Here is a 142873-nt window from a genome sequence, read left to right as displayed (position 1 = left end):
GTTGGACAACATGAGGGTATTATCCCTCTGATTCCCTGTTCCACACCCCATCCTGCATTCTTGCTTCCTGGAATCACATGTATTATGTAACTTGGAAGAGAAAAACACCAAGCTTTCCAGTTGAGCTCAGCCTTCCGGGAACCAACCACATGGGAATGGCGTGGCCTTGAGTGCACAGACTTCATAATCCAAGATTCTCCATCAACAAATATGTCTTTATTGATGCTGTTCTTGAGTCTGAGGGATTAAAATCAGGATAGACTCCATATTAGTTAGGACTCAGTTATTGCAAGTGAGAGAAACAGAAATCACATTGACTTAAGCCAATAGTTTGGGAAGAAAAAAGATGGGGAATATACTGGCACAGTGTAACCACTTCACGCAGAGAACTTTGAGTTTACATCCTCCCTCAGCAACAAAGAGAGGACTTCTCTCTCCTCACAACTGTATAAAAATACCAGGGAACGAATCTGATTGGCCCTGCTGGGAAGACATGCCCACCCTTTCAGCCAATCACTGGAGCCAAGCCATCAGCTACATGATTGGCTAAATATGGGTTAGCTGCCTATGCAGGTGGGTGGGTTTCTCAGACTGGCAATTTCAATAGAAGCTTCTGGAAAGGACTTTGGGGAGGAATAGCTTCCTAAAGGAAGGTGCAGCCCATGCTGTTGGGGTCCCACCCATATTCCTCAGGCCTCACTTCTCCAACTGCTGGTCTCTGCAGCCTTGGGTCTGAGGGCTTTGCCTTAGATTGACAGGAGGTGTTCTGTCCACGGCTCAGCAGGCTGGAAGTGCGTGCTGATTAGCCCTGCAAGCAGCTGTCAGCCAATACACGCCAGGAATGTTGTGTAAGCACCCTGTCTGCCCCACCCCTGGGGTTGGAAAGCTCTAAAGGGTGTGTTCTCCCCTATTTCGGAGAGTTCCCTTTGTATGAAGCTCCGGCCACCCTGGGAAGCGGCTGGCTTCATTTGTGCCATCAGGACCCCTTCCCTGTGCTGCCTTGCTTCCTCCGCCCAATCATTATTTCTGCTCTTTCCAAATTACTGATTTGAACTTGAATCCTAGCCTCAAGGTCTGCATCTGAGGAAACCCAGACTGAGGGGGAAAAGATTGGTAGGGGCAGGTCTGTCACTCTCCAAGAAGGACAAAACAACAGTTGTCACCTACAGCCCCACTCCCTCATTCACTTGTGCATCTGGTCAGGCATCTAACAAGCAGATCTTGAGATCTGGATTCTCTGTAGTGGTGTATGAAGGGAGAGCTCCCAGGAGAAATCTATAGGGAACAGAGGAAGTAAGACAGGGCAGAAGAAAGCTCAGCAAAGGGTGATCTCGGCTCAATCCCAGAAAGAGCTCTGGAGCTTGAATAGAACCACAAACTTGTCCCCTCCACCTGGAAGCAAAAGGGCCACACCTCTGTACACTGATACCAGTCAGCCAGGGGCTGCAGGCTGCCCTCAAGGAGAGAAGTGAAAGGCTCCAGGCATTCCAGGGTGGGAGCCCTCAGATACTCACAACGGGTAGGATGGGGAAGCATCTTCTTGTTTTTGTTTTTTTGAAAGATTTTATTTATTTATTCATGAGAGACAGAGAGAGAGGCAGAGACACAGGCAGAGAGAGAAGCAGGCTCCATGCAGGGAGCCTGACGTGGGACTCGATCCCGAGTCTCCAGGATCATACCCTGGGCCAAAGGCAACACCAAACCGCTGAGCCACCCGGGCTGCCCTGGGGGAAGCATCTTCTATTGTGGATCTCGGCTAAAAGGAAAAGGAGCCTCAAAATTGCTAAAACTTGACACAGACAACAAATATATACTGAGTGTGACAAAAAAATAGGATACATGAGTTTTGCCTTCTCAAAGTTTATGGTGCAGTGTAGAATTTAAAATAAAGCTGCCTCAGTCACCTGGTGCCAGACACTCAGCTCAATGCTCACGGGTTTCTGTGTTCTCCATTAGAAGCCCATTGTTCAAACCAGGTTGTGTTCTTCCTGTACTCACCCGCTGCCTCCTCACCCCCAGCCTTTGTACCAGCTGTTTCCCCTGCCTGGGGTCCCCTCTCCTCCATCACCTGCCTACTGAGCCCTTATCCTTATCCTTGCAAATACCTCAGTTTGCTATGTGTCAATCCTCAATTGCTATGCGTCCTGAGCAGGCAAGCTTTATCTCAGGGGGGCCAGAAAAGTTTTTGTATTTGTACTTAGTATTTGAAAAAACAATTTTTTTAGTTCCTGAAATTTACCATGCCAACAGAGTGAAAAAAAAAAAAATCTCCGGGGATCCTGAGATGATGTACGTGTGAGTGACAGTATCTGTGAACCAGTGTCTCACACTTACTACAGCACCCCAGGCACCATGCTCAGCCCTCCGCATGCAATAACCCACTAAACCCTAGGCTCTGTTGTCAACCCCATTTCACAGAGGAGAAAAGCAAGGCACAGAGAGTCTTGGTAATTTGCCCAAGGTCACACAGCTGGCAAATGGTAGACACAAGAGTTGAACTCCAAGGCTTATGCCAGGTATCATTACTACATGCTATGCTGAACAAATGATTGAATGGATCAACAAAACCAAAACGGCATAAGATCCAGAGAGAGAACAGCCCTGCTGATGCAGGCAGGACCATCCAGGTCAGTATATGCAGGGGAGGACGGAGGGACAAGGACAGGCTGTTCAGAGGGTCTGGCTGGAGGCTGCAGTCCAGGATGTGCATCCCTGCCATGAAGGAACCCAGCATTCCTTCCTCCCCTGGGTCCCACAGCACAGGGCCACCTCCACCCTCCCCTTATCTTATCCACATTGCAGTTGCTTGCTCACATGTCTGTCTCTCCCACTTCAGATGCAGACTGGGTTTCACTCAGACCTTTTTTGGCCAGGACTTATTTGCCTTGCCTAGAAACAATCCCCTTTTCTTGAACAATAAAGAGGAACAGGATTCGAGACCCCAGGAGCCCTGTGAGAACAAGGCCAGACCCCATTCGGGGAGGCAGTGAAGCAAGAGGCCCATTACTGGCAGGAGGTCAGAGGACCAGCTGCTCAGCTGACAAGGTAACAACCGGGCACCTGCTCTTTCTCCTAAGTAGGGGCAGGCCTGGGCCTGGAGTCTGAGCTTCAACAGGACATAAGGGGTCCCAGGATTGTGGGAGGCCAAAAGGCTTGTAGAAAAATGCAGAGACGATTTTTGAACAGGGTGATGTGAGTTCAGAGAGAATGTGTCTGAGAGTACTCCCTGATGCACTATTCCTAGGAATCCCATAGGAAAGTCTGGGCTCAGTGGAAAGTGTGCTGTGATCGATTAGCAATGTCTGCCATGGGTATAGGATAGGAGGTGGAGGTCTGACTGCTATGTATTTACCATCCCGGTTAGCAGAGCTGTGGGAGAAGGGAGCTGAGAAGATTACTAGTAATAAGAGCAACTTCCATCTATTAAGTGCTTAGAATGTGTCAGGAACCAGATAAAGTGTTTTTCCTGCTGTATTTCATTTGACTCTCAAACCAACTCCAGGAGGTAAGTGTTGTTTTGCCCCTCCTTTAGACGGTCAGTTGCAAGGGGCGCCTGGGAGCCTCAGTTGGTTGGGTGTCTGACTCTTGGTTTCTGCTCAGGTCATGATTTTGGGGTCATGGGATTGAGTGCCACATCTGCATCAGGTTTTGCTGCTGGGCATGGAGCTTGCTTGAGTCTCTCTCCCTCTGCCCCTCCCCCACTCTCTTCCTCTTTCTCTCTCTCAAAAAAAAAAAAAAAAGTTCCATGAGGGCCATGATTTTATTTATCTGTGTTGTTTAGTGCTGTATCCCCAGGCTCTGGAAGAGTACCAGGCAGGCACTCAATTAAGCATTTGCTGTTAAGTGGATTAACTCTCTTTGCAGATGAGAAGACTGAGGCCAGAGTGGTAAGTAACTTGCTCAAAGTCATGCAGCTAGTAAGTGTAACCTAGTAAGTCATGTGGCTAGGACAGTGTGCGTCTCTTGTAGAACTTTCTGTGATGATGGAAATGTCCTATAACCTCTGTGGTCTGTAACAACAGCCACGAAGGTGTGTGGCTGCGAGGTACTTCAAATGAGGCTCAAGCAACTAAGAAACGGAATTTTTAATTTTATGTAATCATAGCTAATTGAAATCGAAATGGCCACATGTGGCTGTCGGTGACCATTTTTGCACAACATTGCTCTAGAGCTTGAGGGCTTGCTCAACTGCCCTGGAATGATACCAGATGCCATATTCAGAACACGGTCCAGGTTCTCCACAGATGCGCAGAAATACACTGGGACAGTTTCAGCTATAATTCCATCAGGGAGGGCAGGAGTGTAACCAATGAGTGGACCTCCAAGCAGCTACATTTGTGCTCTTCCAGCAACAACAATTCCGGGAAGGCTTTTTTTCCTGTGTTGTCTAGTTTTACACATGAGAAAAGTCTGAAGATTCCAGAGGAGGACACGGCACACTCAGGGTTACCTGCTGGCCTTGGACCCAAACCAGGTTCATGAACCCCAAATACCAAGCATTTTGTTTTAATGGTTGGCAGAATGAGAAGGACATGGTCAGTCTGGCGTGCCATCGAGGAGTCAGGCTGTGGGCAGTCAGCTTAGTTAGGGGCCTCAGTGGTCAACGACAAGACCCACAACAGTTGGCTCCAGGTAAAACCATGACACATGAGGAGCTTCCTGTCCATCTTATCCGTGGCAACCGCTTCCCCTGTGGCCTTGCCCTACTTCTGTCCGGGGGCTCGTATCTTTCTTCACCTGTAATCACAGCATGATCTTGAGAAAGTGTCTGAAGCTGATGAACACTAAGGTGTACATGACTAATAGGAAGCGTCCACTTCCCGACAATTTCTATTTTGACAGGAAGCAGAGGCCAGCAGAGTGTCCGGCATCATCAGCAAAAGCTCTATGTATGCAGCTTTATGTGGCAGGCAGCAGAGGAAGTGGTGGTCATGTATGAAGTCATTTAACTCTGCTTCGCCACGCGAAAGGAACATGTGCCACCCCATTTGCAGATGGGGAAACCGAGGCACGCTGAAGTTAAGTAGCTGTCCAGTTCACAGCTGGCAGGTGGTGGGGAGGGCGAGGGGGAATAGCCAGGCCAGCTTCAGACCCAGGCAGAGCTGGGGAGAAAAGCATTGGGGATGAGAGGGAAGGAGGAAGCAGCAAGCACCAATTGTAGGGAGGCCTTTTTTCCTGCAATCTGAGATTAGGTTGTGACGACCCATGGGCTGGGCCCAGGCTCCTGCTGCACTCTACCCATTGGCTGGCCTGATCCTCCAGAGGCATCTGTTGCTTCTGGTCCTCTCTCTGGTCTAAATAGTTACAAACTTACAAGAGTGAGCTGGCCAAGAATTCTGCTTGAGGATGTGATCCAGGTCGGCCCCTGGGCCTGCTCTTTTATGCTGGCCTGCGATTTTTTGAGATTACTCAGCCTTTGGGATGGAAGCTGGGCCAAGGACAAACCCTTGGTGAGAAGAACAGACTGTTTAGGGAAAAGGCCCACCTCCTCCGCCCTCTCTCCTCCTCCAGGAGGCCAGAAGCCTTGCAAACCCCCTGCAGGGGGCAGGCCTGGTGGCAACCAGCAGCCCCCCCCCCCCCCCCAGTCTGCCACTGCCAAGTGCAGCTGTTCTTGGGGAGCCTGGCTGGCACCTCATGGACACCTTTCCCTGCCTCTCCTTCTTACTCGCTGTGACCTCCTGGGCACCAGAAGGTCAGAGCCAACTCAGCAGCTCGAAAGGAAAGCAGCTTGCAGCCCTTCCAGTGAACCTTCTAACGTGCTGGTTAACGTCAGGCACTGGCACACGGGAGGCACAGGTGCCTCGTCCTACGTCCTGCACTTACTAGTGTGAGATGAGCATGAGCTCCTTCAGAGCCTCTGCTTCCTCATCTGTAAAGTGGGCATAACACTAGCACGGACCCTGAAGGCTACCATGAGGATTACACAGGCCACTGCCAGTGTGTGGTGCAGGGCCTGTGCATCACCTGCCATTCACTTGGGCCTCACTTACCTATGCCCCTCCCCACTCACCCACCCCTACCCCATTTTTTGCCATTTTGTGTATTCAGATGACATGTTCTTTACAAGGGGCACTCTGCTGTGACGTGTTTTTGTAATGAAGCATTGAGAATAGAAATAACATGGGTCTTGCATGTCCCTCCTTGGTGACAATTCCACCTGCCCCATCTGGCCAGCAGTCTCACAGAGCTCCATGCTCAGGCCTCCCACTTGGGGGTTTAATGCCCTGAGATGGTTGTCTTAAAATCCTTAATAACTATTTTTTGGATTTGGATTATGCAAGCGAGGCTGAGTGGGACAATGGAGCATGTGCTAGTGGGCTTGGTTCACAGGTTTACATCACTTTTACTCAGTAGGGGCCTGGGCACAGGTGCAGGAAGGCTTAGAGCCAAACCTCTGGGCCCTGCCCACCAAATTACATGATCCCAGGGGCAGCGAGGCTCTGCACATGCCCCACAAGGGCTCAGGGCACACAGTACATAAAAAGCACCAGGACAGATCAAGAGAAACTGCAAAGAAAGGAAATTGTTTTTTTTTTCCTTTTTGAACAGGGAGCCCCATGTTTTCATTCTGCCCTAGACCCTGCAAATGATGTAGCTGGCCAAGATTCCATCTGGTGCCCAAGTCTCAGAAGTGTCAGGGTGCCGAGCCACTGCCAGGGGGCACCCACTAGGACAGCCTTTGAGGGGTTGATTAGAGCCTAACAAATATGTACTTCTCTGGCACAGCAACTCTGCTTTATTGTTAGAGATGTGCACAAAAGTGTGTGTGCAAGAATGTTCACCTGGCATTATTTATAACAGCAGAAACAGGCAGACGCCCAGCAGTGAAGGAGGGTCAAGCGCACAATCAGGATGGAGGGATCAGATGCCACTGGAGGAGCATATCATAGAGAATTCACTGGCATGAGAACTCATGATATTTGCAAAAGAGGGAAAAAGGCAGTTAGGGAAGGGCCTGTACCATGTGACTTCATTTGCATAGAAGCGTGGGGAATATATACATGGGGAACATACTGGGCCGATTTACACTTAAGTACTGACAGCTGTTCTCCTTGGGCGGGCAATTTTTTTCCCTTTCGTGGGTGTCTGTGTCTCCAACTTCCAACTCATTTTTACCATTGCATAGAGGCATGAGGGTGCAGAGGGTAAAGTTAGTTTAGGCCTATGGACCAGACTGCCTGGGTTCAAAACCCAGCTCTGCTCCCTACAAGCTCTGTGACCTTGGGCAAGTGATGTATCTTCCCTGGGCCTCAGCTTCCCCATCTGTAAGCAGAGAAAGTAATACTGCCTTCCTCAAAGAGACAAGGAGGGGAGATGAATTAGTGCAGAGAGCTCAGCAATGCCTAGCACACAGGGAGCTGTATGTGGTGTTGTTAGCATTATAAAGAAATTAAATGAGAAAAATCTGGAGACACAACAATATTAACAATGATTATTGTGGGATGATGTTGAAGTGAGTGGTTTGTTTTTCCTTTCAGACTTTTCTGTCTTTCCCAAGTGAAGCATGAACGTTTATGATTTGAGAGAAAATATTAGAGGGGAAAAACCTGAAAAGGTGGTATACTAAGTGTTGGGGAAAACAGGATGAAGTCGGGTGAGCCATATCTGCATACTTTTCAGGCCAAGGTCAAAGGTGGATTCCAGGGCTTGTTCTAGGCCCTTATTCCAGGCCTACCATCAGGTTGTGTACCTTCTCATTCATAAAGGATCCAACACCTGATGGACAGATGTCAATGCCAAAGTGTAGGCTCTCACAATGAAATAGCTATGGCTAAATCTCTCAGAAATATATCCATATACACATAGAGATACGTACGATGTTGCTCACTATCTGTATTATATCTGTCCATCCATCTACTATATTTATGTGTATATATAGAGAAGGAATCTTTACAACTATAAAAAAAAGAGTAGTTCCCACTCACAGTCCCCAAATATAAGCCTAACACTAGACTGGCCATGATATGGTAATTACTCATTTACTTATTTACCTCCCTCCCTGAAACTCCTGAAAATGTCTTCTTTCTCTCCATAGCACATACCATGGTGTCTGGCACGTAGTAGAAGTCCCTAAAAGTCTGTTGAATGAATGAGTTCAAGTAATAACAGAGATTCACAAGTCAAGATACAGACATAGAATGAGATTTGGGATTAGCTTTTTGGGGGGTGGAGACGGGTCAAGGGAGGATCAAAAATGAGCAAGGAAGGCTCTAGAGTAAAGATGATGCCTGAATAAAGTATTGAAAGGTGACCGGGTGCTTGTCCCCACAGAAGAGGGGAGAGAGGTGAAGAGACAGTGAGCATAGCACTCAAAGGATCCTCCAGGTGGTTCCAGGGTTAGTTTTACCCTCATTCTCTTTAAATTAAAAAAGAACTTTCTGTACTTTTGTTTCTTAACAAACTAGTGACATTTAACACAAATCCCAATTACCAAAAGTAATTTTTAAAAAGATTGTATTTATTTCTTTGATTGAGACAGAGACAGCGACATAGATAGAGCAGGAATGGGAGAGGAGAGGGAGAAGCAGGCTCCCCACTGAGCAGGGAGCCCAATGCAGGACTAGGGACTCATCCCAGGACCCGTAGGAGATTATGACCTGAGTAGAAGTCAGATGCTCAACCAACTGAGCCACCCAGGAGCCTCCAAAAGCAATTTTTTTATAAGTCCCATAAATGTAATGCTTTTCAGAAAGAAGCAGGGTGTGAATGTGCAGTGGGCTGAACCAGGGAGGGAAGGGCAGGCTGGCTCTGCTCTCACTTGACCCCATTCACAGGTGAGGAAACAGACTCAGGATGTGACAGGCACTCAGGAGAAAGTGAGTTTACCCAGTCCATTCTGCCCCTCCTGTAGGCATGATTCCTGCAGTGCTCCTATCACTGCTGCACCCTTACTTTGCACCAGAGGTGAGTGAGGGCCACACACACCCCCACCCCAAGGGCAGGTAGCCTCTGGGGAAAGGTGCATGATGAGGGTGGGACAGCACCCTGGCCCAGGCTGCTCAGGGGCCACAGGATACCTTGCTGGGAATTATCTGATGGAAGGGGCCTCAGTCATTGTCACGTCTAACACAAAAAGAACAAAGACAAGCCTTGAGTATTTGCCTGGTCACACTCCCCATCCCTATTTTTCTTTTCTTTCCTGGCCCACCTTCAGTGGCTGTATGTACCCATGCTTTATGCAGCCCCAAAAGATGCTCTGAATCCTTTCCAGAGAAGGCAAGGAATAGAAAAACAAGGACAGGGTTTTTTCCCCCCTTCTTTGTTTGGTTTTGTTTTTTGTAACAGTTTTATTGAGATATAATTCACATACCATAAATTTGCCCTATTAAATTATAAAATCCAATGGTTTTTGGTATACTGAGTTGTGCAACCAGCAATATCATCTAATTTCAGACCATTTTTATCACCCAAGAAGAAAACCCTTATACTTTAAGTTACCCTGTATCCCCCCAAATCCCCAGACCTAGGCAACCACCAGTCTACTTTGTCTCCGTGGACCTGCTCGTTTTGGACACTTTGTATACCTAAAGTCATACAATATGTGTCCTTTTTGTGTCTATTTTCACTTAGCCTAATGCTTTCCAGGTCCATCCATGCTGTAGCATGAGATAAATCTGACAATTCACAGATTGCCAGGGGATTAAATTCATTTGTTCCACAAATACTCAATACTGAGCACCTACTATGTGCCAGTCCGGGGCCCAGCCTGGAATTAAACCGACTGTAAACTCTGTCCTGGAGGGTTTCTAGCGGGGGAGAGAGACAATAAGCCAAATGAATAAGAAAGTGGTTTGTAATATTCGAGGGTGCTAAGAGTAAGAGGTACAGAAGCGCAAAGCTGGAGGTGGGCAGAACGGGAGGGGGGGTGGCGTGACCCTACCTGGAAGGGCCGGCAGACGCCTCACCTGAGCGTGAGCGCAGCCTACGGCTGGGCTAAGACTGGGAGCGGGAGGGAGCCGGGAGGCCGCCGCGCGACCCCTCTCAGCACTCGGGTCAGTACCAGCGGGCGTTTCCAGGTGCAAGCCTGGGGGGCCCCGCGTGCCGGGGAGCCAGCTGGGTGACAGAAGGAGGCTGCGGCCCAGGGTGGGAGTCCTGCCGACCCCGCGCACGGCCCCCTCCCGCGCTGCCTCTCCCCCCGGCGCGCCGCCCCCCAGCTTCGGCCCGGCTCGCCGCTCCCCGCTCCCGGCCGCGAGCGCCGCCCCCTCCCACCGCGCACTCCCCTTCCTCCCTCCCTCCCCACGCACCGCTCCCGGCCCCCTCCCATCGCGCACTCCCCTCCCTCCCTCCCCACGCACCGCTCCGGGCCCCCACCCCCCGCGCCCTCCCCTCCCTCCCTCCCCACGCACCGCTCCCGGCCCCCTCCCACCACGCACTCCCCTCCCCACGCATCGCTCCGGGCCCCCTCCCACCGCGCACTCCTCTCCCCACGCATCGCTCCGGGCCCCCTCCCACCGCGCACTCCCCTCCCCACGCATCGCTCCGGGCCCCCTCCCACCACGCACTCCCCTCCCCACGCATCGCTCCGGGCCCCCTCCCACCACGCACTCCCCTCCCCACGCATCGCTCCGGGCCCCCTCCCACCGCGCACTCCTCTCCCTCCCTCCCCACGCACCGCTCCGGGCCCCCACCCCCCGCGCCCTCCCCTCCCCTCCCCGCCCTCCCGACGCACCGCCCCCGGCCCCCTCCCCCCCGCTCCCCGGCGCCCCCCCCGGCGCACTCCCGCCGCCCCCGCCCCTCCCCCCGCGCCGGCTCCCGGCGGGCTCCCCGCCGCCTCCCCCTGCGCGGCCCCCACCTCCGGAGCGCAGGCCCCGCCTCGGCGCCGCCTTGAGCCCACCTCCTCGCGGCAGCCGCCATTGGCCGCGCGCGCCGCCTCCGCCCTCGGCCTCGCACTTCCTGGCGAAGCCATGGCTGCGCAGCCGGCCGGTCCCGGGGCTCCGGCGACCCGGCCCCGCCGCCGCGCCCGCCCGGTGCCGCCGCCGCCGGGGCTCCCCGCGCCGCTCCCGTAGCGCGCCCTGCAGGTGGGGGCCTCCGCGCGCCGTCGGGTCGGGGCCGGGGGCTGGGCGGGCGCCTGGAGGGCCCCAACCCCGCGAGCGGCGACCCCGGCCGCGCCACCCGTACCCCCTCCGCGCCCCTGGGTGCGGGGGGCGCGCGGCGGGAGGGGGACCGCAGGTGAGCCAGGTGCGGCCTGCGCGGCCCGGCCCGCGCGGCCCAGGTGAGTGTCCCCGCGTCCCGCCGCGGACGCCGGCCCGGCCCGGCCGCGACCCGCCTCCGCCTCCGCCTCCCTCCGCCTCCCTCCGCCTCCTCGCTGCCGGCTCGAGCCTGCCCGGCGGCCGTTGTGCGGGCGGTTCGGCCCGGGGTGCGGGCGCGGGCGGCCGCGGCGGCCGCGAGACCCGCGGCTGGTGAGTGGCGGCGGGCGTCCGAGTCCCTTTCCCGGTCGCTGAGGTCCGCTGGGCTCAGGGTAGAAATCGGGAAGCAGCTCCGGGATCAGGCTCCCTGGGGACCCTCCGTCCGGACGTCTCCCCTGTTCCCCTGTTTACTAAAAGACCCTTTAACGCAGGGCTGGGGATCGCCCCTGCCCGTGCAGAGATGGCCCTGACCCCTGCGTCCGCCCCCAGGAAGCACCGGAGGCGGCTGACACCCAGCGCTCCTGTGCACCTTGGCCACAGACCACTTGCCCTGAGACAAAAGGGAGCTTCCACAAGGGGGAAACTCTCTCAAGAAATCTTGGCCTAGAAAAGAAAGCTTTTCAGCGCTGAGAGCAGACCTGAGCCCTGACTGGCTGCAGGGGTGGTGGAGAGAGGGGGACATGCTGCTTTCCGGAGTGTGACCTTGGGCAGGCCTGTCTACCACCTGAGCCTAGGCATCGGGGAGGATGGTGGCACCTGTCTCAGGCACTGCATGAATATGGGTCTCCTGCCCTTCCCTCCTGAACCCCCTAGCAGCCCCCAGGACAGTCAGAAGGAACAGGGGTAGCTCCAGCTGGTCTTTGTCACAAAGTTGCTAGTTTGTCAGAAATCTCGGTGATGTTCTTTCCTTTCCCCCAGGAGCTGGGCAGGATGGGTTGTGCCCAGAGTACTCCCGTGGGAACACTGGAGGCACCCCCCACCCCCGTGTGACACCCCGTATCATTGACACAGTGCTTATTTCTTGTGATACTGCTCTTTATTAGCCTGGGCTGTTTGTTCAGTAGGTAACAAATTGACTCTTCTCAACTCAACAGGGGAGGAAAGTTCCTCCTGAAACCCAGTATGTGACTGGTGCCCCCATAGCTATCTAGTGTGGTCCTTCTTGGGTGCTCCCATCCTCCCAGGTTCCCTAAAGCCTGGCTCTGTGCTATTATTAGTGAGTTAGTTGGCATTTCAAAGCTGGAAGAAACTTTAACATTGCCTGATACACCAGCCCATTCCATAGATGTGATTACAAGGTCTAGGGAGGTGAACATAAGCATTCGTTTTTTTGTTTGTTTGTTTGTTTTTTAAGATTTTATTTATTCATGAGAGACACAGAGAAAGAGGCAGACACATAGGCAGAGAATAAGCAGGCTCCCTGAGAGCAGGGAGCCTGATGCGGGACTCGATACCAGGACCCCGGGATCACAACCTGAGCCAAAGGCAGAGGCTCAACCACTGAGCCACCCAGACATCTCTATTATTATTATTATTTTTTAATGACCAGGCATGGTAGCTTAGGGGTTGAAAGCAAGGAAGCCTTCCTGGATTACAGTCCTAACTCTGCTGCTCCTTCCTGATTGTGTGACGCTGGGCAAGTGACCACATCTGTATCTGCTTCCTCCTCTGTAAACTGAGCAGAAAGACAATGCTGGCCTCCTGGGGGTTTTGTGGAGACTAAATCAGTGAAGACATAGGAACGCACTTAAAGGAAAGCCGTGTCTAGAATGGTACTGTATTTTATACGTGGCAGTTGATCCCTGCATCACTTCCTTGCCTTCATCATGATATTTTAAAAGTAAGAAACCTTTACGTACTGAGCTACATTCAGCAGAGCTTCCTGGTAAAGGGCCAGCATCTGCCTCTTTGAAGCTGGATGGGCTCAGGTTTGATTCCCGGCCATTAACTAGCTCTGTGACCTGGATCCCAGCATCCTCATCTGTACAGTGGGATGTGACCCTAGCCTGGCTGTGCAGTTGCGGGGCTGAGATGAGATCGCATATGTGAATCCCTCAGCCAGGCTCCTGGGTCATAGTCTGGGCTTGGAAATAACTGTTGTAATTTTGATCTAGCCAAAGGCTTCAAAGAAGAAGACTTCCTTGGGATCAAACATCAAAAGGCAGATATTTATAGGAGGTGGACTGAAAGACATGATGTCAGGTTTTAGTTCACAAATGAACAGCGTTAGGTGTTCTGATTCTAAGCTGGTTTTTAAAATCCACATACGAGAGTTCTTGACAGTATACAGTCTTTTCTCCCTCTTTCCTTCACGTGACTGTTTTCATGCTGGTTGTCATTGATGTCTGCCAGCAGAGCTGTGATTCATGAATGGTCTAGGGTTTATTATTCACACACTCAGAGATCCTGTTCTTGTCTTAGGGCTGCGGTCTCTCTTATGATGGAGGGAAGCCGACAGACGCGAGTGTCACGGCCGTACAAGATCAGCGAATCATCCAAGGTCAGTGAGTGGTCGGTCACTCGCCACCTGTGTAGGTTGCCTGGGAGTGTGCTGTTTTTCTGATGAGTTGTTTTCCTAACGTACAGACTGCTTTTCTGTTCTTGGCGGTAGTGTTAACCTCCTTGATGAACGGAGAGGTAACACGGGCATGGAATGGAAGACATCCTCAACTCAGAGGGAGGGGCGACACCTTGGCTCATTTGTTCTCTGCCCTCAACTTGAGGAGGTGGATAGGAGGGAAGAAAAGCCACGGGATTTCTGTCCCCACTTGGGGACACGTCCATTGACAAGCCAGTGGCTGACCTCATGGTGGGAGCAACGTGTTGCATACCTGGTTGTTTAAGGACCCAGAGTCATCCCCTAGTCGTGACTTTCTGGGACCGTAGGAGCAAGTGAGGGTGGGTTCCCCAGGGCTAGGCTGCCAAACTGTGCCTCACTGGTCACATCGGGATCACCCCGGGGGGGGGGGGGGGTTCATAATTAGAAATGCATATGCTCCGCCCAGCCCCAGACCTGCTAAATTAAAATCTGAGAGCAGGACCTGGGAATCTATACCTTCAGCAGACTCTTCAGAGGACTCAGAGCAGCCTGTCGCCCAAGCTACTGGAAATAAGGACCGGGGAACCAATTTGCAGGACAGGCCCTGTTTACACCTGTCCATCTATAAATGTAAATAAATACTAATAACAGCCTGTTTTCCTTAAAAGTGGCCCTTTTGGAGATGAAATTTTATGGTTATCTTAGATCATGCATTTTCAATGGAGCCAGTATTGCCCCCTTGGGGCCAATACTGGTCTTGAGGGTACAGAAAGCCCTTTTTTGTGATGAGAGCATGGCTATACCTACAGTTCATGCACAGATATATGGAATATATGTGGTGTTAAAATTTCATGGGAACTCTTAGGAAAAAATATTTTAAGAGAAGATTGAAAAAAAAAAAAAAGATTAAGGAATACCACTGTAGATAAGGGGAGTTGTGAGCAGCCTGTAGATTTGAGGGGAGAGGAGGGACAGGTTCTACAGATGTGCATAAAGGAAACTGGGGTATAGTTTGCAAGAGAGGTTGGTTCTCCAGAGAAACGGGCTCCTGTTTCCATCTGAGTTACAGAGAAGGCGCTTGCCAAGCCCAGCTTTATCTGCTGTGAAAACCCAGAGAGGTCTAGCGGCTGTCTCAAAGAGGCTTTGTTTCGGACCCTGGCTGCAGAGACAGTGTAGCTTTCTCAGTGTGATAGCGCTAGAAATCTTTGTCCCTTACAGCAGCCGCACTCTGAGTTTGTTTCTGTCTGAACCTAGCCCTTGGTTAGATTGTATTTATGTTTCCACTTTTTTACCTTTTAAAAGCCCAAATGGTAAGCGTATCCTCGATTTCCTAGCTGTTAAATACATCCATATAGCCAGTACCAAGATTACAAAAGAATATTACCAGAACCCTGGCCCCAGGCTCCAGCTTCAGGACTGGAGTTTTGCCTGCCCTTGAACTTAATGTAAATGGGACCAGAGGTGGATACACCCATGTGCCTGGCTCCTCTCACCAATTAGTATGGTTGGTGTTCACTCCTGTTGGTGTGTGTAGTGGGAAGTAGTTCCTTCTCAGTGCACTAGAGTCTTCTATCGTGTAATGGCCACTCTTTGTTTATCTGCTCTGAAATGTCTTCATCCATTTTGATGGTGAATTTTTTTTTTTTTAATGAAATACGCCATAACTGCTGTATTCTGACTAAGGTTAGCTGCTGAGCGCCTGTGTTCCTTCACCCACCTTGCTTCGCCTCTGATGAAGGCACTAAAGTAGGAAATAAATGAATGAATAGGTTTAATACCATCAAAGAACGTTGGGGTTGGGGCTTCTAAATTATAGGAAATGCTGTGAGACTGTTAACTAATGTCCCTTTGAGAAATCACATTTGTCTAAGTTTTCACCTTTGCAGCTACACTGAAATAACCAGAAAAGGGTTATAATTAGAGCCCCAGGTGAAGACTGAAGCATGCGTACTTAGCATGGAGACCCAGTTTTAGAAAGAGTGGCTGCCCTTCTCCCTGCCCTGGCTCGCTGGAGCAGATGGTCCCCTCTGCAGCTGTCATCTGGGGCTGTCCCCACCCCTCACCCCCCCCCCCCCGGGGTCTGTTTCTCTTTTTACACTGCAGATGAGGGTCCTGTGTACACCCATTTAAGTGGTGGTTCCACATTCTCCCCAGCTTAGAGCCAGCCAGGGGCCTAGGATTGGCAGATCACACACTAGGTGCCCCTCACTTCTCAGGACTTTGAACCTTTGCTATCGTAAGGTAGCCTGCTGCCATACTGCTCTTATATCCCCTCCCTTCAGTCCACATGCCAGAGTGAGGGGCCCCAAGCCAGAGTGTGCTGGAGCCCAGACCATTTCTGCTTAATTAGAAGCCCAAACCAGGCCAGCCTGGCTCTCGCTGCCAGTAACCAGAATAGATGGAGAGATCCGTGTCAGGGACCTCTGAGAAACCATCCTGTAACATAAGAGCTGAAGAGCCTGGCTCTCAGCACTTGGAAGGGAAGGAAGCTTTGGGCACTGTCTGGTGTCCTCATCAGAGTGTGAGAACGTTGCCTGCACTTGTGATCTAGATGAGGTGATTGGTGTTGGAAGTGGCCAGACCAGGGGGGACCAGAGGGAAATAAATACCACAATCACAAATGTGTTGGAGGCAGAAAGCAAAGAAGGTGATGTAACCCATGCAATAGGGCACAGGTGGAGAAGTGACCTGCAGGAACCCAGGGACCTACTGGGCTCTCAGCCCATCTCCCCGCACCTGCACCACTTCTCCTTGCGGGCTTAGAGCCCAGCCAGCCCTTTCTTCAGACTTCTTCAAGTAGGCCAACAACCTCGTGGATGTGTTTGGACAGTCTCTGTCTCCCTGTGCTGAATTTCGTGGTGTTTCCAAGGCAGATAAATCAAGCAGTGTGCAGATCCTCAATGCCCAGAGCCTAATCTGTCTTCCAAGGATGAAGGAGCTGGTGTCTTGGTCTGGCAGGTCTTTGCATTCTCCAAAACACATGGCAGGTGTACAGCCCTCAATAAATGTCTCACCCAGCCTGAATTGCTTGAGTTGATCCTTTTAATTTTTCATATTAATTGATTTGTTAATTCCAGTGCTGTATGGCGATTAAAAGTTTCAGTTCTGGAATCAGACCTAGCTTTAAATTCCAGGCCTAGGGATCCCTGGGTGGCTCAGTGGTTTAGTGCCTGTCTTCGGCCCAGGGAGTGATCCTGGAGGCCTGGGATCGAGTCCCACATCGGGCTCCCTGCATGGAGCCTGCTTCTCCCTCTGCCTGTGTCTCTGCCTTTCTCTCTCTCTCTCTCTCTCTCTGTGCCTCTCATGAATAAATAAGTAAAATCTTTTTAAAAATATATAAGCATTACATTTAAAAAAATAAAAAATAAACTCCAGGCCTGCCACTTAGTCACTGTGGGACTTTGGGCAAGTTTCCTAGTCTCCAAACCTCAGTATTTGTCATCTGGGAAATGGGCATGGTAACAAACCTTCCCTTGAAGAGTCATTGTAACCCTTGAATGAGAGCGCATATCCAGTGCACAGTGCAGGATGCATGTAAGCCCTGCCCTGGGAAAAAGATCACGTTCCTGCGCATTTCGTGATTTCTTTCTTTTAATCTCAGCAATGACTAGGGAGGCCCTTTTTCTGAAAGTAGGAGCCCCAGAGCACCTTTGTCTAGATGAGTGCAGAGTGTCTGGGACCTGCCACATCCCTGGACCCATTGGTAGAAATGGGATCCTCTGTGGCATGGCTGGGGGCTGAGCACTTTCTGAGACCCAGAGAGAGCAGTGTGAGGCCTTGGAACTCCAGCTCTCCTGGGGCCAGCTCTGTGCCACATTCTGTCTCCTTAACCCCCTTCCTCAGTGGTAAATGCCCACATCCTCATTCATGAGGCCAGAGAAAGGGGGTTGAAAGGCTTCTTGTGGCTTTCCCAAGGTCACACAGCTAGTGAGTAGCAGCGCTGGGATTCAAACCAGATCCTGTGAGTGTAGAGGCTGCACCTGAGCAACTTCACTGTCCTGAAAGGATGGCAGTTTTTATTTTTATTTTTTATTTTTTTTATTTTATTTACTTATGATAGTCATACAGAGAGAGAGAAAGAGAGGCAGAGACACAGGCAGAGGGAGAAGCAGGCTTCATGCACCAGGAGCCCGATGTGGGATTTGATCCCGGGTCTCGAGGATCGCACCCTGGGCCAAAGGCAGGCGCCAAACCGCTGCGCCACCCAGGGATCCCGGATGGCAGTTTTTAAACCTATTTGCTTAGGACCCACAGTAAGAAAGAAAGGGAGCAGGGAGAGGAGAAAGAAAACTTTGAGCAATTCTATTCTAGAAAGAAGAGAGGAAGGAAGGATGAGAGGAAGAGAAAGTAAAAGTCTTTAGGAATTGTACTTATAAGGAAGGAAAGTAGGGGTAGGTAGGAAGGGAGATGGTAAGTTAGATTTTCTTTTTAAAGGCTTTTTTTTTTTTTTTTAAGCTCTACACCCACCTTGGGGCTCGAACCCACAACCCTGAGATCAAGAGTCTCAGGCTCCTCCATCTGAGCCAGCCAGGCGCTGCTTTAGGATTTGCATGTGAAAAGAAAGAAGGAAGCCTACAATACACACAGGAACACCCTTATTTCCTGCACTGCCATCTGACCCACTATCCCCTGCTATCCTCTGTTCTCTTTTGGTTGTATTGTATTTATGTGCTGGTGCTGGGGCAGGAGATTGACCCCAGGACCCTGCTGTGGGGCACAGGGCTGGGTGGGGGAGGGGGTTGGCATGCTTCAGCAGCCCTTCCCCCCCCCCCAGCCCTCTGTGAGCCAACCCCTGAGTCGTTCTCTCTGCCACAGGTGTACCGCTGGGCCGACCACTCGACCACGGTGCTGCAGCGGCTGAATGAGCAGCGCCTCCGTGGGCTTTTCTGTGACATTGTCCTGGTGGCAGACGAGCAGCGCGTGCCAGCCCACCGCAACCTACTGGCCGTGTGCAGCGACTACTTCAACTCCATGTTCACCATTGGCATGCGTGAGGCCTTCCAGAAGGAGGTGGAGCTGATTGGCGCCTCTTACATCGGGCTCAAGGCCGTGGTGGACTTCCTGTATGGCGGGGAGCTGGCGCTGGATGGCGGCAACATCGACTACATCCTGGAGACGGCCCACCTGCTGCAGATCTGGACGGCGGTGGACTTCTGCTGTGAGTACCTGGAGCAGGAGGTGAGCGAGGACAACTACCTGTACCTGCAGGAGCTGGCCTCCATCTATAGCCTCAAGCGGCTCGACGCCTTCATCGATGGTTTCATCCTGAGCCGCTTTGGCACGCTGTCCTTCACGCCCGACTTCCTGCAGAACATCTCCATGCAGAAGCTCTGCGTCTACCTGAGCAGCAGTGAGGTGCAGCGGGAATGCGAGCATGACCTTCTGCAGGCGGCTCTGCAGTGGCTGACGCAGCAGCCCGAGCGCGAGGCCCATGCCTACCAGGTGCTGGAGAACATCCACTTCCCGCTCATCCCCAAGAACGACCTGCTGCACCGCGTCAAGCCGGCCGTGTGCTCACTGCTGCCGCGGGAGGCCAACTGCGAGGGCTTCATCGAGGAGGCCGTGCGCTACCACAACAGCCTGGCAGCCCAGCCAGTCATGCAGACCAAGCGCACGGCGCTGCGCACCAACGAGGAGCGCCTGCTGTTTGTGGGTGGCGAGGTCTCCGAGCGGTGTCTGGAGCTTAGCGATGACACCTGCTACCTGGACGCCAAGAGCGAGCAGTGGGTCAAGGAGACGCCCCTGCCAGCCCGGCGGAGCCACCACTGTGTCGCTGTGCTGGGGGGCTTCATCTTCATCGCTGGTGGCAGCTTCTCACGGGACAATGGAGGGGATGCAGCGTCCAATCTTCTTTATAGGTATGACCCCCGCTGTAAACAGTGGATCAAGGTGAGATTAAAGCCAGATTATTTCTTTATTCTTGAGGACTTTTGGTCTCTTAGCCTAGCCCCAACTGCCCCCCTTCTCTCAGGCCTCGGCCGCTATCTTGCTTCTGCACAAGGTGTGACGATAAAGTTATGAGCCACGTGGTTCATGCCTGCACCCTGACCGGAGTGAGTGCAATAGAACTTTCCACGGCAGTAGAAATGTTGTACACCTGTGCTGTCTGCCATCCTAGCCTCCAGCCACGTGTGGTGATCAAGCACTTGAAATGTGGCCAGTGGCACTGAAATACTGAGTTCTCGATATTATTTCATCTTTACTAATTTATGTCCGAGTGTAAATGGCCACACGAGCTAATGGCTGCTGCTGGGTGGTGCCGGCCTAGAGATTTGATCCGGGTTAGACAGGGTTCAAACGCTGTTCCCCTGTCTCAGAGTCTCCCTGGAGCTCTCTTTTTTGGAAGGGTTTGGAGCTCGTTTACGGAGGTCACAAAGGCTCACACCTGGTGGTAGCTGTGGCCCTTTGGCAGGTGTGGCAAATTCTGGGAAGCGTGAGTCTTGGCGCCAGACCCGAGTCCACACCCGAGCTTGGCTAGGTTGGAGCTGGGGATTTCAGACTGCTTCCTTGCTCTCCAAGTTTTGGCTCCCGTCTCTAGAAACGGGGTGGGGAGGGTATTGACATTCTGAAGTGAGGGGCTGTAGCTCATGGTGGTTGGCCGACACCTGGCATAGACAAGGTGGCTCTTTTCCTCACAAAAGCCTCCCCAGGCCACCACCCTAAAAAACCGGTCTGTCTTTATACTCACACCTCAGTGTTTTTACTTAACTTGATCAGGCTTTATTTTTTTGAGCACAAAACTCAGAATGGACTCCGATGACCTTTCTGTTTTATTCTCAAAAACTAAAAAGCGCCCTCAAAAGTGTAAGTCCCACCACTAGAAAGAGGCTCCCAGCTTTGGAGCTTTGTGGCTGTGGCAGCTAAAGGTATGGTCTCCTCCGGGACTGTGTTCATTTCTGTGTTCTGCCTGAATTATTTTTTAAAAACTGGGGGGGGTAGTCTTCTGGTTTTTAGTTTCCCATTGATTGCTGTCCACACGATAGTGTTAATAGGGTCTGATGTGGGGAGGAGCGAAAGGAAGATGGATTTTTATTCCGGGAAACCACTAAACTGGCAATTCTGAACTGTACTGTGGAACTCGAGTCCACGAGGTCAGCCACATGGCCAGCCATGTGGCCAAACAAGTTAGGGGAACTATGTTCTCGATCCCCTTCTTGGGGACTTGCAACACCTCAAGGGTCTTGCAAGCTCTGAGAAGTCTCATCTCAAGAGCCCCTCTTTCTCTGAGTTTGACTTCCTTCTCCCAAACACACTTGGCCACTGCTTGACCTTCCTGGGCTGTGTGTTCCGGAGGATGCATTTGGGAACTCAGTGCTAGATGTTGATGTTGTCTGAGTATTGAGAAGGGAAGGTACAGGTGTCCCGCCTCCACAGGTGGCCTCCATGAACCAGCGCCGTGTGGATTTCTACCTGGCCTCCATTGAAGACATGCTGGTGGCCGTTGGTGGCCGGAATGAGAATGGAGCTCTTTCTTCGGTGGAGACTTACAGCCCCAAGACCGACTCCTGGTCCTATGTGGCCGGCTTGCCAAGGTGATTGGGGGTGGTTTGTCATGGACTCCTCAAATGTGATGACTTTGTTCACCTCATTTTCTAGATATTTTGGTCTCCAATTCCAGGGGGAAGAAAATCTCCTGGCTTGTAAATAACCATGGGTAGACCATGGGGGCAGAGGGCATGGTGATGACGAGTCAGGGCTCTGGTTTTAGACCATCCAGGCACAAGAGTCAGCTCTGCTGCTAAGGCAAATGTCCCCCAGTTTCTGAGCCTGTTTACTTCCAGAGTTTCAGGGAGAGAGTATTCAGCAGATAGTAAGGCTTTCCCTAGAAATGTCTCTGAGTGTGGGCCTGGGTTCAAGAGATGATGGATCTGTGAGCCGAGCCAGCATTTTCACTCTGCTCTCTTACTTCATCTGTATAGCAGACATGGTAACACTTGCCCTATAGGGCTGTCAGTGTGATATGTTCCTTAGGAGCACCCTCCCACCCACAGCACCCAACACCTGGGGAGTGCCCTGGTGCTCGGAGCTCCTCAGTCTCCCTGCATTGAGGTATGCACTTGGGACCACTGCTCATCATCCTGGATCTAGCAGAAGGTGCTTGCTGTTTATTTTGCTAGTCCCTCGATAGCTGAACCTGCAAGCACGCTTCGTGAACCAGTCTTATGGTGGAATGCAGGCAGCTGTCTTGCATGTGTCCCCAGGAGCTAGAAGGGCATGTGATGTAAGCATTAGATTGTGAATTCTGGTCCTGTTGCTACCCTCTTCGAGTAGAGGTTCCAGGAAGTGGATGGAGTAACATCTCTGACAATAGGCATAGTGGTTCCAAATGGCACGCACCATCCCTGGGCCAGGAGTGACGAGTCCCTTGAGGCTCACAGTGACCTGGTGGGGTGGAGGTAGGCTCCCATATAATTTGTCTCCCAAACCCGGATGGCAGTGAACAGGGAAGGTTGACAGTGTAAATACTGACCGTGTCATAGGCAGACCAAGACCTTTGATCTCCCTGGATTTAGTAGTGTTTTTTATCCTCCCATTTCGCAGATGGAGAAGGGAGCCTTAACGGTAGTGGTAAGAGTATCTGCTGCTCTTTCTCTGGGCCAGCTGGTGGGACTTCCATCCCTAAATACTCCTAACAACCCTGGTTTTATCTTTCTCAACGAGCCTGAGGTGTACAAGGTTGGAGTAAACATAGCCCGAAATGCTATGATCACCAGTGGGTGCATGAACCTGCAGCCTGACCTGAGAGCGGAGGCGCTACGCGGTGCCTCCTGGCTCCCTGGGGCTGCCCTCCCAGACATTCCCCACCTGCAGCCACTGCCCACCTCCCCTGTGACCCGCTCTGCACTTAGGTTTTGTAATTTTCTTTTTTGTATTTATACAAACTGCACTTTTCAGAGAAAATTGAAAATCAAGCAGAAAGTATAAATTGTTCCTGTAGACCTTCTCAGAGCGTATTTCCCCCCATTGTTAACATCTCGAAGTAGCCACGCTATGTTTGTTACAACTGATGCACGCAAGTGGCCACGTTGCCCTAACGGAGGCCCAGGCTGAGGGCTCGCTGTCCGTGCTGTATGTTCTGTGGTTCGGGACAGATGTGTGGGGACGCTCATCCACCCTTCCTTACAGTGTCAGAGTAGTTCCACGGCCCTAAGAATCCCTTGTACTCCTCCTGTTCATCCCATCCTCACCACAGGCTCCGCCCACCCTGCACCCTTGAACATTTCACCATCCCTATAGTCTTTTCCAGAATGTGCACGGAGTTGGAATTGTACTTTGTTTCCTTCCCTTTGCTTTATAATTGGATCAGGTGCCTGTGTGTGCCTCAATCCCACAGTGTCCTTGTTTTCAGCTCTTATAGGAAGGATCAGCCCCACAGTCACTGCCACTCCCGAACTGGGGGAGAGTGGAGGTGGGGCTGGGCCCAGGCGGTGTGACTGCTGAGCTGCATACACGTTTACCGCACCCCCCACCCCAACCCCGACTCTGCCATTCTTACCAGCGACAGCTGCTGACCAGTGTGCATGTGGTCTCATCAGATCCCCCACAGCCCACAGCCTCCAAGATTGCAGGTTGTCTCCCTTTCACAGGGGAGAAGCACAAAGCCTCGGCGCCAGCCTGGCACAGCCTTGAGCTCCCTGTCTGTCTCTGTCTGTCCCGCCGTCTCCCCTCAGGTTCACCTACGGCCATGCAGGCACCATCTACAAAGACTTCGTGTACATCTCGGGAGGCCACGACTACCAGATTGGCCCCTACCGCAAGAACCTGCTATGCTACGACCACCGAACAGACGTGTGGGAGGAGCGGCGGCCCATGACCACGGCACGCGGCTGGCACAGCATGTGCAGCCTGGAAGACAGCATCTACTCCATTGGCGGCAGCGACGACAGCATCGAGTCCATGGAGCGCTTCGACGTGCTGGGTGTCGAGGCCTACAGCCCGCAGTGCAACCAGTGGACCCGCGTGGCACCGCTGCTGCATGCCAACAGCGAGTCAGGGGTGGCCGTGTGGGAGGGCCGCATCTACATCCTGGGCGGCTACAGCTGGGAGAACACAGCCTTCTCCAAGACGGTGCAGGTGTACGACCGTGAGAAAGACAAGTGGAGCAAGGGCGTCGACCTGCCCAAGGCCATTGCTGGTGTGTCTGCCTGCGTGTGTGCCCTGAGGCCACGGCTGGAGGACAAGAAGAAGAAGGGCAAGGGCAAGAGGCACCAGGACCGGGGCCAGTGACCGCCCTTCTCCCCCGCTTCCCCACAACCCCGTCCCGCCTGCACCTGCGCCTGGCTGGGCTCCGCTCCCTGCCCCCACCCACCGGAGCGTCTCCACCAGCCACGACTTCGCAGCATCCTGGAACCATGATGGACTTCTTAGCAGCTTTTTTTTTACTTTTATGATTCTTGGTCTTTCTATGATATCACAGTAACTGATTAAATATTCTATATAATTTTACATATCATCTTGCTTGAATAATTAAACCCGGGCCCAGGCAGGAAATATCCCCTTGTATCTGTGTGAGGCTTCCTCCCTCATTATGAGTCCCTGAGGGTGCCCCCGCAGCCGTCCTCCTGAGAGTCTCCAAGGGCAGAGGATATACAGAAAGTTTTGTAAGTAAAATGAGGGGGCTTGGTGGGACAGTTCCCATCCCCAGTCCCCGCCTCCCTCAACTTGGCTGATCTTTTAAACATACAGATTCCTGGGCCCCACCTCAGAATTATCCGTCCTAAAACTACCAGGAGCAGGGGCGGAGGGGGCGGTGCCTGGAAACTATAACCAGTTCCCAGGATGACAGCATGAGCCACCTTTGGCAATCCTGGGCAACGTCATGTGCTTTTGTGTTTATGTTTGGGGACACGGAGACCCCGGCAGGGTGAGTGGGTTGCCCACTCCCTGGACAGTCAGGCAAGACCTGAAACTTCTCACCAGAAGATGTTCCCACCAGGATTTCCTGAAACAGTGACTGTTGTTTCTGAGTAGTCCCATTTTCCTGATTGGTTATCTTCCTGAGTTCTGAAAGGGTCTAGATAATCAAGGAACTTAAAAAAAAAGGGGGGGGGGGACATGAAGCTCTTACATTTTTCTGTTATTTGTGCTCTTTTGTTGTTTTTTTTTTTTTCCCCGAACTTACTTCCTTATGCTACCGACATACTGAGCCCCCAAAAATCTATGTTTGTTTCTCAGGAAAGAAAAAGTGGGCATCCTAGAATTTGCCATTGTTTTCTTTGGCTTGGCTCCACAAAGCCCTCAAGAGCACCTCCATGAGCAAGCCGAGCACAATGTGCTCCTGAAGGAGGATGTCAGGTACCCCCGCCCCCCCGCCCAACTCAGCCGTCTGCTGCTAAGTCGTTTTGTCGTCTGCTGAGCAAATTCTTCACCAAGTCCTAGCTGTTCCTCACTCATTGAGCAGTTGGTCAAAGCCACTGCCTCCCAGGGCTCAGCGAGCTAATTCAGTACATATAAGCTATTAATGTGTGTTTGGCACCTCCTTTTGCCATGTGTGAGCGCCATGCGCTGATCTCTGTAGGAACCCCTAGTAGCATGTGCCCTCAGAGGCCAGCTGGGGACTCCTGCCCCAGCTGCTGTGGACACAGGGACGGGGGAGGTGTTCGTGATCTCCATTTCGACAAAGATCACATAGCAGAGAACGCTTCAAGATCTCTTGTTAACCTTGATGTTAGACTATGAATCCCAGTTAACTTATTTACTTTTTTTTTAAACTATCTCTTTACTTCTTTTTCTTTCCTTTAAGGGATTACTGTGATTTTGAGTGGAGGGGGCGTTGAAAGCTTCAGTACCTAAATCCTTGCCCTCTGTTGTCAGCGGAGCAAGGGTTCTGCTGACTGAGCTAGCTTGTGCACATGGAAGTCCCTAGAGGTTCTGCAAGGCATGCCAACAATCAAACCAAAAATACTCTTGGAGCTCTACAATACTTGAGTGTATTAAAGGCTCTGAGAAGTCCTGCGGTAACTTAACAGTTAACCTTCTATCAATCCAGCATTTCCAAACTTCACTGAGCCTGAAACTTTTTTTTTTTTTTTGGTCTCATACCTTGTCCAGCCCTCCACAAACCATGTTTTGCAGAACTTCTGCCAACTTTGGTATAGCTTACCCTCTTCCTATTCCAGGAAAGATTTTATTATTAGAGGACCCTTTAGAAGGCATGGTACCTGTGATCTGTTCTAAGTCACAAAGAGGTGGTTGTTGAATCAGAGTCTGGGGGCAGGTGGGGAAAAGCACACAGATTCCATGTGTGCTTTGGGGAGCAGGATGGCTTTGACCTCGGGAAGAGGAGAGCCTTCAGTTTTTAGCCGAAGCCAGCCATTGTATTTTTGACTACCGTGACCTATCCCCAGATACAGGTGCAGTGCTGGTCGCTATTCAAATTTTCTTGTGCCTTGTGAATTCCATACCATGTCCTGCACCTCATACTTTGTGGTGTCACTCCTGCCACTGTGAAGGCAGTTTGTCATTTATGTGGCTTGGAATCTAATATCGTTAGGGTTCTTTTAAAGGTAAGGTTGATGAGTTTCTTCTCATGGATGAGCCTCACGTAATTGGAGGTGGTTTCCCCATGCTAAGAAAGGTTTTTGAGCTTATCTGTGTTGATGGAAAGGAACATTGTGACTGGTGAGCCGCATTTGCACTGTGATGGGACCCATGATGGGTATCTGCTGCCCACGTTGTTAAGATGGCAATCACTCTGCTGTGCTGTCCAACTGAGGATGGAAGGAAATGCTTCTTAACCCAGATGGGCAGAACTTGGGGCTGTACTCTTGGAGGTGGCCATTTGAACTGAAGAATCCTGGTAGTGGTTTCCAAGCCCAGTGACAAAGATTGGGTTCTTACGGGCCATCATCTTGAGACGCAACAGCACCATTTTGCTGCCTTTGAGAACTTTGAGAACACCCAAATCGTTTCTTTTGATCTTTCAGAATAAGCAGAGTGGGCTTTCATTCAGGATTTATTTTTCTCTCACTTTTAAAGAACTAGAGTTGTAGCTTCGCATCCATTGTATGCTTGGAGTTTGATCGTCACCCAAGTTGGAACCCTGTTTGCTTAAGACATAAATGTAATACCAGAAGGGAGGAGACTAGAAAGCTGGGGAGTCCTTGTTACTTAGAGTGGTCTTCCTGCTAAATATACAGAGGTTGTCTTAGCAACTTGTGCGTATGGCTCAATCGGCATTTTTAACATCTTAGATGTCGAGTGTTAACATTTTAGCATTTTAGACTGCCAGGTAGGACTTTCAGATCTTGATCTGAGCAGAAAGGCTTGTGTGTGTAATTATGTTCTAAATGCCCCTTCACCTTGCTCTTTAACGATAAGGTGACCTCACGGTGACTTAGTAGAAACTCCAGAAGCTAACCCTAAGGGGTTTTCAGTTTTGGGTGGAAGCCCAAATGCCAAAGGGAATGGGGTCCCAGTCCCTGCTCTGAGGTCCAAGGTCCCAGGTCCCACGCTGTGAGCTCAGGTGTATTAACCTGCAGTTCACAATACCTGGCCCCAAAGCCAGGGTGACCTTACAATGGTTTGCAGCAACGCAGGAAGTGAAAGACCTCCACCCCCACCCCCTTGTAGAGTTATCAGCCTTTATCTTTTCTGGTTCTCCATGGCATGTGGCTTAGCCAGCACCTGCCTAAGGAGTACCTCACGGGCTTTCTGTGTCTCAAAGCTTTTGGCTGGAATCTCAGACCACCACCCCCACCTCTGGAGGGCCAGCTCCATCCTTGGCATCTCCATGGATTCCAAGTATCTTCAGTGGAGTGAGGAGCAGAGGGGGCCGTGTTCTGGCCTCCAGAATAAACCTCTGGAGTGCAGGGCAACTCCCTGGGCACTTGGAGATCCCTCCCTATACGTCTGCCGAGCCTGGCAGTTTTTAAAGTTTTTTGAAATGTTTTGATACTTTTTGATACCATTTGCTAATAACAGTTTTGTAGGTTGCTGCCAGGGTTTTCCACTTCACCCCCCTGTCCCCCACTCCACCCCCTTGAACTTGCACTAGACAGCAGGTGCCCTGTGGGTCTCGCCCGCCTCCAGTGGCTTTGTCTTGGATCTCACTCCCTTCTGTGGCTGTGTTCTGATACAACTCTTAAATTTTGTAAGGTCATGCGTGGCCCCGCGTGGCCTGTGACTCTGACCGCCTTAGGCCCCCAACTGAGCAAGAGGCCACTGATTTGCCAAGATGACGTTCTCATTCCCTTAAGATACTCTGCTTTTCTCCCGAAGCTCCTACCTCAGCGGTGTGTATAGAGGTGAAACCATCCCTGAGGACTGACCCGTGTGTCACCTTTCTCATACAGGTCACTGCTCAACCCAGGGCTTGCCGGGGTCTTCATCCACTGCCATCCACCCCCTTTAGAGACATTTCAACACACACTCTGTAACAGTGAACCATCCCACACTTTACAGAATTCCTGCCCTCAGCTTGGAAGTTAATTCCTCTCTTTTTTAACAGGAATGGAATTTATGGCTTCTGAGGGTGTGTTGGGGTCTCAAGAAATTGTCTTTTGGTTGCCTTAGTTAAAAGAGGTAAACGAATGTGCAGATGTGGTGGTGGGGCAGGGCTGAGGGAATCAACCTTCCGGGTCAGTTTTCTTTGAGCAAAGGAACACTTTGCAAAGTGACTCGATGCCACCTTTACAGGTTTGCTAGCAGCGGAAGGAAGACTCAGATCCTTTGGGGTCAACTGAAGTTAATCATCACCACCAGCCCCCCACCCCCCTTTCAAAATCAGTAAGATATTTGACGAGTATGCAATTCACTGAGTATGTTCTGGCTACTAATGTTACCAAAACCTGTAATTGTGTGTGTGTATGTGTTTTAATTTGTTGCTTTTGTATTTGTAATTTTATGACACTCGAAGGTTTTCTGTGTCTTACCTCTTTTTAATTAATTTTCTGCACGTTGATTTTTTTTCTTTGTTTTTAATTCCATACAGAATATTCAATCCTCAAAACACATTAAAATGATTTGCCTGCTAGGGTATGGTTTATTTTATAATTACATTCCTAGTCTTGTGTGGTTATTGTAATGATCTTCAGGCCTGTTTTCTCTGCCCGAATGAAAAAGAACCCTTTGCATGTTGAGCCCAAATATAATTTGGAAATTAACCAGACTGCCTCTTAGTGCTGTGGGAGGCTGGGACATTTCGAGGCTGCTTTCATTGTGCTTCTAATTACTATATTTTGCCAGGAATTTCATTCAAATCCTTGATTGCAGCCCAAAGTTCTGTGACCTGAAATGAAGCTATTTGCTTAAATTTGTGTCAGTTGGGATAATTTGATTAGAGAAGAGACACAGAAACCAGGGGAAACTTAGCTTATGACAAGCAGTTTATGATCTTTATCAGAAAAACAGCATAACATTTCTATAAGAACAAAGTTGGCTCCATGTCCCATGGGGGCAAAGAAGTACATATGGCCCCACTGTGCCCTGCAGGGGTTTCACAGCGACCCCAGCAGACAAGCCTAGTCACAGTTGGGACACCTTTTCCCTATACCTTTAGCAGATCAGCATCGGGAGGACGATGGGCAGTTCCTGGCATGCCTATTGTGTGTGGAACCTGGACCAGAATTTGCCTCTGAGCCAATAGCTACCCCAAACAGGACCCTGGCTACCAGATGCTGAATTCAACAGGATTCTTTCAACTCTAGAAGCATCTTGGGTTAGAATTGGCAGTCTTCCCATTTTCTGAGTGAGGCATCCAAGGCTTGGGTTACATTATCTTCCCTAAGTTGAATTACCCTACCTACACAGCTGGTCAGTGCTTGTCTTGCTTGGGTTCTCTCAAACCCAGGGCTTTAGACAAGGCAGGTGATTTATATGGGGAGGTGGTCCCCAGGAAGCTGGAGTGAGACAGGAAGGAGGAAAGGCTGATGAGAAGCTTTATCTACAGCTGAGTAAGAAACCACTCCCAAGCAGTGGCTGTAAACGATAATAAGCAAGTTCGTGTTGATGAAGGTGACACATATTCACGAGGCTTCTGCCCTGAGCCCGCCAGGCACCACTGCAGGGGCCGGGAACACGGCGGTGCTCAAACCCCAAGGGCTTACATCCTAGTGGGGAAACAAGGACCAACAAACACGGGTCAGGTAGGGACACACAATCCGAATGTACTAATCGAACTCTACTCTTTAAAGGGGTCACTTTTAGGAGAGACGAATTCTATGTCAACAGAGCTCTGCATGTTTTGAGCTCTGCATAGGGAGTGTGCATGGCAGGTGATGGGAACCAAGGCCCTGAGCAAGGTAGGAGGTGGTGAGGTTTGGGAGCTGGGGCCTGCCCAGAGGGCTTGAACAGAGGAGGGAATTGACCTGACCCCTCTGTTTTCCAAGCAAAGCCTGGATGTGGTGGAGAGCAGGGCCACAGGGGGAAGGGGAGGAGGAGGAGCCAGCTGTCTGCCTGTGTGTGGACAGTGCTGGCTGGGGAGACTTCCTTGACAGACCTGCCCCCCTCACCTCCGTCCCAGTCCGCCCTAGGGAAGCACTGCGGCTGCCCTGTCATCTCACACCCTGAAACAAACGGCATGTAGACGTGGTGGCTCATGAGGACAAGTTAGTTGTGCCCTACAGCCCTGTGGGGCAGGAGGGTGGCCAAGGCCCACCGAGGATGTTCTACTGCTCCCCGCAGCGGCGTGGCCTTGGCCGGGGACTCTTGGGGACACGGCCTCACTCCACACCTGCTCTGGATGGGAGGCTGGCCTCTGCGGGGCCTGCCTACCACACCCCTGCCCTTTCCCACTCAGAGGTTTCACCTGGGGGCTCAGGCCAACCGTGTTCCGAGACGGGGAGTGGAAGGTGCCTCTGTTTTCTAAAAACTAACATACAGTAAGATGTACTCTGTGTATACAGTTCCACGAATCTTAAAACCAATCAATTATTTCCTGCAGCAATGAAAGCCCAGCCTTGGATGCAGCGATAAACAAAATGGGCTCTAACCATGCAATGAAATGTTACTCGGCTGTACGCAGGAATGAAGCTCTGATCCAGCCACAACACAGATGAACCTGGCCACCACCCGCTGAGTCACAGAAGGCAGACACAAGGGACCCCATCCTGTAGGGTCCCATTTACACACAAGGGCCAGAATAGGCAAATTTAGAGAGCCAGGAGGTAGATTTAAGGTTGCTTAGGGCTGGGGTGGGGATGACAGGGATAGGGAGCTGTAGCTAACAGGTACTGGCTTCCTCTTTGCATGATGAAAATGTCCTAAAATCGATTGTGATCATGGCTGTGCATACCTATGACCCTGAAAAATCGTTGAATTGTACACTTTAATGGGGCAAATTGTATGGAATGTGAATTATATCTTGATAGAGCTGGTTAAAATGTTAAAGCAATAATTCAGCCCATTTTCTGAGATCTGAGTTTTATCTCCAAGATAGCTATAGGCTGAGAGCTTTTCCCTCCTTGGGTTCTAAAATAGGGGACGAAATGATGAGAATAGAGGCAGCATTCATTCTAGGCCTGTGGTACAGCCACTCTGCATGGGAGGGGGGCCTCAGGGCAGCCTCCAAAAGTACCCTAGAGCATAGTCCTCAGACTGTGATCCCCATCACTATCCCAGGACACTTGCTCAGCATTCAGATTCTCAGGCCGCACCCCAGATCTGCTGAATCAGCTACTTCGGGCGTGGGGCCTGGCGATACATGTTCTTGCAAGCCCTCCTGGTGAGTGTAATGCATGCTACTTTGAGGATCACTGCTCTCTAGAGGTGCCTGTCTTCGGTCTCCTGTCTCCTGTCTCCTGCCCCAGGCCTTCCTGGGCTGTGACGTCTTGCCAAATCAGTGACAGTTGTGCCCGGTTGGCTCTGGCCAAAACCCGAACCATGGGGCTTCTCTCTGGTTAAGCACAACCCTGTCTAGGGGTAGCTGAGCTTCCAGCTTCAAAGCCTGGGAAAGATCTTAGAGCAAACTTTCTGCAGGGTCCCACACCTGCTGCATCCCAGAGAAGGGGACCTCCTCTTTGGGCTTCCTGCTGACGTGGGCAGGAAGCTCTGCTGTGGCCCAACCCTTTGAATGATCTCCAGCCTCTTCTGGCTCAACGGAATCATTTGACCAGGCACGCCACAGGAGTGACTCATCCTCCCCGGGGGCCACGGTCTCACTCCTGCAGCCATCTAAAGGCGCTAAAAATACAGAACTCGCATACGCAGCTCCAAACTTCTAAGCTCTAGGCCTTTTTTGTCTCAGGCCGAGGTTCAAGAGGTCTGGATTCTACTCCAGTGTCCATAACAAACGCACCTCAACCAAGGCTCTGCTCAGAATCTCCTGTTTGTAAAATGGGGACTAGATCACATCTCCATGATGTCCACAGAGCATGGGCTATGAGTCAGGAACAAGGATTTGAGCCTTAGGTTTGTCACATAGCCGCCGGACAAGGCACCTCATCTTAAATCTTCTTGGGCCATGAGAGGAGATGGTTGGAGGCAATTTGTGTCTCTCTGGTGTGACCTGCAACTCCCTAAAGGAGCTCTGTTTGCACAATTTTGAATTTTGCTAATGCTCCATGAAAAGGTCAGATCTATGAAGGTGACTAAAGTTACTCATGGGTTTTTAAAATGAATGAATGAATGAATGAATGAGTTCTGGAAAGGAAAAGTTTGGGAAATCCTGGAGATGATATCCACCTCTTGGAGATTCACACCAGGGTCTTCATTTGTATATCACAGCCTCTGAAAGTCCCATCAGATGCCCATCTAACTTTGCTCAAACCAGTATTTTCCAAGCTTGGTTGCCCCTGGCCCCCTCTACTAATAACGGCAGGGACTGTGTGTCAGCACGTCACCGTTTGGGAAATGGGAAACTGAAGGATTTCTGTGTCCCATTAACTCTGACAGTCAAAGATCAAGTGATTGTTTCATCACCCACGTTGGAAAGATGCCACGAAGATATCAAAGAGATGGTCAGCTGACTTTGTAAGACATATTCCTCCACGGGGGACAGGGGTTTGGTGTGGTTACTATGTTTTAAGGTCTGGCTTTCAATTTTGCAGGTCTAGAATCTTGATTTAGTTAACACATCTGTGCCAGTTAATTTTTATATGTAAACTCGGCTGAGCCACAGTGTCCGCGTATTTGGTCAAATGCTACTGAGAGTTTCCACAGGTGTGTTTTTGGATGAGATTAACACTTAAATTGGTGAGCAGTAAGTAAAGCAGATTGTCCATTGTGTGCATGGTCTTTGTCCAATCAAGTGAATGCCTTAATAGAACAAAGACTGAACTTCCTAGAGCAAGAAGGAATTCTCCAGTGGATTGTCTTCAGGCTTGAATTGTGTGACACCAGCCCATCCCCAGGGGTCCCAGCCTGCCAGCCATCCTGCGGATTTGGGACTTGCCAGCCTCCATAATCATGTGAACCCATTCCTTCAAATAAATGTCTGTCTCGGGGCATGGAAAGAAAAAAAAAAATTCTATCTCAGTATATACACACCCTATTGTCTCCTTTTCTCTGGAAAACCCTAATATAATGTGATAACTTGAAACGTAGAGACGAACTTAAGTGTGAAGACATTCACTAATATTCATAAGCATGAACGATTAAAGCAATACATATACAGGAAATGAGCATAGGACATAATACTGTACAATCACTTAAAATAATGTTTATGGTTTTTCTTTTCCTTTTTAATAAAATGGGGAAAGAGTTGCATGGGAACAGCCAGGATAAAAAATCAGATATCCAATAATAATAATGTTAACATTTATTTCCTGAACAGTCCTAAGTGTCAGGCACTATCTTGGATGTTTTCTATACACCTTTGAACTCAATGAAATTCTCACTATTATGTTAAAAAATATAAATATTTTTTAAGAGGTTTGGAGACTATGCACCAAAAAGCCAATAGCGTTTGTTTTTCTACTTAGCTTTACCCTGCTTATCACATCGAGCTTGAATTGCCTTTATGATTGGAAAGAAGTAGAACACACTGGATTTTTATTTTTATTTTATTTTTATTTTTTCACACTGGATTTTTAAAGGTAGGATGGAGTCTCAATCTCTCGGCTCTGGTTCTTCTTCCTGTTAATTTGAGGTCACGGCACAGCAACGGCAAGTCACAGGGACCCTTCTCCCTCTTCTGGGAGGCTACCATCCCCAGAATCTACCTATGAAGTTAAATCAAAATTATTGTATAACTAATGTACCAGTGCTAACAGGAGCAAAATTATCTTATATGCAAATCACTTTTATTTAATCCTATTAGCAAGCACAGCATAGTAATTACCCATTAAATGGTAATTATGCTTTTATTATTTTTTAAACTTCCATTTAAAAAAAAAAAAAGCATCTTAAATTGGAGAGGAACAATCCATGTCAGAAGCCGGTTAGTCAAAAAATGTTTGTCTGGAGCGCCTGGGTGGCTCAGTCGGCTAAGTGTCTGCCTTTGGCTCAGGTCACAATCCTGGGTCCTGGGATCGAGTCCCTCACCAGGCTCCCTGCTCAGTGGTGAGTCTGCTTCTCCCTCTGCCCCTTACCTCGCTCATGCTTGCTCTCTCTCTCAAATAAATAAATAAAATATTTTTAAAAAATGTCTATCTGCAATTCCCGGAATGATCATCATAACACCCAGCCTCTGAGGGGACACTTACCACATACCAGGCACCCGTGCAAAGCTGTTTGCATTCAATGCCTCAATATGTGTTCCTCACTGCTGGAGATTGATCTTGTTACCTCAAGATTATAGATGAAGAAGCAGGGCCTGAGTAAGTCAAATTGCTTGTTGTGGGGGCAGAGCTAGAATTTAAGCCCAGGAGCATTTAACTCAGAAGCGAGGCACTCTCAGCCACCATGCTGTTGCCAGTAGCGGTGTATTCTTAACTTCTGCTGCAATGTTCACAAAGCTTGTTGATGGAGATGAAGAGTAAGACAAGACGTGTATACAGTGACTTTGAGAGGAACACTGTCATTCCCCTGGCTTATGTTTCTCTCTCTTATCATTTTGAAAGCAACTAGAGAGGTTCTATATGCAGTTAAACACCTCTTCCTGGGCTGCCCCATATACCCACTCCAACAAATCAAAAATATGGCATTTGGATACCAGTGCCTAACTCTCACCTTGCACACCAGTCGTTGGACACCATTACCTCAGTATCTTCCAATTCTGTCCCCTATTCCCCAGCTTCTCCCCAGCATCCTATTCAAGATGGTTTAATTGGGAAGTCTATGAATTTTCCCTAGCTTCAGGTATGGCTGTACCCAGGAGTTCACAAAGTGACTCCAGCCTGGAATTTAGTTACAGGCTCTTAACTAGCTACAAGTCCTCTCACCTTTTTGTGTTCCTCTATTCTCACCCCCTTCCCACCCCTACCCCCACTGATTTTTTTTAAATTTTATTTATTTATGATAGTCACACAGAGAGAGAGAGAGAGGCAGAGACATAGGCAGAGGGAGAAGCAGGCTCCATGCACCGGGAGCCCGACGTGGGATTCGATCCCGGGTCTCCAGGATTGCGCCCTGGGCCAAAGGCAGGCGCCAAACCGCTGCGCCACCCAGGGATCCCCTACCCCCACTGATTTATATGATAATGCCTGAGTTATCTTTCTAAAATGAAAATTTAGTCACTATTCCTGTGTCAAAAGCCTTCAATGCAGGGTAATAGCTTAACTTCCTACCTTGGCACAATCTGCCATCTGCCTAGCTCCCCAGTCTTACCTCCCACCATTTTCCCCCATATGCTATTTAAAGAAAAATTATTCCTGGGGCACTTGGGTGGCACAGTCAGTTAAATGTCTGACTCTTGGCATCAGCTCAGGTCATGATCTCAGGGTCCTGGGATTGAGCCCTGCCTTAGGCTCTAGGCTCAGCAGAGTCTGCTTGAGATTCTCTCTCCCTCTCCTTCTGATCCTCCCACTTTGTGTTATTGTTCTTTCTCTCTTAAATACATAAATAAGCCTAAATCTTAAAAAATATTATTCTAAACTTGGAACACTGAATGCCCTTTAGATGTCATGTCAGACTACTAAAGCAACATCCTTAGTTCTACCCAAAGGTCACCTGATTCTCAAAGGTATTAGAATCTGGAGAGTCGGGGATCCCTGGGTGGCTCAGCGGTTTGGCGCCTTCGGCCCAGGGCGTGATCCTGGAGTCCCAGGATCGAGTCCCATGTCGGGCTCCCTGCTGGGAGCCTGCTTCTCCCTCTGCCTGTGTCTCTGCCCCTCTATCTCTCTGTGTCTCTCATGAATAAATAAATAAAATCTTAAAAAAAAAATCTGGAGTGTCTGCTTCTAGAGTTTTTGACTCAGTGGGTCTGTATCTGAATGAAGCTTGAGTATTTACATTTCTAATAGTACCCCACTATTGTTGCTAGTAGTTCAGGGACCACACTTTGACAACCATAGTTCTAGGCCAAGGGCCAGGAAACTTTCCTGGAAAAGATCAGATAGTAATGACTTTAGACTTGGGGTGCCTGGGTGGCTCAGTCAGTTAAGTGCCTTCGGTTCAGGCCATGATCTCAGGATTCTGGGATGGAGCCCCGCATTGGGCTCACTGCTTAGGGGGAAGAGTCTGTTTTTCCCTCTGTCCCCGCTCCCGCTCCTGGCTCCTGCTCCTGCTCTTGCACAGGCATGCATGCTCGCTCACTCTCTCTCAAATAAGTAAAATCTTAAAAAAAAAAAAAAAAAAGATAGTGATTTTATGATTTTAGACTTTGTGGGTCAGAGTCTCTGTTGCAACTACTCAATTCTGCTGTTCCAATGGGAAAGCAGCCACATATAATATGTAAATGTGTGGGCATGACTGTGTTCTAATAAAAGTTTATTTATAAAAACAAGCAGGGACCTATTCGGTCCATATAAGCCATGGCAGTTTATTGCTCTAGGGAAATACACTAGACTCTGTTTGACTTACTGTTTACTCTTAGGGCCTCGACTCTTCGGGTGAGATGTTAACTTGTAGAGCATTAGTAGGTTACCAATGACTTTTGTCCCATAGAGATGAGAATGATTTACATCTGGAAGAATATGTAGCCCCACCTGTTTGCATCTTACTGTCTCATGGGGCGCTGACCATTTTGCACTGGCCGTTACCATTTTCCTTCCTTTCATAAACTTTATCTACTACACTTTCTTGTGTCCTCCCCTGAACCCACTTCCCATTCTACTGCTTCCCTCACTCACAGGCTAAATGAACCTCTGACCCTCCTCACCATGTATTTTTGCATGAGGTCACAGCTTTAACTTTCCAGAAATGATACTTGCACAATAGTAACAGCATATTTAGGGCATTCGCTTAGTGGCAAGTGACAAGATCCTGATCCAAAGTAGCAAAAGTTTAAAGATATGGGGTGGGAGGGTCTCAGTTGATATGGGAATCTGAGTTGTCTCCAGTTTCAGGTGGGGGTACGCGGGGGCTCTGGTAACATCATCAGGCCTGTCTTTGCCTCAGCCTCTTCCCTCCCTCCCCTCCTTCTCTTTCCCTCCCTCCCTTCCGTCTATCTCTCTGCCTCTCCCCATCTTTTGCCTCTGCTGACACCTGCTTGGCTTCTTCTAAAGCAGGTACCTAACACGACCACACTAGAAGCCTTGGCATTGAGCATGTGACCCAATTAGAGTGCTCACCTCTCTCAATGGCTCTGGTACATCCTGGGAGGAGTTTGACTGACCAGTTTGGACCAGGGGCCTCCATGCACTGAGCATGGAGCCCAGCTGATGAGAATCATCCTCTGATGAGCGGGGGCCCATGCCAGTGGAAGCCACCCACTGGAAGGAGCAAGATTATTCTGGAAAGGGGATGGGGTACAGGGCAGACCAGCATCTTCCTTCTGCTGTGACAGACTATTACTCATGTTTACTACTATGCCCACCACAGCGACAAGTACTCCTCCCTGGCACTATTTCTCTCTTGTGTTGATTGAGCTTATGCTAAGGACCCAGCACTGTGCCAGATGCTCGACACAAACAGCTCCACATAATACCCCCTGGCATTAGCTCCATTTCGTGGATGGAGACACTGAGGTTTGGAAAAGTGAAATACTTTACCCAAGTTCACGCAGTGAATAAGTGGCAGGGCTGTGACTCTCATCTACCTGAATCCAGAGCTTGTGTGGCTTCCAGCAATGCGGATGTTAGGATGCATGTGGTGAGTCAGTAGGAGTTTGCTAGCCTGGAGGGATTAGGGAAGGGTGTTTTAGACAGAGAGAAGGGCACTGCTAAGCTATAGAGCCGTGAGAGATCATGTTGCATCTAGGGCCCAGCTACCCGGTGAGGCAGCGTGGCAAGGCCAGAGGGCCCAGGCAGTGGTTCTCCATTCAGGCTGCCTGTTAGCACAGTGTGGGGTAGGATGAAGTTCATAAAACACCTCTGCCCAGGCCCACACCTGGGGACTTCGATCCATCTAGGATTGAGTCTGGCGTCAGCGTTTTAGAAATAAAGTAAAAACAAAAGGCAAAACTCTTTATGATGTTATTTATTTATTTATTTTCTCAGAAGTTTTTTTTTTAAGATTTTATTTATTTGTTTTATTTAGAGAGAGAGAGAGATAGAGAGTGTGAGTGGGAAGGGTGGAAGGAGAGGGAGAAAAGCATATTGATTGCCCGCTGAGTGCAAAGCCTGACATGGGGCTCGATCCCATGACCCTGAGATCATGACCTGAGCCGAAATCAAGATCATGACCTGAGCCGAAATCAAGATCATGACCTGAGCCAGTTGGACGTTTAACCTACCTGAACCACCCAGGCACCTGTTTTTGTTTTTAAGATTCTATGTATGTATGTATGTATGTATGTATGTATGTATTTATTTATTTGAGAGAGAGTGCAAGCATGAGTGGGGGAGGGAATCTCAAGCAGATTGTGAGCTGGGTGTGGAGCACAACTTGGGGCTCTGTCTCAGGACCCTGAGATCCTGACCCTAACTAAGATCATGACCCCAGCAGAAACCAAAAGTCAGACACTCAACTGACTGAGCCACCCCAACACCCCAGGAATATGTTTTTATATGCATTTTAAAGATTATTTGATGCTATGGACTGAATGTGCCCCACTCCCTACCCCAAACCTCTATGTTGAAATCCTAACCCCCAACAAGGTGGTACTAGGAGTTGGGCCCTTCAGGAGGTGATTACATCATGAGGGTGGAGCCTGATGAGTGGCAGCAGTGCCCTTATCAGAGAGACCTCCCCCCACAAGAGAGATCCCTTCCCCTCCATCTGTGAAGACCCAGAGTAAAGATGCCATCTATGAGCTGGGAAGCAGATCCTCCTGGGACACTGAATCTGTCAGTGTTTTAATATTGGACTTCTCAGACTCCAGCACTGTAAGAAATGCATTTCATTTTTTTTATAAGCCATCCAGATTATGGTATTCTGGTATAGCAGCCCCAACAAAGCAGAGCATTTTATTATTTATGACTGTGTAACAGATCACCTGAAATACAGTGGCTTAAAACAACCACCACGAATTATCTCTCACAATGTTGTGGGCTCAGCTGGGCCATTCTTTTCTATGTGTGGCAACAGCTGGGATTGCAGGCATCTGGGGTCTCAACCAGGTTGGGGGACATCCCAGGTGGCTCACACACGTGGCTGCCAGTAGATGTGGCTGTCGGCTGGAAGCCCAGCTCAGGGTGGGGGCAGGAACATCTCATCGTCCCCCACATGGCCTCTCCATGTCACTTGGGCTTTCTACACCACCGGAGGTAACACTCCAAGTACTGGAGAGAAAGGCTCAGCCTTAGAACTAAGACAGTGTCACTTCCACTATATTCTGTTGGTCAAATCAAGTCACATGGTCAAAAATTCAAGGGGAGGGAAGCAGGCTCCATTTCTCAATGCAGAGTGTCAAAGAATTGGCAGGCGTCTGTAATCTTCCACACAGATGGCTCTGGGGGTGTTAGCTCAGGAAGAAATCCCCAGGGTGACTTTGAGTGTGGTGGAACCAAAGGCCAGCATGCTTTGGAGCACATTTCAAATGAAAAAAAAAAAAAAAATGTCTTGGAACCAACAGATGAGTAGTCAAAATCTTAGAGCTTCGGGGACATCTTCCATATGTCCCTGGAGAAGACCCCAGATGAAGAAAGTGACTTGTTGCAGCTCTCAGGAGACCCCATTTGGGTTCATTATCAAGCACTTAATTAAATCTGCACATATTTATGGAACGCTTACATGACAGGTGCTTGTCCTAGGCTCTAAAGATATTGGAATGAACAAAATATAAGTATCTCTGCATTCATGGAGCTTCCAGTTTAGGGGTCAAGACATACATTAAAGAAAACTTATTAAATATAGCCATGTGAGTGATATGACCTAAAGAGAAAAAAGAAACAAAAAAGAAGATAAGCAGGGTTTTTTTTGGGGGGTTCCACTTTATTGAGGGCAGCCAGAGAAGTCCTTGTGAGAGAGTGAGGGAGTAGCCATGGGCATGTGGGGAGGATATTCCAGGCAGATGGCTGAGCAAGTGCTAATGTCCTGGGGCAGGAGGAACAGAAGGGAGGCCAGTGTGTTGGAGCAGAGAGGTTTTCAGGGAAAGGAGGAGAAGATGGGGGAAGGCAGGACCAGATTGTAGAGGGCCTTGTAGGTCACTGTATGGACTTGTACTCAGAGTGATGGGGGCCAGTGGAGGGACAGGATTAAGTGTGAGTTTTAACAGGCTCTATGGCTGCTGTGTGGACAGTGGACTGAGGTGGCAGGATGGAGCGGGAGGATGTTGCATTAGTCGGGCATTGCTATCATCCAGGCAAGGTGTGAGGCGCTAATTTTTCTGTTTCTAACTAGCTGGGTCACCTTGTTATGTTTAGAAGACCTAGTTGATCATGAATCAGAAGAAAGAGAATCTCTACTCTGGAGAAAACGTGAGGGTGGGTTGAAAGTTCGAAGCTGTTGCCTCCCTATCCGGAGACTCTAGCTATGTATGGTTCGAATATTCTTAGGGCTCCATTTGTTCATTAATTCACTAAATATTAGTAGAACACTCACCACATGTCAGGGATTATGCCTAGTGTTGAGGTTCTAATGGGAAGCAAGGTGTGTGTGGATCTCACTTCCCCAGAGCAGACTCATAATCATTGGGGCAGAACGGGGAAACCTTGTGGCTTTGGCTGATCAGCGTGCAATAGGGCAAAAACAATCCAGCTCCTGCTCAGTGTCATCAGCTCAGTGACAGGATTCAGCTCTGGATTCAGCTCAGTGTCAGGAAGTGGCCTCCTTTATGGGGTGTCACACCTGCCAGGAAACCCTGGGTGATCCCCAGCTGGAATATATTCACCAGCCACCAAGTGATTGCTTATTCAATTAATAATCAAAAATAAAATCAGAAGGAAATGTAAGAAACCCACATTTCATGGCAGGGTTCTCAGTGACAGTGAAACGCTGGGAACAGCCTACAGGGACAATATGAGATGAGAACATGGGTGTATTGGGACATCTGGGCAGCTCAGCGGTTGAGTGTCCGCCTTCGACTCGGGGTGTGATCCCAGGGTCCTGGGATCGAGTCCCACATCAGTCTCCCTGCAGGGAGCCTGCTTCTCCCTCTGCCTATGTCTCTGCCTCTCTCTGTGTCTTTAATGAATAAATAAATAAAGTCTTAAAAAAAAAAGAACTTGCATGTATCTGTATATAGAGTTGGTAAATGGATACATTGTTGTCACTCTCCCTCCATCTCTAGCATCTAAATTAATACTTGCAAATGGTAGCCGCTCAATGCACTCTTGCCAAATGCATAAATACATGAATAAATGATGAGCTAATGCATATAAAAAATTTAATCCGAGTGCCTAGCACACAGCCCTCAGTACATGGTAGATGTCATCATATGGTATTATATACCACCCCCTTCCTGTTTTTCTCTGACATTCCCTCTGCCAAGACTCTCTGACAGTCCAGCTCCGTTTTCCAGGTACTGTGTAGACTCCTTTAGTTTTTCCTGGCCCGAACTCCTCCGCACCTGCTTATGCCCTAGCACAACCCTTACAGGGTCAGTTGGTATCGGCTGCTTGGGTGCTCCTCTCTCGGATCCTCAGTTTACCCCACTATAGCCGATTTATATGATTTCATTTAATTCCACTGACCATGCGAGAAAGGAAATAGAGGCTTCCAGCAGCCGGCTGGCTGAGCAGATAGCTGGGAGCTGAGCTTAGACCCTGGGGACTCCAAATCCACTCTGGAGAATCCCGCTCCACACATGTTAACCACAGATTTAGGAAGAAAAGAGAAAAAATATCTTTGTGTCAGAGTGCTGGGGTCATGGATTATTCCCCCCTGCCCCAAATCTCTCGATTTTGCTGTAATAATTAACCTCGCCTTTAGAGTAGAAAAGATACTTATTTTTATAGGCTACGGGAGATTGGAAGAATGTAGTTTTTTCTCTCCGAGCTGTCTGTCTGGCAGATAAGAAAAACCTAAGTTAGCTGAAAGTCCATGAAAAATAAGCAATTCTTGGCTGAGTGGGAAAAGGAAGGGAAAGCTTGTAAGGGGGACTGGACCGAGACAAATGAAAGGCATCAAATTGCAAAGTCTCCACTTCAACTTATTACTGATGCGAGTGCACTGCAGTTAATGACTCATTTTACGAACTGGAGTCGTGTTCGTGTCTCGGCTGGTCGTGGGATCCATCCTCTGAGGCTGCTGGACACGCGGCCTTCCCTCCTTACCCAGGACCCGAGCTAGAGAAAGTCAGCGGTTCCGCCGCGGTCTCAGGGTGGCTTGTGCTCAGCCCAGAAGATGCAGTCGAGACTAGCGGTGCTTCTCAGCCCGTCTTCACTGTCACTCCCCTGGCTGTGGGGGCGTCCTTGTCTGGAGCTGTGTCAGGCCCCGGCCTGGAGGTCAGGGATGAGGACATACGGACAAGGTGTGAGCGAGGAGCTGCGTTGGATGGGTACCTAAGACACTTCAACTCTAGGAGTCCCGCCACCAAACACAAGAGGGAGAGCAAGACAATGAGGAGCAATAAAAAGGTGAGTGGACTCGATCAGGATGTCACCGCCAGTGCACGGGGTGGGAGGTGGCAGTCTGGGTCCCCATGTGCTCCCAGGGCCTGTGGCCGAGTGTGGCCTGTTTAGCACCAAGCAGGTTTCACATAATGTGTCTTGCTGAGTAAGCTGCAATCGGGCTCAAGTGCACACTCTGAGGTTTCATGGGGCTCGGGATGAAAAGTCCTTGTTGTTGTTGTTTAGATTTTTTTTTTTTAGATTCTTTTTTTTTTTTTTTAAGTTCATGAGAGACACACAGAGAGAGGCAGAGACACAGGCAGAGGGAGAAGCAGTCTCCATGCAGGGAGCCCGATGTGGGACTCGATCCTGGGTCTCCAGGATCAGGCCCAGAGCTGAAGGTGGCGCTAAACTGCTGAGCCACCAGGGCTGCCCCTCCTTGTTGGTTTTATTAAGGGACTCAGAGAGAGTCCCAGAGCAGGAACCACGTGACATCAGAGGCAGAGATGGGAGCCATGCAGCCCCAATCCGAGGCGTGTCAACAACAGAGGCCGGAGAGATGCCTGGGGCAGATTCTCCCCAGAGTTTCCAGAAGCAGCCTCCACCTGCTGCTCACACCTTGATTCCAGACTCTGGCCTCCAGAGTTGTGAGAGGACAAATCCATGCCTTAAGCCCCTGGTCTGTGATACTTTGTTACAGCAGCCCTAGGATGCTCCTACTAGGCAGGTTCTTTCCTGAGAGACAGGGGACCCCTCTGATGGGAAATGTGGCTTAGGGGCTCCTGGATTGCCCCACAGAAACTTTCAAAGATGGTGAGGTAGTCAAAGACTACTCCTACCCAGTCCTCGTTGGTCCCCCTCTGCTCCCAGGGAACAGCCCCACAGCCCAGTCTGATGGCTCTCCCGCCTAGGCCAGCTCCCTCCCATTCCCTGGGCAGGAGGTTCCCTCCAGCACATCTTCATTCTAGCTTCTCAGAGGACCTGAACGGACACACCCACATCTCACAATCAACAGCTGCCAAAAGTTTGGCATGTTTGCCTCATCCTTCCCTTTCTTCTTTCTGTGTTTTCCTCAAATATTTTAAAGCATCATACATTGCATATTGCACCTCTACATACTTGAGCATACATCCCTTGAAACCAGAAGGGGTATTTCCCTTCCTTTCTTCCTTCCTTCCTTCCTTCCTTCCTTCCTTCCTTCCTTCCTTCCTTCCTTCCTTTCTTTCTTTCTTTCTTTCAGATTTTATTTATTTATTCATGAGAGACACAGAGAGAGAGGCAGAGACATAGGCAGAGGGAGAAGCAGGCTCCATGTAGGGAGCCTGATGTGGGACTCGATCCCAGGATGTGGGGATCACACTCTGAGCCGAAGGGAGACGTTCAACTACCGAGCCACCCAGGTGTCCCAGAAGGGGTATTTTCGAACATAACCGTGATGTCACTATCACACCTAACACATTTATCAATAAGTAATTCCATGGTATCCTCCAGGCCTTCCTTATATTCTCACATTGCCCCCAAAATGTCTCTTTATGGTACTTGGCTTGACTCAATTTCCAAATAACATCCCAATTCTGCATTTGACACACCCATGTTTTTCATCTCATTCTGCCCCACTTCTTAGAGGTGCAAGTTTAGGCAGGTCACTTCTTTTCGGTTTCCCCAGCCCTAACACGGGGAAGCCAATAGCATCCACCTCACTGGGGCTTGTGAGAATTAAATGAGACCATTTATTCATTCGTTCAACAAATATTTATTGAGAGGATGGAAAATGTCTGGAACTGTTATAGATGCTGGGAAAATATCAGGGAATGGGACCAAGCACTGGGCTTCTTGGAGCTTAGGCCCCTAGGGGAAGAAACAGATGATCACACATAAAGTAAAGATCCCACAGACTGGCAGCTAGTGGTAAGTGCTTTGGAGAAAAATAAAGCAGGATAACAGGTGGGAAGGTGGAGAGGGGGCTATTAGGGCCAGAGTGGCCAGAGACCTCCTTTCAGAAATGGTGGCCTTCAGAGACCTGAGTGAGCAAGGGGAAAGAAACTTCCAGCTAGATGAGCAAAGCAAAGAGGCAGCCTGCCTAGTGTTTGGGAGCTGTCACTCTCACACTTCCTTGCATTCTTCAGAATTATTGCTGACCTCAGAAAAAAGCCTTTGTTTTGTATGTTATGTCTTATTTACCACTTAGGAATAAACCCTGAGACATTTAAAAATAAGTGTAGTAATGTATTAATCACAAACACATTGTATGTCAACATAAAAATAACATTTTTAAGAGGTTTTGAGACATTGCACATCAACATAACATTAAAAAAAGATTTTTATTTATTTGAGAAAGAGAGAGAGCAGAAATAGGAGAAGCAGAGAGACAAGCAGACCCTCCACTGTGCAGGGAACCTGACTTGGGTTCAATCCCAGGACCTCGAGATCATGACCTAAGCCGAAGTCAGATGCTTAACTGACTGAGCTACCCAGGTGACCCATAACATTGTTTTTTTAATGAAAAATAACTATTTTCCAAAGCAAGTAATTTTGGTGAGAAGAGTGGCATTATGGTAGATTTTTTTTTTCTTAAGTAGATTCCACACTCAACATGGAGCCCAATGATAGAGCCCAATGCAGGGCTTGAACGTGTGACCCTGAGATCAAGACCAGGGCTGAGATTAAAAGTTGGATGCTTAATAGACTGAATCACCCAGACACCCCATATGGTGGATTTTTATAAAGCTCTCTAATGTCTGGCTTAAAGGAAAACAGCCGGGTTCTCACATCTCACATCTGTCACTAAATTCAATCTGTAGCGATACGTTGCTTTGATTGAGGTATATGAAGAAAATCCAGCTTTGTGGTTAGGAAAGGCAGTTAAAGTTTGCCAGGCACCATATTCCATGTCCTGAAGCATTACTTTATTTCTTCCTGACAGCATGCTTGCAAAATAGGGGATATTATGTCCTGTGTTAATTTCCTATTATTGCTGTAACAAATGACCTCAAATTTACTGATTTGCAAATGATAATTTTACAGCTTTGCATGTCAGAAGTTTTACTAAAGTCAAAGTGTGGGCAAGGCATGTTCCTTCTGGAAGAAGTAGGAGGAAATCTGTTTCCTTGTGTTTTCGAGCTTCTAGAGACTGCCTGCATTCCTTGGCTCCTGGCCCCATCCACTCTCCACTTTCGAAGTCAGCAGCACAGCATCTTCAGGGCAATCTCTCTGCCCCCCCACTCTGCTTCTGTTGCCACTTGTCCTTGTCTGATTGTTTGCCTCTCTGACCTCCTCCCTCTCTCCCTTATAAGGATCCTTGTGTTTACATGGGCCCACCCAGGTAATCTAGAATGGTCTCTTCATCTTGAGTTCTTTAATGTAATCCCCTCTGCAAAGTCCTGTCATATGAGGTCAGGTATTCATAGATTCCAGGCATTAGGACATGGATATTTTTGGGATGGGAGGAGGGCTGGTATTACTCTGACTGCCATGCCTCTTTTTTACAAAAGATTCACCGAAAGGTTAAGTAACCTGCCGACATTATATAACCAATGTGTGAAGGAGTCAAGATTTTAATTCAGGCCCATGTTGACTCTGGGTTCTTCAAATGCCCCTAAATATAGCAGGGCCTGCTCAGCACTGTGGGGCCTGTAGTACTTACTGATCTTTTCCCTTTACCATCTATCTCCTTGTATTGAAATCATGTATAAATATCTCTGTGATTGAAAATTTGAAAAACTAGGTCCTATTTAATTTTAATGTTTTGTTCAAGCACCATTATGATAAAAATTAGACATCAACCACCATAAGACACCAGTGGGTTTTCTTTTCTTTTATTTTTTTTAAAGATTTTATTTATTCATGAGAAACACAGAGAGGGGCAGAGACACAGGCAGAGAGAGAAGCAGGCTCCATGTAGGGAGCCTGATGTGAGACTCGATCCCAGGTCTCCAGGGTCACTCCCTGGGCCAAAGGCAGGTGCTCAACCACTGAGCCACCCAGGCGTCCCCAACACCAGTGGGTTTTCATATGCCTTTGTCTTCATCCACATGCAGATACAATTTTTCTGTTGTTGTAACCATAGCATGGATACAATATTATACTGTTTCCCAGCTTTTTGTTATATAGTTTTTAAACATACAGAAAAGTTGAGAGTATCACTTTGATTCAATTGTTAACATTTGCCTCATTTACTTTCTATGTAGAGTTGCCTGTCTTTATACACTTTTTTGTTGAACCATTAAAAAAAAGTTTCACAGGCATTATGACATTCATTCCTAAATTCTTCAGACATTCTAACAATAAGAACATTCTCTCACATGTGCACACTATCATTACAATGACCATTGTGTACCATTACAATGACCAATAACTCACTGAACTCACCTATGGCTTGGAGATTTCTCTGATTGTCAAAAACACACCCATCAAGATCCCATCAAGATTCACCATTATATTTGGTTACATTTTTAGCTCTTTTATTTTAGAGCAATTTCCTCCCTCCCCTTGATATTTTTTCATGGTGTCCTATTTTTGAAAAGACCAGGCCCCTTGTCTTACAGAATGTAGCAATGGATCTTACTGTTGACCTTTGCTGCTTAGCACAGGGTCTGGCAATAGTAGGCTCTCTGTGTAGGTTTTTTTGAACAAGTGAAACCAACGATAAGGGGTGTGACTAATAATCACAGTAGCTACATTTTTTCTTTCTTTCTTTCTTTCTTTCTTTCTTTCTTTCTTTCTTTCTTTCTTCTTTCTTTCTTTCTTTCTTCTTTCTTTCTTTCTCTCTTTCTTTCTTTCTTTCTTTTTTCTTTTCTTTCTTTTCTTTCTTTCTTTCTTGGCTGGCTCTTTTGGCCAATTTGTTCACACTCATCTAACATCCCCACAGCAATCCTTTGAGCTGATACATTGCATTAGTCTCATTCGCAGGTGAGGAAAAGAAAGCTGAAGAAAGAGAAGTAACATGTCTGAAGTCACTCACCAGGAAAGGGGACCCAATCAGAAGGCAAACTGCGTGGTCAAGGAGGGAGCTCCGTGTTTCTGGGGTCAGTGACCGCAAAGTTGACCTGCCTGCATATGCGCAGGTAGGTGTGCAATAGGTGGCCCTTCCTGAGTGCTTGCTATTTGCCAGGCCCCCCTCGCCGAGCTCTCGACGCGTGTTTTATTGGAATTTTCTGCACCGCCTGGCGATAGGCGTGGCGCAGAGTGGGCGCGCAAGGTTTGTGGAATGAGGAGTGACTAAAGGAATGAATGGACGGAAGGGTGTTCGGCACCCACAGGGGAGGGCGCCCGGTGGCCTTCGGCGCTCCCCTGGGAGACCCGGGTGCAGAGAGACCCTGCGGCTCCCGCCCCGGGCGAGCTCAGGTGGCGCCTCCAGGCTCCGGACGGTCCCGCGTCTCGCCCAGCACCCGGGTGGCCTCCCGGCAGGTGAGAACCCCGGGCCGGCCGGGCGCTGCGCGGTTATCAGCGCCGTCCCAGCCCCTCCGCCGCCCGGGGCCCCGGGCCCGAGGCCCCCAGCGCCCCGCCCGCCCGCTCCGCCGCGGGGCGCGGACTCGGTCCTCCAGGCCGGCTCCCGCCGCGCACGCCCACCTGTCGGCCGCGCATGCGCAGCACGCGCCCGGCGCGCCCGGCCTCCCCGCGCCCCGCGGCGCGCGGCCAGTGCGCAGGCGCGGCGGCCGATGCGAGTGTGTATGTGCGGGCGAGAAGATGGCGGCGGCGGGGGAAGCAGCGTGAGGAGTCGGACGAGCGCCGAGGCTCATTGAAACGGGCCGCCATGGCCCTCCGCAACCCGCAGGTAGCCGGCGGCCCGCGGCCCGGGCGGGAGCAGCCCCGGGCGTCGGCGGGCGGCGCGGGGGCGGGCGGGCGCGCCCTGCCCGGAGCGAGCGTGTGGGAGTGGGGGAGGGCGCCGGGACACGCTGCCCCGGACTAGGCCCCGGCCGCCCGCCGCCGCCCCGCCGCCCGCCGCCCCGCCGCCCCGCCGCCCCGCGCGGAGCCCCGGGCGCCCGGGCCGGGGGGAGCGGCGGGGGCGGGCGCCGGGCCGCCCGCGGGGGGCGCCAAGGGGTTAACCCCGGGGGACCGCGCGGGAGCCGGGGGCGCGGAGGGGTCCCCGGGCGCCCCCAGGGAGGCGGCGGCGGCGGCGGGGGGGGGGCGGCGGGGGGGCGGGGGGCAGGGCCGTGCGGGCGCGCGGCGGGACCCCGAGGCGTGGGCTGCCCCGGCCCCGGCCTCCGCCCCCGGCCCCCGCCCCGGCCGCGGGGGGCTGCCTGGCGGCCCTGGCGTGTGCGCCCCACTCGCCGAACAGCAGCCTTAGGTCACTGTTGCAGAGAGACCTGGAAATCGAGTCCCCGGGACGGTACTTTGACTCGCATCGGAGTGACATCTTTTGCACGAATCCATTTCAGCCCGGCTGACACCGAGGCGCCGAGTCACAGCCGCAGCTAAAGTTTAGGGGCCGATTCTAATAACGCCGTGGGGGGGAGCGCTGTCGGTGCGGACCTGAGCCCCCACCCCACCCCCCACCCCCCACCCCCGGTACAATTACTCAGGCGGTTATTATCTTTCTAGTTTGCACTACACCCCTGTTTTTTTTGTTTTTTGTTTTTTTGTTTTTTTTTTTTTTGACCGCTAATCCCTGGAAATGACTGCACTTCTTGCCCTCCTGGAGTGCTTTCGTGTTAAACATGGCAAAGTGAAACAAAGTAGCTCCTGGGAAACCTGGTGGCGGATACACACTAACCCTCCGTAAGCTGTTGGTTTTCCTCGCTCTTTTGGAAACGAAGTCGCTTTTAATAGCTGTTGTATGTAATTCATGTGTCGGGAAATGGTAAAACGCGAAAACCGTTTTTTTTTTTTTTCTCTTTTCTTTTCTTTAAATGAGATCCTACAGGAGGCTGGAATTTTGTGAGATATTGATACTGCATTCCGCAGTAGAAGTTTCCCCCTTTAACTTTCTGTTCGCTCTCGTGCATCTACTTTTGTGAGTGTTTAGTATGGTTCTTTGCACACGCAGAAAGGGGCTTCGTGTTTGAATGATCTCTACACATGTATAATCGAGTTTCTCTTCTTAAGAGACTTAGTATTTGCCGTTGAAGTATTAACGTGAATAGTTTGTTAAAATTAGTGAGAACGGCTACAAGATTCATTGTGGACTAACGTGTAATATATTCATAGTGATTTTGGGAAACGAAGAAAGCATGTTTAGGGATAACTCATTCAGTCCATTGTTTCTTTTTTCTTTTTTTCCCCAAGATTTTATTTTTGTAAGTAGCGTCTGCACCCACCGTGGGGCTCGAACTCACAACCCTGGGGTCAAGAGTTGCAGGCTCCACTGCCTGAGCCCGCCGGGCGCCCCCAATTCAGCGCTTTGTTATAAGCACCCGTAACAATGCCAATTGATTGAAATGATAATTAGCACCGATAATACGTAAATTTATTTGTGATTTCGTTTTTGTTCATTGTCCTGGTACTTAACGTTTTATACTACGATATTGCCTACACAAGTCTTTAGAAGTTCAGTGGCAGAAGTCAGCCAAACATAAATGTTAGCAACTCTTTGAGTTTATTCTTTTGTTGGGTTTGTTTTTTAAGAATGATTTAACTGCTTTTAAGTTTTAGCATGGAGAACGTGGCAGAGGATTAGTTTGATTTCTCATAAGTTTGTTTTTAAAAGAATAGTAATGAAAACAAGTAATGACATCATGTGACAGGCTTTCATGATTGTGTCCTCCTTGAGTCAGGCTGAGCATTTTAAGAAATTTGCATCATTCAGTTACCTTCTGTCCTAAGGGTCCTGCAGCATAAGTAGTCATTCATTCATTAATTCAACAAATAGTGATCACTTACCACCTGCTAAAGCACAGTGTTACAGGTATACTTGTTTACAATTGGGAGTAACAACCACAAATTAACAGTAAGGATTTTATATTAAAATTGATTTGTTACGGTTATAATTTTGAGAATTTATATAGAGTATATTCAGTTTCCATATTATTGATTGAACTCTGTTCCCTGGATTGAAGTGAACCAGTTCAGAACTTGGAAACATTTCTAATGCTGATAGCTTTCAACATTTTAACAGAGGATGAACTTTGACAATTGAAGTAAGTACATCTCTCATTTATGAATATATGTTGTCTGATGAAATGACTTGGGGTAATTAGTTTGAACTGAACGGTTCTTCCTTAAACCAGAAGAGATTTTTGTGGTCATTGAAGTTGTTTGTATAGTGAAATTTCCTCAACAGCGCCTCCTACCCGTCATTTGGCTCTCAGGTGGCTGCTCCTGTCCTGGTCCTCTGAAGCCAGCTCACTTCAGTCTTCATTACCTCGCAGTAGTGGAGCTCCTACATTTTATACTATGGAATTTCTTGGATCCAATTTACAGCATATGGCAAAGTGTTACTGTGTCGTTGAATATCTGTTTATAACTGACAGCTATATTAGTAATTCTCAAAAGATACATTTTTATCGGAGTCTCACATACTAAGCAGCTGAAGTAAATAAGATTATTTGAAATGCAGGATATTTGGAGATCTTGATTTTCCTTTGCATAGTAACAGCAAAATTCGAAACATGTCCTAAGACTAGATATGCCATTTAAAGTTTTGAGTTGATGGTCACCACAGTGTTTATAGAGGGTAGTGCAGATGAGGGGTATCTAGGGCCCTGCTCATGCTCTTGATCCCATCTTGTTGGGACCACTGTTTACTGAAATGACAGTGAATGCTGAGCGGACCTGCCTCACTCCAAATTCATCTCCAGAGCAAAAGTTAGGACATCCATTCCAGTGCACTTTTATTTGGAACCTGTGTGATTTCAATAGTGTTCATGTACGAAAACTGAAAGGAGGAAAGGATGACAAGGTTTAGTTATTATTTAAGGACAAACCTAGTGGCATTTACTTTGTGCCATGTTCACAGTGTAATATTCAGGTAAATGCGAAAGATGGTATCATCTCTACTTGAATTATTAATTACATCAAAGATCATTTTTGTGTTTTTACTGATTTCAAACGTGTGAGTATTTGCTCTTAGTGGATCTGGTTTTTCAAGTGGATTATTAAAGGTGGTAGCTGAGGACACTTCTTTTTTTTTTTTTTTTTTTTTTATTAATTTTTTTTTTTTTATTTATTTATGATAGTTACAGAGAGAGAGAGAGAGAGAGGCAGAGACATAGGCAGAGGGAGAAGCAGGCTCCATGCACCGGGAGCCCGACGTGGGATTCGATCCCGGGTCTCCAGGATCGCGCCCTGGGCCAAAGGCAGGCGCCAAACCTCTGCGCCACCCAGGGATCCCCGCTGAGGACACTTCTTACTGATAATATACTACAGTATGAGAAATTGTAGGAAGAGCTTGCTTTTGGATTTGTAATTAGACTGTTATATTTCTATTTACTGCCTCCCATGCAAGAATCACAGTGGCACAAAACAGATAAATCTGTTTGCAATGGAATTTATTGGCCTTGGGCCATTGGATTACTGTCATTTGTCACTTTCATGCTACTTCAGCAGTGTAGATGTTCATTTCCAAAGACTTACATGTGCTTGGATTGCAGTTTGCCTGTTTATTGAAGTGATCTCCCCCAGAGGTCTTTATGTGACCATTTCTGTCACTACAGGCTGGATTAAGAACTAGTGTAGGCAACATAAAGGTAGCCCGTGGGGTATGTTCATAATATTTGTTTCCAGGATCAGACATTGTAGAGCCCATCGTAAACCTGAATGTGTATCTTCAAAATGTAGACTTTTCATGAGCTGGTGATTTTTCTATTTGGAAGCTCCTCGGTCGTGACCCCATTCCAGCAGAAGACCTTAGAAATCAGAAGCTGTTGGCCAGTAACTCCATTCTGCCCTTTGTCTTGACATACAGTTCTCCTGTTGTCCTCTCCTGGGAATAGAGTAGGTGAGGTGCAGAGAAGATAGAGGTATGGGTTAAGGCTGGGGGAGAGTAATGTAGTGCAGAGAGGATTAGAGCATATTTTCCCAGAGTTTCCTTTTCTGTCTTACTGGAAAATTGTTAGATGGTAGTGTGCATATAGTGTTAACCCAGTGCCTGCCACCAAGTGTCCACCCTCATGCTGACTACTCTTGTGATCCATTGGCCCCTCACTTTTGGTTGTCTGCAGTTTTATTGGTTGTCATTCTTCAGATTCTTAATTTATGTTTTTTTGGATCGGCCTGAGGGACATTACCTAAACCTACCCTGTCTGATTCAAGAGTCTCTTAACTGGTGTGCTACAGGTAAAAGTATGTCCTAGTAGAAAGGCCGGGTAACCCCACTCTTGTACATTTGGTACTTGATTTTTACATCTTTTTCCCCCTCCCTCCATCTTTTTTTTTTTTTTTCTTTCTTTCTTTCTTTCTTTCTTTCTTTCTTTCTTTCTTTCTTTCTTTCTTTCTTTCTTTCTTTCATTTATTTTTACATTTGTTTTATTTAAGTTTGATTTGCCAACATATAGTATAACATCAAGTGCCCTCCTCAGTGCCCGTCACGCAGTTTCCTCCCTCTTTCTTTCTCCCTTTCTTTCTTATCATCTATGATGGTAGCAGATTTTGTTTCCGCATTTGTCCCTGTTTTTTGAGAAAAAGTTTTTTGGGGTGCTTGGTGCAGTTGGTTAGACGTCTGACTTGAATTCAGCTCAGGTCATGATCTCAGGGTCATGAGAGCGTGTCCTGCATTTCCTCTTTCCGCATGGAGTCTGCTGGAAATTCTCTCTCTCCCTCTCCCACTCATGCTGTGTCTCTGTCTGTCTTTCAGAATCTTTGAAAAAGAAAAATTTTTCGTCTCTCTGTACTGTGTGCAGACAAATTGCTGATTGGGGTGGGAAGGGTGAAATGCCTTGAATGGTGCACCTCCTGGAGCTGTCCTTTCGAGATGAAACCTGCTGGTTGTGCTAGAATTGGTAGTGACAGCTTTCCAGACCATTTTCTCTATTTCGTTCTCCTCACTATCCACAAAAACAGTTTTGCACTAATCTGAGTACATGTCAAAAATACTGGTTTGTAAAATGTATCAAATAAAGCTAGATATCTTTATAAGTTACATTTGCAAGACATAGACCTTGTGAAATGAAACTGCTCAAGAGCATTTAAGATAACTCTGTGTAGAAAATTTTGATTTACCTTTTGGTCTGATGGGTTACAGTCTACATTGTTTACTTGTTCTCACATAAATATGACGTCTTTTGCCCTGGATATAATGAGTGCATTTTAAGTTTTATTATATTCATTTAAATTTAGTTAGGACCATATAACTTGTGAATTTATTTGGTATTCTAATAACTGTTAGGATTTCGAGTGTTTTTTTTTTTTTTTTGAGTTTTCTTATTTGAGACATTTTATAACTGGAGGAGTGAAGCAGTGCTTCTCGAGAGACTTTTATGTCATTAAAGTACTCTCCTTGTTCTTTCTGAAAGTCTTATTTTTTTTTTTCCTTTTGATAGGACATGTTGAAGCTTTAAAGGAAATAGAAGAGTATTTGACAGTAAAAATTAATTCTAGAGGTGTTTTTTTTTTTTTTTTTTTTCTTTTTAAGATTTTATTTATTTCAGGGCAGTCCCGGTGGCTTAGCGGTTTAGCGCCGCCTTCAGCCCGAGGTGGATCCTGGAGACCCGGGATCGAGTCCCACGTCGGGCTCCCTGCATGGAGCCTGCTTCTCCCTCTGCCTGTGTCTCTGCCTCTCTCTCTGTCTCCACGTCTCTCATGAATAAATAAATAAAATCTTTTTTTAATTTTTATTTTTTAATTTATTTCAGAGGGAGAGAGCCAGAGTGAGTGTGTGTGGGAGAGCACAAGAGCAGGGGCAGGGAGAAGCAAACTCCCTGCTGAGCAGGGAGCTACACGGGGTTTGATCCCAGGACGGTTCATGACCTGAGCCAAAGGCAGTTGCTTAACTGACTGAGCCACCCGGGCATCCCTATTCTGGAGTTTTTTGAGAATCTTGCCCAGTGTTGTAAAGTATGTCTCTCGATAGTTTAAGTAGTAATTCCACTTTAGATGGCTGCCAAGATGGGTATACTTATTTGAGACCTGAAATTAGGCTAAGTAGATCCCATAGTTGGACAAGGAAGAACATAATAATAAAACATTAAATCTTGCAATATTTAAGCATTTGAGAAATGTTGTGCAGTGCATAAGCTTCATGGTTTATAAAGTGCCGTAGCTTGTTTGATCCTTATGGCTACTATGCAGTATGTTATTGTCATCACCATTTTACGAATGAGTGAAGTGAGACCCTGGCAGCTTGTGACTTGAAGTCCCATGGCTGTTAAGTGCGTGATCAGGGGCTTGCAGGCAGGATGCTTTGTTTTTTTCTGCTTTGCCAAACTGCTTTTCTACAAGAGACTGGTAAAGGCATAGTGCTTCACATGGTGACTTTGCCGTAACACTTCCTCAATGAAGGTTTACGGAATGAGTGAATGCATGAAATAAAAATTGAACTGTTTGAAGATGTTCTTTATTTATTTTGAGAGAAAGAGAGAGGATGTATGCACACGAGTAGGGCGAGTGGTAGTGGAAGAAACAGACTTCATGCTTAGCATGGAGCCCAATGCCAGGTTTGATCCCAGGACCCTGAAATCATGACCTGAGTTGAAATCAAGAGCTGATGTTCAAAAGACTGAGCCACCCAGACGCGTGCCCCCCCACCCCCCATTGAAACATTTAAAGATTGCAATCTTACTAAGAGTTAAAAATATGTTACTCATTACTAAATTGTGTGTGTGGCGTGTCCTTGTTGATTTTTTTTTTTAAACACAAACTACAGGGGTGTTTGGATGGTGAAGTCAGGTAAGCATCTGATGGCTTGATTTTTGGCTCAGGTCATGATCCCTGGGTCCTGGGTTTGAGCTGCTTGTTGGTCTCTGCACTCAGTATGGAGTCTGCCTCTCCCTGTCACTCTGCCTTAATCTTCATTCATGCACTCTTCCTCTATCTCTCAAATAAAGAAATAAAAATAAGCACAAACTATAGGGGGCATCTGGGTGGCTCAGTGGTTGAGCATCTGCCTTTGGCTCCGGTTGAGTCCTGCATCGGGCTCTCTGCAGGGAGCCTGCTTCTCTCTCTGCCTCTATTTCTCTCATGAATAAATAATCTTTTTTTTTTTTTTAGGATTTTATTTATTTACAGAGAGAGGCACAGACCTAGGCAGAGGGAGACTCAGGCTTCAAGCAGGAAGCCCGATGTCGGACTCAGTCCTGGGACTCTGGGATCGTGCCCTGAGCTGAAGACAGACGCTCAATCAGTTGAGCCACCCAGGTGTCCCAAATAAAATCTTTTTTTTTTTTCCAAATAAAATCTTAAAAAAAAAAAAATAGACACAAACTACAGATGTGCTCTTTCTAAAACATATGAACAACCCAGAAGTATTGAAAGTAAAAAGTAGAAGTCATATTCTTTCTGGCCCTTAATGCTCAGTTTGATACATGTCTTTCATGCTTTTTTCTGCTGTGTGTTTTTGTTGTTATTCCATTGTATGATCTGTTTAATCAGCTCATTCAGGTCACTGAGCTGAACCTTTGGAGCAAATCTTGTTTTAAAATTATTGAAGGCATCTCTTCAAGCATACTGAGATTAATGAAACATATTTTGGAGGTTAAAATATACTGAGAACTGTGGAAGTGCCCTAGAAATTTCTGAGTAATAAAATGCCCACTTAAAAAAAAAAGATTATTTATTTGTTTGTTTGGAAGAGAGCAGAAACAGGGGGAACAACAGAGGGAGAGGGAGAAGCAGGCTCCCTGCTGCATAGGGAGTCTGATGTGGGCAGGACTCTGGGATCATGACCTGAGCCAAAGGCAGATGCTTAACCCACTCAGCCACCCAGATGCCCCAAACACTTTAAAAAAAAAAAAAGTTATTTTGAAGAATTCAAACCCTCAGTTACAGCAGCCATGCCATCTAGTTTTTATATAGTAAATTGAGAGGATGAGTGAATAGTGGGGGAATTGGTGGTTAACTTGGGTTTTCCCCTATCTTCTACTAAAATCAGGTTTTCTTCTCTTTCCCTTTGTTTTAATCAAAGCACTACAATGGCAGAAAGTAAAACACTCCCATTGCCCACCTCAGGTCCCTCTCTCCAGAGACAACCACATTCAACCACTTCTGACTCTAATAAAATGCAGAATCAGGTCTTCCAAGGGTAGCACTCTGTATCATTTGGAATTAATTTGTAGGCTATCAGACACTTTTATTCAGAACCACATATAAAGGTCTTTGTATCTTTTGTGATTGTTCAAACAAAAATTTTTGGTGCCTGGGCATTAGGAATATGGAGCTGAAGGGAGTTGCTGTGCTTTAGAAAAAGTTCACAGAGTAGTAGAGGGGAGAGAGACAGGCTAATTGGTGAATCCTGATTTAGGGGGGTAGTTCCTGTAACAAGTGTGAAGAACATTGTCAAAACTTTCATTCATTCAGCAAATAGTTATTGAGTGGCTTCTGTGTACCAGGCACAGAGGACGGGGTGACAAGCAAAAACAGGCATTGTCCCTCCTACCAGGGAGCTTACTGTCTGGTGAGGGAGAGTTGCTGATCAGATAATCACAGTAATGCATGTGTCATTCCAAGCTGAGAAGCACGTCCCAAAGGAAGGGGACACGGTGTGTTGGCATGGCCTGGGGAAGTCAAGAAAGTATTTCCCTGGAAGTGGTGCCTTAGCAGAGATGGACAGTGTGAGACAGTGCAGACGGCCTGTGCACTGGCCCTGTGGCTACAGGGAGTTCAGAGCACTTAAGAGAACTCCAAGAAAGCCTATATATGCAGAGCTTAGTGCTGGAGAGGAGAGGCACACCTGGGTCTGTCCAGCCTGGTAGGCTTTCTTAGGTGATAATGTCTTTATCTTGAGAAAAACATGGAAGGAGGGAATCATGCAGTATGTAGGCATGGACCATATAATCACGTTGCAGTGTGTGCTCACTCTTTGACCGCCCTGTGCAGAATAGATTTGTTATAATGGGGTCACAGTGGCCATTGGAAGATCACATAGGAGGATTTCTGGATTTTGGTTTAGGGGAGAGTGCAGTGGAGAGAGTGCATGATTCAAGAGATGTTTAGATGTAAGATGGATTGAACAGGAGAATGTAACTGAGTGTCAGGGGAAGCTGGGAAGATATCTCTTCTTAAAGGGTGACATTTGGGCAGAGAAGCATGAGGACAAAGGCCTATGGGAGAGTGAGCGTGCAGAGGAAGAAGTCTCAAAATCTGAGGCACATTTGGGGACCCAGGAGAGGTTTGTGGCTGGAGTGATGTGTAGGGTGAAGTGGTGGGGCAGGAGTCAGGAGAGGTGAAGGGCCCTGAGAGAGTCCAAGGTGAAGACTGCCTTTAATCTTGTAAGCAGCTGGAGGTCTTTGGGAGCCCACAGTTTTTTTTGTAATAAAACCACAGGTTTTAAAAAGTGGTAGTACCAGGTTGTGTTAGCATTGCTTGGTGGAGCTGGTTTCCAGGGGGCTAGTTGAGGTACTTCATGGGCTGTCAAAGGACTATATAACTCACTCTTTTGGCTGTCCTCCAGATCTGGGAATGTATTCTCTGTTCACTTCAGCACCCCAGGCATCTTAAACCCCAAAACTTTGAGGGGAAAAAAGTAGGGGATTCTTTTGGGGACATCTGAGGTGGATTAATGCAAGGCAAGTAGCTCTTGACTGTCCTTAGTGATAATTGGATAGATTTGTTAGAAAAGGCCATTTGGGGCCACTAGTCCCTTTATTTTTTTGGGGGGGCGGGGGAGCAGGCACCTATAAGAACAAGTATTTGTTCCTTTGTTAAATCCTAGGAAATAAAATAGAAGAAAGACATGTCACCCATGGTGTCCCACAACCCCGAGGTGACTTCTGAGATTAATAATTTGAAAAGCTTCCCTTTGGTCCTTTTTATCACAGATATTAGAAATTTGGAATAATTTTATTTTACAGTATTTTCTTAGGTTGTGACCCTTGATCATAGTTTTGTCGTGTGGGAATCATCTTGCACCTTGATGGCCATCAAGACCTCCTGGGTATAGGGCTTCTTGTGGGTAGGCCCCCAGATCTGGGTTTTAGGCAGTTCTCCCTGGATACTGCAGCTACCCTCAGGTTTCAGAGCCACCACATGGCTTTATTTCCAGCTTGTTTCACTTAACCTGTTGAGCACTTTAACCATGATGAGGATTAACTAAATCATATTTTGGATACAAATTTTTAACTTGTCTAGGTTAGATGTGAACAATAACAAAGATACATGTATGTACCCTGCTGTGAGAGGCGCTATTACTTAACTTTAGCACTGAGTGGAATGAGTTGTGGGAAAAGAACCAGCATGAGCAGCCTGAAAATTTTACCCTTTAGAAGGTCTGTCACATTGGGTTTTCAGACTGAGATTTCTGATTAATTCCATTTCAGCAGCATTTGTCCAGCTCTTGCTGTATGCCGGTGCCTGTATTGGGGTTTGTACATTATAAAACACAGTTACAAAAAATATCTAAGTACAGATACATTCCCCAGAGCCATAGAGATGCCCTGTGTGTGGCCACTCTACTCTTGTGTTGCAGGTAGGACCTAGTGGTGGACAGTGTGGGAGCGGCCCAGACTTCAGCATGGCTCATTCGAATGTGACATGACCATTGATGTCCTAGAGAGCTGGGATGAAACTTTTTTTTTTCTTTTTTTAAAAACAGATTTTATTTATTTATGTATATAGAGAGTGTGCACAAAAGTGGGTGGAGGGGCAGAGAGAGAGGGAGAAACAGACTCCCCGTTGAACAGGGAGCCTGACTGGGAGCTTGATGCCAGAACTGTGGGATCATGACCTCAGCTGGAGGCAGACGCTTAACTCACTGAGCCACCCAGGCGCCCCTGGGATGAACTTTCTAATTCATCCTGAAGCCTGACTGTAGTCAGAGAAATGAGGTACAGTATTAAATCAATTTGTTTTTTAAAATTCTTGCCCTTAAAATAAATAAATAAATAAATAAATAAATAAATAAATAAATAAATAAATAAAATTCTTGCCCTTTTTTGTTGCTGGTCATAGGTTTCTCAGTTTAGGAAATCCTTGCCCCCAGTTTTCACAAACATGTTCAAAAAATTATTTATTTATTTATTTATTTATTTATTTATTTGTTTATTTAATTTATTTTTTAAAAAGATTTTGTTTATTCATGAGAGACCCGGAGAGAGAGGCAGAGACATAGGCAGAAGGAGAAGCAGGCTCTTTTTTTCCCTCCCTTTAAGGTGTGCACTTTATTGAACTGGCCTCAAGTCAGTGTACTGGTAAGCCCTGGATGCCTCCATGCCTCAGCCCCACTCCCAGGGAGACCAAAAGCCTTCATAAATTGGGGGGACAAAAAACGGGGGCCGTGATGGCAGACCATTCAAAATAAAACAAAAAGAACAACTATTAAGGCGAAGATTAAAAAAAATTGGACTACATAATTTACACAAAAGGAATTCTATCACCCTCCCCTGTGTGGACTCGGGTGAGGACAGGCCATTCTCTGCAGGGAGAAATGGGGTGGCTTTTGGGAAGGCAAAGGACTTCCTGTAACAAAACATCTCAGATATTTGGAATGACTATTAAAAAAAAAAAAAAAAAAAGAACAATGTACAATCAATGTCCTCGCCACATTGTAGAACTTTGGGGATGCTCGCTCCAACCCACTGCTGTCACCTTCACCATTCCAGTTTTGAAATCCTGAGTCAAGTGCCAAAACAAAACAAAACAAATAAAAATAAAAAATCCCAAAACAAAAATTAAAAAAAAAAAAAAAGCCATGCCAATCTCATCTTGGTTTCTGCGCAAGTTAGGTTTTGTCAAGAAAGGGTGTAACACAACTAAAGTAACAGTCTGCCTAGAAGCATTTGTGGTGGACGATGGAGGGGCTGGACTCGTCGTATTCCTGCTTGCTGATCCACATCTGCTGGAAGGTGGACAGTGAGGCCAGGATGGAGCCCCCAATCCACACAGAGTACTTGTGCTCAGGGGGTGCGATGATCTTGATCTTCATTGTGCTGGGTGCCAGGGCAGTGATCTGCACCCTGTCAGCGATGCCGGGGTACATGGTGGTCCCACCAGACAGCACTGTGTTGGCATAGAGGTCCTTGCGGATGTCGATGTCACACTTCATGATGGAGTTGAAGGTAGTTTCATGGATGCCACAGGATTCCATGCCCAGGAAGGAAGGCTGGAAGAGAGCCTCTGGGCAGCGGAACCGCTTGTTGCCAATAGTGATGACCTGCCTGTCGGGCAGCTCATAGCTCTTCTCCAGGGAGGAGCTGGAGGCTGCGGTGGCCATCTCCTGCTCGAAGTCCAGGGCCACATAACACAGCTTCTCCTTGATGTCACGCATGATTTACACTCGGCAGTGGTGGTGAAGCTGTAGCCACACTCCATGAGGATCTTCATGAGGTCAGGTCCCAGCCAGCCAGGTCCAGATGCAAGATGGCATGGGGGAGGGGGCATACCCCTCATAGATGAGCACTGTGTGGGTGACCCCATCACTGGAGTCCATCACGATGCCAGTGGTGTGGCCAGAGGCATACAGGGACAGCACAGCCTGGATGGCCATGTACATGGCTGGGGTGTTGAAAGTCTTGAACATGATCTGGGTCATCTTCTCACAGTTGCTCTGGGGGTTCAGGGGGGCCTAGGTCAGCAGCACCGGATGCTCCTCGGGGGCCATGCGCAGCTCGTTGTAGAAGGTGTGGTGCCAGATCTTCTCCATGTCGTCCCAGTTGGTGACGATGCCATGCTCAATGGGATACTCAGGGTTAGGATGCCCCTCTTGCTCTGGGCCTCATCGCCCACGTAGGAGTCCTTCTGGCCCATGCCGACCATCATGCCCTAGTGCTGGGGGCGTCCCACAATGGAGGGGAAGACGGCCTGGGTGGGGAGCTCTTTGAGGGAAGCCTGATGTGGGGCTCAGGACCATGCCCCGAGCCAGAGGCAGACGCTCGACCACTGAGCCACCCAGGTGTCCCAATAATTACTTTTTTTTAAAAAAGATTTTATTTATTCACTTATTTTAGAGAGAGACAGACAGACTGGCTGAGGAAGGGGCAGAGAGCAAGGGAGAGAATCTCAAGCAGACTACACACAGATGTTGGAGCCCAAAGCAGGACTTGATTGCAGGACCCCAAGATCATGACCTGGGCCAAAATCAAGACAGATACTCAACCAACTAAGCCACCCAGACATCCCTGAAGTAATTACTCTTGGTTCGGCCTTCTTATTGAACACTTGGTTTTCCTGTGCAGCAACTGTACATTATGGGTTAAGTGCCACAAATTTTAAATTTTAAAATTTAACTTGACTAGTGTTCAGTGAGAAAGATAAGAGAAAGGTGTTGTTTTGTTTGGATCAAGAAGCATTCTGTATAGTTATGGCTGAAAGCTTAGCTGACTATAACTTGAACTTCATACACAATGACACTGTAGCAATATCCTAGCAGTGACTAGTCTTGGACACAGAATTACCACAGCTGAGTTTGGAAAGAGTTGGCCTCTTATCCCATAGCACATGTTGAACAAATAGGCTTTCTTTCTAAGGTAGACAGAAAGTAAAATACATTGTCATTTTATCTCTTTGATATTGATTCTTTTGGCTGCAACATAGATCTGAATTAGTTTTGTTAATTAGTCCTTCACTTTCCTATGAAAAAGGAAAGGAATGCCCTGTGTGTAATGTGCGCAGTGAGCTTTGGGGCCCCTGTGAACTTTGATTCTGTAGATGCCCTCCCTGTCTTTCCTCTGAGAGTCAGCTATTGATGGAAGGAAGCCTGTAGCATTCTGGGCCCTCCATGGGCGCTGTGCCCAGAGAGGGCCCTGCCTGGTGGAGTGAACACCACACACATGGTTGTCTAACTAGAGCCCTGGTGGGTGTTTTTGAAGTAATCATAAGGATCCTGGGGGTGATCTGGTGGCCCAGGAAGTCTTTCTTGAGGTCTGGTCTTCTCCAGCACCTCCATTGTCAGCACAGCATCTTGCTTCCACAGTGTGTGCAGTGAATAAGTTAGTTGAGGGAGGGACCTGTTGGAGGAAACAATAAAGAAAATACTTGTTGTCATTCAGTTTGTTCAGGACCCGCATATGGGTTTGTTTTGGTGTTTCTCATTCTGGAAATGAAGATTAGGATCACAGTGTGCAGAACCCTGAGGGACAGATTTCATCCTCCGTAGAAATACCTTGTAGTAATGAGATCTGAATAAGAAAGATAGGCTGCCCATGAAGTATTCAGATTGATTATAATTTCTTCATTAAGAATGAGTGGGTGAGGGGCCCCTGGGTGGCTCAGTCGGTTGAGCATCTGCCTTTGGCTCAGGTGATCCCAGGGTCCTGGGATCGAGTGCCTCTGCATTGGGCTTTTTGCTCAGCAGGGAGCCTGACTTTGCCTCTGTTGCTCCCCCTGCTTGTGTGCACACACACTCTCTCTCTCTGTCAAGTAAATAAAATCTTTAAAAAAAGAAAGAAAGAAAGAAAGAAAAGAAAAGAAAGAAAAGAAAAGAAAAGAAAAGAAAAGAAAGAAAACGAAGGAGTTGGTGGAGCACCTGGCTGTCTCATTGGTGGAGCCTCTGACTCAACCTCAGGGTTGTAAGTTCAAGCCTCATATTGGGTATAGAGTTTACTTTAAAACAAAACAAAACAAAAACAAAGAATGCATGGGTGACCTCTAAGCTTCTTTTAAGGTTTTTGATGTTCTCTGTTCTCTTTATCTCTGTTGTATATAGTTTCTTAAATCCAGGTGACTGACCTGTGTATCAGATAATAAGGTTTCATTTTCTGGGTTGTTTCTCAATAAATGTAATCCTGAGATCAGAGGACAGTTATTGACTCCAATACAGTGCTTTCAGCCTTCCTCTCCCATGCCCTGTTAGTAGGCCATGGCAGCCATCACTTGTTGACCTGGTCAGAGTAAATGCCTTTAATTCCCCCAATTCTCAAGAGCTAAAGAGCTGTCAGCCTTCCCAGGTAGAGAGCCTAATTGTATGTAAGAGATGAGGATAATCACTGATACACCCCCAGGGCCTAGAGCATGATCAGTGCTCAATAAGTATGTATTGATGAAAAAATTGGTGAAAGATACAGGACAGTCCATTTATTGAGCAAGTTCACAGTTGAACGTGGGAGAGACTAATCAACTGTTAAAATCCAGAGTAAATAATTCTTTTTTTTTTTTAATTTTTATTTATTTATGATAGTCCCACAGAGAGAGAGAGAGAGAGAGAGAGAGAGGCAGAGACATAGGCAGAGGGAGAAGCAGGCTCCATGCACTGGGAGCCCGATGTGGGATTCGATCCCGGGTCTCCAGGATCGTGCCCTGGGCCAAAGGCAGGCGCCAAACCGCTGCGCCACCCAGGGATCCCAGAGTAAATAATTCTGCAGGTTTGTTGGGAAAATGGTTGGTAAAGTGACTGAGTTCTATGGTTTGAGAAATCAGCCAGCCAGAGAGAAGGCCACTGGTGCAAGAGACCCAGTGTGCACAGCTATGCAGAAGAGCGCAGAGAGCGCTGCGGCCTGGGCTGTTGATGGGAGGTCTTGGCTGATGAGTCTGGAAAGGTAGGTAAGTGCAAAACCCTGAGCTCTTATATGCTCTGCTGGAGCCTTTTCTTCTGAAGAGTTGTGGAAGGCTGTTCCTAAGGACCAAAATCACATTCCCATTTAATTTTAATTTCAATTTTTTAAAAGATTTTATTTATTCATTAGTGTGTGGGTGCACACGCCCAAGTTGGGGGTAGTGGCAGAGGAAGAGGGAGAAGCAGACTGCTCGTTGAGCAGAGAGCCCGAGGCAGGGCTCTATCCCAGGGCTCCAGGATCTTGATCTGAGGTGAAGGCAGATGCTTCACAACTTAGCCACCCAGGCACCTCTAATGTTTGGATTTTATTTTATTTATTTATTTTTTTTATTTTTTATTTTTTTTAAAGATTTTATTTTTTTAATTTTTATTTATTTATAATAGTCACACACAGAGAGAGGCAGAGACACAGGCAGAGGGAGAAGCAGGCTCCATGCACCTGGAGCCCGACGTGGGATTCGATCCTGGGTCTTCAGGATCACACCCTGGGCCAAAGGCAGGCGCCAAACCGCTGCGCCACCCAGGGATCCCTAATGTTTGGATTTTAAAACTGCATACTGATTTGATCAGGGGCAAGTGGGAGTGATCTTACTTTCTATGAATCCCCTGGTTGCAGCTACTGAACTTGGAACAAGACTTTTATCTCCTTCATTGCTCACTTCATTCGTGTCTTAGGATGCCTTTGATAACATGTAAAAGAAAGGCCAGCCCTGACTGGCTTGCACCATACACGAGAGATGAGTAGTGGCTCATGGAACTAGAAATCCCAGAAGGAGGCCAGGCTTTAGGGATGGTCTGCTGAATCAGTGTCTTTGAGGACCTGGTTTCTTCTCACTTGTGTTGTGTCAGCATTTTCCTAAGGCTGGTTCTCCTCCAAATGACACAACGGTCACAGCAGTTGCAGGCTTCACAGTAGTGTCCAGCCTGCACCATGTCAACCAGAACAAGAGAGTATGTGTATGTTCCAGAGTTTTTGTGTCTTGGGGTTGGTGCCCTTTTGATCCACCCTTGAACCAAGCACTGGGGGCAGGGGTGGGTGGCATGCCAGGTCGGGCTCCTCTTTAGAGCTGGGAGTGGGTGTGTGTCAGTTTTCTGAGCTGGGTAACCACTCACCAACAGGGGAGGAGGAAAATGAACTTTCAGAGGATGGCTGCAGAGTCCTTTACAGTCCCATCCGGGAGCATCATTCTTTCCCACTCTCCTTTTCCAGGTTTGTCAGTTCCTCCTCTTCCTGGACTTCTGTGACTTTTTTCTTGGCAAGTCATCCTGTACAGTCTAATGGCATTCTACTGTATTTCAGTCTTCCTTTAATTTTATTGTACCATAACTGTTTAGGTAAATATCAATATATATTTACCAGATTCTAAGTATTGTGCTTAAACACTTAAGTGGTTAGGATCCAGAACTTGAAAAGACACAAGGAGATCATAATTCATTTCCAGAGACATAGAGGTGAATGAGCAATTAACATGAGATGTGATGTTGCTTTGACAGAAATAAGGAGTTGGGAATACTTCTCTGAGGAGGTGTTGCCTGTGTTGACCCTTGACAGGCAAGCAGTAGTCACAGCAGTGGGGGAAGAGGAAGCTGCTTGCGTGAAGGCATCAGGCCAGGAGAATAACTGGGGTTTTAGATGCACAACAAGATGAGGCTAGATTGTTTAGGCAAGGATGGCCATTATACCAGGCTAAAGAGTTTAGATTCCATCTCTATATACTGTACAATTAGAAATTGACCATACATCCTGGTTTTACACCTGTTGTTCCAGAATAATTAATGTGATTTTTAACAAATATTTTATTTATTTATTCACAAGAGATACACAGAGGTAGAGACATAGGCAGAGGGAGAATCAGGCTCCATCCAGGAAGCCTGATGTGGGACTCAATCCCAGTACTCTGGGATCACGTCCTGAGCCAAAGGCAGATGCTCAACCGCTGAGCCAATGCTGAGGCATCCCAATTAATGTGATTGTTTTACTTGAACTGTGCCTCCAGTTTGGATGATAAATGGTCACCTGACTTAAAGCAGTTGTTCAGAGCCATGTGATAGCAGTGTACAGGATGCAGTACTTATCTGGGATTACATGAAATATAGCATACTTCTCAAACCTAAATTACAGAAAAAATCAGCTGGGGATCTTTTTGATGGCACATTTAGCTGCAGTAGGTCTGGGGTGGGGGTTGAGAGCTGCATAAGCCCTTGAGTAGTGCCACTGTTGCTGGCCTGGGGATCACCCTTTGAGTAGGAGGGTAGTATAGGACATTAGGAGTGTCAGAGGGTCTCTGAGGTCCTTAGAATCATACGCCAAAATGTGGGTGTGTGCCTTCTTCAGGCTGTGGGCCTAATTTGCTTACATCAGATTCTCAGGGAATCTGCTACCACCCTAAAACAGTTAGAAGTCACTGCCTTTTAGAAATAATGTAATGATGAAATGACATCTATATATTAGATGTCTTTAATGAAGTGCCTACCTCGTGAGAGTAATTCAGAATGCATTCTTCCTTCCCTCCCACTTCTCCCCCGGCCAAGTTCTTTGAGGCAGGAAATGTTGCTTAAACATTTAAAACAACTTTTTAATATTTATTATACTGTTAGCGATCAAGAGACATCTATTTGGTTTGATGACGAACTCTGTTAGGACCGTTAGCCATTCTGACAGCATTTGAGGGTCCTCTTAGGTGTCAAGTATTTTATTAGGTATTTAGAGGTTGCTGTTTACTCTTGCAGATCGCCAGGCTTGGAGGGAGGGTCATCAGGGCTTAGGGTGGATAGTAAAAGAAAACGGCAGGATTGAGGGTGGCTCAGTCAGTAAAGCATCTGCCTTCAGGTCAAGTCATGGTCCTGGGGTCCTGGGATCAAGCCCTGCATTGGACTCCCTGCTCTGTGGGGAGTCTGCTTCTCCCTCTCCTTCTGCTACTCCCCCTGCTTGTACACTGTCGTGCTCTCTCTGTCAAATAAATAGATAAAATCTTAAAAAAAAAAAAGAGAGAAACAGCAGGATTGAAAAGATGAATCTATTTTTATAATAATATTATTGAGATAATGTATGTTCAAAAAGTTCTCTTGCGTTTGATTCATTGAGATACTGTTCTCTGCGACTCAGTCGTGTGGGATATCAGTAGGCATCAATCAATTAGAATGCTTCTTTCACTTTATGTAGTTGCCATGTTTTTGCCAAATAGAGCTTTCTGAACATTTGATATTTTGTTGATGTGTCCCAGAAATTTGGGATGGAAACCGTACGTAATTTAAGATAATCTTCAAAGTTTCTCATCTAGGAGGTTGGCAGAACAATGAAGTGTGTTTTTTGGCATAAGCATAGAAGCTGGTTTTGAGAAAATAATGGACCTTTTGAGTTTAAGGTTAAACAAGAATATAAGAGTGAAAGTATTGTGGGGTTAGCAGCCTGAAAAATGGAGCTGGAATATGATTGAACAATTCACACTGAAGATGTGAATTTGGACTTCAAAACAGTTGAAGCTGAGAGAGCAGGAGAGCTTCTTGTGGGGGATATTGATGGGCCACCCCAAAGGAGAGGAGCAAGGGGTTTGAAGCAGAGTCCAGTCTTGCAGGGTGCAGGATCCACTGACAGAAAACGTGTGTGTGAGAGAGCTCTCAATTTTAACAGATTGATGGTTGATCTAGCTGGATGTATAAAAGGATGCTGGATTGGATGGGAGGTTATTTCTGAAAAAGAGTGTTGGAGGTGAGTGTTAGATTTCGGTTAGTTTAGAGCAAATGGGAAATGAGCTCAGTTATAAAGATTGTTTTTGTGGAAAAGACACGTCTAAAAAGTTGCATGGGGGGTGCTCCTGGGTGGGTCAGTTGGTTGAGCATTCATCTCTTGGTTTCAGTTCAGGTCTTGATCTCGGGTTCTTGAGATCAAGCCCCATGTAGGGCTCTGCACTTGACAAGGAGTCTGCTTGATTCCTCCTGATCATGTGTGCACTTGTGTGCGCGCATGCTCTCTCTCTCTCTCTCTCTCTCTCTCTTTCAGATAAATAAATAAAAATCTTTAGGAAGTTGCATGGGAGTGGAAGTTTTTTACCAAATTATTTCCAGTTGCATGATAGTTTTCTTCTGATTGACATTTAGCTTTGTTACCTTTAAGTTGTCTGTGGTTAGTAAACCTTTATAAGCACTAAAAGAGTCCCCATTTTATTATTTAATTTATTAATTAGCAATAATTGCGCCTCGGATAAACCTCATTGGCTATGATACTGCCACTGCGCAAAGCTTACTTAATTTTTAAAAATATTCGTGTGAGAGAGCATGAGCGGGGAGGTGGGCAGAGGGAGAGAGAGAAGCATACTCTCCTGAGCAGGGAGCCTGATGCAGGCCTCCATCCCAGGACCCTGGGATCATGACCTGAGCAGAAGGCAGACGCTTAACCTACTAAGCCCTTGAGGCTCCCCAAGAGTTCCCACTTTAAAAATATCTGCCCTGAATGTTGTTCATCAAGCAGTAGGTCCTTTTATAAAGTGAATAATAGTCTCAAATGGTTTCATAGTTGTTTCTGTCTGGCTTGGGAGCAGAACTGAGTATGAAGCAGTTCTGCTCACCTATCCTCCTGTTTGCTTTTCTCTCCCACCTCTTGATTGCCTATAGTGGTAGAGCTTTTTCTTAGGTCAAGGGAACACCCCTACACAGTGATTCTGAACCCTAAGTGCTCATCAGAATTACACAGGAAGCATTTAAAATGTTGCCTGAAGCCTTGGGATCCCCTTACCCCCATGAACCCTGAAAATTTTCAGGTATAGCCTGAGGATCCTCGGGTGGTTTTAGGGGTAGCAGGGGCTGAGAACCACTGCCATAGGCCATTAACCTGCCTCACTGACTCTGCTTCCCTGTTAGATGAGCCCCACCAGCGGTTGGTTTTCTGCTTCTATGGAGAACAGATTATTGTGAGCTCTTTGGGTGAAATACCTCTTTTCCAGGATACTCAAGTTTCAAGCTGCACATATTTACAACAAGGGGGACTTGCTGAAGCCTCAAGTTTAGTTTACTCTAATAAAAGATCTTTAGGGGCTGCTGGGTGGCTTGTTAAGTGTCCAGCTCTTGGTTTTGGCTCAGGTTGTGATTCCAGGGTCATAAGATCAAGCCCCACTTTGGGCACTATGCTCAGTGCAGAGTCTGCTTGCGATTTTTTTCTTCCACTCCCACTCATATGTGCTCTCTCTCTCAAATAAATAAATCTTTTAAAAAATATTTTAAATCATAACATGAACTTAAATACATAATTCGGTCTGTTGTTTCGGTTGGTAAAGTAAACCATTTCTGCATAGTTGCAGTCTTGTTTTCAGCAGATTAGGTGGAAGTAAAGCCGAAAAAGCAAGCAGTGGACTCGGCTGGCCTTAGCTGACAGCACCTATTCTTGTGTTCTTGTATTTTCAGCAGATCATAATTTAGCAGCTTTTACTGCTTGGACCAACTCTTCTAAGTAACTTGGTTGTCATTAACACAACCAAAACAACTCATTAAGGGGAGCATTCTGTATTTCCTCCCTCTGGATGTATGGGATACAGGGGGATACGTTAGGCAGTCCTAGATCTTACAAAATGCTTAAGAAACCATTGGCAATGGCTAGCAAATTAGAAGAAAATCATTTATGTAGTAACACTACTTTTTCCCAAATGTGTTTAAACTTGGAAGCTCTGGTTTAGTGATGTACTTTCCTTTCTGGCAGGTGGCCTTCAGTAGCCGAGCTTCTGTTGGTTTAGTTCCAGCATATTTCATTAAGTAAAAAAATCCTGTAGAACAGATGCACTTACAAGTTTCTGCCCATGTAGCACTCTGTTTAATGAAACACTCCAGGTTTGACTCAGTGTTATTGGCAGTAATTGTCTGTGTATGGTGTGGGGTTTGAGTAGGTGGCTGGGGGATCTAGGCAGTAGAACGGCCAAGCCAGACCAGAACAATCTGAGGTATAGTGATGGAGGAACTACAAGAGTGGGCAGCAAAATACAGATGGGTGATGGTATATTTTCCCAGTAAGAGTCTTTGGACCAAGGAACATGAAATCTTTAAAAAAAATCCTGATGTGTGGATGTTTACAAAAGGAGTGTTTAAGAATTCTGCTTATGTAAGTGAAAGATTAATACTGTGGTCCCTGGTCTTCAGGAGCTGCTTTTATAGTACAGCTGCCTTATCCTCCTTAGTTGTAGATGTGCGCTGATTGTGCATTGATTTTAAAAAATCATTTTGAGGTGTAGTTTAATACAATAAGTGTACTCATTTTAAGTTTTCAGTTTGAGTTTTGATAAACACCTGCCGAGGGAACTACCAGCACAAACTGTTGCCCAGAAAGCTCCCTCGTGCCCCCTGCCAGGAGTCTTCACCCTGTCTGAGGGTGAACCGAGGCATTACTGATCTGCTTCCTGTCAGTCGAGGCTATTCTCCTTTTCTAGAATTTTATTTAGGTGCAGTTCTACGGGGTGTACTCTTCTCTCTGGCTTCTCTCACTCTGCATAACATTTTGAGATTCATCCGTCCTGAAAGAATTCTCTTCCTTTTGTTACGGAGTAGTATTTCATTATATGGATGTGCCAAGTTCTCTCTTTAGCTCTTGACGAATGTTTGCTGTTTGGGTGTTTGTGAGATTGAAGCTGTGGTCTTCAGTCATATGCAAGTCTTTGATGGACATGGTTTTTCACTTCATGTGGGTTAATAACTACCTGGAAGTGGAATTGTTGGGTCATGTGGTAAGTGTGTGTTTTATTTTATAGGAAACTACCAAGTTTCTTCAAAGTGGCTATGTTGTTGACACATGCATCAGCAATCATGAGAACGCCCCTTCCTCTGTATCTTCACCAGCACTTGGTGTTTATCAGTCTTGGTAATTTTATTGTGCATCAATTTTAAAAGGGAAGAATTTTTTGTCCACATTTATGACAGAAAAGGGACACTGCAGATAGGTCATTCTTAGTGAAATACATTTTTTTTTCTTAAAGTTTAAGCCAGAAAGAGAGAGGGACAGTAAAGACTGAGAGTGCCCTCTTCACACTGGACACAGGTGATTTATTTGGTAGGCAAGGATAGTAATACTGCCCTAATCCTTTCTGATCACGTCCATGGTGTGTTTTGGTGTGTTTTACCCTTTTTTTTTTTCTTTCTGGATTTAAAATGGGAACGTTCATTTTTCTTTAGTTGGAGAGGCCACATGATAATTGTGAATGGTTTTCCTCTAGGTTAAAATATATGCCTTTAAAAAAAAAAAGATTTATTCATTTATTCATCAGAGACAGAGAGAGAGAGAGGCAGAGACAGAGACATAAGCAGAGGAGAAGCAGGGTCCCTATAGGGAGCCTGATGCGGGACTCAATCCCTGGATCACACCCTGAGCCAAAGGCAGACGCCCAACCCCTGCGCCACCCAGGGGTCCCAAAATACATGCTCTTAATAAGTTTTCTCTAAAGCTTAATTCAGATTGTTTTGGTTGTTTAAATGTGTATTTTTTTTAAATATTGTATCTTAAAATTAAAAGTTACACCTTGGTTATATTTAAAAGTGAAAATTGCACTTCTGGGTGGAGCATCTCTGATGATCTTAAAAACAGGAGAATAAAAACCAGTCAGAGCAGCCAAGGTGATTTGTCAGCACTGACATGTGGGAAGTTCCCTGATGTGGAGGATGGAGAGGCTCTCATTCTTTATCCCTAGAATTTACATTTGTGATAGGGTTTTCCCTTTATCTTCCTCTTCCTTTTGGTTCAAGAAAGCTTTTTTTGAGCACCTGCTATTATGCCAAGTACTGCATTAACTGCTGGCGATACAAAGATGAATTTAACTTGGTTTTGTTCTTTTAAAAAAGACCTTTATGGGGGCATAATATATGTGCACTGAATTTCACCCTTTTAAAGTATATATGATGAATCTTGACAAATGCACACATTTGTGTAATCACCTCCATAGGTAATATACCTTTCAGCCCTTCCTGTGGTTCTCAGAACATCCCCATATGTCTCCTGCAGCCTGTCCTCTTATTCACCCTTGGCCCCAGCAAAAGTAGAGCTACTATTAATTTTTTGTTTATTGGAGGTCTGCGTGTTTTCCCTTATCTTTTTTTCCCCCTTTCTTCCCTCCCGCTCTCTCACCAAACCTTCCTTCCTAGATTAGCACATAGGTGATTGTAATGAATATTAAAGTAGGTGGAATCTTGAACTTCCTCTAGAGCTATCCCAGATTATATGCACTAAATTTATTCCCTAATAATTTATCATCTCTTTTCCATGTGATAAAAGTTCTAGATAGCACGTTAGTGTATAGTGAGGACTCTTTGATCTTGCTGTTTAGTATTAGTTGAGAGCAAAGCAAGTTAAAATTTAACTGCCTTTGTGGAAGTTAACTAATTCCACAATGTAGATGCAGAACTGAAAAGTTGGTAAAAAATGGATTTCTATTAGATGAATCATGTTTTCTAATTTGGAAATGCATTTGGTGGGGACAGGTTTTAGCTGAGAATCTCCATTACAGCACTTCGTATACAGCCAGTCTGTTACAGATCCTGCTTAGGAAGGTGAGAGGCAATCTTCTGATAGAACTTTAGTAGTCACATAAAATACACAAAACTAGACAGCACACCGCACTGTTCTGATGGTTGAATTGTAAGAAGAGGGTTATGCCTTTGGGAGTGGCTTTGTAACACAGTTTGTCCATTCTGTCCCCTTCTCAGGACCTCTCTGCCCCAAGAAAGTAAAACAGAGTTCTGCTCCAACCCAGTCCATTGAGGAGCAGGCCTTCCTCTGCCTCCGTCTTTGCTTTGCCCTTTGTAAAACTCACTGCAGCTTGCACTCCACTCATGCTGTGACAAAACTGTAAATGTGGTGTCCTGAACCCAGTGTCTGTTTTATTTAGTTTATTCTTATAATCTAGCACAGCTCAGTGTGGATAGTTGGTGCTCAGTACATATGGTTAAATCAATGCAGTTCCTGCTGTGCATCAACTGCCTGTACAGTGTTATCGCCACATGTCCCCAAACCACCTACAGCACTTTGTAGAGTTGAAAGTGTGCTGTGAACTTTCAGTAGATGTCACTTAGTATTCATCAAGTAGCAGGCATGATCAATAAAGTTTAGTAAAGGGGTGCCTGGGTGGCTCAGTCGGTTAAGCATCTGCCTTCAATTCAGGTCATGATCCCCACGTCCTGGGATTGAGCCTCCTGTCAGGCTCCCTGCTCAGTGGGGAGTCTTTTTGCTCTGCTCCTTGCCCCACCCATTTTTTCTCTCTCTCTCTCAAAAAATCTTAAGAAAAAAGTATAGTGAAGAAATTAGACTTCTTATGCAAGCACTTTTCTTCTTTTACTTTGTTGAGATAAAATTTACATATTTAGAATTCACCTATTTGATAAGAGTACATTTCATTGATTTTTAGTGTGGTCACAGAGTTATACAACCATCACCAAGTCAATTTTAGAACATTTCGTCACTCTAAAAAGAACCCCTAGGTCCAATAGCTGTGATTTCCCATTTCCCCTTTCCCTGAACCCCTAACAACTACAATCTACTTTACACCTCTAGAGATTTGCCTCTTCCAGATATTTCACATGAATGGATGCTACAACTTGTGGCCCTTCGTTCTTTTACTCAGCATGATGTTTTCAGGCTTCATCCATGTGTAGCATGGATTTACCTGAGGATGTTTCCAGACCCTTGTTTTTTTTGTCCTTATTAGATCCAGGATCTACTTTTGGAGCCAGGGAGAGCTCTGGGGGTTTCTAGTTCAGCACACCCTCATGTTAAAGATAAACTTAAGGCTCACTTCACCGTCGGAACAGTTTGTTAGTCTTTCCTGTTTCATCATCTCTCCCAAATTCATCTTTCTTGGGTTGGGAAATGAGGGAGGAGGAGGCTTTGCGCCTCTTAGCCTCTTGTTTGCGGTGCCTGCTTCTGTCCCTGCGAGGCTCAGCTGGTGCCTGGGCGCAGGAGATGCTTCTGGGAGCTGGGCTCCAGTTGCCAGCCTCATCGCCGGCCTCAGGAGACTGAGGGGGTCCGTGGGTGTGCAGCCACACGTTCACTGCACTGCCTTTATCTGAAATTTTTCCTCTGAGGCCGATCTCCTATTTCCATGAGTCCCTTTGAAGGCAGAGAATATGCTTCGGTGGCACCCTACATACGTCTTTGTGCTTTTAGAGATGAGGTTTTGAAAGTTGGACTGGAGGCATGACATGCTGTGTTCCCGCGCCCCCTAGTGCTGCACTGGAGTGCTGGTGCCCTGTTTCTCCTGGCTGCCGCTTCTGGAGATCTGTGCACAGCCAGCTGTAGGTGGGGCGGCGGTGGGGCCTTCCTTGCCCTGACATTGCACCTTTGCTTTTCCTGTAGCGTGAACATGGTGTTTCCAGGTTTGCCCAACCCTTTCCCCAGGGTTTACGGAGCAAGACCCTCTAAGGGCCATGGCTTTGGGTCTCCAAACGATGAGACCCAGAGTAGCCACATCCTGGTGCTGCACTTCAGTGAGGTGTCTTGTGTTCATCCTGTGTTGTGGGCTTGCCCCCTTTTCTTGCAGCACTTCTATTTTTGTCATATCGTCTCTGAAAGGATAAAAAAATAATCAGACATGTGAACACTAGGAATTCTGAAAGCCTGAGCTGGGGTTAGTTGGAAATAAGGGGAAGTCAGCTGTGTCCCTGGTAGTGGGCAAGAGTCTCTACACCTCACAGGCTTGTCTCTGTAAGACGGGAATGGAGAGGCTAAAAGCCCTTGGGGCGTGCCCTCTGACCACATGCCTTTCCTCTGGGCATGATGGCAGCTGGGAAGGGAGCATCCCATTTTGCTTTCTTGTTCCTTATGACTCCATTATTCATCCAACTCTGGTGGGGTTTGCTTAAAACCTAGAGGGAGGGATCCCTGGGTGGCGCAGAGGTTTAGCGCCTGCCTTTGGCCCAGGGCGTGATCCTGGAGACCCGGGATCGAATCCCACATCGGGCTCCCGGTGCATGGAGCCTGCTTCTCCCTCTGCCTATGTCTCTGCCTCTCTCTCTGTGTGATTATCATAAATAAATAAAAATGAAAAAAAAAAGAAAAAAAAAAAACCTAGAGGGAGTTTCCAGTTTTGCCTTATAGTATTTGTGATAGCTATTAGAAGAGTGAAATTCTAAATGACAATATAAATGTTTTTGTAAAAAAAATAAAAAAAAAATAAAAAAAAATAAATGTTTTTGTAATGCATTTGGGCCGAAAGAGGGCCTTCAGGCATCTTCTTATGTTTTATCCTCACCAAACCTGTGAATTGAGCATCTATGCTGGGCCCTGCACTGGGCTTTGGAAATGCAAGAAATAATGCACTTGTTCCTACTGTTTCTTCTCCCACGCAGACTCAGTTGCCCTGTTTTATCTTTTTTTTTTTTTTTTTTGCTCTAATAGGACAAAACTAATTCATGCAGTCTGTGACATTTTCTTCCCCACTAAATTATAAATAATGTGAAATCAGGCAGAATCATTTTTATCTTTTTTAACCCAGGCTCCTATAATATTTTTTCCCTAAAAAAGACTTTACATTTTTTAAAAACAATTTATTTATTCATGAGAGACACAGAGAGACAGAGACACAGGCCGAGGGAGAAGCAGGCTCCATGCAGAGAGCCTGATGTGGGACTCGATCCTGGGATCCTGGGATCACGCCCTGAGCCGAAGGCAGATGCTCAACCAATGAGCCACCCAGGCATCCCAAGCCACTCAGGCATTCCCCTCTGGAGGATTATTAATACATGTAAAGTCTTGGGATGCCTGGGTGGCTCAGTGGTTGAGTGCCTGTCTGCCTTCGGCTCAGGTCGTGATCCTGGGATCCTAGGATCGAGTCCCGCATCAGGCTCCTCACAGGGAGCCTTGCTTCTCCCTCTGCCTGTGTCTCTCCCTCTCTCATGAATAAATAAATAAACAATTAAAAAAAAAAAAAACCTCCAGAGGAAGGAGAATGTCTTATACTCGGAAATAGTTTCAGATTTACAGAAGTTGCAAAACTAAAAGTAGTATGAAGAACCCCCTCATTTACTCCTTTACCCAGATTGACCAGTTAAGATTTAACGCCCTTTGCTCCATCGTTGGCATGTGCTTGAGTTCTCTCTTCACATACACACATACTCCCAAACTCATGCACACATGCAGACACACACTTTTCCCTCTACCCTCAGATTTGAGAGATTATGCACCATGATCTTTTACCCCCATATGCTTGAATGTGTTTCCTAAGAATAGGAATATTCTCTTACATAACCAGTAAGATAGTTTACTGCTTTCATAAGTCTACACTGGTGCAATACTTTTTATAACCTGTCCATATTCTAATTTTGTCAGTTGACCTAATAATCTTTATAGCATTTCCCTCCAGGATGGGATCCAGTCTGGGGTCAGGCACTGCATTTACTTGTCATGTCTCTTTAGCTTCTGTCATTCAGGACTTTTCCACAACCTTTCACAACACTGATTTTTTTTGAAGAAAACAATCCTGCCCTTCTCTGACCACATTCTTCATTTTGCCAAACACGTAGAATAATTTGTGATTGAAAATTAGGAAGGCCTTTGGAGAAGATACAGAACCTGAACACGTTAGTGGCATTTGGCCATTGTGAATTTCTGTGACAGACTCTTCAGCATCACAACGCTGTGTGGCTTCGACCTTTCGTCAAGCATATTAAGTTAAATACTTGTCAATAAAATGCAGGACAGTGTTCTCTGTCCATGCACTGGGATTGCTCTCGAATAAATATTTGACCTTTGTTTTTGTCGATTTTAACAGGACATTTAAAAATTACCTTTCTTCCTCCCAATGATTTATGTAAGGTTTTTTTTTTTTTTTTTTTTTAAAGATTTACTTATTTATTCATGATAGAGAGAGAGGCAGAGGCACAGGCAGAGGGAGAAGCAGGCTCCATGCCAGAACCCGACGTGGGATTCGATCCCGGGACTCCAGGATCACGCCCTGGGCCAAAGGCAGGCGCCAAACCGCTGAGCCACCCAGGGATCCCCATAAGCTAACTTTTATAAGCAACTCTCCTATTTGCCTTTCTGGAACAGTGTGAATAATAAATACTTATTCTTGGTAATGGTTCTTGTGGTAAGTTTTTAATGATGCAGGTGATTTTGTTAAACTCTGAAATGATGTCATAGCCTCAGAGTTTTTATGGGATATTTTGTTATATCGTTCCAAGTGAACATTTGAATGGTTACCAAAGAGGTATTTGTTACTGTACCTAGAAAGAAAGATTTGTCCTTTTTGTTGCATGCATTGTGAAGGGTGGGAATTCTCTTTTGGGAAACTTTCCCTTGCCTGAGACCCCAGTGGCTTGAACTCTGCTGATCTGAGAATGAACTCCCTCCTCTACTGCAGTCCTTCGTTACATTTGCATTTCTGGTTAAGCATAAGCAGTATGTGTACAGGCACAGAGGAAAAAGATCTGTGTCGTTTATGTGCTGTGGGCATATGGGGAATACTCACTCTGGAGGAAACGAATCCTAACCAGACTCCTTGGGGAGGTGAGCACTGTGCACAAGCGCTGCCATTTTTGGCACCAGCTTCCTAGCAGTCCCCTCTGTCATCTCAGTCACAGAACTGAAACGACCATTCTTTATATTGTGGAGGTGTAACTGCTCACTTTCAGACTGGTGCATTTGAAGGATTGAAAATTGGTCTGATTGTGTGACAGGAGGATGTGATTCACGGGTACTTTGATGGCGTTGTTTGTTGCCGCATGTGAGCCTGCGTTCAGGAAATCACAGTGGAGTAACACAGCTCCAGCTAGCCATTTGTTGAGTGCTAAGTGATATTTTAGTGTTGCATAGTTGATAGTTAGCAGTTGCTTATGACGGCTTTTTTGGATTAAATGTTCTCATCAAGTTCTAATCTGTTGTCAGTAAAATCTTGAACACAAGCGCAAATTTAGGTGCAAACTTGTAATTTCTTTGCAAAATGAGTGTATCTTTAATTGTATGGTGATTTCTGAATTGTTCATATTGACTTTTTGCAAGTAATTTTTTGAATAAAGAATTCAGAACTAAGAATTCTGACACAAGACACATTAGGAATCTGGTGCGGCTGCACTGCTTGCACGTGGCTTTCCCTCGGCTCCAGCTTTCCTTCCCTTTTGTTCCCAGAGTGTTCTCTTCCTTTAACAGTATCTTGGAGATTTTCTCCCCACCTGTACAGCAAGCTCTTCCTCATTTCTCCCCATTTAGATTTGTGACCAGGTTGAAGGTATGATCTGGTAGAGAAATTAGTAGCATGAAGTTGTAATAAAAATGCATTTAGGGGCATCTGGGTAGCTCTTTTGGTTTTGGCTGGTAGCATCTGGCTCTTGGTTTTGGCTTAGGTCATGATCTCAGGGTCCCAGGATTGAGCCTCTCTGACAGGCTCCTCACAGTGGGGAGTCCGCTTGAGGATTCTCTCTGCCCTCCCCCTGCGCTCTTTCTAAAATAAATAAATCTTAAGAAAAAAAAGTTTAAAAATCTATAAGAAAGTTTTTCAAATAATTATTATTATTTTAAGATTTTATGTATTTACTTGAGAGAAAGAGAGAGTGTGTGGGCACGCGCAAGAGGGAGCGCAGGGGGAGAGGGAGAAGCCGAGTCCTCGCTGAGCTGGGAGCCCAAAACTGAGGCTCTGTCCTAGGACCCTTGAGATCATGACCTCAGCTGAAAGCAGATGCTTAAACATCTGAGCCACCCAGCTGCTCCTCAAATAATACTTTAAAAATAAAGAAATTAGGGGTACGTGGGTGGCTCAGTCCGTTGAGTGTCTGACTTGATTTTGGCTCAGGTCAGATCGAGCCCTGCATTAATTGGGCTTTGTGCTGGGCATGGAGCCTGCTTGGGATTCTCTCTCCCTCTTGTAAAATAAATCAGCAAAAATGGTTAAATTGAAAGAAACAGAAGAGAAACTTTTTCCTTGGAACCTTTCTAAGCACTGCCATGGCTGGCAATGAGGCTGCTCCCAGCCGCCTGACATAGGAACATGGCACTTGCTGGTCACTCCCTCTCCCTCTTTACTGACATGGCATTAATAAATTGTCCGGAATTTTAGCTCTTTTATTGCACTACCCATATCTTTTTAAGACTTTAGATTGTATGTAAACCAAAATAAAAATGCCTGCTTAGAAATGTGATTCCTGATGCAGACCAAGGAAGAAAATCTGACTCAAGAAAATAACCTAACAATCCTGTCAAGCCTTCCAGTTCTCATCTTTATATGTCCTCTCCACATTCTGAAATAAAATAGGAGTCCTTCTTTCTTTCTTGTAAGAGAAGATAGAATGGATGTTTTTGCTATTTATATTAAATTAAGCACCAGGAATACGGTTTCTGCATCAGACTTCACAGCTGCTGTATCAGCAGTTTCTTGGGTCTTGCTTCTTTGTTTACAACTCTTGTATCTCTTGAATTCATTTTTTGGAATTCTTAAACACCCCTTCCTCAACAGAGGGGTGTGTGGATGTAAGATAATTTTTTTCTTTTTTGCATTTGAGGAGTAATCTTAAAATGTAGAATAGAATTCTATGAAAACAAAATGCCTTGGAATTCTAGAGACATAATACCTTTTTCTTGGAAATTTAAAACCATTACTTCATTGCTTTATAGTCTTATTGATGATTCTGCTATTACGACCTTCTGCTGAGTTTTTAAATTTAGTAATTTAAGTTTAATAACTTTCTGATGTGCATGAACAAGACATTGTTCTCTGATGGCACACCCCTCTCCCCTTTTTAATTAAGTAGGCTCTGTGCCCAACACAGGCTCATGACCTGAACTCACAACCCTGAGGTCAAGGTAGCATGCTCTTCTGACTGAGGCAGCCAGGTGCCTCTACTTGCTCCTTTGTGATGACTATCTGGATTTCTTTCATCTGTCAGAATCTCTGTAAGGATACAGATTAGAATTTCTTTGCTTTCTCTTCATTTTTGTCCTCACATGTCCTGTGATTCTTTGTTGTCCACTTCTGTTTGGAGACTGAAATCATTAATGTTTTAGTGGATTGTGTGTTTCCTTGGCAATTAGGATGGTTACTGCTTTTCCAACAGGCTCTCCTGTGAAAATTTCCTTACCCCCAAAAGTTCCTGTGTGCCTCTTTGTAATCAGCCCTTTACAGCCACTGATCTGTTTTCTGGCCTTATAGTTTTGCCTTAGAATGTTACATAAATGTAATCATATCACATGTAGCTTTTTAAGTTGGACTTCTTTCCCTTAGCATGATGCTTTTGAGAGCTGTTGAATAGCTTTTCATTTTATAGATGTACCACGTTCACCTTTTGATGGACATTTGGTTATTTTTAGTGATGATGAATAGAGCTGCTGGAAACATCAGCATACTTTTTTATTTATTTTTTTCTTTTTTGGTGGACAGAGGTCTTCATTTCCCTGGGATAAGTGAGTAGGTGTGGGATAACTTGGTAAGAAACTTCCAAACTTTTTTCCAGAGCGGCCGTATCATTCTGAGTCTGTGTAAGCCATGTAGAAAGTTCCAGTCATTCCTTATCCTCATCAGCATTTGGTATTTTGGGGACTATCTTTTCCCAGTTTATGGCTTGCCTTTTCATTTCCTGCTGAGTAAATTTTGAGGTTTTATATCTAGACTTAAAAGATCTCTATCCGGAGTGGGCCTGTAAAGGGATGCCAGTCAGCAGTGTCATTTCTTCACCTCCACCCTTTCTGCCACTTCCTTTTCTCTTGGAAGATACCTTTCCCTTCCATTGCTTGTTTTACACCTGGCTGCAATTAATACACGCTTTTTTCCCCTGGTGTTTGAGATGATAAGGGGGTCTGAGTTCACAGTGAAAGTATTGCAGATGATGATTTCTAAATTGTTTTGGGACTCTGCTTATTTTTACCATAACTATTAATGCACAATTTTTTTGTGGATCTTTTTTGAGTATGTGTGAATATTATGTGATGATGTTCTTGTTTTTAATACGTATTTATGGTTTTGGTAGCTATTGCCAAAGAGCCCTCCAGGAGTATTCTCTCGAGAAATATCGGTACACTTGGGCGCCTGGGCAGCTGTGTCAGTTGAGGGTCTGACTCTTGGCTTTGGCTCATGACCTGAGGGTTGTGAGATAGAGCCCCAGTCAGGCTCTACGCCCATCAACTCTGCGCTCACTGGGGAGTTGGCTTGAGATTCTTTCCTTCCCCTCTCTGCTCCTCCCCCCAGCTGACACACAGTCTTTCTAAAATAAATTTTAAAAATCTTAAATATCAGAGCATTCTTTTTTTATTTTATTTTATTTTATTTTTTTATTTTTTTAAATTTTTTTATTTATTTATGATAGTCACACAGAGAGAGAGAGAGAGAGGCAGAGACACAGGCAGAGGGAGAAGCAGGCTCCATGCACCGGGAGCCCGACGTGGGATTCGATCCTGGGTCTCCAGGATCACGCCCTGGGCCAAAGGCAGGCGCCAAACCGCTGCGCCACCCAGGGATCCCCAGAGCATTCTTTTTTTAAAAAAAATATTTATTTGAGAGAAAGAGAGCATGTGTGCATGCGTGTGCAGAGGAGCAGGAGGTGCAGAGGGAGAAGGAGAATCCCAAGCTGACTTCCCTCTGAACTTGGAGCTCTGTATGGGGCTGGATCTTAGGACCCTGAGATCATGACCTGAGCTGAAATCAGGAGCTGGCCACTTAACTGACTATACCACCCAGGTGCACCTTGGTGCAATCTTATTAACAGGCAATGAGAGTTGTCATTTACTTACATTTATGATAATAATGGGCATTATCCATTTACATAATATGTAGTTATTAGTTATTTTTGAATCACATGCTTGGAAATTTCCCTGCAGGTTACTCAGCTCCATTAGAGCAGAGGAACCACAATTCTGCTTACCATTTTATCCCCAATACTGATTATCATGCATGGCGTTAGTAGGCTCTAAATAATCATTGATTAGATGAATGATTTAGTGAGTGATTGGTTCTTTGTTGTAGAAAATCAAGTCATTCTGATTCTTGTCAGTGACTTAGTTTTAAAGCTCCAGGGAGAATATGAACTGCTAGGCACTTACCAAACTTGCTTCCATTCATTTGAACCAGTTGTTTTTCCAGAAAGTTACACTCAGAATTCTGTGAAGTGAGGGTTCACAACTAGACTTGCATCTGTTCAGTAATTTATTCATCATGTTAAAATGAAATTTCAGGATGAAGAGGTACATATATATATCTTAAAGATCATTCATCAGGATCATTACCATTTTCCTTTTTTTTTGATTTCCTTATCTTCCTCTGAGAACCAAGTTTTCTATTCTCCATTAGCTCATAGCCCAGAACACTGACGTGGAGGTAGTGAAATGAGTCAGCAGAAAGGTGAAGGGGATATACCTGGAAGTGTCTGTGAGCCAGAAAGTTCTCCTTCAGGCAGGACTCTGCTTCCACGTTTGGTGTACACAGTTGGCCTCTTTCTAAATAAGCTTTATCGATTTCAGAGTGTTCTTTGACAATTTATGGAAAAGGCTAAATATTTTCTTGTTAATTGGAAATCTCTGCTTTGCAGGCCCTTGATTTGCAGAGCTCAAGAAAGGATCTTGGGGCTCCTGGACTATGATTATACAATCTTAGATTGTATAATATGTAGCGTTTTTTCTGAAAGTGTATAAGTTGTATATTTTATGTGATCAGGGCCTGTTTTCTCTTTTCCAGTATATTTTTGGAGATTTTAGCCCTGATGAATTCAATCAGTTCTTTGTGACTCCTCGCTCTTCAGTTGAGGTAAGACCAAACATTTTCTTGACTATATATGTAAGTATAATTAATGGTTATGTTTTAGTTTTGATTTTTAAATTTATGCTCTTTTGATAAATCCAATGTACAGAAAAGGACAGAGACTAGTAGGAGAAATGCCCAAACCCACCAGCCAGATTTTACTGATATTAATAACATTTTGCTATACTTACATATAGCAAAACACAGATACAGTTGAAGCCTCCCTGTACCCCCTCCCCTCTGCCAGAAGTAACAGCTCTGCTGAATTGGTATTGTTTACTCTGATTTTCAGCTTTTACTACATACATGGGTATCAACAGATAGTAATATCTTATTGTTTTATGTGATTTAAATGGTAAGTGGTGTCATACTACAGTTGACTCTTGAACAACACAGGGGTTAGGAGCACCAGCCCTAGTTGATTTGAAAATCTGTGTATACCTTGTGATTCCCCCAAAACTTAACTACTCATAGCCTACTGATGAACAGAAACCTTCGTGCTAACATTAACAATGAACACATTTTGTGTTATAAGTATTACGTATTTATTCTTAGAATAAAATAAGCTAGAGAAAAGAAAATGTTAGGAAAATAATAAGGAAAATACATTTATAGTACTGTACGGTATTTGTAGAAAATAATCTGCCTGTAAAGTGGGCCTGCACAGTTCAAACCCATGTTGTACAAGGGTCAACTGTATATTCATCATTTTGAGGTTTATTTTAGACTAACATATTCTTTATATTTATATCTGCTGATTTTTTGTTCTTTTTTTTTTTAATTTTAATTGCTCATTACCATAGATTCAACAGCTCTCACAGCTCACTAACCTTTTTCCTTTTGAGGACCATTTAGGTCTTCTGTTCTTACATTGTTACAAAAATGTTGCAGTAAACATATTTTACATGTCCCCTCATGCTTCTTGGTGGGGTTTCTCCAGGATACAGGTCCTAGGAATGGAATAGGTCAGTCTGCAATGAGTAATTGGCTGTACTTTTACTGGAGACTGCTGATCTGCTTTCGAAGTAGTTTAGCAGTCTGGATGGATCCCCATCAGCAGTGCATGAGCATTCTTACCATCTCATTTAAAGAAAAAATTCTTGCTTATTCTCAGTATAGGCATACTTAAAATTTTTGTTAATCTGATGGGTATGAATGGATTCTCATTGTTTTAATTTATAATTCCCGGATGACAGTCAAAAACTGCTGCATCATTTTCATGTGCCTATTGACAACACAGATTTCCACTTCTGTGACTTAACCCTATCTCCCTTGTCCACGTTTTTTGTTAAGTGGCTTGTATTTTTCTTATTGCTTATAGGATTAAGAATCCCTGGCTTTGCATGTTACAGGTACCTTTTCTAGCATGAGGGCTTTTAAACTTCATATATGATGCGCTTTTTTTTTGTTGTTGTTGTTATGCAAGGGAAGTAGGTTTTTAACTCCAATGTCAAATGTATTGGGTTTTTTCCTCATGGTTTGTAAGTGTCTTTAAGAAATACTTCCAGGGGCAGCCCCGGTGTCGCAGCAGTTTAGCGCCACCTGCAGCCTGGGGTGTGATCCTGGAGACCTGGGATCCAGTCCCACGTCAGGCTTCCTGTATGGAGCCTGCTTCTCCCTCTGCCTGTGTCTCTGCCTCTCTCTCTGTGTCTCTATGAATAAAATCTTTAAAAAAACAAAAAAAAAAATACTTCCCTTCCCTGAGGTAATAAAGATACTGGTTTTCTTCTAAAAGTTTTAAGGTTTTGTTTTCACTGTAGTGTATACTACAGTTGAAATGGACTTTGATGTGCATGTGAAGTGGGACTGTAATTCGTCTTCTCCCATGGCAGTAGTGAGTTGTCCCAATGTCATTCACTGAGCACTAGGTCATTAGTTGTAGTGCCCTTTGGCTGAGGCCCTCCTTTTATCTCTGTATTATTACCATTCGTTTTAATTGCTGCGACTGTATAATCCATATTCTGGGAGGGTACACACCCTCTTATATTTATTTAGAAGTATTTGATACTCCTTCATCCTTACTCTTCCTTAGGAATTTATGAGCAGCATGTCAAGCTCCATAAAAAAATCCTATTGAAATTTCTGTTGGAATTGTGTTAAAATTGTGGGTTAACTTATATAAGAATTAACATCTTTATGATAGTTTTCCTAAACACATTTTTGGTGTATTTCTCCATTCAGGTCGTCTTTTATGTCCATTCTTAATGTGAGTAATGGTGTCTGTTTTAGTTTAATAAAAGCTTACTGGGAACATTTGTTCATATTCATATTGTAAATATAAAAACTGTTGAAATTCCATTGAAGAGGAGAAAGGGTGGTGGGGGGGGGGGTGGGGAGTAGGTAGGAGTCAAGTAGAACTACTTAACTTTAATAAGACCTAGCCAGCCACTTCGATTCCTTAATAAACATCCATGGTAGGTTTGCACACATGTGAAGTGTTTTTGCATGGAGTTCTTTTATTTGGCAAAGTGGAGCAGGGGAGGCTGACTCCTTAGAATTGGAGCCACAGGCCAGTGTTGCTTGTGGCCTTGGCTGGTCCTTCCCGCTTCTTCACCTTGGCTTCTGGAACTCTAAGCTCTTTCTGGAGCTATAGAGGAAGGATTAAATGACAGCATGTTGAAAGTGTTATTTCAGCTGCACAGATGAGAGAAAGATTTATTGGTTTATCCTCTTTCATTTTAGGAAAAGGGAAGAAATCAAAGAAGACAGCGCTTATATCAGGTTTTATTTTAGAACATGAATAAATCCAATTCCCTGCCATCTCTCTCTGCTTTGTGTTCATTGATGGTAATAGGATTTTAAGGAACATAAGGATACAATTTAGTGAAACTAAGTTGTATTTCCTAAGTCAGTAAAATGTATCTGTGCATTTTAGATTCTGTAGAATAAGACTTTAAGTTTAGTGTTTCCTGACAAAAAAGATAATAATTAGGCAAAACATAACCAGATCCCATATTTCCCAAACATTAGTATTAACTGAGGTTCTACTCTATATACTTTGTTAATGGTTTGAATTTTAAATCATTTTCTGTCTTTGAATCATGGTAAGATTTGGGGCACCTGCCAGGAATAGGACTGTCTGTGCTCTTTGCAGTTACGGTTTTAAAAAACAATAAAGCCTAACATGTGTTTTACAAAAGCTTTTCTCAAGTGTGTGCATTTATGTGGGTTTGTGAGGGCTTGTTTGCAAGTAAGGGTCAGAATAAAAACTTGGGTTTTCATGTGATGTGAAAGTGGAAACTGTACCATATTTCAGGGCTGAAGAAGCTGGGCTCCACCCTCCCTTTGCTATGTAAGCAGGCTGGCCAGTCTTGGACAGTTTCTTCCATATCATTGTGCTTTCTTAAGTGGGAAAATGGAGAATGTCTACTTACCTCATAAAAATATTGGGAAATCGTTAGTATGTGGTGAAATACCTAGTGGGTAACAAATGTTAGCAGATAAGGATGTTGGTGGTAAAATTATGTCAAACTTCTAATTGCAGAAATAATGGCTCTGTCTTATCAGAATGAATTATAACCAGAAATCTTAGTAAGTCTGGCTTATTTGGGGATCTTCTGTGTTTCTGCTTTTGAGTATGCATTAACAGATGTTGTCTGTCAAAATCACATATAGTCAATCCAGTAACCGGCAAAAGGGAAATGCAGGCTAATTAACGTGACTGGGCCAAGCTATCTTTCTCACTATTTTAATTATAATTCAGGAGTCTGGAGTATACTAATAATATAATCACATGGGGGACAGACTGTTTCATGGGGTGATGTGTGGCTGGATTAGTGGGTGCGGGAGTGATGTTCTCTTCCTGGCACTGCGATATTGCTGGCTGGGCCTTTTATCTTGTGCTGAGAACCACTGCAGCCCCTATCAGCACTGCTCCTGCGCTGTGCCTTTGGAGGGAACTAAAACCCCGCCCTGGTTTTCATATACTTCTTTGGCTGTTAGGAACTTGATAAAACATTGCTGTCTACTTGGGGCCAAGAACCGATAAAACAAAATTTGAGAAACAGAAGGTGTTAAAATGTAAAAACATTCTACCTTTCTGCTAAAGCACTGATCCTTTCAGCTGAGTTTTGGACTCTGTTTTAGGTTGCCTGTTTGAAAGCTTGCCACTCATTGGCCAGATAGGGTGGGTATCAGCTTAATAGAATCTGAAGACACAAACAACTGACTTCTGTAATGGGATCCTAAATATTAGTATAAATTTAAAGGTAACATGTCTTTTCTAAAGCTGTGCTCTAATTTATAAGCCATCATGATTTAAAAATGAATTTCTCAGGGCGCCTGGGTGGCTCAGTCAGTTAGGTGTCTGCCTTCAGCTCGTGTCATGATCTCAGGGTCCTGGGATGGAGCCCTACATCAGGCTCCTTGCTCAGCCAGGAGCTTGCTTCTCTCTCTGCCTCTCCCCTTCCCCCTGCGCACACGCTCGTGCACGCTCTCTCTCTCTCTCTCTCTTGTCAAATAAATAAAATCTTTAAATTTTTTTTTTTTAAAATGAGTTTCTCTAACTGGAAAAAATATAATTTATTGAATAAGCATGATTTGAACCCTAGTCATAATCACATCATTAGTATTCAGAAATGAACAGCATGCTCTTTGTTCTTCAGACTTCCAGCATTTCAACGTTTGAGGCAACACATACACACTTGAATGTGCTACTGAACCATGACAAGCGCAGGAGAGCATAGTTCAGCAGCAGGTGCCCATTATTCTCAGTGGTTTGATGTATCTGTGGGATTTCAGAGGAGAGATTTAAGGTTCATGAGGGTCTTTAAGACAGCAGAATAAATAGTTGGTAGTCCCAAAAAGATTTTAAAACATTTTATTTTATGAAATCTAACTGACATATTAAATTGGGCAAGTTTAAGATATAGGCCATGTTGATTTGATACATTTCTATTGCAAGCTTGTTATTGTAGCTTAGCTGTATTGTGTCACATAATTACCATTTCTTTTAGTGGTGGGAACAATTAAAATCTGGCTTCTTAAACAGGCTTAAAGTTTATAATAAGGTTTGTTGTCTGTAATCCCTGTACCATGTATTAGACTCCCAGGATGGTTTATCTCCTGGATGCAAGTGTAAGCCCTGACACAGTGGCTCTCCCATCACCTGCTTCAGCCTTTACTAGTGCCATGCGATTCTTTTGTTTTCTTGATTTGAGTTTTTGTGTTTTGTGGGGTGTTTTTTTTTAGATTCCAAAGATGAGGGAGATATCATACAGTATTTGTTTGAAACATTACCTTCCTAATCACTGCCCTAGTACTGACTTCACAAGATGATAGTGTTTTCAGACAGTTGATTTGACTTTGTATCTGATGTAAATAGATTTCAGTTTTTTTACATTGCTCACTTTGCATATATGTGTGAGATTTTATTTTTGCTTTGATTTTATACTTTTGTATATATATATTATATAGTAGCTATATAGTTAAAGAGGGAACTTTGAGGAATTCTTAAAATTTCATTCTGTTTGGGATAAACACACATTTGCCACAGATTAGAGGGCATCTTATAAATGGTAGAGGTGTGTTGAATTAAAGGGACCATATGCCTATAGTGTAAAAAAGATACATACACACACACATACCCCTCTTCTGTGCCTGAACTCATTCCAGCACCAATTGCCACAGTTGGACTCTTACCAGCTTAGTAACTTAGAATAAGTGTTGTAAACATTAGCAAAATGTCAAGGGATGCCTGAGTGGCTCAGTCAGTGAAGCGTCTGCCTTCACCTCAGGTCATGATCCTGGGTCCTGCAATCAAGCTGCAAGTGATCCGCAAGAGACACAGGCAGAGAGAGAAGCAGGCTCCATGCAGGGAGCCCGATGCGGGATTCAGTCCTGGGACTTCAGGATCACACCCTGGGCCGAAGGCAGGAGCCACCCAGAGTTCCCCCGAATAAAGAAAATCTTAAAAAGAAAATTTCAGTATTACCCTGGAGTCTGTTTTCAGGTCTGGCATCTACCACTTAATATATTTTTGTGTGAATGTAGCATGATTAAATAAACAAGCACTTAGTCCCTCACAATTGTATATGTTTCCATCAGCAGGGGGCACCCTTGTGTCACTGTTAGAACAAGGGGAGGCATTCTGCATCTGGGAGTTTGCTAAACTTTTGTGACTGCAGGGGAACATGAACCTGCTTGCTTGTTAGATGCACCTTTCTTGCTCCGTGTATCCGTGCCAGCGGTAAATGCTGGAGCACTGCGTGCAAGTGTCTGCCCTTTGTGCTGCAGGTCCAAGGCCAAGTGTCATCCTTGGTAGTCCCTGAACTGGTTCTTCTCTTGTGTCGGCCGTTTGAACACCGGGCGCCCCCCAGTGGACTTACATGCAGCTCTCAGGCCCTGCCTGCGTTCTGTTCAATTCAGTTCCTTTGTTTCCTTAGGTTCATTCACTCCCTGGTGGAGACAGCTTGGTTACCACAATCACTGAATCCACGTGCTCAGAGTTAATTGGAGAAATCTGCTGAGGAGGACCCTTGCACAGCAGTTCTCAGGCAGGGGCAGGCAGGAGACTCTCTGGGGCCCATTCAGGAACCCTGGGCATCCCGGGGAAGGGGGGGGGTGCACTTGGAGAGTTGTTGTGTTAGGGTGTCATTCCTTGTTCTTTTGTTCTCTAAGTACACTTACCTTAGTCCTTCCGTCCTAACTTTCTCATCCTGAATGTATCCGTTTGAAACATTTCAAATTCTTTATTATTATGGGATGGCTAAAAAGAAGAAATATTTGGAATTTTTTTACAAAGAGGTCAGATACTTGCCATTTTGCTGTCTTCCAAACAAGAAATGTGGTTTCCAGTCATTAATTGAGTTACTTAAGACACTGTGTTAAAAAGGGGGCCGTGGTTCCCAGACTTCTCTGTGGGCTCTCTGGACTCTGCCTGGGGGTCTGGGCCTGACCTGCCCTGGCTGTGTGGACATGCAGGGATGGCGAGCATGAAAGCCACATGGTCACTAGCAGTCATCTTTGCTAGTGGCCCAGGACAAGTGGCTGTGGTATCTGTGGGTAATCTCTAACATCCTATGAAATGAAGGGTTTGTCATGGCATTTTATTGTAGTCGACTTTCATGTCCATTGGAATCCATTTTTATATATTTTTTGCCTCATTTCTGGATCTTAATGACAATATTTAAGACCATTCCTACAGTATTTTTTTTTTCTTAAATGAAGGTGATTTAATTTTACTGTCTCAGTGTATGTTATTTGGTAAAGAAAAAATGTTATGAGAAGAAGTTGAATGGATAAAGAGTTTTAATGAAAAAAATATGTTGGGTTTTAACATTTCGTTGAATTAAAATTTGTTTTCTAATTCCCTTTGCAGCTTCCCCCATACAATGGAGCAGTGCTGTGTGGCACACAAGCTACAGATGAGCTACCTGATGGTACGTTGGTTCTCTCCTTTATCTCCCTGACGTGCATTCTGGCCCTCTGTGCTGGGTGGGCAGGCTATTTGGAAATCATGTTTTCCTGTAGGTTCATACTTTCAAATAAACATTCCCTTACAGCTTGATGTGTTTGTTGTAAACTATAACATATTTCATCTCTGAACCATTTTCATTAGTGAGGTAAAGTATAGTCTGTGCTTCTGAGTGGCAGTTCAAGGTTTAGGTAAGGAAATAGTTGTTTCTGTTTTTCCTTGATCATTCTCAGTGACCCACATATGTTCTTTATAGCCAGAGCTTTTTGTAAAAGTTCTTAGGTGGCCTTCCGTCTGGTTGTAGAGGCTGATGGGCCAGATCTGGTGATTATCTAAGAATGTACTCTTTGCATGGCTCACTGATGGCTCAGATCTGTTCTGTGGGTTACATTTACATCCCTGTTTGTCACTTAACGCTTTTGGGAATTCAGATGACCTTTGCACCTCCTGGTCTGTTCCTTTTTTGGTCTCTGTCACAGATACAGAGCTAATTACTGGAGACAGTTCTTCTTGAGAGGTGGTGATTCTGTGTGCTGGAGTAATAGCAGATGGTTCGGTTGCTGTGGGCTCCCAGTGTGTAGGTCCAGTCTGTGTGGACTAGTGTACCGTTTGACTCCCCGAAGGCCCTTGCTGGCCTTGGAGAAGTGAACACGGAGCCTTTGCTCTGAGAGCCAGGGGTCTAGTTCCCTGTTTCTTTAGCATGGTCAGACCTGTGAATGGGGTTTTCATTATAATTTAAATATAAACCTTGAAGAGCCTGTCTAGATTTTTTATGTACAGTAAAATCAGAGCACTAGTTTCTAACATTTTTAGCAGTTTTGTAAGAAACTGTGATCCGGGAGACTGAGGGAAAGAGCTGTTCTAGTCGCGGCTCAGGATGAGAGTGAGGTGGAGCTGGGGGGACATGCCCTGCCCAGCCTCCGGAGTGGCTGTTTGCTGAATCTGTCAGATTTCTGTCTCCAGGGACCCCTGGGTGGCGCAGCGGTTTGGCGCCTGCCTTTGGCCCAGAGCGCGATCCTGGAGACCCGGGATCGAATCCCACGTCGGGCTCCCGGTGCATGGGGCCTGCTTCTCCCTCTGCCTGTGTCTCTGCCTCTCTCTCTCTCTCTCTCTCTGTGTGACTATCATAAATAATAAATAAAAAAAAAAAAAAAAAGAAAAAAAAAAAGATTTCTGTCTCCACGCACTATGCACATAGTAAGTATGCTGCAGATGTCTGCTCAGTGCTTTCAAGTGTTTCGTTCTTTTCCCTTCTGTTACTCCTTTCCTGATCAGCACATGGCCCCCCGGGGGGCCCAGGCTGTAGATAGGAGGCTCCACCAGCTCTTCTCCCTCACACCACACCCCTGCTTCCAGGCTGTCCTCCCTGCTCAGTTCCTGCTTCTTGGCTCCTTTTCTCCATTGTCTCTTCTCTCAAGTCTATCTTTTAATTTGACAAAAACACCGCATGGGATCTTGTCACCTGCTCATGCTGTTAGTGACAGGCCAGCTTAACGGCCCCTGTTCCTCTGGGGTCTTTTCTGTTCTCTTGTGACATGAGATTGACATTATTTCTTTTATGACATTTATTTGTTTTATGATGCCTGTCCCACTGTCCAGTAATGAATCTGCCTCCTTCTTTAGACTGAGTTAGGCTGTGGGTCTCGGGGATCATAATCATCCATTTCTGTGTGCTCAGCAGCTATGCACTGTAGTATCTGGAATGGTGTAGACTTTCAGTATGTTTCTGGATGAATGATTTAGGATGATTTGTTCTACCTCCCAGCATATGCAGCTACAGCAAACTCTTTGCAGGGTCTCCTTATCACCATGTGCCTATTTATTTATTTATTTATTTATTTTTTTTTTTTTTTTTTAATTTTTATTTATTTATGATAGTCACAGAGAGAGAGAGAGAAAGGCAGAGACACAGGCAGAGGGAGAAGCAGGCTCCATGCACCGGGAGCCTGACGTGGGATTCGATCCCGGGTCTCCAGGATCGCGCCCTGGGCCAAAGGCAGGCGCTAAACCGCTGTGCCACCCAGGGATTCCCCCATGTGCCTTTTATACCTCTGCTTTTTTTTAGTCTGATCCTACAGCTGGAAATAGCCTCTACTCTTCCCACCCCTCCACCCAGCTATCCTGCCACTTCTGACTTCTCCGTAGCTTCTGATTGAGCTTGGTCATTCCTTCCTGTATCTAGAAACATTCTTTCTGTAAAGCTGTTGAGGCCTTATCTTGCCCTTCCTCTGCACTGTCAGCTTTAGTCCAAGGTGTTTTTCTACCAGCGAATGTCACTGCCTGAGGCAGGGACTTTGCCTTACTAATCTCTGTGGTAATAAGCACTTTACTATATAGCTAGGTATCTATTAATTGAAGAAATCAGCTGAGGAAGCCACTGAAGCAGCAGTTCTTAGGCAGTGGTGGGCATCACAGTCTTTGGGGGCCCCTAAGCATTGCAAACTATGGGGCCCATGCAGCACTCTGGGCACCGCAAGGAGCACACTTGGCCGAATGATGTGTAAGGATGGTGTTATTTTATTTGAGCTGGTTTTCCTTCCCCCAGCCACCCACTGTCTGCGTGGCCTGAGCACGGAGTCCCCATTTACCCCGTACATCGACTGTGTTGTTTAAAGCCCAGGGTTGCAGGCTTTCACCACTCCTTCAGCCCACACAGATTGGGCTTCGTGCTGACTCCTCTGCCGTGCAGTGCAGTGCACGCGTGTGTCCATGAAACGTGTTGTGGAGAAGAACTGTTCTGGGTAGGATACTCTGCCTTTAAGTGGTACAGTCACACCCTATACAGGGTAAATATTTTGGTAATAACTGTAGCATATTGAAATGGAACCATGTCCTATCACGTTCTACAATATTCTGTGATACGATAAGATTAAGGATTGAGATGTGGAAGGCACTGTGTCTATTGAAATAATTAAAATCTTGTACAAGCTGCATGCCACAACGCATACTAATGTCTGTTTTGATTTCACAATGCACACCATAGTCTCCAGAAGGTCGCCTCCCCATGTGGAGTGTTACTCATTTCCTCAAGTACGTCCACGTAGTCCATGTAGCAGCATTGCACCCTCGAAGCATCGTGGGATAGGTGATGCCTGAAAGCACAATGGACAGTTTACTTTTAGGTATAATGATAGAGAAATTAATTTCTCTTTGGTGACTCTTTTCAAAATAAGAAGAAAAAAAAAACAGTGCTCAGAGGCCAAAGGATTCAAATAGTCATATTGGTGATTTTATATGAAAATGTGCTTTTAGATATAGCCATCATTAGTATTCCTTTTTCAGGAACTTCTTGTAGTTGGGAAGGTGTCCTATTGCACACACACACACACACACCCGCGTATGATCACAAAACAGATGAAGAATTGGGAGACTGATGGCATCCCTTCCGCAGCTACCTTGCACATAATGGTCCCCTCTAGGGGGCTGCTTTTTAAAAGACTTCCAAAGTGAAAAACACTCAGTTATTTGTAATAGAGCACAGTTCTTTTGGTAGTATGAATTTTTTTTTTCTCTTAAGTATTTGCCATTAAAAGAAGTCAGCCTCTTGTGCTAGACTCAGGGAGATCTTCAGTTATGCATTACAGATAATGAAAAGGCATGTGTCCTTTGCTTCAGAATTTTAACTGTTTCATCAGATATCAGATGACACTGATGCTTGACGTCTCTTGAAAGATGCAGCTGATTCTATAGAACTTAATCAAATTTTAGAAATGTGAACCAGGAAAAAAATGTACATTTTGTAACGGGTGGAATGTGTAGATTGTCTGTACTCCCAATAGCCAGTTGGCAGTAGCCAGTACCGAAGTATTCCAAAGAGAATTTTCAGAGGTTGCAGTCCTAATTGTCTTGGTATTTTTGAAAGTATTTCCACTACCCATGGAATTGACCCACTGTGAACTCATTAATGTACATTGACATGCACTTACGTCAGGCCCTCTTCAGACTTTAGGGAGGGTTGTCAGTGGAGAAGATCAGGAGATGGAGGGTTCCAGAGAGTGCCTCTGAAGAACACCTTTATAGAGAGGGGAATTCTTGGTGTAGTGCATACTTTCTGCATGACTCAATCACTAGTTAGAGAAGCCATAAATAGAGTAATAACTTTAAATGCCTAAGGTATTAGTAATGATTTTCTTTTTAAATTGTCCAAAATACATATACCCTAGTTTCAGTCAGAAAATAAGCCAATAAAATCAGATTTCATTGAGGGGTGTTTTTAGGCAGAATATGACGTGCTTTTTATTATTTCATTTACGTTTTGACCTCTTGAAAGTCTCCCTTAGCCACTCTAAGAGCGAAAAATGAATACAGTCTTCTGGTTTTCTAGCTCTAAAATTAAATATGGTTTTATAGTTACTGTTTATTTTTGGCAAATTATTTGCCACAGAAATGAACTGTCCTAGCTGTGTTAATTAGAAGACTTTAAGGATTTAGTTTCAGAAAGAAAATAATTATTGAGACTTTTATAGTTTGTGTAGCTGTGTTTGTAACTAATGGCATATTGACTGATCATTTTTTTTTCTAAACAGGACAAGAATATCAGAGAATTGAATTTGGTGTTAATGAAGTAATTGAACCCAATGACACTTTGCCGAGAACTCCCAACTACAGTATTTCAAGCACATTGAATCCTCAGGCCCCTGAATTTATTCTCAGTTGCACAACTTCCAAAAAACCCCCTGATGACCTAGATAAAGAAGCTACCTACAGCTCAGTTGACTGCCAGTACCCAGGCTCTGCCCTTGCCCTGGATGGCAGTTCTAGCGCGGAGGTTGAAGTTTTAGAAAGTGATGGTGTTTCGGGTGGTCTTGGACAAAGGGAGCGTAAAAAGAAGAAAAAACGTCCCCCAGGATATTACAGTTACTTGAAAGATGGTGGTGAGGGTAGTATTCCCACGGAAGCCCTGGTCAATGGCCACGCCAATTCGGCAGTCCCAAACATCGTAGGCTCAGAGGATGCAGAGTTAGTGGGTGAGGTGCCCCCATCGGGGACGCCCAGGACTTGTAGCAGCCCTCAGGATTCCACGGACTTCGTCAGTGACGCTGTGCCTGGTGGGCCTTTCCCTGGAGCCCTCGATGGTGATACCAGGACTGCAGGGCAGCCTGAGGGCTGCCACGGGGCTGACTTGGAACAGTCCTGCCTCTCTACGGAGGCTGGCAGGGACAGCCTGTTGAGGACAGCTGTGGCTCAGCCTTACATGGGAACTCATACTACTGAAAACCTTGGAGTTGCTAACGGACAAATACTTGAATCCTCCGGTGAGGGCTCAGCTGCCAACGGAGTCGAGTTGCACACTGTGGAGAGCACGGACTCGGACCCAGCTAAGGCCGAGAGCACTTCCCCTGCTGCCGACACCCCGGCCTCTGTGGCGGGCACTGCTCCCACCAGCCAGCCTAAGTCATGGGCCAGCCTTTTTCATGATTCTAAGCCCTCTTCACCTGTGGCTTCTGTGGAAACTAAGTATTCCCCTCCTGCCACATCTCCCCTGGTCTCTGAAAAGCAGATTGAAGTCAAAGAAGGGCTTGTTCCAGTTTCAGAGGATCCTGTAGCCATAAAGATTGCAGGTATAGTTCAAAAGATACAGGTCGGAAGTGAAGATGGGCGCAGATCTGAGGCTGTCTGGGCTGATAATTTGTGCTAGATTGTTACCCAAAGCAGCAGTCGGTGTGTTCATAGGAATTTCTCAAGAATGTCTGTATCTTAAATGCTATCTGTCTAGAAGGAAAAGGATGTCTAAGTATAGTGTGGGTCGGGGTGGGGTGGGGTTGGGTGCAGTTCCTACCTTTATGTTAGGTGAACAGTCCATGTCTATTACCATCAGTCCTTCTCTGTTGACAGAGTGCTTTTGATCCAGTAATTTTGCTCCAGCAGGTGACTGAATGTACTTGTCCTGTGTTAACACCTTCGTGTACATTTGCTATGTAATCCTTGATTTAGACTCCTTTTGCACTGTTTCTTTTCTGTATTTCTTAGATGTAAGAAAGCATTCGGGCTTTTTTCTTATTATTGTCTATTTTGGATTGAGTTAATGGATTTTATTACTCAGTTGTAGAACACCAAGGTCAGCCCTTGACAGGAGAAGAAAAACTGCAACAACCTGGGCCAATATTTTAACCTCAATATGAGAAATACATTAGTGGGATGCTTTTAAAAATTTGCCTTCTAAAGTCAAAGTTATGAAGGTGTTCTACTTTTGTTCCTAAAAATTATTTCACAAAAGAAAAAAACCTCCGATTTCTGGGAAATTTTCTCAGTATTCATTTAAAATAAGAAAAAATTCATTTTAAATGTTTTGAAATATTTTTAGTCCTGTAACTTTAAATGTGGTTTGACGCCTAGTCTGCTATCTTGTATGTTTGTTAAAATCTAACCTGCTGAAATCTGTTAACGTGCAGGTAAACTGCTCTGGAGGGCTCTCAGTTAATTGTATTGGGGGAGAGCACCACCAGGCATAGTCTCAAGTATTTTTGAATTGAGATGGTGCTCCCAGCAGGTTGATTTCCTTAATCCTAGTTTGATTGGTCCAGTTAGAAGATGTTTTAATTATCCGAGCAAAAGTGTAGTTTTTAAAAAATACTTCATTCTTTTGAGCCTTTTTATGGAACCTTAGGAATATGGAACGTAACTGCTGACAGTTTTGAGTGTTGCTTCCTGTAAAACCACGCACCAGAGGCCCTGGCTAAATGACTTTTGGGATCACACACAGCTTAGGTGAAGTAGTACTGCTTGGGATTTTTCCTCTTTGTCATATTCTCCTACATAGAGGTTTAATTTATAAAAGTGATGAATAGTATTCAGTTTGTTATAAATAAGATTCACTACAAACTTCCCTTGAATGAGCATGCTTGTAAGCATAGGCCCACTTGTTTTAAACTGCATTTAACTGTGTGAGATTCTAGTTCCATTAAAAGATCTGTTGATTGACATTTGTTATCGTAGAATTAGCCTTAGGATCTAACTGGTTCTACTAGAAGAGTAATTTTTATGTTTATTATTACATTTATTAACTTTGGGGAAAGAGGCAGAAGGGAGCAGTTTAGTCATCAAGTTTATTCTTTTTTGAATTTTTAGAATAATGTCAGTATCCACAGTTGATCCCTTTTTTTTTTTTTTTTTGAAGCCCAGGTTCGTTTAATTTGGACGTCCATATTTCTGGATTCTTTGCCCTATCATTAAGTCTGTGCTTCATAAATGCCAGCTAATTTTTGTATAACCACCAGTGAAATACAAATTTGGGGGACAGACCAGCTATAAATAAAGATGAGAACACCATATAAGGCATTTTGAACAGAAATACAGCCATCTTGTGATTACTTGTAACTGTTTATCTGTTACTTTAGCAGGTTCTGCTTTCACCTTCCTGGTGTAGATTGTCAACATTTCGTTCCCTTGGCTGTTTCTTCTTAAGTGTGAACTCTGATTTAAGGGATTGGAAGGGAAGAGCACTTATCCCAACGCACTGTGTGCCTTCCACAGCCCTGCAGGAGATGGGCACCTACACAGAAGCCTACCTGGGCGTGCAGAGGGGTCTGGGTTTCAATGAGTAGTTATTGTTAGCCTGAGAGGAAGTATTTGCCACTTTGTAGTAGGAACAGCTGGACCAGGAGGTAAGAAAAAGAAATTTCAAAATCTTAGTAGCTTATGTTTGAAAGTGGTTGCAAAAGATTAGATGTGGCCACATTCAAGAGTAAGTGTGATGAACACAAATAGCCTGGGGGTCATTGGTGCCTATGCTCTTTTGGCCCATGTGATCTTCACAATACAGCGTTTGCATCCTTGTGAACGTTTAACTTTTCCTGGGTTTTTACTGAGAAACATTTGTCATATCCCAAACTTAAATTGTATCAAATGCTTTTGAATTACAAATAGAGCTGTTTTGTATTTTATGTTTTTCTTTTAATATCTTGCATCAATGTATTTTGTTTTAAAGGAATATTAATCAATGGTGGGCAAGGAGAAGGACTGAGCTAAAAGCCCAAATAAAATGAATTAAAATTCCAGTGGAAAGAGATGAAGTAAACAGGTCTTTGACAGCTCTGAGAAAATCTGAGGAAATTAAAGTACCTGCTCATACCATTTATTATGGATGGATTTTAGTCAAAACCTATTTGATATATGATTTTGCACTGTAGTTACATACCTAACATTTATTCCTGGAGAGAGCAACAAAATTATTATGAGTTGGATCTGCTCAGAAAAATGAATTCCCGTATCCATATTTATTTTAAATGTAAAGAAATATATACCTTGTGATTGATCACTTTTTGGTAGCTTATAAATCATATTTATACTTCCCTCTTTCTTGGGAGATGACTTTTTAAATCTTTTGCATTTCCTTTTCAGAATGTCCAAAGTAGCAGTGGTAGTGATAGTGTAGCATACCGTAAGCTGAAAAGATACAGCACCTGTTTGTAGGAATCCATGCCTGTGGGTGGGGAGTTCAGTCCATATCTGACTCAGTGTGTATATGTTCTTGTTAGTATTTCTAGTGTCTCTACTTCTAGAACTAATTGAGAACCCTCCACCTATAGAGCATATGTTGATCTACAGCCAGTGGACAGTGGTACATTTTGGTCACTTTGCTGTCTTCCACTTGACTAGGTAACCAAGCTAGCACGTGTTCTTTCAAAGTAATATAACAAGGAAAACAAAAACACAGGATGTTGTGGATAGTTGAGGAAGATGCTGGAAGAGCAAGTCAGCAGCATCAGAATGTCAATTACACGCCAGTTCTTGGGCCTTAAGTATTAAGGAAAGTTCTGTACCTTGTATTTTCATACATTTTAAATGGTAATACAACCTCTATATCCTAATTTTAGGAAAACAAAATTTGATGCATAAAATACTCTTACCTTATATTGACTTAAAAGTTCCACTGAGTTTGTAAATCATTTCAGTGGAATGATTTGTGGCAGTATATGTTAGCAACATGAGTATGTCTTGAAATACAAGAAAGACTGTTAACCAACTCAGGTTTTTTTATACACTGGCAGATTTCATAAGAAAGTTGAATTTTAACTCAGCCACTTAATGCGTAAGCTGTTTCAAAAGTGAAGACAGCAGTATCAGTTTTGTACCTTTCATGTGATATGGAGTCATTCTGGCTTACCGTGCCTTTCCCGTTATATTGTTATGAGAAGGGTGGATTGAGGAGGCCATCCTCCTGAGGTTGCTGTCTCAGTGGGTCTGAGTGGTAAATTACACTGACAGTAATGAATTGGAAAGAAGGTCTCTGGAGGAGAAGTCTGTTGTTACAATCAGCTTCTGATTATTTGCCCTAAAAGAAGGTAAAATAGAGAACCAGCAGTGATGACTGCAGCACAGATCTGTCTTCAGACTTCAAGCTCAGGATGTACCTTGTCTTTTCTCCTTTGGCATCACCCTGCTCACTTTAAATTCTTTTGACCTCAGTAATTACAATGCTTATTGAACTTTAAGATAATACAATGGTAGATGGAACCGGAGGCAAGAGTTTACCAAAACATTAAAAGTTTTCATATTGGCTTGTCTGCAAATCCAGAATGATCCACTTGAATTATAGTAGCAGGATTCATTCATTTTATCAGGGTTCAGTAATAGTGACAAGTGATTATGGAAAAGGGTTAGGATTATCTGTGTGTGCGCGTGTTTCACTAGGTAGGAAAAGAGGAACACGCTGACAGATTTTGTCGAGTATTGATGTCTGGCTCAGTTTATGGTTATTGAAATTCTTTAGGAGGAAAGGCCTATAATGTATACTATGTTACAAAACCAAAACTTTACATTGTTTGGATATTTGTTTCTTAAGAGAAAATCCTAGACAAGATATTTAATCTTTTTTTTTTTTTTAAGATTTTATTTATTTATTCATGAGTGAGAGAGAGGGGCAGAGACATAGGCAGAGGGAGAAGCAGGCTCCATGCAGAGAGCCTGACGTGGGACTCTATCCCGGGTCTCCAGGATCACGACCTGAGCCAAGGTAGACGCTCAACCACTGAGCCACCCAGGCGTCCCTTTCAAGCTTTTGTATCTTTTGAAATGGAACCGTATATATTCACAAAATGTTCAATACTTAATTTTAAGTAATTTAACTTCTTAGAGTACTGAAAGTTGTTGATTCACTCAAAGTTTTCCATAAATTTCCTTTTTCTTTCTCTTCCTATCTGCATCAGTTCTTTTTTAAAAATTTATTAATTGGGATGCCTGGGGTCCTGGGATGGAGTCCCACATCGGGCTTCCCGTAGGGAGCCTACTTCTCCTTCTGCCTATGTCTCTGCCTCTCTCTGTGTCTCTCATGAATAAATCTTTTTAAAAGAAAGATTTATTTAGACAGCAAGCAGTAGTGGGGGGGGGGGGGAGTAGAGGGGGAGGGAGAGAAACCCTTAAGCAGACTCTGTGCTGATGCAGTGCCCAACGGGGGGTTTGATGTGGGGCTTCATCCTAGGACCCTGAGATTAAGACCGGAGCTGAAATCAAGAGCTGGACACTTAACTGAGCCACCAGGTGTCCCAGTTCTTCATTTTCTAATAAGGATTATCAGCACCTATAACAAGCTGGCCATCCTGTTCGGTGTTCTCTGTACACTTCTTGCATTATCTTGTGTCTTTGCTGCAGCCATGCATGGTACAGCTTGTTGGCTCTGTTACAAGGGAGGAGCCACATCTTCTGTTCCAGGTTGCAAAATGAATGAAGTGGCAGAGCCAGGCTTTGAACCCTGATTGTCTGGTTTGTCTTTCTGGGTTCCTGCCTTGAGTCTCCTTCACAGGGGCACCTGGAGGCTCTCTGAACAATGTGATAGAATGACCATCAGAGTCCACTGGGTCATTTACCATAACCAACAACTTTAGTCTCCAGATGTTTAATTCATCCCCAGTGCTCTTAATAAATTCTTTGTGTAGGCCACCCACTGTCTCAGTCAGTGAGTAATGATTGGCCTTGTTATGAGTGTTGTCTAAGGAATAAGATAGAAAAGGAACAGATGTCTACAGAAAGAGCAGTGATTTTTGCAGAGGGTGTTGTGGGCCAAGGGCCAGTAGGAGAGCCACTAGAACCAATAGGGATGGCAGGATGAAGCTGGGACAAAGAAGGCCTGAAGTTTGTTTCTTGGACAGAGAGGACTCAGCAGAGCAGTGGGCAGTGTGAGGGAGTTGTCTGGAAGGAGGAGATGCCTCTGATAGAGGGTGGAGTCCATGGTGCCTGCTGCCACAGAGAGATGCCATGTCCTTCTCTAGGTGCCTTCAGGGAAGGTTGTTCCATTCCAGCCAGTCCGTCTTAACCTTGAGAGTAGTGTTGAGGCTCCTTTTAAGACCCTAATGACAGAGCAATAATCTATTTTATTTTATGCCAGTGTAGAGAAAGGTTTTCTAGAATAGCAGCATAATGATTAGGGAAAATTTAGATTGTTCAGTGTTTCTTCATATGTTCTGAGTCTATAAAGATACTAATCTACAAACTTATAAATATTGTACAAGAAACTCTTTTTTTTTTTTTAAAGATTTATTTATGTGAGAGAGAGAGCAGGGGAAAGAGCAGAGGGAGAGAGAGCATCTCAAGCAGACTCCTCACCGAGTGCAAAGTCAAGGGGGGCTCGATCCTGGGACCCCAAGATCATGACTTGAGCTAAAATCGAGTTGGCTGCTCAACTGACTGTGCCACCAGGCTCCCCTGTACCAGAGGCTCTTTATTTTAAAGACTTAAAGCTAGTTCAGTACATTCTCTAGTAAATGTCCCGAGTGTCCTTTTGTTCTACATTAAGTGAGTTTTGCTATGTTCATTTTGTGGATGGTTGGCTATTTGGAATGTTCTGTTACTTGTAGTTACTGAACAAACCACTGGGTGATGCTGAGAGACTTGAGTTTAAGATTGTAGAAGCTAATCTGAAATGGCTTTTTTCCTGCCTGTTCCTTAAAATAAGTGAACCGAAATCAATGGCCAGAAGCTGGCATTGCTTCAAGGGAAGGGTTGATGTAGAAACTAAAGCTTTCTGTCCAACCAATACACAGTGATTCTCAGTTCAGCGTTGGAAAGAAGTCAGCTAATAGTCAACTTTAAATTGGGTATCTTCTCTGATTCTATAGGGCTCGAGTATCTCAGCCTGCAGGTGTGCACATTACTCTGGGCATGTAGCTCAGTACAAACCTAAGAGGACATGCGTTTTCCAGTGGAGCTTAGAGCAGTTCTGGATATTTTTGCACCTGTTTCCCTCTTGAGAGTGGAGTTGGCCTTGTCATAAGTGATTTTTTAAAAAATTTAACAAGATTCAAAGTACTTTTGACTAACTATAAACATGGTTTTGAGTCTGTTGAGACAGTTAACAAGAGAGGGAAGTTTCAGATCTTTTATTTCAGTCCCTGGTCATTTTCTTTCCATTTTCCATCAGTGTCTGTACTGAACAGGGATTACTGTCACTAAGCCACCCCACATCTTTCTTTGCTCTTGCACCCACCTTAAGAGATGTTGCCTCCTTCCTTTTCATCTGAAATGGAGGTTGCTGTTTCCTGTCTTTCCCCACTATAAACTGTGGTGAGTCTGCCCTTCCCTAGCCCTCTCCCTCCCACAATCCTGTGAGCCTCTTAGTGACCCCATCCTGCCTCAGGCAGGCGCAACTTCCCTCCTTGGGGCCCGAGAACCTGCTTCTGCCTCCACTGTGAACACAAACTGCCCTGTCCTTCTAGATGATGGTTACAGCTGCTTCGTGGCTTGCCACTCAGACACGGGTAGTGCTTAGCGCTCCACTCCTGACACATCACTCCTCTTGAGGTGTATGGGTTGTCAGGATGTACACTGCCAGCCCCCAGCTATGGGACTCTGTGTGTGAGTGTGTATAATCTGGGTACCTCTTATCAGTGCCTCCCAAACTGAACTTGTGATCTCACCATTGTACAAAAACAAAAAGAAACCTACTCCACTGCGTGGAAGACACTATCACCCCAGCCAGGGATCTTATGGTATCAGCTACGGTTTGCTGTCATTGGGTCCTGGCTGCCTCAGGGTTTCTCCAGTCTGTGCATTTGGCTGAGAGCATCTCCTCCACTGATCCCCCTTCAGCTTAGCATGCACTGGGTTTCCCCTTCTTCACCCCTCTACAGGCTCTCCTGCAGCAGGGCCATCTCTTAGCCACCTCTGTGCTTCCAGGACCTGGTGCCCAGGCAGGGCTCAGCGAATGGCAGCATGTCCTTGTGGAGGGCAGTTGATTTTGAGTCTTAACAGTTATGTGAAAACTTGATATTGCTGTCTGTACCTATAAAAGTGCTATGGCGGGATCCCCGGGTGGCGCAGCAGTTTAGCGCCTGCCTTTGGCCCAGGGCGCGATCCTGGAGACCCGGGATTGAATCCCACGTCGGGCTCCCGGTGCATGGAGCCTGCTTCTCCCTCTGCCTATGTCCTCTCTCTCTCTCTCTCTCTATCATAAATAAATAAAAATTAAAAAAATAAATAAATAAAAGTGCTATGGCAAAGATTCATGGGGTCATGCTAGAGTTTTGGGATTGGTGCTTATTTGAAAATGCACAGAATTTTTTATTCAGAATAATTGCCAATCTGTGGCACACACTGGAGAGTATGGACTGTTGTGACAACATGCCCCAAAGACAAATGTACCACTCCATTGTAAGTAGGAGGTCTCAAGTCCACGGGGCATGTTAGTACGGAAACCTTTGAGTGAAAGGGTTGTAGAGTGGAGCCTGTTAACTATTGAGAGGAAAAGCAAACCAGGTCACATGTCTGCTCAGGTGCACAACCTGTACCAGTTCCATAACTCTCTGGACCTGTTTTCTCACCTCTTGTAAAGTGAGGAGGGTAACAGTGTCTCCTTAACAGGGTTGTGAGGATGATTATGAACAGTGCAGATGATGCCCCCAGCACAGTGTCCACTACATACCTGGTGCTGTCTGCACTGGGGGCTCTCAAATGGAGCTTATAGTTCAGTTCTGTAAGTGACGTGGTCCTCCCTGTGGCCGACTACTGTGCCCCGTAGTAGGAGAGAGATGACAAGAGCTTTTTAAGTCCAGACTGACTGAATAGATCCCATTGGGTTTTCTTGAGCCTGTAATGCTTTACTTTTTATAAATGGGAAAATTATTTTCTGTGCTTCCTTAGAGGAAAGGGGGCATTTACTCTCAGAGGGCATTACTCTCAGGGAGTGTGTGCATGTGGATGTTAGAATTTTGCAAAGTAATTCCTTGAGTTAACGCTGAAGTCTGAGACCTGCCAGTCCAGCTGTATTTTATAAATGAAAAACTGCTTTTGTTTCAATTGTGCCTTGAATGGATACTGGCATTATATATACACTTACTTTTTCTTTTCTGGTACACAATTTAAAAGTAAAGGGAAGCAGTGTGGAATGGCCACAGATCACAGATTTCAGGTGCTGGCTGTGCTGCATATCTCCTGAGTGATCCCAGGCAAGCTAGTTAACATTTCAGAGATTCTGTTTCCTTAATGGTAGTTCTTCTGGATTAGTAGGGATTAGGTGTAGCCACATAGCAAGTATAAGTTGTAAAGCACTTGCTGAATGTGGAAGATGTTCATAAGTTGTGGCTGTCACTGGTACAAGACTCATAATGGGACACATCGAAGCTTTGCCTTGTTTTAAAGCATTTCTGAACAAAAATATTTAAAGCATCTAATTAAAGTATTAAAGCATTATATGAAGATGGCATTCACATCTGAATGCAGAGAAGACCGTAGAGAAGAGGGATGTCAGAGGATGCATCTGAGGATAAATGTATTTCTCAATGGAGTAAGGGCATTCTGGCACACAAAACATTCCACAAATTGGAATTCTAATGAAAAATACAATTTAGTTAGTATGAGACAGTTGTCCCAGAAAGGTGTATTGTCCCTCACTGCACAGAGATCACTGTGATATGTTAGGTGCCATGGTGGGTGCTGGGAGTATGCACTAGTTGAGGGCTCGGGTCCTGCCCGTGAACTCCTTCCTCCATAGCTGGTGTCTGATGACCTGCGCTGTTTGCAAGGCCTGCCTCGCCAGCAGTGTGCAGGGGGGAAGCCTGTGTCTCTCATGTCTCTGTCACCTGTGTTACCAACATATCTCAGCCTTTTCTGTTTCTTGTTAAAGTAGTTCTTGTGCTCCCCAGTTACATTCCTATGGAAAGATAAGTAAATGTTGATGTTTGGGGGGATGGTGGGGGGACAGAACATTAAAACATTTTTAATCCTTAAATATTGTACACAGTGTTGGACAGCACGCAGCTTCAATACAGTGTGCCTTTTCTTTGAATATGTGCTCTCTCAAAGGGTTTTGTGGTTTTTTTTTTTTTTTTTAGCACTCCCACAGAGTATAAGAGTTTACTTCCATGTTATTCACTAGATGTCATTAACTTCTTAAATATGCTTCTTCACTCTTTCAGAGTTACTGGAGAATGTAACCCTAATACATAAACCAGTGTCATTGCAACCCCGTGGGCTGATCAATAAAGGAAACTGGTGCTACATTAATGCTGTATCCTTCTCAAGTGCTGTCCCCAAGGCCGGCTGGCTGCACCTTCCCCTTTCTCCAGTGCATTTGACTTCATTCAGCTGCCCTGGAGTTTGAGTCCAAAGACTTGCTTCCTTATTTAGTCTGCCTACCTTATAAACAGAGTTATTCCTGACCCAAATAAAGATGAATTGTTGACTGGTGAGTGACAGAATCAGGTGACTTTTATTTGCATTAGAATGGCCCTGACTAGTAGGGCAGCATGTCCATTTACAGTTGGAAATACTTTAATTGATTTATCTTGGTCCAATCAAGTTTCCGTATGTAAATGCTGATTGCAGAGTAAACCCCTATGTCAAAATCACAAGACAGTTATCCTCGTGGTTGTTAGGTTTATTCCTTTCTGTGTTTACATCTGTCAGTCTTTCAGTGTCTTTGGTTTATGTAGTTTTATATGCGTTGGGTTTAATGCGTCTTTCAGAAATTTGGAGTGTGTTTCATTTCCTTTACACTTCCTTACTGCCAATACTTAGACGCTGCAGGCACTGGTTGCTTGCCCTCCGATGTATCACCTGATGAAGTTCATTCCTCTGTATTCAAAAGTGCAAAGGCCTTGTACATCGACACCCATGATAGATAGCTTGTAAGTAAGGTGCTTCCAAATGTATTAGGGGGCTGGGTTTTTTTTGCCTCTGATAATTCGAATTCAAATAGTTAAGCAAATGGGTCCTATAATTTTATTTTTTTTTTAAACGTACTGTTCATGCTTTTATTGGAGGTTAACCAGAAATGGAACTGGAGCATTGTTTATTTGTATTCTTCAAATTTAGTTACATAAATGTAGTGTTTACCAGTGTATATTACTCACAATATACCAAAACCTTATGTAGAAAAGATTTAAGAACTCATTATTATAGCATCGGTTACTTAAAATTCTCCATCTTCATACTAACAGTCTACTTAGCTATTGAGGCTCTTTAGTAAAAGATCTTTTTAAAAGAATGTACTAAACTTTTTTTCCCCCCGTATTTATAGTGTTCGGCTAATGAATGAGTTTACTAATATGCCAGTACCTCCAAAACCCAGACAAGGTGAGTGAAAATGAGGTCTTCTGATGCCCATTACATATGGACAGCAGGGGGTCAGGTGACTGAATGTCATGAATTCAGTCTTGTTGGGAAAAAAGGTTTCTAAAATGCAAGGTGCTACACTATTCTCAGATTGTGTGGGGGTGGAGGGGGAGTCCCAATCCTGCTGCTTTTCGTTTTAAGACTTCATTTTATGAAAATCTGTGTTCTGTTTCCATTGCAGCTCTTGGGGATAAAATCGTGAGAGATATCCGCCCTGGAGCTGCTTTTGAACCTACGTATATTTACAGACTTCTGACAGTTATCAAGTCGAGCCTGTCGGAAAAGGTTTGCCACTGCTCTCATGCAGCCAGTAGAAAATTCGCCTCTCGCTCCAATCTCTGCCTGCACTGTTGCATGATCAGCGCTCATCCTGCACTTTCAGGCCTGGGATTTGCTGGGTGTTCAGTAGATCTAGGCTTGTTATGGAGTCAATTGCTTGAATGAATATTAAAAATATGATAATTATCATAATCAGAGCCAGTTCATTCCTCATTTACTGTGCAGCAGCAAGTACTCTTATAAAAGTGCTTTCCATCCATTAGTTTACTTAACCCTGTGAGTAAGGTATGATTGTCTCCTTGTTACATTTAAGAAAAGTGAGATCCTTGTCCAAGGTCACACAGCTCATAAGTGCAAGGCCTGGGTCATGTCAGCGTTCAGGAAAGCTAGATTTTCATTGTACTCACATGTTTTAGCAGTACCTTGGCTTTCTTTTTAAATTTTATTTTATTTATTTATTCACGAGAGACACAGAGCACATGCGAGAGAGACAGAGACACAGGCAGAGGGAGAAGCAGGCTCTATGCAGGGATCCTGACGTGGGACTCGATCCCGAGTCTCCAGGATCACAACCTGGGCTGAAAGGTTAAACTGCTGAGCCATCCAGGCTGCCCTCCTTGGCTTTCTTCTATGCACTTTTGGTCATACATTTTGCTTCTGAAGGCATGGGACCAAGGGCTAAGGAGGGTCTTCTGCAGACTTTATGATGAGTCAGTATAAGCAATTGAATGGTGCTTAGGGAAATTACTTAGAGATGATTTGGAAATCATAAAAACAATTCCGCTGAAGCTAAATAAAGTAATATCCAAGCTCCTTGTTTTGAAGAAGGGTAAATGGCCAGGGCAGTGTAGTAAGATACCACCAGGGATGCTTTACTGGGCATGTTGTAGCTGTCAGTGCTTAGCTCAAAATTTACATTTCGCAGGTAATAAGTAATGTAGAGAATGTTAGGAATGCATTCTGCCCTCAAAAAGCTCACTTGTCCAATAGGGGAATTAGATATGTAATCTAAGAAGACAGACAGCAAGAGAAGTACTAAAATAGATGTGTACACCGATGCTTTAGAAGCTAGAGGAGGGTCACCCAGCTCAGGTGGAGGCAGGGGTGAAGGAGTGAAGGTCAGGGGCATCCTGTGGTTGAACCCCGCTGAGATCCTGCCTAGTAGTTATGTTCATGGACAGAGGTGTCTTTCAAAGTTACGTGAATATTGGCTGTGTTGGGTCCCCCACACCACCTTCAGGTTTGGTGATTCAGTGGAAGGACTCACAAGACACAGAAGCTGTTATCCTCACAGTTAGGATTTAGTACAGTGCAGGATGCGAAGCGAGGTCAGACGTCCACTGGGAACCTTGAAGCTCCTCTCCCAGGACACCACAGAGAACACATTAATTCCTCAGTATCATCAGCATGTGACAGCACATGTGAAGATGCTGTCTGCTACAGAAGCACATTGAAGACTCAGTGCCCAGGGGATTTACCAAGGGCTGGTCATACAGGCATCCTCTGCCTGGTGCAAACCAAAATTCCAGACGTGCAGAGGGAAAGCAGATGTGCACCATAAACCACACTGCATGATTTCGGCACAGTCCCTTTTCACTTCTTGGAATGGGGGGAACCCTCCCCAAAGCCAAGTTCCCAGATGCCAACCAGGGACCAGCCCAGCAAGCAGGCCTTTCCAAGAACAGTAGCACTCTTCATGCTTCTTGAGCCAGTTTCTGCTGTTTTCCACACATGCAGATCATGCTCAGCACCAAACAGCTGCTGTGTGGAGCAAACAGACATACCTGGAGACTGCAAGAAGAATTTGAAAATCCTTGGAACATAAGGTTATTCTCCAAAGAATGAAATAGGAACTAATCCCGAGATTATGAGACAAATAACTGATTATGAGACAAATAACTGATCTGTAAATGATTTTGCTAATGTGTGTGTATATCAAACTGTTAGCTAAATCTATGAATCAGTAGAGCTTTTCACTTATAATTTAGGTCCTTCCCCCTATAATAGTTGCCCATCATCCAAAATAGGCACACAGGGCTGCTGTTCACAACTCCCAGGGTGACCATTACCCCTGGGGTTGTGCGGTGAGGGCCTCAACCTTTAGTTCCTGTTCTTTTTCATGTTAACAAGAGAACAACTGTTAACTTTTTTATCATAAAAGTAATGTGTATATATATATATTGTAGAAAATCTCTAAAATCCAGAAAAAAATAAAAATTCCTACTCTACCTTCCTACATAAAGGTGTAATGGGTCCCTCCCCCATACTCCTCCCGCCTCAAGCCACCCATTTCAGTGATCAAAGGAGAGCTCATGTGATTTCCAGAAACATTTTACATTAAATCTTGTTGAAAGTTTAAGGGAGACCTAGTCTGAATATGCAGGTACAGCATTCATTCCCTGCAGGCCTCGCATGGTGATCACTACAATTAACATGCTTGCGTCTGGCCTTTTCAGGGTCGACAAGAAGATGCTGAGGAGTACTTAGGCTTCATTCTAAATGGACTTCATGAGGAAATGCTCAGCCTAAAGAAGCTCCTGTCACCGAACAATGAAAGTAGGTTGTACTCTATTTGCCACACTGTGTGAGGACCTTTCCTTCGGAATTACTTTTGAACCGATGTCACCTGCTCACGTAGTATGTTACTTTTCCCCAGGTCATTGACTCTTTGTGTCCCTTCCTCACTAGGGCGACTCTGGATATCTTTGTATTGCTTATTTTATAGACCATTGAGAATGTTCTACTTGGATAAATCAAAATATATCCAGAACCTCTGCCTTTTTTTTTTTTTTTCCCCTTCAGCTTTTAATTAGAAAAATGATCAAACATCCTGAAAAGCTGGGAGAATAGTTTGGTGAAACCTGTATTAGTACTAGATTCTGCAGCAGCTCACTTGTTGCCATGCTGTTTCTTTCTGTTCCCACACGCAGTTTCCTGAGTGACACAAATTAAGTTGCAGATAATAGTTTAGCTCACCCCTAAATGCCAAAGCCTGCATTTCCTGAGGATGAAGATGCTGTCATGCAGGACCAGAGCCCTTTCCCGAATTAGGAAAACTGGCTGTGGTTGCACAGTACCGCCCCCTTTCCCGTCCACCTTCAGATTTCTCAGTTGCCCCAAGCACACCATCTTTGGTGGTTCGCTCAAGTAGGGCTCTGGTGGACGTACAAGTTGCATTTGTTCTTAATGCAGGATGCATCCTGACTTCAGTTTTAAAAGCTGACTCTGCAGGTGGTTTATGTAGAACCTTTCTTTAAAAATTTATTTTGCTGCTGTTGTTGCCAATGGCAAGCCTAAGCAGACTGTCTCCTTTTCAGAACTCACTATTTCCAATGGACCCAAAAGTCACTCGGTGACTGAAGACGACCAGGAAGAACCAGGCGAAGGAAGTGAGGACGAATGGGAGCAAGTGGGCCCCAGAAATAAGACTTCAGTCACTCGCCAGGCGGAGTTTGTTCAGACCCCAATCACTGGCATTTTTGGTGGACACATCAGGTTTATGCTTTTCTGGAATACTTTAGTGTTTGCCTTTTTCAGGATTTTGCTGTTTTGCAGAAGGGGGAGGGTATAAGATGTGTCTGAGAAATTTCGGACCTGATGGCTAGCCTTCACGCATTTGTGCCCACTTTGTCCCTGGGCTTCCCTGTGTTGTTTCTGGCTAGTGCTTTGACTACTCCCAGCCCACCCTGCATGGCCCCTCGGCTCAGGGTGCTGCACCCCCAGGGCTGGGCGGCCACGGTGAGCCCTGCTTCCTCAGCCCATCTCACCCTCACTCCATCGGCACTACATCCCTTCAGTCAGCTTATAGCTAGGTAGGAAGAAAAGGACTCGTTAAATTAAATCCATGTTTTGTTAAGAGAAGAAAGTCTTGTGTCTGGCTAGAAAAATATTAGGGGCCAGAACCGAGTGAGCCGGAAAGGTAAGGCAGTGTGGAAGTGGATCCTTTTGAATAAAGGGGCACATGGGGCCTCCTGGAGCTCTTCTCTGCTCCCATTCCTGTCAGCCAGCTGCTCATTGCTTCTTCATGATGTCCTTCTAGAAGGATTTTATTTTATTGCATTAGCGCTATTCAGGACCACCGTGATATGGGACTCAGGAGCCCTGGGGCCGTCTCCAAGAATGTTCAGTCACCCAGAGGGCCTCATTAGAGCAGGATTTCCTCTCAGAAGGCCTTGCGTTGTATCCTACAAAGGTGGTGTTCTGGTGAGACGGCCTTTGCTTATCCCAAGTGCTGTGTGTGCAGAAGAAGTAACACCCTTTTCAAGGCATGGAAAATTCGGCCTCTCTGCTCTGATACAGCTTAGGTTGAGCCCCGTTCAGTAGGTGAATAAACCTCAGGACGTCCACTAGCTCCTCCACAAGCCATCAGCACTGCTCTGTTGGACAGGATTCAGAAGCCAGTCGTGCTACCTTGAACAAGTCATTTCTGTGCTCTTCACTGTGAGCTAGAGCCTGTGGGCCCCTTTCTATTCTGGAGTCTTTCCACACCAGCCCTGTGGTCAGGTGTGCTCTGGGGAACACCCAGCCCCAGACCGCGGCCTCTGTAACTTGTTTTTGCCAGATGCAATTCCTTGGGCTGGGCTGTTTTGGAAGGGAAGAGGGATCTAGGTCAGGCGACAGCAGGGAGAGAAGGCTGTCTTACACCTTTAGCTCTGCATTAGACCTCTGATGTTAGCATTCTTGAGCCAACCCCTTAGGGACAGGAGAGCGGATGAAGGAATATATATATGGGTATAACAGCAGCGCCATACCTGTGCATAGGTGGAATATCAAAATTGCAAGGCCCCTGAGGCCAGCATTCCCAAAGAGTCCACACTTAGTTTGTGAATAACCAGTGGGGGAAAACCAGAATCCACTTGGGAGAAATTTCTAGCTTGGCTTGCATGGCTCTGCCAGGCCTCTAGCCTCGGTGGGCTTTTTATTTTGAAATTGATTGTTGATATTTTTGAGAAATGATAAAGCAAAGATAGGAATTATTTTTTATGATTTAGGAAACTTCTTTCCTGTGTGCAGTAGCCATCATTAAGCACATACCCTTATACAGACGGCCAGAGGTTTTTCTTTTTAAAATTCACCCTTATTGCATTGGCTGGGTTTTCACTTCCCCCAGAAAAACCAGCACCTTTCTTCACCTTTCCCCTCAGGCCAGGTGAATAAAAGTCAGGCTATTGGAGCCAAGAGGACACTTCTTGATTCCATTACCAGTTTTAATCACTGCTGCTGGCACTGCTATTCTTGGAACCTGGGGAATGGCTGTTGCTCCCAAGTTTGTACACTCAAAGGAAGGGAACATGAAGATGGGTCTTTATACCACATTTTAGGAAAGCAGCATGTGGACACAAAGCCCTAGGCAGAAAGCTTTTTGCTCTTCACGGCATCTTCTCTATAAAGGCTGTGGATACCGATGCACATCCATTGATTCCAGTCGTAAACTAGGTCACTCAGACTGCAGAAATGGAATTCCTTGTTGAGCTCCTGGAATGTTTCCTTGCTGGGCCTAAATGAAAGATGGGCCGAGCACACAAGTTTTACTCAGAAAAACTTAGAAAAAGAAAAATGAAATGAAAAACCAGCTAAGAAAACAAGGGTGAATTGGCATCCTTCTTGAGGGTGGTAGGTAGCCTTGTTTCCTGGAATGTTAACTTATTTTTTATTACACATCCTGCTCCTCTTCTTTTGTAAGTCATTTTTGTAGGGGGGAAAATGCCGTTAAAAATACTCTGTTTACCTTGGGGTTTCCTCTGTTTTATTAGAACAGGCTCTGATACTCTGAGAAAGTGGAGTGTCAGCATTTTGAGGCCATGGCAGGATAGATGCATTTATTAACTGGTGTGTTAAAAGTGTGGAGTGGAAGTGAAGGAATCTGGAAGATGAAGTCTGTTTTATTCTAGTGTGCTTGTGCTGGGAAAACTATCAACTGGTGGATAGTTGCTAGAAATACTTAGGAGGTGGTATTTGGCAGGATTATTTTTAAGTTCAGTATATTTTTGGCTTTTCTGTTCTCTCTGGTCTTCTGAAAATGATTCTGAGCAATCTCATTTTCAGTGTTAATGCCTCTTCTGCTGCTGGATCATCTTAAGGGAGAGTGGGAAGGAGTGGTCTCTGACGGTTGTCTGTTTTTGTCTCTGCCTCTCAGGTCTGTGGTTTACCAGCAGAGTTCAAAGGAGTCGGCCACTTTGCAGCCATTCTTCACCTTGCAGCTGGACATCCAGTCTGACAGGATCCGTACGGTCCAGGATGCATTGGAGAGCTTGGTGGCAAGAGAATCTGTCCAGGGTTATACCACGAAAACCAAACAAGAGGTACACTCATAGCTGATCGTGAGCATTTGTGCTAATGCACCACGGTCTGCCTCTTAAGCCTGTTGCCTGTTTTAGACAGAGGGTTTCCATGTTTTTAGAATGAAATGGTTGAAGCAGATGCTCCCAGCCAACCTCCTTTACCTCTAAATCATGTAACCCAAGATAACGATCGCTTGGATTATTTATCCTGAGCTGCATTTAATTTTCTGGTAGTCTAATCATGATGTGATAACATCAGTACTACCTCTGACAGAGGCCACATAGCTTCTCTTTACAGCCCTGATGTCAGAGCACAGTTTGATGAGATTAGTTGGGATAGAAAAGAGATTCCAAATGTATCTATTTTGCATTTGATTATGGGGTTTCAGGGACATCGAAAAATAGAAAGCTGTTTTCATGCCTGTTAGTCTTTAATTTGATCTGAAAAAGATAAAAGTCTTTGAGTCTTTTAGTGTTCAGGAGTGAGGGGAAGCAGATAGCTTCATGGGGTGTGCTTGTCAGCCAAGTCAGGAGAGAGGGAGAACACTCTGCTTTTGGAGAGCTTCCTGGTTCCTGGGATCCAGATGTGCCAACTGACACCCATTTTCCACTCCATGGTCGAAGGGGTCTTCTCCTTTGTCAAGACCGTGCGGGCAAATGCAGGCTAAGGTATGGGTAGCACTTGTTTGAACAGTTCTAGCATCCCTGGGGAGCCTGATGTGAATAGGCAGGGTGTGGCAGCTGAAGGGGCACGAGGAGTAGAGAGTGCCAGCACCTTACGGTGTGAGCTACCCTGGTCGGGCAGCTTGTGCCAGGAGAGCAGAGCAGAGGAGGACGTGGAGACGTTCAGTTCATCTGGGGCCTCCTGCATGGCTGATCTCCCTCTTGGGAGATCCACACATAATTACGCCCAGTCCTTCACCGTGTTTTCTGACTTGCTCCCCATGGGCAATTTTGTTTAAAACATAAAAGTGGTAGGAATGAGAGACAGATTCTTGGCACTTGGCTTAAGGGAATAAGCGCAGTCTGGTGGTGGAACTTAATGAGCGAGAAAGTGGGTATTTGTTTTCGGGGAGGTTGGTTGGTGTGGCTGAGTTGTGTACTTGGCTCATTCTGTGGCAGCAGTGGCTCTGAAGGTGGAGTCGTTGTCCTGGCCCCTGTGCCACTCTCCTTGCTCACTCTCCTGTGGCCACTCATAGGGGTTGGTAAGCACTTAACCTTGCAGGGCAGCTCTCCACCTTTCTCCAGGCTGTGAGAAAGCCAGCTCACTTGCCAGTTTTTCTTTCTTGTTCCTGCTGCAGTTAGCTGTGGACTCTGGGGAGGGCACAGATCAGATAGCTGGGGAGAGTGTGAAGATGAGGATGTGGATTAGGTGGCTCGTTTTGGATAGCAGGTGGAGGAAGGATGCAGGAGAGAAGAAGCATTTTGGTGGAGCCTTGAAGAAAATGAAACACTCCATGATGAGGGTGGTGTGTTACCAGATTAAGAGCGAAAACACTCAGAAAAGCAGATGTTTGAGAGAGGAAGATTTTGGACAGCTTGTATGGGGTGGGAATATCTGGAAAGAGCAAGTATCACGTTTTCTGGAATGTGAATTCTTTTAAATTTACTTTCTAAAATACTGAGTTTAATGTTCCTGTATTTTAAGGTCATAAGGTTTTTTTTTTCCTGTGGGAGAATGATGAAGGTGCATGGGAAAATATTATGTAAAATACTTACTGTATAGAAAAGGTCTGGTTTTCTTGGGCGAAGAAAAGTGTCTCAGTTTGTCTGGAAACCGAAAACACACAGAAGAATTTCAGATTAGCCACTTAATTAATTGCCTGAAAGCTTGAGGTCAGAATCTTGGGTTGCCAGTCCTGAGAAGCATCCTAGAGACACGTTTGTCCAACTCTCGATTCACAAATGAGGGAGCTGGAGATCACTTGTCAGAATCCCGGTTTTTAACTGTTGAGCTGTAGCCACACTTCTTCATTGTTCACATGTTCTTGTTGGCTATGGAGACCCCAGGTTGCAGACACAGGATAGGAATCTGGAGACATGTTGGGTGGTCCCACCCTTGGGATCGGAATCTGGGTAGGAAGCCAGGTGCCCATTAAGATCCCTCCATCCAGATGTGTATGTGGTCTTCTGAAAGCTTTCTTGGTTTCTTATCTCTTTTGGATTGTGACTGAAACAAATATTTCTACCAAAAGTATCCTTCATATAAATACAGGAAGCATCAAAGTGTTTATAAGTACAAGGAGCATGGGCAGCCCTGATGGCTCAGCAGTTTAGCGCCACCTTCAGCCTGGGGTGTGATCTGGAGACCCGAGATCGAGTTCCATGTCGGGCTTTCTGCATGGAGCCTGCTTCTCCCTCTGCCTGTGTCTCAGCCTCTCTGTCTGTCTGTTATGAATAAATAAATAAAATCTTAAAAAAAAATAAGTACAAGGAGCAGTAGGATAGTAAACAAGGGGAATAAAAATTGTTTGCAAGGATGTGTTTTAATGAAAAGCAGCATTCATTAGACCTGTGAAAACATGTAAGGAGCATATAAGTTGATAAAACTGAAACTTATAAAAACTAATGGCTAGAATTGATAGCTTTTTGGTTATTAAGAACACCCATTTCGAGCTCTGGCCTTAGTTTGATTAATGCTATGGGACTTACTAAAGAAAGCATGTTAATACATACATAATGCAAAATACTGCTGCTAAGTTCGTTTTTAAATTTTTGTGCCAGTTCATGAATGTCATAAAACAAAGGTTCTGAACATGGAGTTCACCCACAGGCTCAGGGATCCATGGGATCTTCTGCAATTGTGTTTATAGGGATGTATCCTTTTTTCTCAGAGGAATGTCAGTAGCTCTCAAAAGGCCCTTGAGCAGAATGTTAGATTATCAGAAGCTCCCTGAACCCAGCAAGGGTTGAGCAGTGCTGCCCTGGAACCTCAGGCCATGGGCCCTCAGAGGGGGGCCTTGTGTGACAGGTATGCATCTGCTGCATGAAGTGTGTAAAGTGAGGTGTGTCCTGTCCTGCTCTGCCTTGTGCCTCAGGTGGAGATAAGCCGACGAGTAACTCTGGAGAAGCTCCCTCCTGTTCTTGTGCTGCACCTGAAACGGTTTGTTTACGAGAAGACTGGTGGATGCCAGAAGCTCATAAAAAATATTGAATATCCTGTGGACTTGGAAATCAGTAAAGGTAACACACGTGGGGAGCGAAAGCATTCATGGTGACAGTTCTCCTGGGAATCAGTGAGCATGGCTCTTAGCGTTTCTCTGTAATGTCGAGAGTAAGGAAGTTCTCTGTCATGACTTGTTGGTTTTAAATTTCTCAACTTACAACAGACCTTGGTATTAAAATTGGCACCAAAGTAGCTCTTGAAAAATAAAGGCAAAAATGAATAAACCATATAATCCTACTAAGTTAGAAAAAGGAGATTTTTGTTCATCAAAGTGAGCACCATTTTCCTAGAAATGTTTTATGGGTTAGTGGTACAAAACAATTTTCTTTTTACTAAGTGTTAACTGCCTAGAACAGCCTGGTGAAATGAACTTTTTCAGTGAAGTGAGAGAATGTTGCCCATAGGCCACTGGGGGTCCCTCCAACCTCACATTGCAGTGACACTGGGTCAGATCAGTGGCATTCTCTCTGCCACAAGCATCTGTCAGGTACTCAGAGCTCAGCAGCATCAATGATTTTCACCAAAGCCTCAAGTTCAGGTTGTCTTGGTGAAAGCACAGCTTAAAGAGGAAAACTTTCCTTGAAAGCTTCAGGATTCGTGAAAAAGATGCTGTGTGGTTCTGGGCTTGATTGGGAACAAACTAGAGGCTTGTTCTAGTCAACTGGGAAACAGGAAAGAGATTGTGGGAATGTCATCTCTGGGTTTTGCAGAGGAACAAAGCTGTTGCCTTCCCCTCGTCTTCCATCCCTGCCACACAGTATTGCCACATTCCACTCCTTCCCAAGCCTGCTGACCAGAATCCCAGACAGAGGAGCTGCATTTCCATAGCCAGTCTTCAGCTGCTAGCTCTGACTCCTGTCCCAGGGTATTGTCCCATCCACCTTCACACTTTGAACTGCTTCATTCAAAGGCAGCACATTTTCCTGATCCCATTTGAGAACCAAAGGAGAAGGAATGCCAGCTGAGAATCATATACTGGGTCGTCCATGCTGTTGTGCCTTGGCTGTCAGGGAATGAGGAGCACAGGCTGAGCCCAACAGGGCAGCCTGTGCCCTGTACTCCTGCAGCTTCCCTCACGCCCAGATTACCTGTCTGGACTGACTAGATGGATTTTATGTTTATATCTTTTCTTGTTAGATGTATTTTTAGATCACCTGCTACCTTAAATGCTTTCTAGAAAGAGAAATGAGTTAAGGGAGGACCAGAGACCCTACCCTGGTGTGGGTTGTGGGTGGGGGATGGGAGGGACCAGCCACTCATGGCTGTGACAAGGGTCCATCTGCAGAGGGACCGGGGGCCCCCGAGGACAGGGCTGCCCACCTGCCCAGCTGATGGGCCATTGCCTCTCTGGTGAGATCGTCGGACTGTCACACAGTGCAAGTTTTGTGGTCTTATGTGTAAAACATTTCGTTCTTAGGTTTCCTGGGGCTGTTTTATTTCTAAGCGGGCAGCTTTCTTCTTTTCCAAATATCTGCTTTTAAGGGGTTTCTAGCATGAGCTCCTTGGGACCGGTATATTCTTTCTGAACGGACTGGTTGCTGGTTATGTGCATTGCTGTACCATGAGGCTGGTCCCCCACCCCCCACCACAGGCAGGGCTTGTGCACGTGAGGGGATACAGTGGGGTTGGTTTTCCTGGTCTGCCAGGTGGCGGATGTGAATGGGGACCATTGTCATCTCTTTGCTCTGTCATTCTGAGACTTTCTTTAAGTGCTTTTATAGATTGCAGCTGTTGGTATTTTGTTTTTCAGAACTGCTTTCTCCAGGGGTTAAAAATAAGAATTTTAAATGCCACAGAACCTATAGGCTATTTGCAGGTAAGTAAATTTGTATATTATTTCCTTATTAAAGTAGTGATAAAATGCCACCTAACAGAGAGAATAGACTCCTCTACTGGTGTCCCCATGGACTTGATAATTCAGTAAATCTTTGGAAAATATGTTTGTCTTGACATTCGATGTTTGGAATAGGACAGAATTTTTGGCTCTAAGCAGGATCCAGTCCTCATTCGGCATCATTACTGTCTTTGAGTTAGACGTGTGAATGTGAGGCCACTGTGCTGGGTGGTTGGAGGTGTGACCCTTCCTGCCTCAGTCATTCTCCCTGTGGGGGATGGTGAGCGAGTCTGTGCTGTTGCTCCGCCACATGGCTTTCCACACTGCGCTGGCTCGCCCCCGGCTCCTGGGCTGCTGCACACTGGCTTGGAGCTCTCTGAGGGGGGACGATGGCACCCCCAGCCCCAGGACAGGGACCCTGACACCCCTTATCTCTTGGCCCAGCACTTCCCCTGGCACCTTCTGTCCTTCCCTCCATCCTCCTTCCTTTTTTATAGCCTGAGTCTTCTGGGCCTTTGAGGTTTTGTATCTCTTGGTAGTCATTGCTTGTAACAATCACATGTGCTTTCTATTCTTTTAGAATTTTCTAGCTTCTTTTGTGTTGGCTTTGGTGAGCCTATTTGTAATTTAAAATAACATTACCGTTTATTGACCCTCACACATTTATTGAAACTTTCTACTAGCTGTGGCCACAGGCCTGGAGCGGGCTGGCCCCTACCTAGGGGGGACCCCAGGCACCAGAGCCCAGTGACATTCCCACCAGCCAAGTATTGTGGCTCTCCAGTCACCTGTCTTTTTTGCCTGTGGTGGTGGCCCATAGTTTGCCTGGCCACATTGCCGGCCCCCGGATGTTTCCCTCACCCAGGCTCCTGTTTGCTGCCTGCGTCTCTCAGCCCTCCTCCTCACAGAGGGGAAGACACAGCCTTTGGTGTCTTTAGATGACTTCACTGGATTTTCCAATGATTGTTTTAGGCCTTTGCCTAAGGCTTCTTGATTGAATTACAGAATTTTTTAAATTTTTATTTATTTGTTTCTTAAAGATTTTATTTATTCATGAGAGACACAGAGAGGGAGAGAGGCAGAGACACAGGCAGAGGGAGAAGCAGGCTCCATGCAGAGAGCCCAGCATGGGACTCGATCCTGGGTTTCCAGGATCAGGCCCTGGGCTGAAGGCAGCGCTAAACTGCTGAGCCACCTGGGCTGCCCCAGAATTTTTTTTAAGTAAATAACAGGTGATATTTTTTATTATTATTCTGGCATTATTTGTTAATAACAAACATAGAAAATTAGCACTTTTTTCAAATGGAAAAGGGGTGATGACTAGGGCCTTGTCAGTGGGACTGCTGCACACACTGCCCACATCACAGCCCTGCTATTTATCCCTCCTGTGGCCAGTGCGGTCACTCATTGTGATGAGAGTCACAGAAAACCTAGAGTTCTTGTGTTTTCATGTTTTTTTCACAAGCCTATTCCCACATCCCCTACTCTTTTTGCTCTGCCCATCTTATTGTGATATGACCCACTAATTATTCCTTCTAGTGCGAGTGTTTAGGTTTTTCTGTTTTTTCACCAGTATGACATCTTTGAGATTTACATGATCTTTTAAGAGCAGTATAGAAGTGGGATTGGCTAGATCAAAGGCATGAGCCTTTTAGGTCTCTGGGTGACATTTCTGGAGGTTAGTCAGTGTGCGTTGCTGGCAGCTCTGTGGGTCTTTTGTACTACGTCCCCATGTACTCTCTTCAGCGATGGATATGAAATGGTGGGCAGCCCCTCACCTGAGAGGCTGGCATGTAGGACAGCCCCACTGAACTGGCATCTCTTTTGTTTGTGAGGCATTAAACATTTTAAACATGTCATTAATACACACATGTGACTTTTTCTTGTAAATTGTGCAGGATTTTTGATTATATGACATTCCCTTGTGTAGTGACATCTCTGTCCCACCTGCCTCAATAAAGTGTGTCACATACAATGGCTTTGGCGGGGTGGAGGGGAGGTTGTCAGGTGGGTGCTCCCAGCTGCTGGTGTGCAGTTCTCTCACCAGGGCGCCTGTGGGCCCTCTCTCGCAGTGGTCTACCACCATGGCAGCAGTGCGACGGGTGGCCACTACACCACAGACGTCTTCCAGATTGGCCTCAACGGCTGGCTGCGCATCGATGACCAGGCGGTCAAGGTGATCAACCAGTACCAAGTGGTGAAGCCCACTGCGGAGCGCACAGCCTACCTCCTGTATTACCGCCGTGTGGACCTGCTGTAGCCGCCTGTGCGCTGTGTGCCCAATGCCCGCTTGCAGACACTGATTCCCTCTGACTTCCTCCCTCTCTTTAGCGGCTCTCTAGAGAGAAACTCTTTCTCCTTTGCAGAAATGGGCTAGAATGGAAAGCAGACGCCTCGAGGTTTGTGCGCAACAGTTCACATTGACGTCTACCTTCCAAATCAAAATCATTCGGTTCAAACAGACTGTCGCTTGATTTAAGAAAATACACAAAACCCATGTTTCTGAAATAATGCTGATTCCTGAGTAAGAAGGGGGACTTGCATTTGATTCCCAGTCTAATTGCTTAGTAGAATAAATCCTGCACCAGCAACACTTGTAAATTTGTGAAAATGAATTTTATCTTTCCTTAAAAAATAAATTTTTTAATCCATCACACTTTCCTTCCCACCCTTTAGTTTTTGATAATGATAAAAATGAGCCAGTTATCAAAGAAGAAATAGTTCTTACTTCAAAAGAAACATAAATACAAAAAATAAGTTGCTGGTTCCTAACAGGAAAAATACATTTTAATAATTGTGCGATGAGAAGCTGCTTACGTACACATTGCAGATCAGATATTTGGAGTTAAGATGTTAGTCCACATAGATGGGTGATTGTAAACTTTATTGCCATTAAAAGATTTCAAATTGCATTCATGCTTCTGTGTACACGTAATGAAAAATGGGCAAAATAATGAAGATTGATATTTCCCTAAGTCGCTCTGTTTAATTCTGCTGTCTACTCTTCTATAATGCTGCGTCTCTAATTGTACACAGTTTAGTGATCTCTAGGAGTACAGAAGTTGTCGCCCATCAATAAAAATCACAAAGTTGGTTTAAAGCTGTACGTGGTGTTTCTTTGACTGTAGATGCCTCTTCCAGTCGCTGGAGTTTCGGTGAGCACCAGGACACCTCCAGAATTACAGCAAGCCCTCCAACCACATGAACCAAGACTTGGGTTGTGTGCTTGTTTAGTATCTCTAACATTAATTACTAGTTATTTGGGGAAATGGGGTTTTTTAATCTTCTAGTAGCAGAACGGGAGGTAAAGTGTCCCTGTGCTGTTCTGTCCCCAGTGTGGTCAGCATCACCAGAGTAGTGGCTTTCGATTGTGGCTGAACATTGTGCTGCTGGGGCACCTTAGCAGCGACTCGGATGCCACCCTTGGGTTGTAGAAAGGAAGCCTTCCCAGAGAGGAGAGAGGCCATGTGTGGGTTGCCATGGTGCCCCTGCCTCCAGCCTATGCAGACAGTTCATGGTAATGTACTGGGATCCCCAGAGAAGCAAGTTTACCTGTTTGGAGCCTTTTCACTAAGCTCTTTTAGTAGCTTGTGTTCTTAATCATAGCCTTGTGCCACACACATTGAGAGATCACTCAAGTCACAGTGCTATCATCTACTGGTCATCCTACTCTGATTTGCTTGGCTGACTTGCCAAGTTATAGTTAGGTTCTCATTAAAATAACGTACAGTTCTTAGGAACACGTGGTGTGTGGAGTCCAAATTCACTCTGGGGTAAGCAACCCCTCACCTGCCAAAATGGAAGAAAGCCCTGTTGTAGAGTACTTCATTGAGTTCTGGGTTGTGATACTGGGATCCAGGGCATGTCCCTGGCTGTGTGAATGGCTTAGCTGTCCAGAAACACATCTAGCCTCTGTAACCTGTGCTGGTCATTCACCCCTAGCAGATAAGAGGCTCTGTTGCTGGCCTGTCTGTCCCCTGTAAGGCAGACTAGTGCCCTCTCCAGAATAAGGCCCTCTGACCTGAGAATGCCTTTTCCCAGGAATCGGGAACAAGAGGTAAAAGAACATTTTTGTTGGTACCTGCTTCCAAGTCTCAGAACACATCCTGTGTGTTTAGCTGAGAAAATGTCCCTTCAGGTATCATTCATGGGTATGTAATCTTCAGGCTCCTAAGGTATGTATTTCATCTAGGCCAAAATCCCTTGGAAATGACTGAGGTATTGAGAAACTGTAAAAGATCTCCAGTCTCTCGAGTTGTAGAGATGAGTCAGTCCAGTAGGGCCTTAGGCGTCTTGGTCAGTGTACAGTGTATAGCAGTACTGCATCCACTCTTGAGGTTGCTATCTGCTGTGGGACAGTGGACTTTTCAGCCATTTGGTTGCCAGTGAAGGGCTCCTCTGTTACCCTTTGTGTGCATATGTCATTGGTTTGGAAGATGTGGGCAGCTTTGCTTGAAAGAGGAGGCGTGTGGAACCCTCCACCACCTACCTCCAATCGTGTGTGTATGTGACAGAGGTGGAGCTTCCCTATTGTGTTTCCTCAGATCAGCACACCCAGCCACAGACAGAAGGGCAAACTTGCAAAGGGACAGGATATGTGTAGCAAGGGGAAGCCTGCCAGCCTGGAATCAAGAGTTCTCATTTTGTCCCTGGAGTGAGTAATGGACCCCTGGAGAGAGAATAAGGTCATTCTAGTGAACCCAACATTTTCTAGGGTACCAGGTGAATTGTTATTTATGTGTTATCTGCTCTTGAGGGTTTGAACTCAGTATTTTATGCTGCAATATTCAGTATTTTTGTAAGTTTCATAGTTGGGTCATTTACACTGAGCACTTGAATCGTTAAACTTGGTGTTAGGGATACAGATTCAATGATTTCCCTTCAGTAGACCCTGACATGTATTTACAGGCATCTTTGAAACCAGTACGAATGCTAGGGGACTGTTGAAAGTGAATTACAGGGAGGTTTTTCCTTAGTGTGTCAATGATGACTAACAAGACTTGGAAGTTCTCCTACAGGGAAGGATGTCATGAAGCTTATCTGGTTGGTATGTTTGCCCAGTAGCCAAGAGAGTGCACCATGTACTGTGAGTTCCATTCAGAATGACACATGGCGTTCATCTCATTGTCCTATTTGTAACAAACAGTTCGGTTGCCCGAGGGGCTTATGGAAGCATTCTGCTTTCATTTCTCAGCACATTCAGTCACATCCTCATGGTCTGATTCATGGGCAACACAAGCAAGAACTTTGTGATTGGCAGATGTGCCATCTTCTGTCTTTCCCTCCCTCAGTGGAAGTTTCTATTTATTGCTCTCATAGGCTGCTTGCACTTGACAAAGCCAACTAGTTAGGAAGCTAAGATTGCAATCGAAATGGGATGCTTCGGATTAAGCAAATAAACCAGTGGGTTTACTACTGCACAGCCGTCAAACAAATGTGCATTATCAGTAAGGTGTGCCAGCTTGGGTACACCGATCTGATGGTCTGTTCAGTCCCTCGGGACGGATGGAAGAGCCAAGGCTTTTCTGTTAACTGTTCTGGCTCTTTGTCCTTAGTGAAGACCATGCCCGTTTCACCAGTTTCTTGACTGTCATTGGAGTTGGAAAACATTTAAAAAAATGGGACTTTTAAAAATAGCTGATGACCAGCAAGATCACCTGTTTACAGCCAACTGTGCATGTGACGTCGTGTTTTTCATTTAAAACCAGTCCAGTACATTGCTAAGCAGGTGTGGCTTTCCTTCAGCAAGCCTTTTCTCTTGCTTCCTAGGGTGTGTGTGTGTGTGTGTGTTAAGTGTTGCTATTCATCTTCTGGACTGACCATTCCCATCTTATTTATATCTTTTGGGGAAAAGTTTATTTGCTTGGAAAATGAAATTGACCTTCTAGCCTGGCTTCACTCTGTGGTAATGTTTGTTCTGAATTTTGAGGAGTAAACAATGAACCAGTTCACAAGCGCTCCATCCCCTTCATGTACTTGTCTGCTCTCTGCCCCCATGGGAAGGGCACCCTGTTGTAGGTGGTGAGTGGGGGGCTTCCTCACTTCCAGAAGTTGTTACACATGGTTCTCCCCCAGTTGCATACACCTTCTGCTTCACAGACCTGGTTGCGTCTCTTGCTGTACACTGATCATAATTGGGATCATTTGCTGATTTGCTGAATGCAAGAACATTTTGTCAAGTGATCTTTCCTTGGAAACAACTGGCATGCAAGCTTTTAAATCCCTGTGTTTGCATTAAAGGAAATGTTCTCAGTCTTGGCGGCTGTGGTATTTGTGAAGTGCCTTTGTTTCGTCGACTCCAGGACTCCACACCAGGACTCTACACCGACAGAGGGTCTTAAAGATATTCTTGTTTGTTTATAAACTCCACTTTTCTCTGAGATTCCCATTTAAGTGCTTGCCCTTTGTCTTGTTTGTCATTTGTTGGAAAAGTTTACTGTTTATTTTCTAACAAGTAAAATATTAGGGGAGCTTCATTTATTCTGTATGAAACACACTAAATAAACGTGTGTGCATCTGAAGAGTTCCTGGACAGACTTTGAGGAATGCCTACATTGCTCTCGGCACATTTGGGAACTAGAGAAGCCTCAACACTGTTTTTTTGTTTTGTCTTTTTTTTTTTTTTTTTTTTTTTTGCGTGTGTGTGTGTGTGTGTGTGTTTTGTTTTGTTTTGTTTTAGCATTTTAATGCATCCAGAAGGTGTCTTAGTCTCCGCTGTCGGCCTTCTGTGAGGTTTTCAGGGTCCGGGGTCACCCAGGGATTATGGGATTGGGTCTGGTGAACTGATCTTGGGTTTTCTACTTGTCCTTTAAAGAAAGCAAACCACTTTACATATTTTCTGAGAATTTGGGGATTTTTAGTGATTATTCCTCTGCTCTTTAAAAAAAAAAAAGATTGAAAACCTCTCATGTAAGATGTGGATTCACTGCTGATCTGAGAATTGACTCTGCCCTCAGTCAGTCCTCGTTTACATCCATGGAGCCTGGCTCTGGACCTCCGCACCATCTGATCTGCGTGTCTGTCTTTGCACAGGTAATCAGTCATTGATGGCTGTCTGAGTAGCTTCTGACACTTTTAGAGCTGAGCTTGCTTTTCTGCTTATTTTGCTTCATGCAGCTTAAAGTGGCATACTCCTGTGTGCACTGGTGAACAAGTTGGTGGCTTAACTTCCCAGCAGATACCCACCCTTACATCTGAGGCCAGCAGGTGAGTCCTCCTAGCAGGTGATGGCAGTGACAAGAAATGTGTTCTAATTTTGGAAAGTGTAAATTACCTTGGCAAATGAGTGACATTTGCTTTCTAGGATGATATCCTATTTCCTATGGCTTCAAATCCACTCTGCCAACTGGGTCACACCTCCTAGTACGGGAAGCACAGTCAGATGGAGCCGCCCACCTGGGCTGCTGATAGTGACCCCTGGGTACCGGGACTAGCAAATCCCTGGAGTGTCCTCTGTGGTCACCCTGGGGTGCTCCTGCTTACCGCCACCTCAGCACCTCTCTGCAGCTACCCCGCCTCCCCTCCCCTCTCAGGCGTTGATTCTCTTATGGCTTGGGGCTTGGTTTTGTTTCTTTTTAAGATGTTCATGGTAGCTTAGACTTGTTAGGGACCAGCCCTGCTTCTGAGCTCTTACAGACATTTTGGCCCCCTGGCGACCCCTCAAGTGCTTTTTGTATCTGTATCATGCAGCCAGGGAGTTGGCACCAGCTGGGCTGGCTCCAGAGTCTGTGCTGTGCGCGGGTGCTCCCCGCTTCGGCCTGCCCTGCTTTACTGAGCTCAGCCCTGGGGAGTAAGCAGGAATGGCAGAAGCCAGTGGATATATATGGCCTTGAAATGGAAGGGAACACGTGCATGAGCTCTCAATGCTTGTAGCATTAAAAAAAAAAAAAGAATAATGATTACCGAAGCTGCCCAGCCTGCTTTCCAAACTACCCCTGTACTAACCACTTACGGGACCTTGGGGTGGTGGCCCAGCATCTGGTCTGTGAAATGGCCAGGGGTGGCACTGGGGCTCAGTGAGCCCAGGACACTGGCGGCCCTCCTAGGGTCACTACAGGGCTTGTGGCCAGGATCTTGTGGCTCACAACTCACATTTGAACTTCTGCCTTTGACCTGCCTCCGGCTTTGACTCTTTCCTCGTTCCCTCATTTCAGTTTTGCTATCTTGTCAGTTCTGGGTGCTTCTGTTCCAGCTCAGACAGCTGGGCAGTGTCTCCTGCCTGGTCAGAGCCCACCAGGGTAGAGAGACGTTTGCTGCTGGCTAGATTTCCACTAAAAAATAGTGTGAGTGGGTGGTGGGCAACCGCATCACAGGCTGCCTCGGGGAAGTCATCCTGAACAGCTCCGTAGACGGTTTATTGTTCCCACTGCCTTCCTTGGGTTCAGATGCAGAGGCAAGGGCTGGCTGCACACACGCCTCGTGTGTTGGTTTTTTTTTTTTTTTCTTTTCTTTTCTTTTTTTATGTCTAGTCTTCTTTAAAGTTTTAATGGGACTTTAAAAAAAGCAAGTCACTAGAGCACAGGAAAAATAAACCAAAGACTAGTCCAACCTAAGATGTGGAGCAACCAAAGATTTGTTTTCAAATAAACAAAGATCTTCAACTTATGCTTACAAGAAGAAAGCACGCATTTCACTCTATAAACAAAGCACACACTTTAAAATGTGCTTTAACTCTGTGTTGGGACCAATTATGGGCACAGAAAGGCTGAGGCTGTGGAAAGGGAGGAGGAGATGCAGGAGAGGAGAGGAATACGAGCAAGGAGGCTGGGAGGGGCATGGGCCCAGGGGGCCCTGGGGTGGCCGGGTCCTCTGTGAGGCAGTGTTGACCATGGCCCACAGGTCAGAGCTCTGGCCTGTTAATGGTTGCCACCAGCCACAGAAACCAGCTTCGTTAACCCTAACCCCCTAATCTCTGCAGGGAAGAGCCTCATCACTATTTCTCCTGGAGGTAGCTTCCGTGAATTCTGAAAATCTCCGTATCTGAAGTATGGTTTGCATTTTAGAAACTCATTTTTGCAATTTGGAGGTGTCCATCTACTTGGCCTGAAAGCACGTTCCTTGTTCACAAGCAAGTGGTTGCTGGTTTTCTCTTATTGGGGCATTGGGTGGTTTATGTCCATGGTGCCCAAAGAAACCCACGTGTCCTCTTGAGTCCTGAGTGTTTTTCTCCCACCACCAAACCTTTCTCCGCGTGGTACTGTTAGTCTTAATGGTGAAAGTGTAGAGCATGAATCAAAGGGAAAATAAAATTCATTGGGAAAAAATATGAATAAATGGGACCAATGGCTTCTCTGCCTTTTGGGTCAGTGCCTCAGCACTCTCTTCCTGGAGCAGTGGCCACAGCAGGACCTCCTTGTCGGGTCTGGCAGGCACATCGCTGGCCCCCTTTTGCCCAGGACTGGATGGGATTAAGTCCTGGCTCAGAACTCGAGCTGCAAGCTGGCTCTTCTGAAGTGACCCCTCCCCAGCCCATGGAGCAAATGACCCACACTGGGTCTTTCAACAACAACACCCCCCCCCCCCCCAAGCGTGGACACCCCTGAGCAGGTTTGCGTCTGTTTCAGCAGAAATGGAGAGAGGCAGGCCTTCCTTTCACGGAAATGATGAGCTCTCTCAGGCAATGGTGCCAGAGCAATAAAATCTTGGGGAGGGGGGAGGGGGGAGCGTCAACTCCAGACGCTTCTGTGCTTTACTTGTTGCGACGGCGGTGGTTTGGAAAGTATTGAGAAACAGAACGAAGTGGCTACCGTGAGTCTGCATGTTCATATGGTTCGTGTTTGCCTTGGAATACCCCAAAACCCAGCCCTTTAATTTCACTTGAGTAAAAGTGATACATTGACTGAAATGTCCCGTCCTACTTAAGTGGGGGCGACAGCCAGGCTGTGCTGCGCTGGAGAGGGAGGGAGGCAGGGCTCACAAACACCCGAGCAAGCAAGGGAGGGAGCAAGCGCATAGCTTGGAAATGTGCCGCTTGGTGGCTTGTTGCGAATTTACACACCCATGTGACTATGTAGAGTTTCCCAGCTACCCAGGGCCCCTGGGTTTCTGACGCTTCATGGCACTGTGGTCATTCTGTGGTTGGCCCATCCCATGCATTGCAGGGGGCTTAGCATTCTGGCATCCACACCCCCTCCCCCAGGTGTGACAACCCAGTATGTCCCCCTGCATGGCCCAAGTCACCCCTGGTTGAGGACTGCTGCCAGAGACCATTTTGTCTGTTTGGGACTTCATACAAATGCCATTATGTAGTATGCACTCTTCATGTCTTCTTTTACTTGGTGTTATTTCTCTAAAGTTAACCCACATTTATTCTAGTAGCTTGCCCCTTTGCACTGCTGAGTAGTCCACTGTATGACTGGACCTCAGTGTATTGCTGCATCTGCTGTAGATGGAGGGACTGAATAAAGCTCTGCAGATTCTCCTGTTTGTCTTTGGTACACACGTGTGCTTGTTTCTCTGGGGTGCGCACTCAGGAGGGGAAGTGCAGGGCCTGGCGTGGGCCAGTGTTGAGCATTAGTGGACACTGCCACACAGTTTTCCGAAACACTTGTACCGATTTCCACACCTACCAGCTGTGAGAGAGGATGCCAGTCATGGGGCTCTGGTCACAATTTTTTTTTAAAGATTTATTTATTTATTTTTATTTATGATAGACAGAGAGAGAGAGAGAGGCAGAGACACAGGAGGAGGGAGAAGCAGGCTCCATGCTGGGAGCCCGACGTGGGACTCCAGGATCACACCCTGGGACAAAGGCAGGCGCCAAACCACTGAGCCACCCAAGGATCCCCTCCGGTCACGATTTTAAATGCACTGCAGGGCCAGTGCAATCCTTTTTATATGCTCCAAGTCACATTGTGTTGAAATTCACGGTAGGAGGAGTTAAGCTCACAGAAATCGACCAGAGTGCGCCAGTTTTAATAATGCTGTATCTGCCACTGGGTTATTCTCAAAGCGATAAACTCTCATAGTTCAGAACAATATAAAACCCTTTTCTTCCTGTTGGCCATTTATTGAAGGCATGCTACGTAATCCAATGCTAGGCTAAACAGGTAACACTGAGTCTTCACGCACATCTTCCTAATCCGCACATCTTCCTAATCCGAGGGGGCGGTGGGGCAGGATTAGTCCTGTTTGAAAACAAGGAAAATGAAGCTTAGCTAGTGCTGCTTTGCAGAGCCTCACATTGTGTCCACCGTGGCGTAACTCCTCTCTTGTCTGGTTTCCTCCTACTCTGATGTCACAGCCTCTGTGGAACGGGCAGAGTGATGTCCACTTTTTGTGGATGAAGTTCGCCTGAGTGACAAGGCTGGCCCCCTCTCCATCCGGCTGCCCACCAGGAGGGCAGCCCCACCCGCGTCCTGTGCCTGCAGCTTTCCCTTTCCCGGAGGGGCCACCACCGATGCCCTTACAGCTCCACCACACCTTTCAGTGACACATTTGCCACCTTGAGAGCCAATTCCCAAAGCCCGGGGCAAAACCCTGAAAGCAAATACCCTCATCTAAAAGCATCACCAGTGGTTGTCTTTGTAGGTTGCTTTTAAAAATCTATCTGTATATGTATTCCGAGTTTTCTACAATGGGTCTTTTTTACTTTCTAAGTTTAAAAATACTTTGTGCTCCTGTGTCTCCAAGCTTGAGTTGCCAGCCCAGGATGGCTGGAGCCCCTCCTGTCCTCCACTTCCTGAAGACCAAGGGTCCTGGTTCCCCAAGACCTGCAGTTTGGTTTTGTTGCAACCCAAGGGGCTTATTTTGATTCCAGTAATTCGGGAACACATCTGCCAAGTCTACACCCTCTTGGAATTCATGTACTGGTTTGTGAAGGACCATGGGATTCACTGCGTGCGTCTGAAGCGCAAGTGTCTAATTGCACGTTTCAAATATGGGGTGTGCGAGCCTTTGGGCATCGTGTGCCGTTCCATTGGGATGAGCTCAGCACAAACAAAGACTAAACCTAAGGATTAAATTCTCCTTTAAATACTTAGGGGTTTCCAACTTCTAGGGAAAGTATGCCTGGGAAAAATATCTTTGAGGTTTCATCAAACACTTGGAAAATAATCTGAAAAATTTTCCAAACCCTGGATGGTTCCAGCCTGAATCCTAATTGATACTTAATAACTATAGGGGCTTCGCCAGTCTATTCTTAGTACCCTAAATGGCTAAGGAGTCATCTGTACTGAGAATTTGTACTGGTGCAGATGAGGTATGGGGGTCATGCTGCTCTGACCAGTCTCTCCACCATCACAAACCTGTTTTCTTCCCCTCCTCTCTCCCCACCCCAAATATTTGCCCCACAGCCACTATTAAGCATTATCAGGATCAGATCTTGAATCAGTTTCAAGTGTATTTATTCACTCTTCAGACCATCAGTTGAGGCACCAATTCAGTGGCAGGTTTGATTTGTAGTTATGGGGAGATCAGAAGTGAAAGGAGGTGAGAATTTGAACCAACTCTGAATTTTGACCATTTTGATGAGTTCACAGTCAGTGATAGGAAGCTGGGCCCAGGGAATAGGAGGGATGTAGTGTGAGTGCTTGGGTTACAGAACAAGACCTGTGGGTGGGGGAGCCCAGAGGAAGGGCAGACTGGGCGGGGTGAGTTCAGTCTTCTTTCTCAGAATTATTTTCTGTCTTTCTTTGCTTTCTACGTTGATTTTACTTTTAGCTTGCTTCTGTCTACAAATAGTGTGCTGGAATTTTTTTTTAAAAGATTTTATTTATTCATGAAGGACACAGAAAGAGAGAGAGAGAGAGAGAGAGGCAGAGACACAGGCAGAGAGAGAAGCCGGCTCCATGCAGGGAGCCCGATGTGGGACTCGATCCCGGGACTCCAGGATCAGGCCCTGGACTGAAGGCAGTCACTAAGCTGCTGAGCCACCCAGGGATCCCCAGTGTGCTGGAATTTTGTTTGGAAATGTATCAAGACCTAGAAATCAACTTGGGGAGAATGTGCAACTTAATTACATTGAGTCTTTTTTTTTTTAAGATTTTATTTATTTATTCATAGAGAGAGAGAGAGACACACAGGCAGAGGGAGAACAGGCTCCATGCAGGGAGCCCGACGTGGGACTCAATCCAGGGTCTCCAGGATCACGCCCCGGGCTGCAGGCGGTGCTAAACCACTGCGCCACCGGGGCTGCCCCACATTGAGTCTTCTTAATCCATAAAACACAGTATCCCTCTCATTTTGTTTAGGCCTTATTTTTTTTTTTTAATTTCTTTCATTGGCGCTTTGATGAGACCTAGAAGTAATATACAAGTTTAGTTAGATTTATACTTAAGTGTTTCACTTTGAGGAATAATTGAAAATGGTATTATTTTCAGGATTTCTGTTATTGCCTATTGCTAGGAAATAGAAATATGATTGTATTTTGTTTGTTGACCTCATATCCTGTGACCTTGTTAAACTCATTATTTCTATTGTTCTTTCATAGGTTCCATAAAAGTCTCTATATAGACGATGATGTATGCAAATGCGGATAGTTAGGTTTCTTCTTTTCTAACCTGTATGCCAGTGATTTCTTTTTCTTGCAATCTCTCTCTGGTTAGACCTTCCAGTAAAATGTAGCATAGGAATATGGTAAGAATATATGTATTTGCTTTGTTTCCAATCTTAAGGGAGGTCATTTGACCTTTCCTCATCAGTTACAAGGCTAGGTAAGGAATTTTTAAAATGTCCATTGTCAGATTGACGGAGTTCCCTTCTCTCTCAGGTTTCTGAGCATTTTTATTTATTTATTTATTTTTTAATTTTTATTTATTTATGATAGTCACAGAGAGAGAGAGAGAGAGAGAGAGAGAGGCAGAGACACAGGCAGAGGCAGAAGCAGGCTCCATGCACCGGGAGCCCAACGTGGGACTCGATCCCGGGTCTCCAGGATCACGCCCTGGGCCAAAGGCAGGCGCTAAACCGCTGCACCACCCAGGGATCCCTGAGCATTTTTATCATGAAAGGATATCATGAGTTTTTTTTTTTTTTATCATGAAAGGATGTCACATTTTTTCTGCACCAATTTTGATAGTGATTTCTTCTTTAGTTTATTAATATGGAGGATGCTGATTGATTAAATACTTTTTTAAAAATAAAATTTAAATACTTCACCAGCCATGCAATCCTGGGATAAACATCATTTGGTCATGGTGTGTTGTATTCTTTATATATTGCTGGATTCAATTTCCTACTATCTGTTGAAGATTTTTGTGTCTGTGTTCCTGATGCACACTGGCCACTTTGCTTTTCTTGTATGTCTTCATATGGCTTGGGTATCAGAATAGTACTGCTCTCAGAAAATGAGTTGATAAAGATTCCTTCCTCTTTTATTTTCAGGGAGACACTGTGTTGTTTCTTCTTGAAACATTTCGTAGGATTCACCAGTAAAACCATCTGGGCCTAAGGATTTCTTGTTTGGAAGGTTTTTTAATTTTAATTTTTTATTTTTCAACTCGGGATGGCATGAACTCATGACCCTGAGTTTGAGACGTTGAGCTGAGATCAAGAGTCAGATGCCTAACTGACTGAGCCTCCAGGCACCCCTGGAAGGTTTTTAACTATGAGTTCAATTTCTTTAATAGATGTAGGGACTCTCCAATTCTCCAATGGTCTGTTTCACCTTGCAAGAGTTCTGGTAATCTGTGGTTTGTCAGGAATCTTTCCCATTCGTCTGTGTTGTTGAGTTTAAGAAGTGCTTAAGCACAGAGGTGCTTAAACTATTATTTCATTAGCCTTTTAGTGTCTGTGTGGTCTAGTGATAGCTCCTTTTTATTCTGGATGTTGGTCCTGTTTCTTTCCCTCTTCTCTTTCTCTCTCTTTTCTTTATTTTTAATTTTATTTTATGGTCAGTTGTGCTAGAAGTCTGTCAAATTTTACTGGTCTTTTTGAAGTACCAGTTTCTGGTTTCATTGCTTTCTTCTATTTTTCTGCTTTCAGTGTCATTGATTTTTGCCTTTCATCTTTATTATTTCCTTCCTTCTGCTTGCTAACAGAGTGAGTCATCCAGGGAGCAAATGCACTTGGGTCAAGCACGCACAGCCGGGAATCTCTTATTTTTAATATTAATAGTAAGCGCTATCACTCATTAAACACGTAGTTGCACACTCACCCTTATGCACTTAGCAGTTACTAAACACTTCATAATTCTCTCATTTATCTGCCCAGCATCCCTGGAGGTGAGTCAGGGTTACCATCCTCATTTACAGGCAAGAGGAGTGAGGCCCAGAGGAGGGAAGTGATTTTCCCAAGGACCCACAGCAAGGAAGTGTTCTGGTAAAGATTCAAGCACACTCCCTTTTTTTATGGTGCCTTGTAGCCAGGATAAATTAAAAAATAAAGTTCTGAAGCCTTCCAGGTATAGCTTACCTTCTGCTGATTAGTTGCAGAATTTCAATATGTGACTGATCTACCCTCCTCTCCTGAATAATCGACCCATCAGCCTCCCTATCAGCAGGTGCTCCACAGAGACCTCGGGTGGAAGCCAAGTTGCCAGTGCTCTCTCAGATGACTTCAGTTTACTGGTGGGAAATGTCATAAAGAACAGTTAACTTCGGAAAGTTTGTACATTTATGGCGTTCTGTTTTGATGAAGGTTTCTGGGAAGCTAGAGACCTCTTTCTGTGTAGAAAGCTGCCATTTCCCCACCAGTGTTGGCTCTTTCTACAGATGGAGCAAGCTCACGTCATTCATGGGAACTTCTTAACCTTCCCTTCCGCTGACCCGTCCAGTCTTGGTCAGCAGCACTGACTCAGAGAGGTCCGATTCTAAGGAGTTGGAGCCAGAAATTTCCCCGACTCCGTCATATTGATGAATCTCTGGAACAGGTCCGGGGAAATAGGGGGGCTACCCCAAGACCTTGCTGAGGCTGTGGGTGTGCACCAGAGGTGCTTCATCTGCTGCTCACACACTTGCACGGCTGCAGGAGGTAGACTTGATTGCTGTTCATAGTTAGCATGCTTCCGTCTGCCCTCGGTTCATAACGAGCAGGGACTCTGCAGCTATAGGTGCGGGCTGTTGAGCGAATAGGTTTCGTCTGCTCCAGGCTCACAGGCTGCCTCGTCCTGGCAAGTCACCTGGCAGCCATCACCCTATGTTTAACAATGTCCTGACGGGGTGTTGGGGGGGGGGCCTCCTGGCTTGCAAGTGCCCCGCTAACCATTCCCTCCTCTGTCCACCCCGCGAGATTCCCACCATGTGTTTTTCTTCGCTCCCTCTCTCTTCCTCTTTTTCTTCTTGTGCTTTTTTTTTTCTCCTCTTCCCTCCCACTCACTTTTCTTTCATTTTCTGGTTTTGCATTTTTCCCTCTGAAGTAACACGTGCTCTCTGTGAACATTTTTGCTAGGCATGGAACGAAAAAAAAGAACTACCCCATAATCTCATCATCCACATGAGTGATTTTTTTTTTTTAAGATTTATTTTTTAGACACAGTGAGAGCACATGAGGGGGGAGAAGGAGGGGCAGAAGGAGAGGGTGAACCCTCAAGCATACTCCCACTGAGCACAGAGCCAATCTCAGGACCCCCAAGATCATGACCCAATCTGAAACCAAGAGTTGGATGCTCAACTGACCGAATTCCCTAGGCACCCCTGAGTGCATATTTTCTTTTGGCCTTCTTATATTCCTTTTTTAAAAAAAGATTTATTTATTCATGAGAGACACAGGCAGAGACATAGGCAGACATAGGCAGACATAGCAGGCTCCATGCAAGGAGACCTATGGGGGATTCGATCCAGGACCCCAGGATCACGCCCTGAACCGAAGGCAGACGCTCAACCACTGAGCCACCCAGTCACCCCTATTCCTTTTATATATTTAGGATTTCTTTCTTTCTTTTCTTTCTTTCTTCTTTCTTTCTTTCTTTCTTTCTTTGTTTCTTTGTTTCTTTCTTCTCTTCTCGTCTCTTTTCTTTTCTTTTCTTTTCTTTTCTTTTCTTTTCTTTTCTTTTCTTTTCTTTTCTTTCTCTTCTTTCCTTCCATTCAGATTTATTAGAGTGTGTGAGCAGGGGGAGGGGCAGAAAGAGAAGAAGAGAGAATCCTCAAGCAGTCTCCCCACTAAGCAAGGAGACTGAGGTGGGGCTTGATCTCAGAACCCCTGAGATCGTGACCTGAGCCAAAATCAAGAGTTGGCTGCTTAACCAACTGAGCCACCCAGAGCACCCCTATATTAAGAATTTATATATTTAGGATTATACCCTTGGTATGACGCTGCTGTCCTGTATTTTTGCCTAGTGTATTTTCATAAACTTTTCCTCTGGGGCCATGGAAAGAACCATAATTTTTTTCTGGTTGTTCTAGGGATCCTGGTGTGCATCTTTAACTTTTTTGCAACCTAGTTAAGGTTACTATTGAATTACTCCAGAAAGATGCAGGACCCTGGCAATAGTGTATTTCCGTTTATCCCTCCCCCTGACTTTGGGCTCTTGTAGTCTGCACACTGTAAGCCCAGCAAGGCAGTATTACAGTACTTGATTTAAACAATCCAGTTTATCGAGATGCTTGGGTGGCTCAGTGGTTGAGCATCTGCCTTCGGCTCGAGGTGTAATCCTGGGGTCCTGGGATCGAGTCCCACATCAGTCTCCCCGCATGGAGCCTGCTTTCTCCCTCTGCCTGTGTCTCTGCCCCTCTCTGTGTCTTTCATGAATGAATAAATAAAATCTTCTAAAAAATCCAGTTTATCGATCTGTTCTTTTATTTATTGTGTTTTTGATATTGTATCTAAGACATCCTTGCCTAACCACAAGATCACAAAGACTTTCTCCTGTGTTTTCTTCTAGAAGTTTAATTGTTTTAGGTTTTACATTTAGGTCTAAGATTGGATGCAGTTAACTTTTGCATGTGGTATGAGGTGTAGATCAAGGTTAATTTTCTGCATGTGGCAGTTTTTCCAGCACCTTTTGTTAAAAATACTCTTCTTCCCCTATCAAATGTGTCTTTCACCTTTGCAAAAACTTGACCATTTATGTGTGGGTCTGTTTCTAGACTCTGTTCTGTTCTGTTGACCTCTTTATCTCTCTTGATGCCAGTACCACACAGCCTTGCTTTCTGTCCTATATCAGAGTCTAGAGCAGCAGTGTAAATCTAACTTTGGGCTTTTCTCAAGTTGTTTTGACTACTTTATGTTCATTGTATTTCCATATGTACTTTCGGATGTGCTCATTAATTTCTTTTTTCTTTAAAACAAATTTATTTTTGCTCATTAATTTCTACTAAAAAACAACTTGCTGGGATTTTGATTGGAATTGCATATAATGTATAGATCAATTTAAGTTCTTCAAATCCTGATCCATGAGCGAGCATAGTGTATTTCTCCATTTATTTAGGTCATTAATTTCTCTTAGCTCAGGTTTTGGTATATAGATCTTTTTTTTTTTTTAAGATTTTATTTATTTATTCATGAGAGAGAGAGAGAGAGCGAGGCAGAGGGAGAAGCAGTCTCCATGCAGGGAGCCCGACATGGGACTCGATCCCGGGTCTTCAGGATCAGGCCCTGGGCTGAAGGCGGCGCTAAACTGCTGAGCCACCCAGGCTGCCCTAGTATATAGATCTTTTTTTTTTTTTAATTTTTATTTATTTATGATAGTCACAGAGAGAGAGAGAGGCAGAGACACAGGCAGAAGGAGAAGCAGGCTCCATGCACCGGGAGCCCAATGTGGGATTCGATCCCGGGTCTCCAGGATCGCGCCCTGGGCCAAAGGCAGGAGCCAAACCGCTGCGCCACCCAGGGATCCCCTAGTATATAGATCTTGATCATCTTTTGTGGGATTTAGACTTAAGTGTTTTGTATTTCATAAAATATAATAAATAATAATTTGGAAATTTCTGTTTCCAACTGTGATTTGATTTGTTCCTTTCAGTTCTATAAGTTTCTGCTTTTTGTATTTTAAGCTCTATTATAGAATAGGGATTTTATTTTTAATGAATTGGCCTTATTAATCATTGTAATGAATTTCTCTTCATCCCTGGAAATATTCCTTGTTCCGAGGTCTGCTTCGATACTAATACCACCACTCTGCTTTCTTTCAGCGAGTTTATTTCGGTGGGTTTACTTTTTTCCATCCCTTTCACCTGTTTGTAGCTTTGTATCTAAAGTTGGTTTCTTACAGGCAACATATGTTGTGCCCTGCCTTTTTGTACAATCTGATAACCTCTGCACTTCAATTTTTTAGACCACTTACATTTAATATAAACTTTAGCAAAGTTGAAGTGAAACCTGCCATCTTGCTCCTTGTTTTCAATTTGTTTCATCTCTTCTTTGTTACTTTTGCCTCATCTTTCCTGCCTTCTTTTAGATCAATTGCATGGGTTATCTGATTCCAATTTACCTTTATTATTTGCTTACAGAAATTTAAAAAGTTGAAAGTTCATTAGGGACATATAGAAAGTAGAGGTTTTCCCTATAATAATGAGACCAATTTCAAGACCATTGGCTAAGGAAAAGGTTAACGGTAAGGATGCACATTTGGATTTGCTGCCTCTGGTTACATGAGGACACAGAATACATCTAACACCAGAAACATTTTATTCCTTAAGCTCACAGTTGTGGTATCTATGGTTGGAATCATCAAAGGAGCAAAGTGGAGAGTTCTGGAAATTTGGGAGAGACTAGATAATGGGCCCAAAGCCCAGCCATCATGAATACCATGCTCACCTCTGTTCCCCTTCCTTGCCGTTCTTCCTTCCCTCGTGCTAAGGCAGGAGGCTGCATAGTCCATGCTCCAAAACTGCCCTGGCCAAAGGATATTTCTCTTAACTAGTATTTTCCAGTTCTTACCATCATTAAGTGCAGTTCTTGGGTTAGTTTGCATGTCTCTGCCATATCAATTTTAGCATTTTGGGGGCTGATGACGTACTAGGCACTATATCCAGAGTTTTACCTGCACTAATTCATCTCCATCTCCCGACAACAGTCCTGGGTTCACCCTGTTATCAGCTCTACTTGAGGTCCAAGCCTTTAGGGAAGCTACTGGGATTTAAGCCTGGGGTGTCCACTGATCAGAACCCGTGGTCTTAACCCCTAGCTTTCCCAGGGGGGGTTCCATCTTGCTTAGATCTCCTAGTTCTATCTTTCCTTCCCAGTGGCTGAAATGAGCGATACGTAACTTCACAAAGCCTTCTAAAACATCTGCCCCTTCAACTGTGAGCCCTGTGCTGTGCTGGGGAGGCAGAGGGAATGAGACGCAGTCTCTATCCTACACGTGCTTGTCATAAAAAGAGGTGAGAGAACAGGTAGCTATTGCACAGTGATGCTGTGTAATGAGGCACCTGTAACTCTATGCCTCTGTCCTGCTCCCATATCTGCAGGTCAACGGAGAGCAAGGGCAGTGGAGTCACCTGGTCTAGGCCGGGCTCAGCTGGGCTTGCCTCCAAGCTGTAGATTTGATCCAGTTCTACTCCATACATCTTTGTTCTGTGCTTGGTTCTCCAAGGGTCACCTGGCACTGTCCCCTTGTGGCCATGGGAGAAGCCCATTGGTCAAAACAAATCACACAGCTAAACTCAAAGTCAAGAGGTGAGGAGTGCTCTCTGCGCTCCAGAAGGCCGTGGTAAGCTCCAAGGCAATGGGGCCATAGAACAGTCTTCTAGCAGGGTAAAGAATTGGGCCCGGTAACTCAGTTTAACTTATACACCTGTGTAAAGTAATTTGCATGATAAATGGGGAAAGGGAGGAAGCTCTCGATGCTGAGGAACACAGTTGTCAGTAGCTGCCACGCCAGCCACATACCTTCACAGGGCAGGTCGTGTTTGTGCTGGGTCTTCCCAGGTGGGGATGGCATTCCTCAGGGACAGGGGTAGAGCACATGCAAAGGCCCAGGGACACAGAAGGCCCCTGTGGGTTCAGAGGGCGAGAGAAAGTTGGGTGTAAGCATCTGCAGGTGGGGCACGGGGTCGGGTGCAGGAGAGGGGGATGACCCCAGAAAGCTGCCAGTAATGGAGCCAACTGGGGTCTGTAAGTGCTGCAGGTGTCTTAGTCAGGCGTGGGTTTGCCCATGATGCTTCTGGCTGCAAAGTGGGCAGAGAGTGGGCACAATAATGACTCTCATTTATGAGCTTTTAAGTGTCAGGTACTTCATACACCTCATCACATCTGAATCTCATAAACAACCTAGTGAAATAGTTTTGTGTGTGTGTGTGTGTGTTTTTTAACACACAAATCAGTGAATCTTTACTTACGTTAAAATCTTTCCTCATTGGACAAGCTTGCTGAGCTGGAGGCTTGAATGTGCTCTCTTGTAGGGGAAGGGAAAGGTCAAGAGCAGCTCTTAACATGCCATATGATTCCATTTATTTGACATTCTACACCTGGCAGAGCCAGGACGGGTGGGAGGTAGGGGGGGGTCGACTCGGGAGGGCCACGAGGCAGTGGACACATCCAGTGTTGTGTTGTAGTTACGTGGGTGGAGAGGTTTGTCAGAACTCCTTAGGCGGTGTGTGCTGTACTGTAGAGGTGACCTCCCTTAGGGGTTGACCTCTCTTGTAGGGGTGATTTAAAACCCACATCTGAGGCCTCCTGCTGGTGAGAAGGGGGGTCAGAAGAAGGGGATCAGGTCTTCAGAACACATGGATTGTGCCTTCCTCTTGTATCTCGGGGTACATGGCCCTTTCCCCTCCCAGCTGAGGCTCCCGTCTGCCTCGAGGGTGGGGAGGGACGACTGGGCTTGCTTAGCAGGAGCTCAGCAAGAGACTGAGGAGTGTGGGTTTTGCTTTTATGTCCTTATCGAGATGGTAGCCCTGAAAGCTAAAGTGGGTAGAAGACAAAAGAGTTTCCTAAGTCCCTTTGGCTCCCTTCCCACTTAGGCATCAGGAGTCAGGCCTGTTGAACTTGACTGACAAGCTAATTACCCAGAGGGAAGATAAAATCCAGGGCTTCATGAAAGAGGCATCCTGTGGCACAAGAAGGTGGGAAATCGTTCCCTCCAGGTTCCAGCTAGGGAGAGGGAAGATGATAAAGAGATAGAGGCAGTGGAGGTGAGAGCCACCTTGAAGTGTGATGTGGAGGGGAGACCTCTGTGCGCTGTGGCCCAGCTCCAACGAGGCAAGGGGATGGGCGTTGCAAGCCAGCTGCAGCTGCTGGTGTGGCCTGGTTAGCGGTGACCAGCCAGAGGTGAGCCCAGGCTTGCTATAGTGGATTGAGTGGGGCCACTGATAAGATATATCCAAGTGCTAATTCCCAGAACCTGCAAATGGGACCATGTTTGGGAAGAGTCTGCAGATGTGAGCAAGCAGCAGCTCCCAAACTGAGTTCGTCCTGGATCACCTGGGTGGCCCCTAAATGCAATGTTGAACGTTGTTGTAGGAAGAGAAGGCTACGTGAGGACAGGGAGCAGCGGTTGGGGTGATGTTGCCACAGGGAACATCTGGAGCCACCAGAAGCTGGAGAAGGCAGGAAGGATTTTCCCCTAGGTCCTTTGGAGGGTGCATGGCCCCTCTGACACCTGGATTTTGGACTTCTGGCCTCCAGAACTGGGAGAGAGTAAATTCCAGTTGTCTTAAGCACCCTCAGTTTGTGGTTATTCGTTATGGCAGCCCCAGGAAACTAATCTTGCCTCCTACGTCTTGTAAATGGGTCTGGAGGGTTGGGGATGGGCGGTCCCCATCAAAACCACAAGGACCCCAAACCCTGTCCCAGGAAGGGCATCTCAGGAAGGTGAAAGCTGAGGGAGACACAGCAGTGAGAGGCTCCAGATGGCACATCCGTGGACCTGTGACCAGAGCCTTTCAGATGAACAAAGAGGAGATCAAATGAGAAACCGAGATGTGCTAAACGTCCAGTTTAAATTAAGTACTGCCCCCTGCACTACCCTCCTCACCCTTTGCTTCTGAGCATCTGCCCCATCTTGGGGAGGTGGGAAACGTGTGGAGGATGGCAGCTCGGGGAGACACCGAGGGTGCGCTGGGCTCTCTGCCCACGGCCTCGGCCCCTTGCCAGTCCAGCCAGGTCAGGGCTTCTGCAGGAGCGTCCAGGTTCCCTGCGTGTGGCAAGCCGGCTACTGCCCCCGGACAGTGCAGGCGCTCAAGGGCTGTGGGGGTGCTGTGCAGCCCTAAGGGCTAAGGAGCCCACGGGAGTGGCTTGTGCGCACCTCCCAGGCCACGCACAATCTAAGACTGGTCACTGTCCAGTTTGCATCTGGAAAGTGTTAACTCTGATCACTAGAAAAATAATCAGGGCAAACCCAGGGCATTTCTGGTAAAGAGGCTGTAAGGAGGCGCCTGTTGGAGCCCGATGACTCAGGGCTATGCGGAGCGCTGTGTGGTCTGCGAGCCCGGCAGCCTTGCCTGCCACAGCGCTCGCCTGGGAAGCGGCTTTGCTGCGCTCTGCTGATTCATGGTGGTTTCCCCTTGAGGGGCGGTGCAGGGGCCCCTGGCCCAGCTCAGCAGCCACCCGAGGCCCTTTACAGATGCAGCCAATCATGGGTCTGTGCCAGTGTCCCATGGCTGCTGTGACAAGTGACCCCAACCTTAGAGGCTGAAAACAACATAAATTTACCATCTCAAGTTCTGCAGGTCTAAAGTCCAAAATGGGTCTCACAGGTCTCAAGTCTAGGTGTGTCCAGGGCTGGTTCCTTCTTGGACTCCTGGGGAGAATCTGCTTCCTGGCCTTCCGGGGCTTCCAGAGGCACCCATGTCCCTTGGCCCGTGGCCCCTTCTCCACCTTCAGTGCATGTCATTCCCACTTCTCCTGTCACCCCATCACCTTCTCTGACCTCTGACTCCCCTGCTTCCCTCTTATAAGGACCTCTGTGATCACATTGGACCCTTGAGGGAATGCAGGATAGTGTCCTCCTTAATCACATCTGCAAAATCCCTTTCACCCTGAGTGGTGGGTGGAGCAGTATCCCCCTTCCCACAACATTCCTGTCCTCTTGGACCCTCCAAATGTGACCTTATCGGAAAGTAGGTTCTGCACACGTATGAGGTCAGACTGGATTAGGACTTGCCCCGATCCAGGCACCGGCGTCTTGGGAAGGGAAGGGGAAGGTGACCAGGATGCACAGGAAACACGGCCACGTGAAGACGGAGGCAGAAATGGAGGCAGAGGAGACTTGGAAAGCCAGCGGTTGCCCACGACCAGCAGGAGCTGAGAGCAAGGGACATTGACTCCTTGATTTTGGACTTCTGGCCTCCAGAACTGGGGGAGCACATGTTTCTGTTGCTTTACCGCCTTTATGTACTCCCCCTTTGTGGCTTTTCATCACAAGGGGCAAGGGGATAACATGTATACATAACATATATTCATTCATGTGACATAACATTCATGGGGGCCCAGAGTAGGAGGGGACATCTTTGGGGGTCATTATTTAGCAGTGCTGGAGACTGGCCTGGAGGCTCTGGGGTTCACAGCCTCAGCTGTGCACACATGAGCAGGTTGGGCAGCCCCTCTAGGCCTCGGTTCCTTTATGTGAGAGAGGAGATAGCAGCACATGCCCTGCAGTAAGCATGAGGACTGCCCAGCAGGCTCCGTGGGCCGTATTAAAAAATCTTATTCCACAAGTATGGAGTGGGGCACCTGAGCGTTTGGGGCTCAGGGCTGAAGGCAGTTGGGCCCTTGGAGAAAGGTAACGGTTTCCTGTCCAATGATGACCCAGCAGCGACTGAGCCAAGGGCAACGCAAATTTCCAACTCAAAGGTCAGCAGGGAGGCAGGACCTCGGCCTGAGCTGCATAACAAC

The 142873-nt window shown here is 45.8% G+C and overlaps 2 protein-coding genes and 2 pseudogenes across 4 annotated transcripts; 2 read left to right on the top strand and 2 right to left on the bottom strand.

Annotated features, from left to right (window-relative positions):
- The first annotated feature begins 2844 nt into the window (after positions 1-2844).
- KLHL36 (kelch like family member 36) lies at positions 2845-24111 on the top strand. 3 transcript variants are annotated; one of them, XM_049110623.1, is made up of 5 exons: positions 2845-3045; positions 13548-13626; positions 18481-19554; positions 21040-21197; positions 23337-24111. In XM_049110623.1, the coding sequence occupies exons 2-5, from the start codon at positions 13564-13566 to the stop codon at positions 23890-23892; spliced, it is 1851 nt and encodes a 616-aa protein (XP_048966580.1). In that variant the 5' UTR covers positions 2845-3045; positions 13548-13563; the 3' UTR covers positions 23893-24111. The 3 variants fall into 3 exon arrangements, with proteins under 3 accessions (XP_048966580.1, XP_025282804.1, XP_048966579.1); XM_025427019.3 differs by lacking the exon at positions 2845-3045 and adding an exon at positions 10896-11018; XM_049110622.1 differs by lacking the exon at positions 2845-3045 and adding an exon at positions 11071-11212.
- Positions 24112-48124: 24013 nt separating this feature from the next.
- Positions 48125-121322, top strand: USP10 (ubiquitin specific peptidase 10). The gene is made up of 14 exons (XM_025427021.3): positions 48125-48288; positions 82641-82709; positions 90022-90082; positions 94644-95678; positions 105465-105556; positions 106066-106175; positions 106568-106623; positions 106844-106947; positions 109398-109497; positions 110259-110436; positions 113078-113243; positions 116261-116405; positions 118139-118204; positions 120295-121322. Exons 1-14 carry the CDS (start codon positions 48268-48270, stop codon positions 120480-120482), a joined length of 2391 nt encoding a protein of 796 aa, XP_025282806.3. The 5' UTR covers positions 48125-48267; the 3' UTR covers positions 120483-121322.
- Positions 60251-61307, bottom strand: LOC112646419 (actin, cytoplasmic 2-like; annotated as a pseudogene).
- On the bottom strand, positions 68149-68267 carry LOC112647646 (U4 spliceosomal RNA; annotated as a pseudogene).
- Positions 121323-142873: the final 21551 nt, after the last annotated feature.

The sequence above is a fragment of the Canis lupus genome, chromosome 5 (assembly GCF_003254725.2).
Source record: "Canis lupus dingo isolate Sandy chromosome 5, ASM325472v2, whole genome shotgun sequence".
Lineage (NCBI taxonomy): Eukaryota > Metazoa > Chordata > Mammalia > Carnivora > Canidae > Canis > Canis lupus.
This window is presented reverse-complemented; position numbering and strand designations above follow the sequence as displayed.

Bases quoted from the DNA above. Each gene is read 5' to 3' on its own strand.
- USP10 (XM_025427021.3), top strand. From the start codon at position 48,268: ATGGCCCTCCGCAACCCGCAG. The intron at 95,679-105,464 runs GTATAGTTCAAA...TCACTCTTTCAG, and splicing joins TGTAGCCATAAAGATTGCAG to AGTTACTGGAGAATGTAACC. The intron at 105,557-106,065 runs GTATCCTTCTCA...GCCAATACTTAG, and splicing joins ACTGGTGCTACATTAATGCT to ACGCTGCAGGCACTGGTTGC.
- KLHL36 (XM_049110623.1), top strand. From the start codon at position 13,564: ATGATGGAGGGAAGCCGACAGACGCGAGTGTCACGGCCGTACAAGATC. The intron at 19,555-21,039 runs GTGAGATTAAAG...CCGCCTCCACAG, and splicing joins GCTGTAAACAGTGGATCAAG to GTGGCCTCCATGAACCAGCG. The intron at 21,198-23,336 runs GTGATTGGGGGT...GTCTCCCCTCAG, and splicing joins TATGTGGCCGGCTTGCCAAG to GTTCACCTACGGCCATGCAG.